This window comes from Schistocerca serialis, chromosome 4 (assembly GCF_023864345.2).
Source record: "Schistocerca serialis cubense isolate TAMUIC-IGC-003099 chromosome 4, iqSchSeri2.2, whole genome shotgun sequence".
NCBI lineage: Eukaryota > Metazoa > Arthropoda > Insecta > Orthoptera > Acrididae > Schistocerca > Schistocerca serialis.
Window position 1 is genome coordinate 513,053,420 of NC_064641.1, and position 105,856 is coordinate 513,159,275.

The 105,856-nt window shown below is 39.6% G+C and overlaps 1 protein-coding gene across 1 annotated transcript; it reads left to right on the top strand.

Moving 5' to 3' along the window:
- The first annotated feature begins 830 nt into the window (after nucleotides 1–830).
- LOC126473938 (cholinesterase-like) lies at nucleotides 831–56,538 on the top strand. Its single transcript, XM_050101297.1, has 10 exons — nucleotides 831–948; nucleotides 2,404–2,538; nucleotides 9,842–10,118; nucleotides 16,663–16,848; nucleotides 26,111–26,310; nucleotides 34,466–34,616; nucleotides 34,861–35,042; nucleotides 37,331–37,460; nucleotides 55,925–56,057; nucleotides 56,253–56,538. The coding sequence occupies exons 1-10, from the start codon at nucleotides 850–852 to the stop codon at nucleotides 56,419–56,421; spliced, it is 1,662 nt and encodes a 553-aa protein (XP_049957254.1). The 5' UTR covers nucleotides 831–849; the 3' UTR covers nucleotides 56,422–56,538.
- The last annotated feature ends 49,318 nt before the right edge of the window (nucleotides 56,539–105,856 follow it).

Here is a 105,856-nt window from a genome sequence, read left to right on the forward strand (position 1 = left end):
ACGCTGCACTCGTGAAATCATCTTAAGGGAAAATCTCCACTTCATCACTATCTCGGAGAATCTGTGTCCCGTGGCTCGTGCGCCGACAACACCACTTTCAAACTTGCTTAATTCTTGGTAACCTGCCATTGTAGCAGCAGTAATCCATCTAATAAATGTGCCAGACACTTTTTGTCTTATATAGGCGTTGCCGACCGCAGGGCCGTATTGTGCCTGTTTACCTATCTCTGTATCTGAATACGCATGTCTATACCAGTTTCTTTGGCGTCTCATTATAGATGCGACTCTTCACAGCGAATGTCATATTCAATATTTTTACGTTCTAGACCCTTTTTACACATTAGTGTCTCTTTAAAAACATGCTTTTATTAAAAATAAAAACAATAAATGAAATTTGTACTTATTTATTTATTTTGTTGGTGTAGTAAAGAAACCCTCTCCATCCCCTCCCCCTGCTATTGGTAGTATACGTTACTCCAGTGCATTATAACTGGTAAGAACTACCTATATACGAGGAATTTATGTTCTTAATAAAGTCAGAAACAACCTAATTATTATTTTTTATTGTGGTTATAAAGCACCCCGCGCCCTCCCAGTCGGTAGAACACTTATTGAAAATACGTTGGTATTGTTAAGGTCAAGACTTGCTTTAGGATTTTTACATGGAAAGATCGGACATGGTGAACGAATGGGAGGGCAAAGACAAAATGTAACAATGTTCTCTCATTCTCAAATAGGAACGCGTCTGGTGTATCAGCTGAGCTAACAACACCCGTCGGTAGCCTTCACTTAATTATAGCTGAATTCACCTGGTCCCAGTTACTGCGAAACTGTCTGCCGGGACATCAGATGTACGACTGGTACTTCGACAGAAACGTGTCCATCATAATGTTCTTCCACATGAGTCTAGTGTCCTTCCTGCTTCTTGACCTTGTGGGCAGTGCCAAGGTAAAGCTCCACGTAATGTAATTTGTGAAGAGAATAAGCGAGAGTCAAATCAAAAATGCTTATACTTGCAGTAAACATTTAATTACTAACATTAATTTTTTATTTCGTTTACAATTACGTAGCGGATCGGCGAATTTTTCTTCCGGCCTTCTGAAATCACTTTCTCAGGTATAGTGAATGGGTTAGGAAAACACAGCAAATATTCTGGAAAACCGCTTCTTACGATCCGTACTGAATTTTCCGAAGCATCGATAAATACATTTGGGCCATTGCTATGGCCGTTACCAGTCCCCTTTCTTAGTTATCAGGTAGTTACAATTACAGTGAAACTACTCACAAAGGTGCAATGTGGCCTGTAATCATCGTATGACAGCGGAACTTCATAGATATTCTAATGCGTTTATAAGCACCCGATTTGCGCTGGAAAAACATTAGTTCCAATTTTGGCCACTAGGTGCAAATCTGGCGCTGTGAATGCCAAAAAGACATACATAAATGTTTTCATATGTAATGAATTAGGAGCGGGACGTGGGTAGAAAAGATCAGACAAGTGCGAAACGCGTACCGTTGATTGTATTGATAATCACCGCTTACACAATTAGTTCACTATGAGCACTGAAGACGTCGACGAGATGCTGTACAGATTTGCACCTGGTGGAAAAAATTGAAACTTTTTTTCCTAGTTAAATTGGTTCGGCATTAATGATTAGCATATCTAACAAGTTTCGCTGACATACGATAAATTACAGCCCACACAAGACCTCCGTGTGTAGCTGCACTTTAATTGTAAACACCTGGTAGATGAGAGGAATCGTTCCCTGTTAATAAGGTATTATATATGTTAATTATAGGAAAATTATCGCTTTGGCAGGTAGCCAAGGGGGGAAAAACAGAAGGAGCTACGAGAATATTTCCAAAATCAAATGCTACGTTTGTCACGTAATACGAGATTTATTTGTACCTAAGGAATCTGCATCAAAAAGTAATCCTCGTAGACACGCTCAAAACATTTAAATCGGCTTTCATTTCTCTGTGACGTTAGTATGGCTACCCGCTATGTAATACAGATCGGTAATTCCATTTCTGTGTTTATCATTTAAATGCTCGTCAGTATAACCTGCCATTCCTCCACGTAACGAACAAGTCCTGATAACCAGAGGAACCAAGGCAGGAGTTCTAGATAAGGCGTACTGAATAATTCAGGTGTAGATCTTTCGCTTTGTCCCCAGAATCATAGCCGACAGATGCTTCGTGAAACCGAATATTTTTTCTTGCGTCTATTGTGTGTCTCCCCTTCTTCTATTTATTAGATGTTCGACGTTGATATAATCACGGACCTAAAGGGTGCTTCAACCACAAGACAAATATGTTAAAACGGTTACTCTGGCAGAACCAAATAAAGAAAAAATTTAACTGTGAGGAGTACCAGTTAATTTGGTGTGACATTTTCCGCAGATGGAGGATGTGCTTGTGTCTGTAGAGCAGGGCATTCTACGAGGCGCCACAGCCACGAGTGTCTACAACACGACCTACACGGCCTTCGTTGGGATCCCGTACGCAGAACCACCCGTTGGAGAGCTACGATTCCAGGTGAGTAGGTTGTTCATAGTTCCTACAGTGGATGATGCTAAAAGCAGTAATGCACATATATGGGTCGGCTGCTTCCGTTTAAGAGAGAATCGCAGCTCTGAAAGAAAGCAAGAAAGAGGAACTCTTCCAAGCAAGTGCCTTGTCTGGGAGATAGTGTTTCTGTCACCCCAAGAAGTGGTGACTATTTATTGCTGGATGGTAGCGCAATAGCCAGGATAAGCTGTCGTAATTCTGGACATGCGGATGACACGGTCTGTTTTAGCAGACGAAAATCATAACTACCCAAGTCAGTGGTGCCATAATAGCACGTATATCGCTTCTCCATCCAGAACCGTCTCCTCGCTACAGGCCGGAGGGTGTGACTTCTGATATGATTCACTCTTTTAAGTACACATTTCAGCAAAGGAGATTATCGTGGGATAAGGAATGTCAAACAAGGAAATAGCATCCTGGGCTTAACAGACGTGGTAAATGTTGGCACTTGTAGATGAGAGGGGGATGAACTGCTGTAAATGTATGGAATGTTTTTATGATTAACCTTTGAATAAGAAAGAATGAACCCCTAATACTTTTACCATCGTTTCTCCATGGCAGAGCGATACAGACTTATGCTGACAAATTCCTTACGGCACTTTATTCGGCGAAACCGTATTAGAGACTAAAACTTTTACCGATTTTATCAGAAGCAAAGGACAAGCACCTCTGGAAGTTACACACACCATTCAGCGCACATGGCGTATTCTCAATTGGAATGCGTAGATTTTAGATTATGCTTCAGCTAGTCTCTGTGAGCTGTGGTCAGCACCCATTGCAAGGATGGCTCCCAACAGTTCCCGTGTCTCGAGTAGTCCATGCCAGTACTCACTGTGCGCTGAAGAAAAGTTGCTACACACTACAACGAGATAGTTCCCAGATGGGATGAGCGTCCTTAAATCACTTAATATGAATGCTCGGCTGTTTTTGATACTTTCCTTGTACAAACTGCGCTAGTGCTCTGTTCCTAATTAAAACTTTGACAGGACATCTTTAGTGATATTAATTCCGTAAGAGCAGCAGAAGGAAGGTAAAATTGTAAAATGTAAGAGGCGATCAAAAAACGTAGTGCAACTCCGATGCGGGTATATAAGCACCGACATGTAAGAAACGCACACGTGTCTTTCCAACTGCAAATGCGGAAACGTGAACTACTGTGACATTACTACCAAATGCGTCCAAACAGGACCAACATGCTGTTAGTCTTTTCTTGACTGCTGAACAATAAACACCGGTAGACACCTACCAGAGAATGAAGAATTTTTATGGTGCAGCATGTCTGTCGAAAACCACAGCTGCGTAACGGTGCGACAGGTTCCGTGTTGGCCGCGATCTGACTGAAGACGCCAGTCGATCTGGCAGGCCAGCTTCACACTGTCTGAGGAAGTTGGCAACCGACTTTTGAGAAATATACATCTTTTTTGGAGTTCTTGGTAGGCACGCCATAATTCTAAAGTTCTCTGTTAAATAGTTCCGCAGAATTTCGCGAAGAAAACATCGTAATAAGAAAAATTTTAATCTTGACCAAAATTTTAAGTGCCGAATTTGCGAAAAAAATTATAATTCTGAATAGCTCCCCAACAGTTCTACAGAAAACCCTAATGATCTTTTTTTTCGGATAATAGTTTACGAGGGATCCATTTTCATAGTCGTGTGAAGCTGGCAACCGATTTTCGAAAAATATCCATTCTTTCAGAGTTCTTTGCAGATATGCTATAGTTCTAGAGTTCTCTGTACGAATTTTGAATAGTTCTGTAGAACATTGCGAAAAAAGTTATGATCACATTTCTGATTAGCTGATTAGCTGTGAAGTTGACACCCAACTTTCGAGAACTACGCATTTTTTTAGAGCTCTTGGTGGATATGCTATATTTCTAGAATTCTCTATACTACATTTGAATACTTCTGCAGAATTTCGCGAAGGAAACACTCGTAATCGGCAAAATTTTAATGTTGCGAAAAGATTATTTGCCGATTTGCGAAAATAAAATTGTGTTCACAATTCTGAATAGCTCCACAAGAGTTCTACAGAAAACCTTACCGACATTTGTTTGAGCAGGTGATAGTGTCCGAGATAATCGCAATAATGAGACACCCATTTCCAATACAGAAAATATACTAAATTGCACTGGAGTTCTCATGACAGATCCGATGACACTTCTGGATGGCACCCCAACAGTTTCATCGAAAAACTTGTAGTTTTTTGAGAATGTTGAATCCTGTGTAGTCGCCAAAGATGGGCTGTCTAGGAAACCTGCTTCCTCGGATTGCTAGACAACAATTCAAGCAAATCGTATTACTGAGTTTTATTATGAAAAGTGAATGACAATATTTAACTTTGAGAATTATATAGATGTGTCACAAGCAAAGGGCGACAGACAAAATAAGCAAGTTTCTTAAGTATAGACAATGCTACATAGTACAATCGAAATGACTAGTCTTGAAGCTGTTGTAGAACTGGGTCGCGACCAGTCGGGCACGACGCTTATGTCCTCTTCGTACAGAGGCCGCTGCTGTCGCGTTGTCGTCCTGGAGAGGGGTCGGTCAGCGTGCGATTGGCTGACGTCTTCTCACAGCTCTCTCTGCTCTCTCGTTCCCGACTGGCGTGCCGGCGCTTGACTTTACGGTGTAACAGTGAAGAAATTCGTATATAATTGCAACAACGTGGGACTGGCTTAAAGAAAATATAGCTTTTCGATCGGAAGCTGCCCTGAGATGCCCTAGTTGGGATCGGTCCGTGTAGGAACAAGTCGGCACACGTCGTGTCGACTGTCGTTAGGATCCGGCTGCTGACGACCTCAGCAATCTAGGTAGCTGCCATTTTTTTCAACCAGAACTTAAACTGATATTCTTTGCGACAGTTATATATTGGATTTGAAATTAGCACTCTCTATAATGTGCTTTGACTAATTCGTGTTACTTTAGTATTCGACACGTATTGTGATTTTCCAGCATTAACAAGACATACGTTAATTTTTTCGCAGAGGAGTTCAGATGCATCGTACAATTCAAGCACCTTTTGTGCCTTCATACGTTCAGTGTTGAGGTTGGAAAACAGGAATAAGGATAAGATCTCGTTCGCTTCGACTCACGCAATTAAGTCAATTAGTTTACGACAGTTCCAAACACACACCCTTATTGCACCACCATTCAACAACAGACGGAAATCATCTCTTCGATGAGAGGTTGATTGCTGTCGTGGACCCCGCTTACAATGCTACAGCTGCAAGAGATAATCGTCTGGTGAAGATAATTCTGGGTCAGATTTTTGGAAGCGAAGAGTGAGAAAAAGAAATAGAGGAGATAGAGATAGAAATAGATAGAGAGAGAGAGACCACACGAATAGCTCGGAGCGAATTGGAGCACTAGAGCCTGGAACTTGGAGTTGTCTGTTCTCTCTGTTCACTAGGGGTAACAGCATACGCTCAATAGCCTGAAATATAAGTATGTTTGTAGACTTAATTAATATTTTAAATGATTTCATTAATGTATTTAAACAACAGCTGTTAAGAACAGGAACCATAGATACCATTAACCTAACTCTTTTATCCGTTACGTTGTTTTGCCTTTAATAAATGTTATGGATGAAAAGCCTTGTATTCATCTACTTGTTGTCTTATAGAGATGCGGGTCTCTGTAACTATGTGCAAATGTTCTTATCTCTAGGAAATGTTCCCTGCGTATAATGAATGCCACACATTAATTATGGCAGAATTATTTTGATACCAAAAAACCTTATCAGATTCCATTTCTAACAATGAAATTATTTTTAAACTAATCATCTCTGTTTCTGTTTCACTAGGAAACTGCATTATATTTTGTCCTCTAACTAAAAATTACTTTAAAACTTATGAAAAAAGCTTTCATCTGACGCTTCTCAATACGTATGTTTGGTTACATTGCTGTTATCCGCAGCGCATTCACTCTGGTCTGTCAGATATGGAAATTGACTCACATTCTCACTTTATAACTGAGAGATGATCAGTTTAATGTAATTTTAAACAGACAGATGCTTATGCCTTCAAGTTTTAAATTTAGGCTTTGAGATGACAACTAACTTCAAGAAAAATGCCAAATCAAATTGCTAATTGTTATTGATTTGGTATTTTTAGTTGAAATTAGTTGCCATCTCAGAGTCTTAATTTAAAACTAGAAGGTAAAAGCTCCTGTCCATTATAAATTATATTAAAACTGACATTTGAGTCAATTTCCATATCTGAAATTGAGTTATATCCTCATTTTATAACTGAGAGATGACCAGTTTTATAAAGTCATGTCACAATAAAACTTCCTTAATTAATTTCTGGCATTCAAACCGCAGTGAACATTTCCTAGAGCTAAGAACGTTTGCATATAGTTACAGGGGCCTATGTCTCTTCTGAGACAACATACACATGAATAGAAGGCTTTTCATTTGTAACATTTATTAAAGGCAAAACAACATCACCGATAAAAGTATCCTGTTGTTTAAATACATTAATAATTTCATTTAAAAATGTAAATTATGACTACAAACTTACTTATATTTTAGGCTATTAAGAATACGCTAGTACTCTTAGTGAGCAGAGAGAACAGACAACTCCAAGTTCCAAGTTCTCAGTGCTCCATCTCGCCCCGAGCTCTCTCTCTCTCTCTCTCTCTCTCTCTCTCTCTCTCTCTACTTGTGTCTCTATCTCTTTCTCTAACTCTTCGCTTCCAGAAATCTGGCCCAGAGTTAGCTTCACCAAACGACAGTATTGTAATCGTTTTGTGAAACATAGAGTCACTAAAATAATGTATATTAACCACTCAGAGACGCTTTCTGTCCTCACTATTGATTTAGAATATGTCCCATCGAAATGATTTCCATTTCCTAAAATTCGTCAGTCAGTATTCAACTCTAAATGATATCTTAGAGATGTTCTCAACCCGAAGGTCGGATTGGACACCGCAGCGCTCCCCTAGGTACGGTCCTATTACAAGTGGTCCCCCCTTTCCTTCCTCCGGCATCTGATCTGGCTTACCGAGTTTGTGGATGGAGGGCCTACTGTTTAATGTGAGCTCCAAACCTCGGCATAACTTGGTATTTTTCACGTTACAGAACATTGCCAGAAGTGAATCAAATAACATGAAAAAATAAAAAATTGAAGGAAGGAAGATTGAACTCCACTGCTTTACCCTAGTGTTCCAATCTTATCTGCTTATCCATCGAGTCACACAACTTACTTCTTAGGAACTTAGCTAATTAATTAGATTACATTGGGTTTAGCATTGATAATCTGTTGTCTAAGAACGGGAGCAAATATTTTACATCCTTTTCAATCTTTTTGCTACAAGAATTTTATGTTGATAAAAAGCAGGAAACAAAGTGAAAAGGAAAAAGGAAAATATAAAGGAGACGTGGAACTATAGTGTACAACAAGAAGCTGCTGCGCGGAATCACAGATACTCTTAATATATTAGTTCCTTACGTTAAATCCGAGCGTTAATACCTTTTTATCATTCCAATAGAAGGAAACAAAATTTGAAGTAAAAGTACGTTTTTTTTCACTAAACTATGTATTTCTTGTTATTTCTCCATGAAACATTATAAACATGTGAAACGCGTACAAGATTATGTTACTAGAGGAAACATTAAAAACGTGTAAAACGTGTACAAGTTTATGTTATTAGAGGATACTTACGCACTGCACACGTGAGACCAAAGCCGTGACGGGAATTTCATCAGAGAACGGTATACAATCATTACACATACAGATATTGATTTTTAAGCGAATACACAGTAGATAACTATCCAAGAGTAAAACGCCAAGAAGTAATGTAACACACAATCATTATGCCTTGGGTACGATTTGTAGGCCAAACAAATAAGTGGTGTTCGAGAAAGGACCATACACGAGATATGAGGAAAACGCATGGTACCCAGCACAATTGATGCCCGTATGGAAGCGAATCAGTTAATATGTTTCCATTACGATGCCAATAAGCGCAGTTAAAATCACTGTGCATATGAATATCATCGTACTCAAAAACTATCTGCATTTATATAATTCATTAAGCCATTTTCAATCCCTTGGGTTCATCTTCAACTGCTTCTTTTCTTACAGCGTCCACAAATTTTAAATGGCCCCTTGCATAAAATATGATTAAATTGTCTGGTTATGGAATATCATCTCAGCCTTGTGCTGGATACATGATTCCCTGTCACAAAGGTCACATTTCGTGTTAACTGATGGGAAGTCATCTAATGAAATGTTATAGGGCCTCTGTTATTCTTAATCTATACAAACTGTTTAAGAGACAATATGAGCAGTCCTATAAGACTGTTTATGATGCTGTCATTTACTGTCTAGTAATCTCATCAGAAGATCAAAATGAATTAAAAAATGATTTAGACAAAATATCTGCACCGTGTGAAAAGTCGTAATTGAGATGAACAATAAAAAGTCTGAGGTCTTCCACATGTGTGCAAAAAAACCTGTTAAATTTCTGCTACACTATAAATCATATAAATTTGGAAGCTGTCGATTCAACTAAATGTTGGGAGATTACAATTTCTAGCAACTTACGTTGGAACTAACACACAGAAAATGTTGCGAGAATGGTGATCAAAGACTCCGTTTTATTGGCAGAACACTTAGAAGTTGCTACAAATCTGTCTATAGCACAGTTGTCCGTCCTTTTCTGCAGTATTGCTCAACTGTATATCCTTGCTAGACAGAACATACAGTGGACGTTGACAAAGTTCGAACAGCGGTAGCTCGTTTTGTATTACCACTGAATACGGGAGAGTGTGACGTATGTGATAAGAGTTGGGGTGGCAATCAAAAAACAAAGACTTTTTCGTTCTGGTGTGCTTTCTCACGAAATTCGAAATTATAATCAATAGCTTTGCCACCCTAACGACGGAGTATTTTATTGACACCCACTCACGTAGGAAGAAATGATCATCTTAATATCGTAAGAGAAATCAGAGCTCACATATGGAATGATCTGGGAGAAATTTTTCCCATGTGCTATTTGAGACTGGAGAAAGAGAGAAATAGTCTGTACGTGGTTCTGGCACCCTCTGCCAAACACGTAAGTACGTATTGCAGAGTAATGATGTAGAAGAGCATCAGCCTAAAACGATCACCAGAAATACAGAAAATAGTAGCATGCTAGATGGTAACATCGTAATACATAAGGATGCTGCACAATATGATCTTACATGTATGGCGTCCATAAGTTAATTGTTGTCATATTACTATGGACATAATAGCAATTATAGTAACCTATAACGTACCTACAGGATCCGAAGCCAGCTGGTAGCTGGGAGGGCGTGCGCAACGCCACCTCGTACGGCAGCGACTGCGTGCAGAACACGGGTGACGGCTCCGAGGACTGCCTCTACCTGAACGTGTTCGTGCCGGGCGTACCAGAGGAGGGTGCAGGGCTGCCCGTGCTCTTCTGGGTACACGGCGGAGGATTTGTCTACGGCAGCGGCTCAGATCAGGAGTATGGGCCCGACTTCCTCATGTCTTATGGTGTCATACTCGTCACCATCAACTACCGGCTTGGCCCGCTTGGTACGTATATCTGTCGTGATGATAGAAATAATATCTCTAGGTAAGGGTTGGTCGCTCTCTACAATTTTTAACTCCCACCCTTACCTCTATAACCAGACTGACGATTCCCTGAGGCCTAAAAACGTGTCCTATCAACGGATCCCTCCTTTTAATCAAGTTTTGCCATAAATTTACTTTTTCCCCAGTGCCATTCACCTTACCATTAATTATCCGATCTACCTACCTAGCCTTCATCATTCTACCACAGAATAACATTTTAAAATCCCCTTTTTTTTAAGTCTATATTTTCTCTTGGCTGTTACCTTTGCTACAGTTTTACATTTTCTACTACATGAATTAAATTCAATATATCCATTTATTTTCAAGGATTTCTACTGGACCTTGTCTTTTTACATATTTCATCCTCTGCCGTGTTCACTATTTCATCTTTCAAAGCTAGCCATTCCCCTTTATTTTTATTCTGTTCTCTTGTTTCAGTCAGTAGTTTTCTAATGATCACTGATTATTTTTTCAGTTCATCTATTTCCCACAGCCTTAACGTCCTACCTTTCTACGAATCCTCCATTTTCAGTCTGCGAGTCGTAAGCAGAAAAATTATTGTAAGAGCCCACATGTGCCGTGCCCATGGAAATGTTTCATAGATTAAAATCTCTTTTCGAAATCTCTGTCTTATCATGAAGATATCTACGTGAACCCTTTCAGTGTCTCCAGCCTCTGTCGCATCTTTCATTAATCTTAAAACACGTATTAGGAATGACTGAATTGTGCCCTATGCTAAATTCTACCAGGCGGCTTCTGCTTTCATTCTTTTTCCCCACTCGATATTCGCTTACTATTTTTTCTTCGCTTCCTTTTCCTGCTATCGAACTCCTTTCGTCCCATACAATTTGGTTTTCGCCCCCCTTAACTATCTGAATAATCTTCTTCATCTCACCTCTCATTTTTTCAATCTCTTCATCATCTGCGGAGCTAGTAGGAGTACAAACTTCTATTGTAGCAGAGGGTGTTGGCCTCGTTTCTATCTTAGCCACGTTAGGTATTCACCATACTGCTCATCGAACTTACCCGTATTCTTATTTTCTTATTGATCAGTAGACCCACTTCTTCATTACCCCTATTTTATCCTACATTCATAACCAAACTGCTCATGTATTCTTGATAAAACTGTACAGTCCTAGTTACACTGTGTACAATGTTTGAACGTGATTAAATGCCAAATCTCCTCCGCTGCACCTAGAATTAGGAAGGTTATTACTGTGATTGTCATCGTGTGCTGTTTTGTTCAGTTTTATTGCCGTCGTGCACAGTTTTAATATTGCGGAATGACTGCTGCTCATGTACCTTCTTTGTTTCTTACCGTTCTTCAAAAAAATGGTTCAAATGGCTCTGAGCACTATTGGACTTAAAATCTATGGTCATCAGTCCCCTAGAACTTAGAACTACTTAAACCTAACTAACCTAAGGACAGCACACAACACCCAGCCATCGCGAGGCAGAGAAAATCCCTGACTCCTCCGGGAATCGAACCCGGGAACACGGGCGTGGGAAGCGAGAACGCTACCGCACGACCACGAGATGCGGGCTACCGTTCTTCCATTTGAGCTTTTCATGTCTTATGACAGTATCTGCTTGTCACTATTCTTTTATCTTCTGGTAACTTCGTCCAGCTTCATTCCGTTCGTCTCTCTCTCTCTCTCTCTCTCATTCTATCTCTCTCTCTCTCTTCTCTCTCTCTCTTCCTCTCGGCCTTGCAGGCTTTCCTTGCAGGCAATGTTTGCGCAGTAAATGTCTTCTTGTATTTCCGCTAGTTTTCGTTATTCTCCTAATTTTAGAAGTACTTTTTCATTTCTTTTTCTGACAATCCATTCCAAGTCAACATTTTTCTCCATAACCGTATTTTAAAACTATCAAAGATGTGTTCATTTTTTGCTGTCCATGATCCTATGTCAGTTGTGCTACACTTGAGACAAAACACTTCTCAGTCTTTTGACTGGTTTGATGCGGCTTGCCACGAATTTTTCTCCTGGGCCAACCTCTTCATCTCAAAGTAGCACTTGCATCCCACAACCTCAATTATTTACTCTATGTATTCTACTCTCTGTATTCCTCTGCAGTTTTTATCCTTACCATCTTCCCTGTTGTCTTAACACGTATCCTATCACCCTGTCCCTTCTTCCTATCAGTATCTTTCATATATTCCTTTCCTCTCCGATTTTACGCAGAAGCACCTCATTCCTGACCTTATCAGCCCACCTAATTTCCAAAATTGTTTTGTAGTACCACATGTCCAAAGCTTAGGTTCTCTTCTGTTCCGGCTTTCCCACATTCAATGATTCGCTACCATACAATGCTGTGCCCCAAACGTTCATTCTCAGAAATTTTGTTGTCAAATTAAGGCCTATTTGTGATGATAGTAGACTTCACTTGACACGGAATGCCCTCTTTTTTTATTACTTGCGTCTTTCTTCGGTTTAGTCTCAGTCCATATTCTGTACTCATTAGACAGTTCATTCCACTGAACAAATCCTCTTAATCTTCACTGAGAATAGCAGAGTCACAAGCTATGATGATAGCCTTTCGCCATGAACTTTAACCCCACTCTTGAACCATTCTTCCACTTCAGGCATAGGTTCTTCGAAGTGCAGACTGAGCAATAGAGGCAAAGAACTACGTGCCTGCCTTAGACACTTTTTAATTGAAATACTTTGTTCTTTCTCTTCCAGTCTTATTGTTTCCTCTCGGTTCTTGCACATGTTGCATATTATGTGGCTTTCGCTACAAATTACTCCTAAAATACTCAGAATTTCAAAAATCTTGCGTCATTTTACATTTTCTCGATGCAGCTTCCAATTCCTCGCCAATTTTCGTAAGTGCGTAAAATATTTTGTTTGCCTGAAAGTCTTTCGTTCGTATCATATTTGGCCAGAACTTTCATTTGATCGTTCCTGTATTTATCCTCTTTTCATGCTCTTTTCCCAATAGCCAATATTGCTTCATCATCTGCTTACTGAAGTGTATATATCCTTGCACCTTCTACTACGTATTATGCCCATTGCTTTTCCTAATGATTTCTCTATTAGTTTGATTGTATAAATATTCAAAAATGTTTGTGATAATAATACTTTCGTCTAACCCCTCTATCAATACCCCTCTCAGCCGTTTCAAAGAGCAAAATGACTCAGTAATGATCACACCGAACTCTTACTCGGAATGACATCATCCATTATTTTTCCTTTCCTAAATATCTCCATACAAACGCCAGTCTGGTCCCTTTGAAAATCGAACGCCGATTTACCTTCCCATCCTTCACCACTGTGAGCTTGTGCTCCGTCTCTAACAAACTCGTTGTCGGCGAGGCGTTAAACCCTTCCTTCCTCCCTTCCTTACATCCTTCTTTTCTCATCTGTTTCTCCAATTGTTTCTACCTTATTTTTGGTGCGTCCTGTGTTTTAATACCATTCGTCGATACAGCTGGAATGGAAACTCAGATTGATGCCTTCTATCCTTGTTTCATCCCAGTCATTGTATGCTGTTTTAAATGTCTCCAGGTCGCAAAGAGACACAGAATTTTACATGCCTCGTTAGTTAGGGTAAGTCAGGGTTATATGTTGAATCGGGTGAAATGGTGAATTGCTTTAATTCTTTACTGGTTAAACAGATGTCTCTGTGTGTCTGCATGCCAACAGTCTCTGATCACCTGTGCAATGCGCACGTGTTGAAAACCACGTCCGTTTTAAAAACCGTAAGTACTGTGTACAAAACTGTTTTCGATGCTAAATAATTTTTATATGCTGCATGCATTTGTAGATGTTACTTCAGGTAGCGTAGTCCGCGGGGTATTTTTTGATGTATTCTGCCTTCTTATACTGCTTATGTACTACATAACCTAGAAATCGTTGCGTCTAGTGTTTTGAACTTCTTGCCGTGCTATTCGCCGTTTCACCCATAGCAAATGGGAGAAATGGAGAAATGGTGAACTCGGGCAGGGGTGATACGGTGAAGGACTTTTCTTATGTGTAAAGTGTAAAGCTTTTATTTAGGAACATCCCAGCCAGGGTTTTTGACAAGTCATGAAATCTTAGCGTTTCCTATCCCATGCGAGAGTTATATTCTGTTTTATCCGACGTCTCAACACAATCGTTAATTTCAAAATTAGTTTTTATATATTTTTTGCGAGGACAGTTTGGTTTGTCAGTGATTAAAAAAGTAAATGTTCTAACTACCACTATTGTTCCAGGCAAAGATGCCTACATTTTAAAAAGACAAAAAGGATCCAGCCGTGCTGATTGGACAGAGGAGAAAGTTAACGATGCCGTAAAAGCGGTGCAAAATGGAATGAGCCTGAATAAAGCCTCAAAGGAGTTTCACGTTCCATGGTCAACGCCGAATAGACGATTAGCAAACGGGTGCTTCACGAAAAAACCTTTCGGTGGCCCGCCTCTACTAACAAAAGAATGTGAGAAAAAGTTGGTAAAACATATAAAATTACAAAACTTCGGATTTGCACCGACAAGGACAGAAGTACGTACCATGGCATATAAACTAACTGAGAAATATAATCAACATCACAAATGTAACCGAGGAAAGGAAATTGCTGGAATGGACTGGCTACATTTATTCTTAAAAAGAAATCCAGAACTCTCAGTCCACAAATCGGAAGGAGTTTCACAAGCACGGTCAAGGGGTTTAAGTACGAAAAACGTTTCAGACTATTTTTCATTGCTGCAGAACCTCTTGGTAGAGCATAACCTCCTTGATAAGCCGGGAAATATATTCAACGTAGATGAGTCCGGACTTCAGCTGAATAATAGACCAGGTTACATGTTGGCGGCAAAGGGGTCTAAGAGCGTTCGAGCGATAACATCCGATGAAAAGGGTGAAACCATATCTGTAATCGCTTGCTGCAATGGAGAGGGCATGTTTTTACCCACCGATTGTGTTTTGAAGGGAAAAAATGAAAAGGCCGAGTACAACGACGGTATCCTGTCGGGTTCCACGATTTTCATGACACAAAAGTCGGCGTACGTAACAACTGACATTTTTCTTCTGTGGCTAAGGAACAATTTTGCACCGAGGAAGCCTGAGGGAACAGTCGTGCTTATTTTGGATGGACATAGCTCTCATTGCAGCAGTCGTGGGTATATTAAAGTTTGCAGAAGAAAAAAACATAGTTTTGCTCTGTCTACCCAGCTACACCACAAACTGTCTGCAGCCGCTAGACAGAGCATGTTTTAAAGCTCTGAAATCCTATTATTACAATGCTTGCAATTCGTACATTAAAATGAATCCAAATAGAAAAATTCCAGACTAGTGTTCGGAGGACTGCTTACAAAGGCATGGGTACAAGCAACTACGACAGAGAATGAAATATCGGGGTTCTTAAGCCCAGGAATCATCCCGTTTAATCCTGATGTCATCCCCGAATACGTGTTTTTAACATCAGCTTCAGATCAACATCAGGAAAACAACGAACGACATGAAAACAGACCTACTTCACCTTGACCAAGTTGTTCGCACTGGCAGGAGATACCTAATCCCTCGGAAGAAGCAACTGCAGACGTAGATAACGATCAGGGACTTGAACACATACAAGCTTCACCACAACTGGGCTGTTCGCAACGGTAGGAAATCCACAGTAAAACATGCAGTCTTCATCAGAAGCAACAGATATGACCTCGACAGTGGCAACAGAAGAATCTCAAATAACCCTTGGCAAACTCTTGGACCATATTTTGCTGATACCTATCCTAGATAGACTTGCATCTGCAAGAAAGAAGTCCAGAGCTTTAGCTGCGGTTTTGACTTCTCCAGAGAACATCGACAACCTGAGAAACAGAAAACGACAAAATGAGTCAGTGAAGAGTAGAGCAAATGCTGAAAAGAGGACCAAAGGAGAAACCGTAACCAAACGAAAAACCGTAACCAAAGGAAAAACCGTAACCAAAGATACTACCGAAGGAATTACCAAAAAGAAGCAGCCTAAGAAACGAAAAGCGGCTACCACTGACACCGAATCCGATTCGTCGCTGGGTATCCAATTGCAAGACTATGATGACGACGCGGATGATGAAGAGTGTTTTTGTGTAGGCTGCGGTGAACTGTACAGTTGCACTAAAAATGATGTGGATTGGATCAAATGTATTAGCTGCCAACGTTGGCTGCATGAAGACGTTCAAAATATGAATCTATGTGTGACGTATGTGGCAAAAAGCAGGGGAAATAAGTTCACCATTTCACCCAAAGGGCATTCGCCATATCACCCATATACATGGGTGAAATGGTGAAATTGATAAAAATAAGTATTGTTTTTTTTAACTTTTGTAGTGCCTTAAAGAGAATGCAGTACTGTTAATGTGTTACTTATGTATTTTGTGAAAGGAGAGTGTTTTTATTTTGTTTAAATAAACAATTTCTTGTCTTCTACGAGGCCCAAATTTTTTGTTCACCATATCACCCTGATTTACCCTACGTAATTCCAAAAATTAACCGCTATTTTAATGGCAACGGGATGTAACACGGATACCAAAGTTACCGTTGCCTGCAGGCTTTCTGAGCACGGGCGACGAGGTGGTCCCTGGAAACGCGGGCCTCAAGGACCAGCAGGTGGCGCTGTCCTGGGTCCAGCGCAACATCGCCAGCTTCGGCGGCGACCCGCAGCTTCTGGCGCTGCAGGGGCAGAGCGCAGGCGGCGTGTCCGTGTCGCTGCACCTCGTGTCGCCTCTGTCCGCAGGTGCGTGCCCAGAGTCCTTCATGCGTATCAAATACAAACTGTACACTTCGTCGAACTCATATGAAACTTTTTCGTTGAAAAGATGGTTATCTGCAAGTGTGAGCTAGAAGGCTCGAGAAAATGATGTCGGGTAACAGGATTTAGGAAATCTATACGTATTATAAAAATGAAGATGTGTATGTATGTTCCGTGTCTCCTTCTAAACCACTGCACCGATTTCAGCCAAACTTGGTACACATCACTTACTATAATAATAGCACTCAGTCACTTGCAAAAAATTTTACACAGTTTTAAACTCTTACGAAAGTTCTCGCTGAAAACCCTCACAAAATGAGGAAAGCAGAAGAGATTAACCCTTACTAGATTTTCACTGTTTGTGCAGTAACACTGCCGCATCAGGCATAACGTTTTGATTTATTCATCCTTACTACTATATGTATTCGTGACACATTTGCAGACAGTATTCGCTTATACCACTGAATATATCTGCACAATCATATCACTGTAAGACAAGTAGTTCAGGGGATATGATGTCATAAACACTGAGACGCGTGGAAAACTGTCGCATCCTACATCATGTTTTAATGTGTTACTTTTTCGCTACTACCTCTAATCGTGACACATGTCACAGACAGTACCCACACGTGCCGCTGAAAGTACCTACAAAATTATACCTATTCACAAGCTTAGTCCAGGAGATATTACATCGAAAACACTGAGATGCCTGAAAAAATGCTGCACCACGCACGACGTTTTAATTTTTGCTTCTTTGCTACTACCTCAATTCGCAACAAATTTCGCACACAGTATTCACGTATGTCACTGGGTATACGTGGAAAATTATATCATTGTACGACTCATAGTTCAGAAGATATGACGTCAGAAAGATTGAGCTGCGTCAAAACGAATCTGCAGAGGGAAATTCGCTACGGATACGGGTGAAATATTTGTACAAATATGAGCGGAATGTGATAAATACACGTGAAACATGTATGACAAAGCCGCGGGTAAAAAGCTCCTCCTTAGCCCCTGCATCGATTTTAACCGAACTTGGTACACATATATCTTACTATCTGGAAAGAAATTGTGCTCGTTAGAACCAGCGGCCTTCTATTGCGGTGGGAATGAAAATGTGGAGAGAGAAGGGGAAGAGGAGTTGGACATAAAGAGAGAGGTTAGCAGGAGATGGACGCAGATTTTGAGGGAGCAGGAAGAGATGGAACAGAGAGAGGGGGAGGGAGAAACGGATAGAAAAAGGGGAGGAGATGGACGCGAGAGGGGAAAGAAGGAGACGGAAAGAGAGAGAGGGAGGTGGACAGAAAGACGGGGGAGGAAAAGATGGACAGAGAGAAGGGGGAAGGAGCGGATGGACTAATAGAAGACTGGAATAAATACGCCGCTTACTCAGCTAGTTGTAGCAACAATGTCACCGGACAAAATATTAGTCACTGCCTTAAAAGTGCAAACTAGTCAACTTTGGAACACTGTAGATGGGGCATAAGTGGTGTAACATTCTTTTAAAAAACTTTAAATTATATTAAATGAATGTCTGAACTGTTGATTGGATACAAAACTCGAATTATCGTGTAGCATGTTGTAAGTGGAAGTGGTATGCATACTCTCTGTTATTTTCAGCAAAACTTTACACAAAATGATTGGGCAATGCAACTCCCAATACCAATAAAGAAATACAGTCACTGTAAAATACATTCAGCCCCTTAGGCACTGAGTCATCTGGCCCTGTGCAAAACTGATAAATTTGGTCCCTGTGCCCATAAAAAATAAATTAAATTGTCTTACCTCTAAAGTAGCGACGGTGGAACGCGATATACTCTGGTCTCTCACAAAAATTATAAATATGCTAGCCTTCAGGCTCAGCCGTGTGCAATGCTGGCTGTAATACTTTCAAATGCACATGAAATTGCTTTGAGTGATAAATGAAAAATCCAACTTATCTGAAAAATATATGACCTGGACAGGGAGGCGGTACTGATTATGGTGAATTACTAATACTGAATTTTCTTAGCAAAGCTATATTGCAGGTTAAGTTTGTCTTTTCAAAAAAACATCTGACAACTGAAGTTACATTACTCACAATTGATTCACAACCAATGACATTTAAACAGCAAGTATTACCTGACCTCATTAAACCAGTATAAATGCAAATCATCAAATTACATACAGCTCTGTTAACAAATCTTAGAAGCATTACAAAAACGAAATATCTAACTAGTCTTTTTACCAAAACGGTTTACGTGCATTATGGGGTTACTCAACAATTGCAATTTATCAGCCAACTCATCTACACTAACGCGCTGGAAAAAAACAGAAATCGTAATTATTTAACATCTTTACCTTGCTAGCATGAAGACTTTTGCTTCTAAGTTCAACAATATTGACATACCTAAATTAGCCTAACACTTGGTGACTTCACACAGCACACCACAAAAACTGCCGGCTCCACCTTCTTTCCCTCACAGAGAGCTACCTACAACTGTCCGCCCAGAGCTTTCTTACTCCAACACTACATTAATCTCAGACCAGAAGCAGCATCTCTGGGTCTGTATGAGCGATACAAAGCCTGTCAAAGATATACATCGATTATAAAATCGTATTCGGGTGCCACACTCAAATGTGTTCCAGTACACTCCTTTCACTGGAACCACGCGATCATGTCACCCTCCACCGCTGAGTTAAGTAATGGTAGAAAAGTCGTGTATATGTGCGTGCCACTTGGTTGTATGGAACCAGAGAAGTAAGATAGGCCGGCGTGGAGAAATGACACAACGGTAGAAAGGAGCTACCATGTATGGACGTACCCATGACCACACCGTGAATGGTTTGTCGGTGTATCAACGCAAACTGTCCAACGATTGTAAAACGAATGTCAGCCGCGTAAGACGACGCGCAAAAACAGTAGAAGTAAAAATATTCTAACCGACAGAGACAAAGGTCGAGTGTCATAACTCGTCGCTAACAATCGATTGCAAAGTCAACGGGAATTTCTGCTCTCAGTTCTAAACATTCTGCGTGGTGTCTGTTTGTTCTAGATCGTGTCTCCCTACCACTTTCGCGCAACGACGCTCTGAGCGTGTTTTTTAGGGAATTGACTAGTTTGAACCTGGGAACTGTTGCTGGTAAGGAGACGTCAGACCACACATGACATGTAAAATTAAGAAGAGTTCAGTGAGACTAGCGGTGATATAACCAAATACTTAATGATTTCAGCGTCAGCTCCACTGCACTCCCTGTAAAAGAATCTTAATACTAACTAAATTTAGTGGAAGGGGTTCAAGGTTTTCCTATTTTTAGTTAGCTGGTAAAATAACGTCGAAAAATCAGTTAAGTTTACCATTGGAAATTTTATTCTACTCACAAAACATTGTTTATAAATTGCACTATTGATAAAAGGAAATGTTTTAATACAGGATGATAAAAACCAACTGCCTTCAACAAAAATGTGAACGAATATTCGCTGAATGGGTTTCTAAGTTCTACAATGGATCGAAGGATGACCTATGCCATATCACATCTATAATCTAGGTTTAAATTAAGTTTCACAAGAGAGAAAACTGTCAAAATGGTCTACAGTGACCCTCAATTATCTTTAATTACTTATCTAACTTCTCGTAAATTACAGTGGCTGACGTGGCTTCTCAATAACTATATAACAGTAAAATTTAGATTTTTACTTCAAGTGGCAAATGTGAACACCATGAGCTTTAATTGACGATCGACACTAGTATTACGCAAAAAGGGGATGTAACAGATGAAACTTCTGCAGTTCTGAGTGAAGCCTTATGCGCTCAAAAATGCGGCCTCGCGTGCGTTCATTACCTTGTCGGTGTTCGTCAGGGGGCGGCGGCAGCAGAGCTCCACTCACCTCGCCGTCTCCAAAGCAACTCTCTTCTAACTTCTCCTTACTACAATTTACCAAAGTTGGTTTTAAAAAAACCTATTTGGCTGTGTTTTCATCTGACCAATCAGGGTCTCAATGTTAACCTTAAGCTCCGCCTACAAAAATTCTGTCTATCCAATGAGAAACGTTATACTTTTCGTGGTGGGGCAACGTAACAGAGACACGGAAAAGTCTCACGCTAAAACTTGCAGCTGGTGTGGTCCTTTTAGCGTTATCGTAAGATCTATATCGTTCTTCTAGAGGGCTCTATCTTTTAACATGGGCTAGGGGGTGGTCCTAACGTAACAGAGACGCGAAAAAGTCTCACGCAATAACTTGCGGGTGGTGTAGCCCTTTTTGTGTTATCGTAAGATCTATACTGTTCTTCTGGAGGGCTCTAGCTTTTAACATGGCCTGGGGGGGGGGGGGGGGGGGGGGGTGGTCCTAACGTAACAGAGACGCGAAAAAGTCTCACGCTAAAAACTTGCGGGTGGTGTGGTCGTAGCGGTTAGCTGGCACGTGGGTGTCCGTCCCTTATCGTAGGGCCTTCTCGCTTAACACGGTTCTGCTCTCGGCTTCTGTTCTCGTTTCTCCCCTCGGAACTGCGTCTGTCTCATAGTGGGAAGGTATGACATGCATTTAGGCATTCTTGTGTTAGTCTGTGGTATTCCATTCATTTGCTCACTCGTTACTCGTATTACTTTGGTTAATTTAATGTCACGATTTATTCGGAGCTATGTGACATACTACTGGATTTGCTTATCATGTCAGGGTTTACGTGGAAGGTGTTGGATTTGCCTGACACCTTACACAGTGAACGGAGGTCCCCTTTAACCGGTTTCCGACCGAACATTGCAGACATGTAATGAACATTTACCTCGCAAAAGTCCGCCTCTGGTAGATGAGTGGTCAGCGCGACTGAATGTCATACCTAACGGCCCGGGTTCGATTCCCTGTTGGGTCGGAGATTTTCACCGCTCAGGAACTGGGTGACACGCGAATCGCCGAAGTGGCGTCAACTCGAAAGACTTGCACCAGGCGAACGGTCTACCTGTCGGGAGGCCCTAGCCACACGACATTTCCATTACCTCACAAAAGACCGCTGATCACAACGGCACTGTATGTACATCTTCCATAGACCAAGCATATAGTGCGGTCCGACGAATCACGATTGTGCCTCTTTTCAATTGATGCAAGGCATCGAGTGCACCGCTTCTTTATCCCGCAGTGTGTGGACGGTGTACTTTAGGCTAGAGGTGTTTGTTAGTTTGGGAGTGCTTCTCGTAAGACTTGGTCCCATTCACCTTGATACAATGAACGTGATCCAGGATGTTATTTTAACACTCTCAGTCAGCACGTGTTGTCCTTATTTCTGTATCTCTACGATGAGTATGCCGTGGATACTACCGTCTTCCAAACCGACAACAGCCGTGCTGGCAGGTCTGCACACCTACTTCACTGATTTGGCGAACACTCTGGAATACTAACGCAGCTCAGCTGGACAGATTCGTCTCACTGTCATAATCCCATAGAAATATTAGGTCTTGTTTGGAACGGTGGATGAAATGTAGCTATCAACATTTCTACAAACTGGTAGCTATGGGGTCGCAGAATCGGAGTCATTTTTAAGGCTTGGGGCGGCGTTGTATGGTATTAGCGTGATATGTCCTATGGGTGAATAATGTATTCTCTGGTGCTTAATTAAAGATCTTTAAAGACAGACTTCAAGTAGAGAAGATCAGAAAGGAATGAAAGTTCCTAAGAAGTCTGTTTTTCTTCATTTTTGTCCTGTTTTCTGACTGTCTTCCTATCTTCATATTTATACACCGAACATCTCTAATAATACTTTTGCATGCTCTGGAGTTGTCTGTCGCCAAAATTTTCTACCCTAATGCTTCTTCTAGGGGCCAGTTTTCGGCTGACGTACCAAATGTCCCAATATTTTTTCACAATTTTCTCATATAATTATTTGCTTACAAATTCTTTCTATGACTTCTTCGTTACGTATTTCTGTACCAGGTTTATTAAGCATTTTAAGAAATACAGATCTTTTCATTCCTTTCTTCTCCATCATTTTTGCTATCCACGATTCATATCCTTAGACGCAGAGCTCGAAGCTTCCAAATACGTGACTTCTTTCACTATTCCATCTCAGTTTTCACTGTAGGCTAGTTGTTTTGTTGACGAAATTTTTCTGAATCTGCGCCTTTATACTGCTGATATGTGTCTTACTTCTATCCTGCGTAATGTTGCATCCTGCGGAATACACCTCTTTTACATTTTCCTCTATTTCGCGAACATGAAATTTATTGTTAATCTAGTCGCTGCTCTCCTTTTCTTAGTCTTCATCATTCGTGACTTAGGTTGATTTATTCTCAGTCTGTAGTTTGTGTTGGTGCAATTCAACAAACTTCTAACAACTGTCATATTTGTCGATGTTTCCCCTTGAAATGTTATTCCTCTACATACTTAAATGTTTCTTCATTACACAAATTACACAGTGGTCATGATAAAATGCAATGCACTTTGCTACCATTTCAGTACTAAATTGTCTTCTTTGCTGTCCCACTTTTTTTACTATAACTTGGTTTTTTACTGCACGCCCACGTGGAATAGTATTTAGAATGTCTTATTCTAATGGTTTCTGTCATACACGATAGTTCTACATAAACTTTAGAATCGGCGTATATTTCCTTTGGTTATCTCTGTAATTGTCACTATATCTCATTTAATGTACACGGTGGTCGTAATTAAACTTACACTACTTGAAAGGGCCCCTTGAAAAATGAGTGATCGTATGTCAATGAAACGTTGCGGAAACATTTGTAAGGACACGCGAAAGAGAAATAAACCATTGAAACAAACTCTTTTTAATTTCCACGTGAGAAGGTAACATCTGTTAATTGCGCACCATTTGTTCCTTCTAGGTTACAAACGTTGCTCAATGTGGCAACCATCTGCATCCAAGACAACCTGGAACCGCATTAGAGAGACCATTTCACAATTGTTCGCAGTATTTTTTGAACCGTCGACCATGCAACGTTCAGCTGTCGCGACACAGTTCGTGCACAGCATAAGTATCGCACAATGTGTCCAGTATTCTCAGCCATGGTAACAGTATTTTCTTTAAAAATTTGTGGTCCAATTGGCCGTCGGTCTCTGCCAGAAGCAGTTCCCAAATCGGCAGTTAATTCGAACCTCTGAATCATGTTCGCCAACCACGGTCCAGAAAGAGGACCTCTATGTATTCCTTTAATGCGTCGATACTCGCGGAGAGCAGGCAGCACTATTGCTGTTGTTTTGATAAAATAGCTTTAAGACTAAAGCCGTTCTCACCTTGTCGGGACGCATGTTCGCTGTCGGCAGCTGTAATGCACACTGATGCTTGTGTTTCAGCTCTAATTCACTGCACCAGTACGGACAACTAACGGCACGTCATGACACTAGCACTATTAGCAACGAAAATCCTGCAGCGCACAGACTGCACATCATTCCTATACCGTTGCATACGCATACGGTAAATAGTTTTCCGTCTATACTGGCTCAATTAGCGAAAGTTTAATTATAACCACCCTGCATTACGAGGAATTTTCCTCTACAGGATATTCTTCATATTACCAAACGTATCTACTATTCCACTTAAAGTTTTCAACTTTTAGTGATGTACTTCACTATTTTTAGAAAATAGTCATTCCACTTTTTTGTTTCCTATTATCAGTTTATCTTAGTCTGTCTGATCCAATAATAATTCAAGTTCAGCCACTCCAAGCAACAGCACTTCCGGTACAACGCTGAACTGTTGTGGTTTGGTTCTAATGCGTGATTCAGTTCCATTAAACAAAATTGCAGCTACTACTCCCCTGCAAAATTTAGTTGTCGTTTGTACTAGCGTTTTGATTTTTATGTGCCTACTTATTACTCTACATACACTCAAAATTCCAGACCACCTCATGTTTACATTACTGTTATTATTTTCATAATTGATGGACACGCTCTAAAAAGGTTAAATTAGTAACTGGAAAATTATTTTCATTACGATAATTTCAGTCCCACTTCAGGGCTCGGATTTTTATCTAGCACTTATGTCACTTCTGGCAATATTTGTTATGTGATAAACGCCGAGCAGCACTGCGGTTCGGAGTCCATTTTAAACTGTAGGACGCCCTATAACTGGTGGGTAAGTTAGTTCAGAGGTCGGAGAAAGGTAACAGAATACCACCCCCAACAGGACCGTAACTACTAAAGCACTGAGTTGTTCAAATCAGTCTTCTTATTGATTATTGCTGTATCCTTTAATTATTGTCCTTAGGGAGTTCTTCCTAATAAATTTCACAGTTTTCCCTCTTGTCAGATATTTGCAAATTGCATAACTTCCATATTTTGTCCAGTACACGTAGATCCCTGCTTCTTAATTCCATTTGTTCTCGGCTTAACAAGATTTACAGCACTTTTTTCAGACTTTTATAGGAAATTGTGCCACATTCTGCACGTAGCGAACTGTTGCATACCTAATTTGAAGAGATGTACTGATCATATTTTTAAATTAGCTTAATGCCATTAGCATTTGCACAATATTTAAATAACTCTGTTTTTCCATCATTTGGCTGTCATTTCAGAAAATAAGATTTTACCTGCTGCCAGAACACACACGATAAGCTGAACCAGGTTGTTATAATGAAAGTGCAGCTACTCGCAGATGTCCAATCTGAGCAGTAATTATAGTGTGGCAGCGAAACGTGTTAGATATTCTAATGTGTTAATGCGAATCGATTTACGCTGGAAAAAATTAGTTCCAATTTTGGGCACTAGGTGCAAATGTGGTGCTGTGAATGCAAGACATACGTATAGAAATGTTTCCATATGTAGTAGGCTAGGAACGGAACATAGGAAGGAAAGCTCAAATAACCGATTTTATTATTAATCGCCACGTACACAATTTGTTCAATATGAGCACCGGAGACGTTGACGAGATGCTGTAGAGCGCCAGATTTACATCTGGTGGTCAAAATTGCAACTAATTTTTTTTCCAGTATTAATCGGTTCCGCATTAAGGCATCAGCATATCTACCAATTTTCGCTGCCATGCGATAATTACAGCCCACGCTGGACCTCCGATATTATCTATACTGTAATTATAACCGCCCATTATATCCAGTGTAAGGATTATGAACAATGCACGAAAGCCGGTAATTATACACATTTAAATTTTAGTTTACTAGCGAAACTCAACACTCTCAAGATAGGTAACAAATTGTTAGACATGTCACACAAGACACCTTCCTGGGCAAATGAACGTGATGTAGCCCAAACTTTGGCAGATATCACTATGTGAGTATAACTTGGTTCATTCCACGTTTGGATCAGGTCTCTTTTCGAGGCTCATCATCCAGAGCGCCAACTTCATCGGACGCCCAATGCCTCTGCAAGCTGCCCGCAACAACGCTTTCAGACTGGGGGCTGCCCTCGGCCTCGAAACGGATGACTCCCAGGAGCTGGTGGATTTCCTGCGATCGGTCAGCCCATCAGACCTCCTGGTGGACAGCTCGCTTATTCTGACAGAGGAGGTGAGCAGTATACTAACTTCATCAAAGCTCTTTGAACCAAGAAGACACATTTATGTAGTTTGCTGACTCTCAAGGAACATTTGCCGCACTAAAATATCCGGATGCTAACGTAAGGAACTTGGCAATTCCCGGGTTAGATGAAAAGTTACAGACCTGGCAAAAAAGAGTGCTTTTTACGAAAAACATGCACACATTTTCCGACATTCTATCCTTTTAGGTTACTGAGCTTTCTCCGACGCTTTTCCACTAAGTAGACTGAATCCCTGAAGGGCTAAAATCTGCAAAATATCCATCTGTTCTTTATTGGACTCAAATGTTTTCCAGACACATATTTCCCTATGCGACAGAACATATGGGGATTCGCTGGACAGGAAAATATATTATGGCTTTATGTTCTGTCGATTACGAGGTCATTAGATTCGAATTACAAGCTCAGTTTGGGTAAAGGAAAGCTGCTGTACTCCTTCCCGGCATTTACACGAAGTGATTTTAGGAAATCACGAAAAACTAAATCGTCGTGGCCTGCCTGGGATTTAAACTGCTGTCCCCTCAAGAACGAGGCATACGTCTTACCAGTATCCATCTGCAGTTACTGGATATGATGAATGTTCCAAAATTTGTACTTCAAATCCCTGTTTCTCTATTAATTCAGCTCTTTTATGGGCAGGTGTGTTTTCCTGACAAAAGTTAATTCAATGGTCTTTCGCGATTTAAATGCCTTTTCGTGTCTTTTATCATTCAGATAGACCACTTATTTAAGTCACTATTCTGGATCTTTCTCTTCACATTGTGTGGGACTACCAACGATGGTCACTCTCACGTTACAAATAAAGAACTTAATTTTTGTCGTAGTAATAAGGCAGTTAAATATTCAACATTTGACGTTTAATGTTATACAATACTGAGACATACTGATGTGTTGGCAGTTCAGACGGCTAATAAAGGACATTCTGAAATTTACAAAAAGGTAACACATTAATAAATTTGTTTGCAGTACTGTACATTGACTTAATAAATGATATATATCTGAGTTTGTATATTTGTAGGTTCTTAAGTTGGGGGTGAGCTATATACGAGGGGAGTAATGTTCTTGAGAGAAACAAATAATCTTGAACGCTTATATACTTAGATAACTCTTCACCCTTAGTAATGTTTTGTATTGTTGTGCTACTTCGATATAATTTCCTCACTGCAACATTCCGTGCCGACGTTGAAAAGCCTGTATGTTCACGGAAGCTCTGGGGCAAAGTTCTGAGCGCCGCTGCTTAAAAAAGACGCCGCCCAATCAGAGTCGCTAGCACTGAGGACATGTCCCTTCGGTGTCCTTCTGCTGGTGGCGTCTATGTGTGCCCCCCCCCCTCCACTCTCCTCCCCCTGCCCACCAATCTACCCATCGGAGACAGTAACAGATGGGAGAGCGAACTCTGCCAGCGGCGCACTGGTGCCATCTCCCACGTAGTTATGAGAAAGAGCGGCGCGCCAATCTGGGGTCGACGAAGATGTCGTTGATACCGCATTCCACGCACACACCAAACTGTATACCGTCGTCGCACATTGTGGTTGCGGGCGATGACGAGAGAGAGTTCTGTTCCCTTAGTGCTGCCTATGGGGTTGGTTGTAAACTATGGCAGATGGCGCCAACCAATCCGCACCTCGATATTCGTCTTATGAAACGCCGGGAGCATCTGCCAAGAAACCGGAGGTAGGACGTCCATTCAACAGCACATGTGGGTGCAACATTGGCGCTGCTGAGAACGCAAAAGGGTCCACGGCTGATACAGGCTCGATGTCCGTGACTGACGTCGTAGCGTTTGGCGATGGTCGCGGCGGCTGTGGCAGGATCCCTATAACCATGGCAACAAAGTTGGTTTTGGTGTCACGAATGTGCACGACAGACGTCTTGAATGACAACGCTGGATTCCCTGTTATGAGACTTGCTGTAGACATGTAGAAAACTTTTGCCTTCTTGCAAAACTTTGTTGTGAAGTAAGCGTCGGAAACAGAGTGGCGGTGTAAGAGTGCTGGTAAACTGTCGTGAGCAGCCATAGTGCGGTAGGTGCTCAGAAACAAGAAAAGCCGTTTTCCTTCTAGTGCGAAGCACAAGGATTGGGCGCCTTAGCGTTGAAAATATGAACGAGACGTTCCGATTCACCGTTAAATTGAGGAGAGAATGGTGCATTCGGATACGTTGACTTCCATTTTGTTGTAAGAAGTATTGAAATTCCAGCGAAGAAAATTGTGAGCCATTATCCGGAACAATTGTTTGTGGCAAACCCTCTAAGCAGAAGATAGAAGCGAGTATTTTGATAATGCTAGCAGTAGTCGAACGAATTGGAATGAAAAAAGGATATTTTCTCTATGTATTAACGATAATGAGTTATCTTGTGTTCCAGAAAGGACCAGCAAAATCGATATGAAAACATTCCCAAGACCGTCAGTCGACGTCAGTGGAAAAATTCTTATCGTAGCGCCATATGATTGTCCATGCAAGCGCGGCATCAATAAGCGATCATATCTTCTATCTGTTTATCCAGTCCGAGCCGCGTAGAATGCTAGCACACTAGCTGTATAGTTCTTACGATTCCCCAGTGTCCTCTATGTAACAGTTTCAGCACATGTTGTCGCAAAGATTTCGGAAGCAGGACTCAATCATTCGTTCTTTGGGAGAATGCAATAAAATTACACCATTCTGAAGAGAAAGACAGTTGCATTGTGCATGGAGTTTGTGAACTACTGCTTCTGAGACTGATTTCGGATTATGAGGCCATTTGAACAATCGTAGTGATCCATCTTGAACAGTAACCTTCGTGACCCAACAAGAATCAATTCTGAACCATCGAAATCTGGATCGTTTCCCATAGGTAAAGGAGTCAGAGCATCTGATTTCGTATGTTATGCTACAGGACGATGAAGAAGTTCATGTTGATATTTATAAAGAAGTAATGACCAACGTTGCAGCTTCTGTGCTGCGCAATCGTGTACATTTTTCGCCGGACGAAAAAGAGCAGTCAACGACTTATGATCATAACAAGAAAAAAATCTGATAAAATTTCCTGACACCATAAATTATGGTTAAAGCTTTCTTGGCTTGGATCTTGTTAAACATCTTAGACACCAATGCTGCAGGGCCTTCTGTGTTGCCAACCTTGTAAGGTAAAACTGCCCATGTGGTGATGCGTCAGCTGCAAACACTACTGGTTTTAGCTGTTCGAAGTACATACGAATATGACATGGGTGACTAAGAAAAGAAGAAATTTCTGAAAACATTTTTCGCACTCTCCAGTCCATTTAGAAGGAACAGTTTTACGCCAGAGGCGAAGCACAGAAGTGGCTGTTTATGCTGCGTCCGGAATGAATTTGTTGTGGAATTCAGTTTGCCAATAACTGCTTGGAGTTCTCGTGCGTTGCTAGGAGAAGATAATCTCCGTATGACTTCTAGATGCTTAGTCACGGAACGAACGTCATGGGCTCAATGACCTACTCCCAATACTCGATTTTAGTTTTGAAAAATGAACATTTCTTTAAATTACACTTTAGTCCTACCTGAGTCAAAACTTGAAAAAGAGACTCCATATTTTTGAGATGCTGTCCCGGTGTTTGTCTAGTTGAAATGACGTTATCTACATAATTTGAACTGGAACATTCGACGTCACCTGTTCAAGAAAGTGTTGAAATAACGCAGGAGCAGAGGCGCTGCCAAGGAAAGGCGCTGATATTGATACGAAGTCGACGTGAGTGTTAACCACCATAACGTTTTTGTTTTGTTTCTCACCCAGGTGAAGCATCGACTAAAACAATTTTTGAAAAAAAAAATCGTCCGTATGCTAGGTGATCCATAAGCTCGAAAATACATGGAAGCAGGAAGGAATCAATCACTGTTTCAGCGTTAACTATAGCTTCAAAGTCGGCACAAAGTCTGACGTTCATGTTCGCCTTTCTTTTGATCCCAAGGGAGATTCTTATTGACTTACTGAAACGGGTTTCAAGACTCCTATTTGTTCTACTCTGTTGAGTTCACAAACAACTTCATCGCAAATGGCATTTGGTACCAGACGAGAGCGGTAAAACTTATTACGTTTGAATACATTATGGGAGTGACAGTGATCAATGTGTTGCAAATCTTTACTATCAAAAACAGTCTTGATCACGATTTTTTTATTACGGTGACCGGTTTCGACCACTAATGTGGTCATCTTCAGACCAATGAGTAAGAACCTCCTTCTGCTGGAGAATCACTACTCATTACTTCGCACATCCCAGAATAGTGATTTTCCAGCAGGTTCTTACTCATTGGTCTGAAGATGACCACAGTAGTGGTCGAAACCGGTCACCGTAATAAATAAATCGTGATCAAGACTGTTTTTGATAGTAAATATTGGTAAAACCTATGTTTTGCATTGTCCGTGATTGTAATGTGTGCGCGCATGTGTGTGTGTATGTGTGTGTGTGTGTGTGTGTGTGTGTGTGTGTGTGTGTGTGTGAAAATTCTTCGCATATCCCAGAGTGCCGTCGAACAAATGTACACACTTTTTACACAACTCACGAATATTGGCATGGGAAGTTGCGTGTCAGTAAACAGTACATTTTTCTGAGCATGTAAACCAAATATGTCAAAAACATCCATGCCAAAAATATTGGGAATAGAACATGACTGAAGTACTATGAATGACACTGATGTACTCATGCTTCTATATTTTGTTTGCAAAGCGCCTGTTCCAAGAACAAAAATAGTTTCGCCGTTGTAGGCCTTGAGACTGAAAGATGGCAGATCCATCTCTGTCCTTTCATAATTATGACCATTACAGGATAGCCTATCAGTATTGTGAGATGTATGTTTAACAGTGATTTGCATACTTAGAGTATCGGCATTTAGTTGCTCTGGTTGATCAGCGGTTGCGGATCCTTCTTACATTTGACCGTTATTTTCTTGGTCTGTTTCGCTGGTGTCATATGCAGACCGAAGCGCGTACCGTAATGTGTTTTCGGAGGGCGATGACCAGGCAAGCATTCACAGAAGGATGAATCGTCAACTGGGCGCCTCTTTCACTAAAAGTAGGCCTCATGCAAGGGCAGAGAGTCAATCTTGTGCCTTAGAATAAATCTCCATCACCTTCAAAAGATTTACCCGTTTTGCGTAGGACATTAATCTTTCGTTGAACTTTGGCCTAAACAAATCATTGTATTCTGTAATACTTGCATTTATACTTCAAATACAGTTTTTATCTTCAATGATTTTCATTCTCATTAAAAAAAATTTAATCACCTACTTCACAAATTACTTCATTTTCTGACCACTTCTTAGCTTGTGATAAGACAGTGGAGAAAGCCAGAAAATGACAGTAAACTAACAGAGAGATAGACCATTTCGTACGAGTGTAGCTTCACCTACATACAAAAGGGTAACACATCTAGTAATAAGCTAAGCAGAAGTGAAAATTAGTGCAGAGTCCGCAATAAGTTCGAATGAAACATGACGAAACTTGTACCTTACCATATTCAACGTCAACTTCATACTATACATGCCTTGTGCTTGCTAATTAACAATCAAATGTGTAATCAATTTGATCGTTCAATAAGAGAGTTTCATGAATGAAACATAACAGTGCTGAAGGGAATTAAAGCAAATATTCTGATTGTCCATAAAATGTAAAAACGTTTTCTCTCTGGCCTTAAGAATGTGCTAATTACAACTGAATTAACTACATCTACGTTGAATTATTGTATAGGCTAGGAAGATAACTCTCTTGGAATTCTATGAAAAACAACATTTCTGTAGTAAAGTTTTATTTTGTGCCAATGTCAATCACAACAATTTACCCACGTAACTAAACCAATTTCCATATATTTCTTAACCATTTGCTTCAGTTAACTTGTACTCAGCGCAAATAAGAATTGAAACAGCACTAACAATAGTCCTTAAATAGCTCATGAAATCATAGCACGTAATATTTAAGAAGGTGCAAACATTTCCATACTCTTCCACTTCGTTTCAACTCAAGTGTCAAATTGATGCTCCTTTATGTAGAGTGGCTCGAAAAAAAAATTCTGTGTAATTACAGTGCACAGTTGTCAGTTATTGGTGTGCAAGGTGGACCGAGGGAAGTTAGCCAATTTTGCACGGGTATTAATAAGACTGCGAGGATGTGATTCAGACAGTTCTTGTGTCCTTGCTTCATGAGGGGTAAGGGAACTGGCACTCTTTGGGCTGACTTGCAGGCATACTTATGAAATGTATGTCTTACTGCAGCAGTTACGTCTGTTTCTCGGTGGATAGGAATTGGGCAGCTTTTCAGTTTTCTGCACGTCAATCTGGCACGGGCGTTTTGCCATTTGATGCGAGGAGGCTGAATTTTGCTCACTGTGGGTAGCTACTGGACAGGAATGGAAACGAACATACCGAATATGAGTCTCATAATGTACCATAGTTGGCCAGAAATCTGCTCACTGTGGGAGTTATTCAGCCATACGACACAGCATTATTGAGATGGCGATGGCGAAAACACAAATTCTGAAGCGTGCTGCAACTGCTGCCCATGAAGTTCCATCCACTGTTACCAGGAAGCTGTTATGACGTTAATGTTTTTTGACCCTTTCCTGAAGATGATACCTCTACATTAAGTATCTGTCTAAGGCTATACTCAGATACTTGGAAGTGGGATTATGTGTTACTTCTAAATTTGACCATAGGCTGGTTCTTTCTCTTTCCATTACTGAGGTGGAACGTAGCTATCTATGTTTTAAAGGGGTAGGTTACAAGCACAATCTTATAATATAAGCATCCATCATTTTAAGGCCTTAGGACAGTGCGTCCTTCGTCTCACTGATATCTCCTCTTTGCATTTCTAGATTAATGTCTATAGCGTAGATGAATTTCCGATGTACTGTTTCTGGAGCGTCATGTGTGTACAAGATAAGGAGAACTGGACAAAGGACTTATTCTTATGGCAAGCCATTGTTGCGTATGGAATCTGTTACGACATATTCTCTATAAATTTGAAAAATAATTTGCCACTAAATATATTTATTTATTTATCGGGATATACATCTTTCTGTATGGTATGGTGCTGAATTTCAGGTAATGATCTCCCTTCCAAACCGAACCATAAGTAGACAAGAGATCGGCGAATAGAATGATTTTTTTCGTTTTCCTATCGAATCTATTTTCGAGGGTCGAACTCAAGCCGAGTACCTCATCTCTGCAGCCTAGACCACGTCAAAAGTCAGCAACGGAAGTAACATGAAACCATTGGGGGGTGCTATCGTTTTCATAATCGGTCTTTCTAGTAGCTCTTAAGTTTCACTTAATACGGCTGTGGGTTTGAAGATATACAAAATTTGTCTGTTTTTTTTTAATTATCTGTTTTAAAGGTAGCGATAATTTTAGATTTCATAAAAATGGGCAGCCGACTGAAGCAAGTCGATACTAGGTTGCTGAGTCACTGTGCTTCAAATGTTCAGGGTGAATGTCGCTCAGGAACGTAGCTTCTCTATTTCGAAATGTGTCCATTGCTTATTATACCATTTCTAGGGAAAATGGGTATATGTATTGGTTATTTGGCTAGGTGCCTCATTTTATCTGTTGTAGTTCCGATTTAAATTGCAAAGTTTCTTTTCATGGTGCCAAAGGAGAAACAACCATTGGGTTTCATACTGCCGTCCTGCGACACACAGGCACGATAATCGAAAAACAAACTTTTACTGTTGATATTGTGATTGAAAAACAATGTTACAGGAAGATCTAAAGTCATTTATTGTAAGAACAGAATGTTATAAAAAAGGAACCAACTAGTTGCATGGTGATCGACATCACTATATGCTGGGTGTCTGAAATCAGTCAATAAACTCGAACCACAGATGTCAATATTATTATACAAAACGTGCCATAACGATGGCACATTAATTCAATCCACTGTCCTATCTTCCTTGTTTACTTCGTTATAGCTAAACACTTATTCATTGTTTGATGCGTAGTCCCAATCTATTAGGAAAATGCAATACATACTTTCCCCTCCTGTTGCACCTCTCTCTCTCTCTTCCCCTTTTTTTCTTACAGAAAGTCAACATAAAAATGAAATCAAAACAACAACTGAGTTGGCTTCTGTTTACAGCAACAGACGAGCGTCTGCTAGGAACTAACAACTATCTTCGGTTTCAGGATAAACTTCTGTTCTCCTACGCTCTGTGGTCGCCACATATAGAGCCACAGCTGGAAGGTGCTTTCATCTCAGAATCTCCCATTCAAGCACTGATAGATGGCCGTTTCCTCCAAGTGCCTATAATGACAGGAGTAACGTCCGGCGAAGGAGGTACGTAAATGTCTGCTGCATAGTTCAGAACGTTCGTTACAAGGCAATAGAAGGAAGTATTTTCAGAAGTGACACTAAGAAATACAAAGTGAAAGCATTAAGCCATTTAGACGAAGTATGTTGAGTTGCTGGTCACTCACTTAGAGTCTGCATTCTAATTCTATCAAATGTAAACACATACCTCATCGTGTTCTCATGTACCTGTTACCCACAACAGGCGTTTAATTGGGGTTCCTCTGCACAGGTTCTGGAATACTGTACCAGACAGAGAAAATCAGTATTCTAAATAACATGTTTTCTGAATCCGTTGGACCATGTTTACACCTTTCAACTGTGGAAAAGCAACAGGAAGCAGCTCTCAAACTACGAGAATTCTATTTCGGCAACGATACTATCTCTGCAGACAATCCTGCCCCTCTCGTGCATGTGAGTAAATCTTTTGTTTCGATTAGTTCATAAACAATCCCATCATTTTAAAGAAAGTCATTATTGTTCATTTTTAAAAGTATATCTTTCCTTTGCTGTGGGGCATTAACGCTAGAAATATGACAGCTTGCTCCAGATACTTACACAACTATTCAGAAATAGGAATAAATATGTTACTGGCAAAATTATTACGTATTCCTACATACGACGAAAAGGAGTTACGTCATTATAACCTGAAAAAATCATTCCCATTGAAGAAAATTATTTGGCATAAATGAATGAGAATTTCGAATAATAGTGACAAAGCTACTGAAATAATTGAAAAGTGAACGTATTACTAAGTAATAAATATTTAACGAAATATACAGGGTGCGTTAAAAACTTAAACATACTTTGATCAGTCATAGAAAATTTGTTTTCAGTTGTACATGGTTTAATTTCTGGAAATAGAAAAATTAAAGTCCAATTTGAAAAGTAAGTGTACGTTCTTCCTATTTACTTTCAAAATGATGGCCTTCAGCGTCAATACACCTCTGAGTGCGAGTCACATTTGATTCCATACATTGTACCAACGAGTCCAATGGGATTTATGCGCACACACCACTTCAGTCTCATTCCAAAGTGTGTCCAGGTTACGTGGTTTACGTTTGTACACCTCGTCTTTTACTGTGGTCCATAAAAAGAAATCGAGCAGTATGAGGTCTATAGAACGAAGATAAACTGAGTTTTTCCCCTGCGTCCTATCCACTGGCCTGGCTCGTACATACCTATGATAGTGCGACAGGGCGCCATACTGTTGGTAATATAACTTGTCATTACTGTATAATGCATTAATGGCAGGGAATATGGAATCAAGATGTATTTTTCAAAGCGGAAAGGCCCAGGGAATCCCCTTGCAGACAAATCACACGATACATTTAGACCAAGCACATTCATAAACTTTTCAACTGTAATGTGAGCATTATCTTTAGCCAGTACAAGCAATTGTGCCTATTAATAGCTTTTCAATTAGGCTTCATCCGACCAAATCACATTACACATAAATCCCGGTTCACGTGTCACCGTCGCCTGAATCCATTATAACCTTCGATCTGGATCATCTTCACTTAGACATTGCACCAGCCTTGAGATGGAGACACTAGACATGCCTCTGTTCAGGATACGTAACATACTAACAACACTTACGTTACTCTCACGTGCCCCTTGTCTTGAAGATTTTTGAGTTGAAGACTGAAACAGTCCCAAGACCGCAGCCGAGGATTCACCACTTGTAGCTGTACGAAGTCCCGCTGATTGCCCTTTATGTGTATCATACATTGTTCCATGAACTTCGAATTTATGGCGTAGACGTGTAATTCTTAACCTCGAAAGTGGTTCTGTACCACACTGACTTCTCCACTGCCTTTGAAATGCAGCAACATTCTCGAACTTCCAATGCCACGTAATCACTTGCTTCTGCGCTTCAAAGCTGATTGCCACCACCTGTTGGTGAGATATAAAATTACTTTCTCCCAGAAACAGAACCTTGTAGAACGGCAAATAAAATTTCTACGACAGTTCAAAGTGTGTATACATTTTTTCACGCATCCTATAGATAAGCAGAAATGCAGATATTTTAGTTACAAGTGGATTCACAGTAGAAATAGTATTTTTAATGACAGTAATCTGGCTGACTGGTTGTTGTAACCTGAATTAGAATATCCTGTATTTTGTATTTTTCACTGCTGGGCGATTTCAGCTGTGTAGTCATTTTCAAGCGTGTTAAACACGTACCACATGTCACGTCGTTAAATACAGACATAAAACGATCATTAGTTGTTTAGTAAACAGAATAAAAATTAAAATATTAGAAAATAAAATGGAAGAGAACTTACATGCTATAGCTCATGAAGCGGACATATTAGGGTTGCATTTAAAACTTATGTTGGTCACATATTGTTAAAAACGCTGATAGATGAACTGACATGGTAAAAAACCCAAGTATAATTAAAAAGTAGTCGGCATACAAACATCAAATAATAAAATACTTTAATACATTTCCGGACTTAAAAACAACATGGCAACAAGTGTGTCTTGAATAACATACCACTTGCACATTTAGTATCATACTGGACCATGTCTGCACCTCGTGGTTAACTGATCAAAGATAAAACTGAGCGACAAGATATAATCAATGTTTCCGACAAATTTTTCAGTTGATCCTACGTGTCGTACAAATTTCGATTTTATTCACTTGAGTTCAATATCAGATTACCAGCCTCATAAAGACTATGTTTCAATTGGAACAGTTCAACATCGACTTGGGGATCTTCGAGCCGACTGACGCTCTTGTCAGGAAAGTGACGGAAATCACTGATCTACCAGTCTTCTACTACGTGTTTGACTACCATGGAGAACATGTGAATACAACGGAGTGGGGTAAGTGCTAATAAGTGCTTACTAACTACTAACTTATTCCCCATAGGCAGTTATAGTGGAGTGTGTGGAACTCAGTCCAGACTTTTCCGTAAGACAGAATCGTTCTGCATATATGCTGTGCTCCAGGGTATAGTTCTTGGTTGATATATACAGGGTGATTATAATTTAAAGTTAAACTTTCAAACCACTGTAGAAATAACACCATTACAACGGAATATTATAGAAAAAAGGGGTAAAGGTATGCCAGAAGAAAAATAGTTAGAAAATGTAGCAATAGATGGCGCTGTAAGAATCATAATTTAATAGTGGTCGACTACAAATGAGAAATGAATCATACAACAATATCTAAGGTGCACGTTTGACGTTAAACAAACTGTAGTATTCAGTGTGCTCAAGTGTACAGGTGTGATACCGTTTGTTACATAAACTCATCCACCTTGGCAAGGTTATATCACATCGGATAGGAAAAATCCGTTTTTAACTGTCCTTAGGCCAAAAACCGCATAAAAAGCATCAATCACATCGGTTTTTAATTGTTCTGAGGCCAAAACCTGCAAAAAAGCATGAATCACATCGCTTTTTAATTGTCCTGAGGCCAAAAACCCGCATAAAAAGCATCAATCAAATCGGATTATTTATCTTCGTGTGACTAGCGCAAAACATGTTCAGTATACTGTCCACCGTTTCCTGCAACAAGTTGAAATCGAGAAACAGCATGTTCCACAACTGATCGAAGTGTTTCCAGGGTCACATTCAGTGTGTTGCGCAATGCGTGCCTTCAATGCAGCTAAGTTTTCAATCTGAACACTGAACACAACATCTTTCAGATATCCCCACAGCCAGAAGTTACACGGATTAAGATCAGGTGATCGGGACGGCCAGGCTGTAGGGAAATGGCGGGTGATAATTCTAACATTTTCGAAATGGCGCTTCAGCAGCTGCTTAACTAGATTTGCAATTTACGGAGGTGCGCCATCTTGCATAAAAATGATCCCATCCACACATCCACGATGTTGGAGAGCTGGAATGACGTGGTTTCACAAAAGACACTCATAGCGCTTAGCAGTGACGGTACAGGTAACCGGACAGGAAGCACCTGTCTCTACAAAAAAATATGGCCCTGTGATAATTTGTGCCCTAAACCCGCGCTACACCGTGACCTTTTCAGGATTTGAGTGTGGATTTTCCGTTGCCCATATTTGACAATTCTGTATATTGAGATATCCTGTCACATGGAAGTGGGCTTCGTCTATCCACAAAATCTTCCGCGGCCAGTCATTGTCCACTTCCATGCGAGCAAGAAATTCTAAAGCAAAGGTCTCTCTTGCTAACAGGTCAACAAGAAGCAACTCATGCACATGGGTAGTTTTGAATGGATAGCACAGAAGGATGTTTCGTAGGATTTTACGCACCATGCTGACAGGTATGTCCAATGTTCGGGCAATTCTCCGTGCACTACATGTCTGCACACCACCACTCGTCTCCTCCTGCATTGCTGTGGCCATTGCTTCCACTGACGTCAAATCGATTCGTTTCCTCCCTCTACCAGGTTGCACACCAAAAGAATCCATCTTTTCCATTTTCCGAATCATTTCCTCCAGGCCCACAGCATTCATTGACCAACGCCTTTTTTCAAACCCTTCAGAGTCTGGAACTTATGCAGAGCGACGTGTGCGCAGTCATCATTCTTGTAACACAGCTTTACAAACAGAGCGCGATCCTGCATTGAGACAGTCATGGTGAACGTCGCACACGCGAAAGGAGGAAAAGCCGTGTACCCGGCGTGTTTATATCAACTTCAATGGGTCGTGCGCATAACAGGTGTTTTCATTTACATATTCTGACACAAACAGCGCCATCTATTGATCAATTTCACATTTTTTTTCTTCTGCCGTACGTTTTCCCCGTTCTCCCACAATATTCCGTTGCAAATTGACATCATTCTGACCAGTGGTGTTATTTCTACAGCGTTTTGAAATTTTAACTTTAATTACAATCACCCTGTATAATAGTTTGTGGAAACTGAAATACAAGAAAGGGAAGGACTAAGCTTTTAATGTTCCGATGACTTTTCGGAGAATGGGGACAGAAAAAACTTTGGACTGATTAAATATGGAGAACGAAACTGGCAGTGTAATTTTCAAGAGAACCATTTCGTTACATGCCATAAGTGGTTTTTGGAACCCATGGAAGACTTTAATCTGGATGGTCGGTCAGGGATCTGAGGCCAGCTCCTCTCATATGTGAATGCCTTAGCCACTGCTCCACCTCGTTCAGTTCCTGAAATTTCCAAAAAGGATACATGTGACTGAAATGAGCCACGAACTATAGATTATGTATATGTACGGGTCGTAGGAGGAACGTTGTCTGATATTCAGTGATAGTGACTGATTGCCAAAATCGCCAGTGGAGAACATGGTGCTGATGCTGCGTAGAAAGGCCTTGTCTCCCATGAATGCAGTGCTTGGTTGCCTTGCTGGATGACAGTTATACACACGGTTTCCATCTGCAGTTTATTTTCCTCCTGGATACCTCTAAAATCTTCCATGTTTTTGGGAATTCATAGAAAACAAGCGCTGTCTATGCAACAGCTAGCTCCATCCTCAAGACATCCTTTACAACCCCTCTAAATTTATTGCAACATTTCTGGAACAGCCTGTATAATTTTTACCTGGTACAGGCCATTGGCAACCGACAGACGCAGACAATTTCGCACATTTTCGCACTCAGGTTACTATATAATTAGTTTCGTAATCGCAAGAAAGCTCTTTCACACACATACGTTGATCGAAATATTGAAGGTCTTTCGCAATCTCGTTATGAAGACATGGAAACTCAAGACGAGGAAAACAATGTAGACGTGCTGAACAGTTTTGCACGTAAAAGGATTTGTCCTTAAAACAAGATTACATTGCAGATTATTCGGTTACATTTATGCATGCACTGGGTCGCTCTCAGCTGAAACGGCAAACGATTTCGAAAACAGTTCGAAAACAGATGTAAAATATTGGCATTGTCCTCGAGACGTTCGGAAAACTATCCTTGTATTTGCTTAAAGGTCACAATTAATTCTTCAAACTTCGTGTTTTCTTTAACACCAGTGAGCTTAGGGAACTGGACTCAGATCGACAAAATTTTTCCCTTCTGCAATGCGATTTTCTTTTTAAATGCAATCTGATCAAATAAGAAATAAGTTATTTCCTTCCTTGCAACTGTGGGCAGTCTGCAGTCCTTTACCGATGTTCTAATCTTCCTTTCCGTGGGCCTAACGGTACTTTTCTGTAATATAAAAGTCTCCACACTCTTTATTCAATCCCATCCAAAAGTGTTGCATCTGACAATGGAGTACCGCGTGTGACTTCAACAATATAACTATTCATTTCTTTATGTGTTCCATGCCTGAAAATGTAGCACTAAGTGCTACTTGATGTGCAGAACAACAAAACTCGCCTTTAATTTGTAATTGTCACCTAAATCTTCAGTTTCTTTCTGCGCATTACTGTGATGTCGTTTCATAAAAAAATTTGCAGCAGCTGTTGATCATGCGACTGCATAATAGACTTTTGAGAATTCTCATTCCTCTTTTCTGTCGTGGCTAAAAAAGGTTAAAAATTGTCTTCCAACTTAAGAATTCTGTACGATGTGAAGCCCCAGCCTGTTAAACTCAGAGTTGCAAATGTCGAGGCATAAGATTAAAATTAGCCTGAATTTGTTCCTGGGGAATCTTTCCCCAAGCGAAATGGGTTCGATTCGACAAAGCATCAACAACAGTGATGGAACACAGTGGCGAGCAATTTACTTAACCATAACAGAGACGTGTTTGATGTGCGACGTTCCAGGTGAAGGAGGAGGTAATTTTTCTAAGACGCCTAGCGTATTCCTCAAAATATGTCGTCACGAAATGTCTTTCTGAAATACGAAACGTAAATTTGCTCTAAAATTATCCTGATGTATTTGATCTGCTTGGATTATCCTCACCACGTATGAACAGAGATCGCCTATCGCGTCTGACGTCGCCCCAGGTTATAATCGAGCGATTTGTCTGAGTTGTCGTTAAACAATGGAGGGTGCCAGACTGCCATCACTTTGCTATCGTCTAACTCGTATACGGCCACGAATCCACGATAGTTTGTAGCGGTACTTAACCAGAAATAGTAGAATCTGAACACTTTATACGGTATAACACCCACGTATAGTTTGGAACCACTCTTTTCTGCCCGCCGATTACACACATTCGTTACTGCACTACATGAATCAGCATGCTATTTATTCATTATATATTTATTTACATATTCTGCCATTGGACCCTCTTTTACACCAAACCACGTGTTCTACATAGTTTACATTATGGTCATTGCGACAGACATATTATATATTTCATATTGGGTTCAATGCTGTAGCTATAGTAATATAAAGTGCAATTGATATTAAGTAGAATAAGAGGTAGGTTTGGACAGGGGACACATTCTGCAAACGATGTGAGAGAATGGGAGGGGGAGGCAGGACATGGGGCAACGGAAGAACTGATGACAGGGGTAAAGACTGACAGAACCGCAAAGGGAAAGAAGCATAACTGGAAGAAGATGGGAATATGTGCTTCATGTTTGGCACATTCGCCATATTTGATGTCTTTTGAGAAAAAGTTATGAGACTGATACAAGGGTCTGAAATGATCTGTGTGCGGCACTTGCTCCATAGAAGGGCAGCAGCGACATAGAAGGAATTTACGAATGTTTTTCCTTTATGGCTGGACACAGCTATAGTTTTAGATGAGTGAGATCTTGTTTTCCGATTTGGATCAGATGAGAAGTAGTTGATATCTGATGCGAGGCACTGGGATATACGTACACTATGGAACTGATGAAGTAGAGATAGTGTTTGACAGTCTCGTAACTTGTCTGGCTGCAGTCATCCAAAATGGGCGTATGAAGCACTGACATATTCAGGCAGGTGTTGTAAAAGTAAAGGAAACGAGCATACATGATTAGTTCTAACGGTCTAGAGCGGGCGTGGGCAACTTTTGGTGACCCGCGGGCCTGAATCACATTCATACGCGTGCGGGCCGCCACTCACTTGATGTGGCAGCAGCGCTCTTAGCGCATGAAGTCAGAACTACAGCGTCCGTACGATGATGTTATCGAGTAATGCGTCGATGTGATGGCACCATTTTCACGAAGCGCCAAGAAATTATGCCTCAAAAAACTCATTTTTGAAAGTGCATTCGTTTTTTGTGTCCACCTCATCTCCAGATGTTTACATTTATTTATGTGCTGTGAACGTTGCGTCCTTATGACGTTTTACAATTACTGTCTTAAAACTTCAATTGCAGAATTTTGTAAAAAGCAACCAGTAGCAGCTAATTCACTATAAATTACCTTCAGTTTCATTAGTAGCAGTGTTGTAATACGTCCACAACAGACAGAATTATTTACTGATTTAATACAAGACAGGATAGGAAAAAGAAGTACGACAGTGAGACACGTAATTCCCGGGGGCAAGAAATTAGGTGTAACTTCGCAATTTTTGGCTGCAAGGAAGTCAGTCAAATGTTTGAAATTCGGTGTGTAAAGATCCAGAAACACTATTAAAAAGGATTTTTTAAATATTTGTCCAAATATACTTTTGGTGACTAATCGCGTAGGCATAGGTTCTTTCTGCTCATACTGGAAACGTGTTTCTCTCTATTGCTCAAATCCAGCGACAGCGAAATGGCATACACGGAGTAAGCACAATTTTCACCGGTCTGTGACATGAGCTGCAAACCCGAAGCGAGCAGTGTGTCGTCGTAAATATATAAAGATACGTCCTGGACGGAGTACAATTCGAGTATCTGGCTCTCACTCGCACAAATTTCTACGCGGGCCGAACTGCAACAAATCGCGGGCTGGATCCAGCACGCTGGTTGCGGGATGCCCACTTGCAGTCTAGAGTTTCCAATAGTCGTGTTGTGCTGTCTTATAGCCAGAACAAATGATACACAAGTTTACGTTTCACATATTTTGTAGGGCACAGAGGCAGGTAGAAGTCTTCCTCCGGCTGGCGATAGGAATTTCTGCCCACATGAGGCGCTCACACGAAATTATATGCAAGTTCCTAATCGTTTTCCAATAAAGTTTTTGGATACCGTCGAGAACAGGCAGCCGCTGTTCTCGGAATTAATTAGGTCTTGTTCTGCCCTTGTATGCCTTGATACGTTTCGGTCATTCAGTCTGTAATTCACATGTCCTCAGTATCGTTACCTTATATGATCTCCTACTCATTGTGAGTTTCAGTTGCAAAGAAAGAATTTTGTGTGACACATAATTCAGTGAGTAGGAAATTCCAAACCTGTCAGGAGCAAGTAAATGATCGATGTATGCTTTCCTATCTTAGCTCCATTGTTATCCTTGCAATGTGAGCCTTTGTGTTGAAATCTCATTCTATCGTCGTCATCACATGTGATGTTCTCTCAATATCTGTAGTAATAGTAGTAGCTTTATTCATCTGTAGATATCTTGTTACAAGGATGTAGAACATGTCAAAGTATTTACAAGTTTAGACCATTTTAAAATAAGTTAATTCGTATACAGATACATTTACAGACTTCTAGTTAGAGACAATCATTAGATTTCCTTCTAGAATACAACATTTTTTTTTACAAATATCTTGTTAAACAATGTAATGCCACACTGTTCACTCATATCTCACTATCAGACACTGCACACACTGTACACACATTTTTTCTTAACAGTTGACTTGCTACACACACAAATACACACTGGGGAGCTCTGGGCCATTTTCTGTAACACAACTTCCCATTTGCTATCCTGAAAAACTTAGTCAGCATCCCTCTATAATGAGTGAGATGTTGAGCTGAGAAAGAGGTGTTAGTGTTGTGCTACGCATAACTTGGGGGAGGAGGGGGGGAGTATTCATAGAAAAGGAGAAAAAGGAAAAAGAACATAGTGTGAAGGTGTTATGTAGTATGTTGGGTGTTTTATAATAATTATTATTATTTATTTGTATAACTGTTTCTTACCAAACCCCTACATTGTTTTATCTAAGTAATCCTTCAATGTATATAATGTATTGTAACAGGAATCTTTTTAGCTACCTATTTAAATAAGTGTGTTTTTGCAATCTATTTAACCTCTTTTGGTAAGTTATTGTACAGTTTTATTCCTTGGTAGAAAATGCTGTTTTGAGTTTTATGTTTATTTTTTCTTGGTAAATGTTAGTTGAGTCTAGCTCTTGTTCCACAGTCATGGACAGAGCTGTTTGTACAGTAGTTACCAATGTTATTTTTGATGTGTATAGCTGACTGGTAAATGTATTCACATGTTGCAGTTAAAAACCCCAGTGTTTTGAACAGATCTTTACAATGAGCTCGACTACTATTTTTGGTTATTATTCTAATGGCTCCTTCCTGAAGCTTAAAAATTGTGTTCATATTTTGTGTATTTGTTCCCCAAAACAGAAAGCCATAGTTAAGAACTGAGTGTACATATAAGTAGTATATAACTAAAAGACACTGCATGTTACACACTGATGATAGGATTCTAAGGGTATAACATGCCAATGACATTCTGTTTGCAAGTACCTTTGTGTGTTCACACCACTTCAACTGAGAATCAATATTCATTCCTAGAAATTTTGCATTTGTGACACAGTCTATAGAGGTGCCATCTATATTTAATTTAACATTGTCATTTTTCCTCTTCAAACTGAAATTCATGCGATTAGTTTTTCTATGTTCAATGTCACTTTATTGCTTATTGACCAATCATAAACTTCATTGAGAGTTTCATTTGCTTTCTCTGTGAGGAATTCTCTTGTTTTCTCTGTGACTGTAATATTGCTGTCATCAGTGAAGAGAATTTTTTCACCATGAGTAACACTACTGGGAAAGTCATTGATGTACATGAGGAATAGTATTGGTCCTAATATGCTACCTTGCAAAACGCCTTTATTAATGTATTTTGGTTCTTACAAGTGTTTTACTGAATGTTTAGATCTATTTGAAGTATGTTTTATCTCTACTCTTTGTACCCTATCTGCTAGGTATGATCGAAACCAGTCATTAGCTACCCCTCTTAGTCCTAATGCTTCTAATTTATTTAATAGAATCTTGTGGTCAACTGTATCAAAGGCCACAGAAAGATCAAAAAATATGCCTGTGACACATTCATCTTTATCAAGAGCATCAAGTACAACTTTTGTAAATTCTATTATGGCTGTCTCTGTATTTTTGTCACTTCGGAAACCAAACTGTGATTCAGTTAAAAGACTGTATTTATTCAGGTACTTCATTAATCTGTCTTTCATAATTACTTGACAGCAGGGAAATGGGCTGGTAATTTGCTATTTCTTCTGCATTACCTTTCTTAAGCAAAGGTACAACCCTTGCCTGTTTTAACTGCTCTGGAAATGTCCTTAATTTGAAGGGTTCATTTATTATATTTGTTAAAGGGCCCTGTATAATCTCTATGCATTGTTTTAGTACACACCAATGTGTGGTACTTCATCTAAGCATACTGACTTTTTATTTTTTAGTTTTTGAGCAGTTTTGTTGACTTCATTCTCTGTGGTTGGAAGTAACATCATTGTATGTAGTGCAACATTATTTACAGGTAATTTTTGCTGTAACTTCTCTGCAATACTTGAAAAATGCTCATTTACATGGTTTGCCAAGTATTTTGGATCATTATTACATTATCCACCTCCCTTAGCAGTATGTTATTCTGCATTTCTTTGCCTCTCTCCATTTCCTTTTTTATAACATTCCAGACTGCTTTGCTTTTATTCTCAACATTATATATTATTTTGTCATGAAATGACTTTTTTTGCAGCAATCAGCACCTTCCTATATTGTATCTGTGATAGAAATTTAAGAATTATGAATCATTGTGACTCTTTTTTATGGACATCAAGCATTTCAGTGTTTGGGAGGACTTCTTAATACCCGCTGTTATCCATCTGTTTTGTGTGAAATTGATACAGACATGTATACTTTTGGAAATGCCTTTTCAAAGTTCAATTTATATTATATGGAGAATTTAGAGAATTTCTTATTCACATTGGGTTCCCTGTACATGTCATCACAGCTTTGTTTTGCTAGTTTTTTTGAAAAATCTTTTATTTTGATTTCTGATAGATGTCATTTGTAGGCTTTTAGTTTATGGAATGATTCAATGCCTGATTTTACTGTTGTTATTTGACATATATGGTCTGATAGTCCAAGGTCTTTTACAGCTACATCACATTTTTCCCTGTCCATATTTGTGGCCACACGGTCAGTTCCTGATGAAATCATTTTAGTAACCCTTGTTGCACTATTGACCAATAGGGACATGCCAAAACTTTGAAGGATATTTATGAGGGTACTGCTGGATTCATTTATGATGTTAGTGTTGATGTTCATATCCCCACACAGAATTATGCTGACCTTTGCACTTGAGATTTTATCTAGAACTTCTGATAATTTATTGAAAAAAGGGTCCACACTACCACTGGTAGATCACACAAAATGATTAATTTCTTGGTGATATCAAGCCCTGTTAATTCAATAGCTGATATTTCAAAGTGTTTGTCTTCACTTATTTTGCTGAGGTCATGTCTTAATTTGAACTATGTTCCTTTTCTGATATAAATGCGTGATCCTCCGCCCCTTGAAGCAGTTCTGCAGTAAGAGTTTGCCATTTCATTCAATGATAATACTGCATGTTGGATTTCTGTGTCTCTACACCAGTCCTCAGTAATACAAAATACTGTGCAGTTCAAAGATTGAAGCTCAACTTCTAATAGTTGTATCTTATCAATGGTTTGTTTTTCTTTGTGACATGTGGTAAATGTGATATTTGAAGTGTTAAAATCTGTCTTTTGAGTAGTTGTTTCAGTATTTTTTAAACTGCTGGAGATACTCTTTAGACAGGAGAAGCTGTTGTCAGGATTTATCCTAAAAAATACCAATTTCTCCTGCCCATAACAACAGGTCCACCCTCTATACATTCATGAATCAGCTGTGCCAGTTTTCCCTTCCCAGTCCTGTTTAGGTGTAGGCCATGCCTAGTGAACCCTATCTGTTGATAGTCCCAACAGCCACCAGAGAAAAATGAGCAAAGTTGGCTGCCTTCCGAGTCATCCCTAACTCCACATTGATTCCTCTCACAGTCCCATGAAGGTGTGATCGATCATGACACCGGAACAGTTCAACAAAGCGTACATTGATGCCATCAGTCAGGGAAGCTATCTTCTCGAGGTCACCACCTATGTCATATGTCCTATCCCTACCCAAACTGTATCCCCCCCCACCCACTATCTCTACATGGTCCTCTTTTGTGAAGTCCTTACATAAGGACCCTAAGTCCTCTATCACATGACTTAGCGCTGCATTTGGCTTGAATATACTGATGGCCTGGTACATCGACCCTAAACTTTCCTGTAACTGAGGGCCTACACCGCGCCCATGGTTACTACCTCGCAGCAGCACCTTCTTCTTCCTATCGTTTTGTATATTCCTAGGCTTCTTGGCCTCGGTTGAAGTGTGCCACACATTTCTTGCTCCTCATTCTAACTGAGGCTCTTCTCCACTTAACTCTGGCAGTGGTAGATTCCTGTTTTTGGCATTGATGATAAATATATAGGCTCACATTCTCTTTCTTCCTATCCTCCTACCACCTGCTAGTTCCCAACCACCCTCCTCCCCCCTGTCCCTTGATACTTATCAGTTCCTTCCTTGTTTCCTCCAACTGTGCCTAAAGGGCACAGATTTTCCTTTCCTGTTCCCAGCTCAACAAAGTGTACATTGATTCCAACAGTCAGGAAAGCTATCTTCTTGAGGTCACCACCTATGTCATATGTGCTATCCCTATCCAAATTGTTTCCCATCCCACCCACTATCTCTACATGATCCTCTTTTGTGAAGTCCTCACATAAATTCCCTAAGTCCTCTATCACATGAGTTAGCCCTGTTCCTACTGCATGCTCTGCAGTTCCAGGGGAGAGCCTCTTCTGTTTCTCAACATTCTCCTCACTGCTTCCCCCCCCTCGCCCCAGTGAAAATATTTCCTACAAGATTGGCAGCAAATCCCTCTACTCACTACCCTATAAGAGCTCCCACATTTCTCACTCATGGTCAGTTTCAAAAGAAAAATTAAGTTTAAAGAATGTTTTAAATTTGTCAAGGGCACGAGATTGGCTGTATGTATACAAAAAACGACACACAGGACTTATGTGCGGTTGTTGCTGTTTTTGTACTGATATAGAGTTACAATGACAGAAGAATGAATTAGTAATTACTTTGCTTTTAGAGAATTTACCTTATCAAGCGTGTTTGGTTAGGTTTTCGAACGTTTGTAACTCGGAAAATTTAGGCCTAGATCGTGTCTGTCTAACTAGTAAACAATACGAAATGTGTTAGTTAAATACGTTTAGTTACACTTTTATTGCGACAATAGACACTGATGAAACTAGTAGCTGTCTTTCTTAAACGAATTTCGTAATATCAAGAAAACTTGAATAAAATTTTTTGTGTCTATGTCACACAAAATTTCGGGTTGTGGCGCAATTGTTGGGATTTCATATAACACGAAGTTTTCTCAAGAATAAGCACTGCTGGGACGCTAATATTCAGTTGTGTGACAAGAATGGACACCACAACAAATATATGAAACAAAGAAAATTTAAATCTGACACTACTTCTTCTTAAAGAAGTTCTTTTAGCGGACGAAGAAAATACCTGTGATCTCACTCGGCGGCCATCTTGTATATGAACATGACGCAAGCCATTGCAGTTCAGTCTCTTTCCTTGTCTGTAATGCCACTCTCGTTTAGAGATATTGTTTTATACTTAACTACATGATTACTGACTTACGATCCCCTATGTAACAGATTGTAAGTCTAGCTTTCGTATAAAACCGTTCAGAGTATAAGCTGTTGTAATAAAACGTCAGGAGATTCTTGCAATCTGTTCGTTCTTGCTGTTTGTTGTGCTGCCCTCGAAATTCAAACACTGTATGGAGATGTCTGGCAGCGTTAACATCTTTATAGAGATGTTCAACAGTGTCACTCACGTCAGGTCTGTAAGAGGGTTACGAATACAGAAACAAATACAGCTACCAGTCTACAATGACGACATGGTTGGTTGATTGATTTGGGGGAAAGGACCAAACAATGAGATCATCGGTCCCATCGGACAAGGGAAGAATGGGGAAGGAAGTCGGTCGTGCGCTTTCAAAAGAACCATCCTGACATTTATCTGAAGCGATTTAGGAAAATCGCGAAAAACCTAAATCAAGATGGCCGGACGCGGGATTGAGCCATCATCCTCCTGAATGCGAGTCCAGTGTGCTAACTACTGCGCCACAAAAATCCCGACATGGTTATCATACAAGAGCAAACTCGACGATCCCCAAAGTGCAATAAATACACTGAGTAGTCATGCATATTTGTGCTCACTGACTGTCTAGTATGAACGCTCACGGAAACAGTGAGTCATTCTTGTTCAAAAGCTTGCACGAGTTGTAGTTCATTAAGACTGTAAATGCGTATATAGGATGCATGACTTGAGAGATTTTATAATTGTGAGTGGTCTGCTCACGATGGTGCTTCTGTTTGAACTGAAAAGCCATCGAATTGTAACTCACCTATGCTGTGAAACCTTCGTTATTTCAGAAATTCTGATATCAGTTTCCTCTTAAACATCGAGTGAGCCTGTCACCAGTTTTACTTCTAGGTGTATGTTCATTAAATTGACAGAAAATATCAATTCTCAATCTTTTTTCATTTATTGGGACTCATGGACAATACATTCCCAAATTTTCAATGATGAAATCGCACCCAAAGTGCCTGATAAATAATTAAATGTGTGACATGACCTCCCTGTAACGCCCACTTTTTAAAGCAACACTTCACTACTACCTTGGTGACTAACGGTTCCATAGATTACTTTCAAGGAAACATGAATGGGATACATCTGCAAGGCTGTGACATATACTCTTTGATTTTACAGATAATCTGTGACTCTGTTCCATATCTTAGAAACAATAAGAAATCAGCTGCTTTGTTTATGAAGAAGCAATTCTTTTTCTTCTGTGTGCTACTAAAGGAGAATTCAGTTTTTTTCATGGTCACAAAGAGTATATAGAAAACTAGCTAATCTGAAGTATGAGCTACATATCTCCACATGATGTCAACAGATGAACATTTCATTTCATCATATGTATCACATTAGTTGGTGTAAATACCTATGCTTTCAGAGGGATACCAATCCCTACTTTCACAAGAAGAGGCTTCCAAATTGAATCATAGATGTTGTCAAGCCAACTTACAGATTTCTGGTCGATTCTGAACTTAAAAAAAATTGTCATAGCTAAACCCAGAATCCAAATGAATCTCTAAATTAAAAAAAATGGCTCTGAGCACTATGGGACTTAACATCTGAGGTCATCAGTCCCTAGAACTTAGAACTACTTAAACCTAACTAACCTAAAGACATCACACACACCCAAGCCTGAGGCAGGAAACGAACCTGCGACCATAGCAGTCACGCGGTTCTGGACTGAAGCACCTAGAAACGCACAGCCACTGTGGCCGACCTCTAAATTCACTTAAATCGAAACGATTTCCTGAAATCATACCTTTTCATCTGCTACAAGTGTCAGAATTGCAACTTATGATGCAGTTCTTGTATTTAGTGGTGGGAACGTAGGGAAGATGTAGGTACTAGAGAGAATGGGCTTTATGCTCATAAATTTCATCCAAGACATCTTGAAAAAAATAAATTATAATGCCTCTCTGCAGCAGAAAAGCCAGTTGAATATCTGCAAAGGAAACAGGATAGAAACAAGAAACCAGAAGAGAAACTTTGACATGGAAAAGGACACAGGGCACAACTCTGGGGCATTCTGAAGATGTGACATAAGAAAATATATTAGTGAACTTTAAATTGCATTTCTTAAAAATTATGTTTTATTAAGTTATGTCACTTTTTCTCAGAATCTATGAAGGGTAGAATTACAAAATTTTATACATTGGTTTCTGAAAACCCAATAAATGTCAGACTTTGCAAATATGAGTGTAGGCTAAGGTATGGGGCAAAGTGTCTGGAATTTTGCATGAATTTTATATTGTACTTACAGAATTATAATTAGGAAATTATTAAAATTCTTCTATTCGATATATTCAAGAAACCATATGACAGAAGCTTACTATATGCAAAGAGATTAAACAGAGAAAATTTTGTAGAAATCTCTTGAATAGTTTCTCAGAGAAAGGTACATGTATTGTTTCTTTGAAAATTTTTTTTTAATTCGATAAAAATATATATAAAGCTTGGTACAAAATTTCTTTGATGGAATTTCAAAGTTGTGGATTTGGTGCATCTTTTAAATAGTGTGGGTTTTTCATTAATCTCATCCCTCAAATAAACAGCTTATTTAATGCCTGAACATGTATGACTTATCTTTACAGATTCATCACAGACATTAGACCTAGCCTCACATGCTTATCTTGGATGACAATCTTATCTGGCTTTGATCTATGTTAGCCCTCTAGAAAGTTGTTTTTTCCCTGAAATTACCTAGGTTGGGGTTGTATTCTTCTTGCAACCGGACTATTGCGCAGCTGTTCAAACTAAGAGACATAAACAGAAAATTAGTTTTTGACGTTCCATAGAGGTCGAGGTTGAAGTCCAAGTCGAGATCAACGTCGATGCCGATGTCCAGGTCGAGATCAATGTCGAGGTCGAAGTCCAGATCGATATTGGGACAAAGTCATGAGATACAGATCACAAACGCGAATTAGACAAGTTGGTATTTTCCCTTCATATCGTCTAGGCCACCTCAGAAAACTTAATTCAGGGCGCCATTAACGGGGTTTAGCCCTGCTCCTTCCACACGAATACATACTCTAAAACAATGTCACTGTCAACTCACCATTTCAATAAGCATAGGTTCACCTACATTTTTCATCGCAAATAACATACACAAAATTCGACAAAGAGCACCAGAAACTCCATTATTTTCATCTCACTCATTTTTTTTAAAAGAAGTCTTAACTTTTGGTCGATGTAGATTGTGTTTTGTAGTTGTAAAATCACGTCTAAAAATGTGAGAATTTTTTATCGACGACCAAATTACTCAGTACCCCAACAAAGAGGTATAATATCAATAGTAATCGTCACTACCATTAAAGATTATGGGCATTACTAAAAAAAACCTCATGTTTGACGCCGAATGCAAAACTGTACAAAATCTACATTGGCTGAGAAATTTAGTATCAAATTTAAAATTTTCATTTTAAATTCATTTTGTAATTTGAACTTATAATGTTGTTTCAAAATCTCTGTAGCATCACAATTCAGTTTGTTGTAATGCTCTATGAACAGCAAATCTTGTTTAACATACAAAAATCTTCACGCATAAAAGTATCCTTGTGTGTACCCCACGATGTGCCATAGGACCATTACTGTACACAATGTACATAATATTGCACTAGCTTTTACATGACTGTATTTTGGATGATGCTTTAATTAAACTGAAGTTCGGGGTTAAGGAATGTCGATAAGGCAGTCTGGCATGGTTGGCATGTGCTATTGATGGAACTGATGTATGTGGTTCTGGTGGAAATAGAATTCTCTGAGATCTAATGCAGAAGATCTGGAAAGGGGGAAGAATGCCGCGTGGCCGGAGAAGCAGTATACAGGTTCCCATATTTAAGGAGAAAGGGAATATCCAAAACTGTGGCAGTTATAGAGGGATAAAACCCATGCCCCACACAATGAAGATCTGGAAAAAGATAATTGAGAAGATGTTGCGTCTAGAAAGTGAAGTATGTGAAAAACAGTTTGGATTTATGACGGGATGAGGAACAACCAACACTCTATTTGCACTAAGGCAACTGATAGAGAGGCACAGAGAGGTACAAGCCAAACTGCATATGGCCTTCATTGATCTTGAGAAAGCATATGACAGAGTGCTGAAGCAAGAGATATGGAGATGTCTGAGAAGTAAATGCCTGACAGAAAAATATATCACGGTGGTAGACGACATGTGTGAAGGTGCAATGACATAAGTCAGAAGCAGTGCAGATGCAACAAAGGCATTTCCAGTGAAAGTAGGACTACATCAAGGATCTGCTCTCAGCCCATATCCCTTTGACCTTGTCATGGATGTATTAGTCAAAGATGTGAACAAAGAGGCACCTTGGAGCATGATGTTTGCCAGTGATGTAATCTGTGAACCTAGCCAGGAGACACTTCAAGACAAACTTGAACAGTGGAGAAAAGCTCTAGAGGAAAGGAGAATGAGAATTAGCATGGTGAAAACAGAGTAAATGTGTACAAAGGATGCCAAAGATCTATATATTAACCTGCAAGGAAAACAACTGACGCTGGTCAAAAAATTTAAATACCTAGGCTCTTACATGCAAAGTGAAGGAGGACTGGAGGCCGAAATAGAGGGCAGGATAAATAGTGGATGAATGAACTGGAAGAAACTGAACAGAGTACTGTGTGATAAGAAGGTTAGCTGCAGAATGAAAGGAAAGCTTTACAAGTCTGTGGTGAGGCCAGTGATGCTGTATAGTGCAGAAACTTGGCCAATTACAAAAGATCAAGAGAAAAAGATGGCAGTGGTAGAAATGGGAATGTTGAGGTGGATGAATGGGGTGACATGAAAGGATAGACTAAGGAATGAGTACATCAGAGGAACAGTGAAAATTCGGCCCATGGGGGATAAGATCCAAGAAAGTTGGCTAAGATTGTATGGACGTGTGCAGAGAAGAGGGGAGTACTACATGGGGAGGAATCGAAGGATCAAGGAGCAGAGGAAAAATGAAACTGAGATGTAAAGACAAGGTAGCAGGGGACCTATGGGAGAAAGGATGGCTCAGAGAAGAACCACTGGATAGGCATTTATGGAAGAGAAGGATGCAGCAAAGCAACGCCAACCCCACATGATGTGGGGAAAGGCTGAGATAATGATAGTGATGATGATGACGATGATGATGATGTGATGATGATGAGATAGTTGTCCCCCATGCACCCCAGGACCACTGAGTGTACTCTTCCAATGTATTATTTTCGACCACTCAGAAAACCTTTAATCCATTGTTTTGTATAGAGATACCTTTTGTAAAACATTGTTATAGTATCTTCCATGAATTGTCTAGTGGTGAAATTGTTTTATGTGATGTAACGATGGAAATGCAGTTGTTAGCAAACAAATGCAGCATACACCACATATCCAGCGCCACTTAATTATTTAGTCCACTTAACTTTCAGTTTGTCCCTTGGTAGCAGTAAGCACTTTTCTCTTGATTGAGAATGTTGTCGAGATACAATGTATCTAATGAACAATTTTACATGATTCACATAACACTGGTAAGCTATAAAACCATACGCTATTCCTTACACTATGTCTCTAATCAATGGTGAAATGTGACGTATTTTCATACCTTCTGAAACCGGTTTTATGTTGTATTTTATAGCCTTTGAAAATAAGACATGTAAGGTGATTTTGAAAATAATAAAAAGTGTGGTCAAGACATCAAAAAGGTATTAAAATAAATGACATAGTGGATAATAGCAGAGCTCTGTAAGGCTGTTAGCAAATGATGCTATTGTATACAGAGAAGTTGTAATGCCTGAAAATTGTAACGAATTGTAGAGACGCCTTCAGAGGATCGACACTTGGTGCTTGGATTTAGGGTTGACTCTCAACGTCAATAAATAAATGTTATACAATGTGGATGAGTAGGCAGAAGGAGTCAGTACTCTGCAATTCCACGATTGCAGAGTAACCACATCTGTAAAATATCTAGGAGTATGCATATGGTATGATTTAAAGTGGAATAACCACATAAAGTTAATAGTAGATAAGGCAGAAGCTAGACTAAGATTCATTGGAAGAATCCTCAGGAAGTGCACGCCATTTACAAGGAAAGTAGCTTACGAAAACCTCATTCATGCGATGCTTCTATATTGCTCGTCAGTCTGGTATCCTCGCCAGGCAATATTGATTGAGAATATAGAAACAAGCCAAAGAAAAACAGCACGTTTCGTTACAGGTTCGTTTAGTAAAAGTGAAGGCGTCACTGATGTGTTCATCTAACTCCAGTTGCAGATGCTACAACAGAGGCATTGTGTATCACATTATTGTGTACTGTTAAAATTCCAACAGCATACAGTCTGAGAAGTATCGATCAATATATTGATTCGTCTCACATATATCTCACGATAAGACCGGACGATAAAATTGAGAGATACGAGCCCCCATGGACGTAAGTGTATACCAGCAATCTGTCTTCGTTCACATACACCATTCGCCACTACAACACGAAAGGGAGGAAGTGACAGTAATACACAAAGTACCCTCTGCCTCACACTGTAAGGTGGCTTATGGAGTATAGATTTAATTGTTCATGTAGATGAATAACCCCTCCAGAATACCTTAAAACTGAAAAAAGTAAATAATCCCTTGTTCCAGGTGTATCCCATTCAGGTGAGTTACCATTCCTGTTCCTGAGGAAAGATACCGAATATAACTTGGATCCAGAATCTGAAGAAGATCGTATACGCAGGAATATGCTTCGGTACTGGACTAATTTCACCAAGTATGGGTATGTACACAGTATGTTCAGTATCCCTATCGCTATTTGCTAAATTTTAGATAATCCTGTAGACAGGTACAACAGACATTGGTTACTGGCTTATGAAGTCCAAGAAAAAAGCCAAACATCTGATCTGTGCTCAGAAAAAAATCCACTATATAACAGTTATGATCCTTATAAATACATGTATACGTTTTCTCACAGGAATCCCACTCCCGAGGCGGACCCTGTAATATGGGAATCCTATAACAATGAAACCCGCAGCTACATGCTGATGCAGGACAACTTTACTGTCGCCCATAACAAGGATGGAGAGCGGATGGATTTCTGGAATGAGAATGTGCCATTGCAGCCTTACGCTGACGACCTCTGAGAGGGAAATGCAACATGTATTCATGTCTAATCACAGTAAAACGCCAGATAAATAATATTCACAGGATACGACACAAATAAATTACCATTTCTTTCAATTAAAAATGTGAAACAGTGATTTTATGATTTTACTAGACGTTTCTATAATAATGTCTGAAAACTGCGCTTATATATTTCTGAGAATAGGCAGTAAATCGTCTTTGTGACTATAGTGTTTCGAGAGGGAGAAAAGGAACAAAAATCTCTTCACTACTATATGTTGATCTATGGATGTCGATGGCATTGGGTTGTGGGTGGGGACTGAGGGAAGTCGATAATTTGGAATCCCTTACCGTTTTCTTAGTGTGGCCTTACCGTTTCCTTTAATGTATGAATATGTATGGAATGTGAAATGGTATCCAGACGTTTACAAGCAATGCTGTCTCCAGATCTACACTCCCACGTTTGGCCAGATGCGATCTAGTCATCTGCATAGTTGGGCACAGCCAGCTTCCTTCCCCACCCTATGGGACCGAAGACCTTGCTGTTTGGTCCCCTCCCCCAAATCAATCAACCCACCGATCACCTACCAACTAACTGTTAGGTTGAAGTCTCTGTTCTTTAGTTGCTCTTAGAATCCAGAACAGAACTTCCTTGGTTCATCTACCATCCATCACCTAGCTACATGTCCCATGCACCTCATTATCCTTTTAATTATAGGCGTTTACACGTCTTACACAACATTATTTGCCTGAATTTTTTTTCTCCTAGAAATTCCCAAAATGCTTCTCTCGATTACTCATTGAGCACCCTCATTTTTAATGTATTTACACTTAAACTAAGAAAAATCTCAGAACACCATCTAAAATTATTTCTGTGGATTTCGGGTTCATCCTGTAGACAGAAAAGACCTAATTACCTTAGAAATTTTGTCCTTTTAGGTAATTAATCATAGCCTTTAGACTCTATACATCGCTTTGTATTTGGAAATCTATTTTGTATGTTCATATCATGAAACAAGAACACTCCTCAATGAATCACACTGTACGATTTTTTGAAAAATGGAAAGGCAAGTAATAGGGCAGTGGACATATGAGCCAGGAACTCGCTGACATCAGCATCAGAGCTTACTTATCTGCAGTGTCATTCCACAGATGGGACAACTGTGCATGTTATATGTCGCTAACAGCAGTATCAACACTTCCTTATCTCCAAGGCCATACTGGCACTCATGACATCATGCCACATACTGGGATCGGGATGGGGAAGGTAGAGGGGAGGCACTCCTACCTCTCAACCCTACTCTCCTGTAAATTTTGCATGAAGCACCTCCTGCCCAAAACACCCACTCTCTGCTGCCAGATATTATAAAATACCTGAAATGCTGAAAAACTTGTCAATTAAATTTGCGTCACTGACTTCCAAATATTTGTTTAAGGATTGGCTCACCAGTAAAATTGGTAACTTTGATTTGAAGCTACAATATATATAATTCATCATGGAAAATTGGAACAAGAAGGCTGCATATTTCTCTATACATAATTAAAAACTTTTGTTTATAAAATAGAAAAAATGAAACAAGAATCTGTATTTGTTAAAATTCGATTTTATCTTAAATACTATCCCACAAGCCCTGAAAACTTAATAAAATCAAGTCCGTTCTGAGATCCTGCTTTCTCCTGTCACCACCAAATGGCTGCATTGTAGGAAACGAGTGCTTAGCACCTCAAGAAGATTGAGGAAGTTCGATCTTTATAACACAATTTCGTATTGCCACCAATAGATTGCTGCATGGTTAAAAAACGTAACAACGTCGCAAATGTTTCACATTCCACATCTAATACGTTGAAAAAGTTGGAAAATGTCTGAAAACTATGTCGGCATTGCTAAAAGTGCAATATCTATACAGCTACATGAGGTTGACACATGGGAAACGCTGGGACTAATATCAATTTATGAGATGTTACAGTACTGCAAAAATATGTCTGCAGTGTAAAAGAAAGTGTGATTTAATCTCCACACATATACACATTCACCAAATTAGTGCCCAAAATTCTAAAGTATAAGCCTATACCCCCAAACTAGATTTAAACACCAAATAATAGCTGACATTTTAGAAGTTAAGCCTAACAACCTGACTAGGCTTACAACTGCAGTTAGCTAAGCATGCAAAACTGACTGTAACTAATTAGGCCTACTCACAAAACACCCCCAAATAAAATATTTCCATAATAAAATTGCTCTCTGGCACCATTTTAGGAGGGACATAGATAATGTACTGTGTTAGTCACTTGAAAAATTATAAACACTGCTACTAATTGCCAGTTACTTATGTTATTACAAATGACATAAGTCTACTAAACGTTATGTGCAATAACAGCATCTTTCAGCTAGATCTACGGAGGTAAAACACAAGAGAGTCGCAAATTAATTATTTACCACATCTAAGATGTTGAAAAAATTCTAAAATATCAGATAAATACGCAGGCAGGGAAAGAAGTACGATACTTAAATTGATAGTTGAGGTTAATGCATAAGAAACACTGGAAGACTTAAATCAATTAATGTGATGTCACATGTGTCTGAAAACAAACAAAAAAAGGCACAAGTTAATTTCCATATATACACATATTCATCAAATTAGAGCCCAAAAATTAAATTATTTACCCAAATACTAATAACACCTCCTTTTGAGAATATACATCTAATAACTCCATGTCATAAAACTGACATGGCCAGGCTTATAATTGAAGCAAAATACATGTTATTTAAGCAGGTAAACAGACATACTGTATAACTAATCAGGTACACTTTTGATGTAAGTCATAACACAACCTCACAGAATATATTCCTGCATGTAAAATGTTCTCAAGCACCAATGTAGGAGCAGTAAAGCTAATGCATTGCTCAGGAAAATAAAAATGAGTAAGCAACTACACCACCACAAACAGATGTACAACATAGTTGTCTTATTAGGGAAGGAATAAGGTGTTTTATTACCAAACATTACTTAGACAACAGAAGAACATGTATTGCTTGTAGACACCTCATAAACACATTAACAGTGAGAGATATGAGATTATCAAAGGTAATGTCAGAGTTAATATCTCAGGAAAGTGACTTACCACGTACTGTGCGATTTCTCACACTTTGCAAGCACAAATTAAATATTGCCACATATGAATTTTCAGTGTAACTCATAAAATTATGTATTCAACGTAATATAAGCGAAATTTCTACCAAAATTCGATTTTGTATTCCTTGAAGGCACAAAGACCCATCATTTAAGGTAAAACTCATTTCCAACAATTACTAATTTCTGTTTCATTATTTATATTTTACAAGCAAATGTTCATTTTTAAATATTTATAGAGAAACATGGATCTATTCCAATATTCCATGACAAATGATCTACAGCTTCAGATCAGTGTTACCAATTTGCTAATGAACCAGTTGTTGAAAAAATTTTTGGAAGTCAATAATGCAAATACAGTTGATAAATTTTTCAGCAGTTCAGATATGTTATCTTCCTTGGCTGCAGAGTGCGGGTGCTTATGGTGGATGGTGCTTCATGCAAAATTTGAAGGAGTGGAAGGAGCAGGATGCCCCTCCCCTTCCCTACCCTCTTTGACCTTGGCACATGACTAGTTACCATGATGCCTGGTATGCCCATGGACATAAGGAAGTGCTGATACTGCTGCCAGCGAAATACAACATGCACAATAGTCTCAGTTCTAACATGATGCTGCAGATAAGAAAGCACTGAAGGAAATGTTAGTGAATTTGTGGCTTGTAAGCCAAACACCATCCATCAGACAGAGGTAGGCCAAGTAAGTATCACTGTTAATGAAAGGGAGTCATAACATAAACTTTCTGAAAGTTAATTAACTACATAATGCACATAGTGCCACATATTGACACAGTAACACATTCATTGTTAATTTCCTCATGGCATAAGCCTTAATTAGCAATAACCTGACATTATAAAAACATATATTAGATGATAAGCATAAGACTATAAGAATAATTTTGTGAAAAATGGAAGACAAAGACTAGGTAGGCAGCAACATAAATTTACAGATGATTAAACATGGCCTGGAAGAGTTTTCATAAACTGGATTTTGAATGAAAGTTTCAAGTATCTCTCTTAACGAAAATTTTTCAAAGAAAGTTCATGATGGTATTGAACCACAGAGAGCCACCTCACTTTGCTTTGTTAGCAGATCTCCACCACCTCTCCTTTCTGCCCAACCCCTCCCTCCCCCTCTCTCCAAGAGCCAACGTAGTCTGCAGTGCTGCCAGTTCTACACCAAAGTAAAAGCCACAAGATGACAGATCCAAGACAGTAGCAGAAAAAAATATTGATGCCTATGTCGTCAAGACACTTCCCAACCGCCCCTCCCCCCTTGTTCTGGTATTTGTGCTTCACATGCATTCTAGAAGAAGGAAAAAAAGAGTTTGTGCATTACCCTGTTGGAAGCACATTAGCTTGACAACCATTCACATGGTCATCGAAAATTGATTTGAATTCGTGTAATAGGAAGCTACATATGAAAAAAGATCAATATGCAGAAATTATCACATTGTGCAGTATCCTGCTGTAAATGTTGAATAGCCTTATAAATAAACAACTATGAGCGTCACGTTATACTAAGTCACTGACAAAACAATGTGATCATTAAACAATTTTTTTTTAAAACGATACCAGTAATCGAAAATATAAAGACAGTTTCACTACAGTTCACAAAATCGATCAATCTCATACTACAGAAAAATGATTGAAAGCTACATATTACACAACAACGTTAAAATTTCGCTATATTAGAAAAAAGTGATGCAGCTCACATGATCATCCAAAATCAATCCAAACAGAAAGCCACACATGCCTACGTATCTTACAAAGAAGTATATCTTCACTATATTAAAAAAATAATTATGACAAGTGACACAGAAAAGTTAAGCATGTAGTGCCAAACACAGAACAATGGCATACTGTAAGAGGAGTTGTAAGGAAGAAACCTTTATTGTAAGGAATGAGTTGCATCATGTGCATGTGCACAACACACCACATTGCAGCCAAGTGACAAATGGTCCTCTTCTCTCACTGTCAGGTGGCAGACTGATTCTGCGGTAGCATGTGTTGCTGCCTGGCAGTCTTCCCTCCCCCCTTACAGCAGCCCACCAGTCTCACTGCTGTGCACCCACACCATCCCTTCCCCACTCTCACATCCGTCGGTAAAAACAGGCAGTGGTGGCCGATATTTATCAGCTGACATTGCCTCAGCTGCAGGCATATTCAGGTCATGGCATGTTCCGAGTTGGATGAAAATGTGCATTCCTGCAGCAGTCTGCTCCATTCCAACAACAGAACTAGAGGGGCAGTGTGAGAACAAGCCCAAATTGCTGTCTCAGTATCTGTCAGCAGTTTTTGACCAGTGTAATAGAACAGGTTTACATGTCACATTGTAGTTCACAGTCGGCACATGGTGAGGTCACCCAATGGTTGGGAGCGGAGGGGAGGGGAGGTAGAGAGGAAGGAAGGGTGGTTGTCCAATATGAATCAAGCTGCCTCCCAACCCCACCTCCCATTTTGCCCTCATCCAATACAAATCATTCAAGTTCACTGATCTGTCAGAGGATCTGTAGATCAGTTTTCACACATACACACGCACACACACACACACAAACACACACACACACATTTCACATACAGTTAGTTCTGTGGCATGAATGTTTTCACTTTGTAAAGACAGATGTATTTACATTTCCTAAATAAATATTCTTAACGTTGTAGCAGTCTACAGTTGTAAACTAAAAAATAGCAGTGCATTCAGAAAAGTAGTGATCGGCTGTGAACTAAAAGGAAAATTGTTATTCGACAAGTGTGCTTTATGAAATTGAACGTGGTTGACAGTAAGATGCCATGTTTTGATGGAGAAGACTGTGGGAACTCGAAACAGAAAATGAAAATGAATCTGAAAATGAAGAAATGCTGTACTGTGGCTTCAAGAGTGGAAACAAACGTAGATAAGATGGATACTGAGCTGAATAAATCTGACTGCAGTGAACTACATTTATGAAGTAATCTTGAACAAGCCACTAAATTCATGCATGATAAGGAAACTGAATTTGAGATACTGAAAAAGTGTGACAAATTATTTTCCAAAGAATCAACAACACTACAAAATGTGTGCAGAAAAAAGTTGTAAAACTACAGTTAAAAGACTGTTGTGACACAGCAACATTCTTCAGTAATTTTGGGAAAAAACATGAATGAATTAAAATTAGCCAGTGAAAAGTGATGGAAAAGGAGAAGCTACACCACATGTTGAGAGAGAACCTTACCAGAACCCTTGAGCTATATCAGGGACTTGGTCAATGTTTTAAATGATGAATGTCAGACAGTTGAATACATTAAAAGTAAACTTCAAATGTTGGATTTAAAAGGCAAGGATGGAAGTGGAATATCCAATGCATTTCACACTGAAAGGAAAACTGGTATGAGCTACCAGGAGCAGATGTGTTATGGATGTAGCAAATTACGACATTTCAAGTGGGACGCTCACGAGTCAGAAACAAGCAGAGATTCATGATACATGGCAGACATCATCACAAAGGTGGTCACAGCAGGTGGCAACATGGGCAGACTGGTCAGTGCAGCAGGGACAACAACATCTGGTCATGTGATTAGAGCATATGTTATGGTTCAAGAGGAAGTCATAGCCAGGATACAAAGGATACCAACAGAATGGAACTGGCATGAGCAGTTTTGTAATGGAAGTACAACCTACAGTAAAAACATACGTATTGATTGGTTATTGCATAGTGGTTGCGCAGGTGAATTTGTTAATCATGAAAACTATTTTTCTGGATGTGTGACCTTAAAAGAGCCTTCAAATGTAAAAAAATGCAACAGATATAGTTTGTAAGTTATTTAAGGCATTATATGGCTTCAGGGTAAGTTCTATAGCATGTTATGACTGTTTGAATGAGTTTCTAAAAGGTCCGTACCAGGTCGGGTTGACGGAAGAGATAGAGAAGATCCAAAGAAGAGCGGCGCGTTTTGTCACCGGGTTATTTGGTAACCGTGATAGCGTTACGGAGATGTTTAATAAACTCAAGTGGCAGACTCTGCAAGAGAGGCGCTCTGCATCGCGGTGTAGCTTGCTCGCCAGGTTTCGAGAGGGTGCGTTTCTGGATGAGGTATCGAATATATTGCTTCCCCCTACTTATACCTCCCGAGGAGATCACGAATGTAAAATTAGAGAGATTAGAGCGCGCACGGAGGCTTTCAGACAGTCGTTCTTCCCGCGAACCATACGCGACTGGAACAGGAAAGGGAGGTAATGACAGTGGCACGTAAAGTGCCCTCCGCCACACACCGTTGGGTGGCTTGCGGAGTATCAATGTAGATGTAGATGTAGATGTAAAAGAAGTAAAGATGATTACAGTAGAGCCCAAGTGATTTGAGCTAATTGAGGCTAAGTCTACTTGAATTACAAAAATCTCTGATAATATGTAAATATTACTAAATCAATGGGTAAATCATGAACAAATGTTCAATGAGCACAATGATGATTGAAAAATATATAAAAAAGGTATAATACATACAAGTGTTACATGTACATACATGGGCACACATTTCCAAGTTTCAAAAATACAAGTGACATTTTAAAGAAATTGTCCACAGTCCTTTGTTTTAAAACGGAACCCTGTTTTTCAGCAGCAATGTCATGATATCATCTAAGAATTATAGTGGCTGTTGGAGTAGCTTCCACTTGCTGCTCGATATAATGCAATGCCACATCTAGTACTGCAAACCCTCAGTGTGGGTGATCACTGCTACAGTTTCTTCAGGTAATTTCTTGTTGTTGCTGTCTTCAATTAGTTCACTAACAATTTCAACAATTGCAAGATCAATTACTTCAAACTGTTCATCATCATTCATCCATTCTGAAACATCACTTGCATTCGCATTTTCCCATCCTGCAAGCTTTTTCATCAGTTCTGCCAATGGTACATCACCTTCGTCTCTACTCTAGGTATCCATTTCATTCTGTAAAATCTAGTCCAAGACTTTTTTATTGTCTCCAACTTTTTTCATACCAAGAATTGGCTATAAAGTCAACTACGTCTTTTATCATACTTCTTTTTTTAGAAATTCTTTGACAGTTCCTTCACATTCTGTTGTTTTTAGAAGTGTCTTAAGTGAACGACAATGATACCTTTCTCTTTTTCACCATTGTAAAACACCTTGGTCCACAGGCTGCATTAAACTCGTCATGTTAGGGGGTAAGAACAATACACGAATATTGTCACATTGCAATTCTTCCTCATCAGAGTGTTAATCAGCTTTGTGAAGCATTAAGGCTGCTTTGGAAGGCAAGCACTTTAGGTATCTTTTGGTCTCTGGAACAAAATCTTCAAGAAACTAATTCTTAAAAACATTTTTTTTCCATCCAGGTAGATGCAGTGCGGAAAAAGTGATATTTTTTAAAGCTCTAGGCTTAGCAGGCTTTCGTATCACCAGCAGCTTCAGTTTATTGTCTCCACTTGCATTCAATGCAGTAAGAACTGTTAAACCTCTGTTTGTATTTTTTATGCCCTGGATAGACTTTTCTTCTTTTGAAGCTAGAGTTTTAGATAGAAGCGTTTTATAATTTAGCCCTGTTTCATCACAGTTATACAAGTGATCAGGATTAAGAGTTTCTTCTCGTGTAATTTTTCCTAATTTCCACAAAATTGTGTAAGAATTTGAGAATCTGCAGGAAGTTTTTCACCACAAATTTAAAGGTGCCTTATGCCGTATTGCTTCTTCCACCTATCCAACCATTCTGAACTTGAATTAAAATCGTCCACACCTTCCTTTAATTCAGTATTTTTCAACCTTTTTGAATACATGACCCCCTTCCAAGTAAAAATATTCTGGAGACCACCAGAACCAAGTATGGCAGCAAGTATGGATGTGATTATTGTCTTCGCACTTTGCTCCAAGTGAGCATAAAATGAACAAGTTTCTTAAGAGATCTGTGCAGCCTATCCTCAAACATATGTTACCAGCCATGCTGCAACTGCTTTCTCCTGTGACCACTACCACCTGATCAAGGCTTTGTGATGCCTCAGGGGGTCGCGACCCATAGGTTGAAAAATATTGTTTTAATTAATTTCTAAAAAATACAGTTTTTTCTTGCAGAATAGGCCATGAAATTGGATTTCCTTTTTGTCTTTCTTGAGTAAACCAAATAAACAAAGCTTCATTCATTTTTTCTTACTCAGATTTCTTCATTGACTTCCATTCAAATGAGAAAACGGAACACTTGTTTGATGGAAACTTCTCAATTTTGTACATGTTTCTATCCCAATCTCCAATTGTCACTTCACTCACTCTGTATTCAGCAGCAAAATCTTTTTAAATTTTTTTCCTTTGTCTAGTCTTTTAAAGCTGCACATTCAATGGCCCAAATTTTCTTTTACTCCTACCATTCATTGTTACATATGAATTAAAACGTTAAGAAACACACAGTTACACATGTACAGTTGCTAAGTAGGCACAACAATAGGGGTAACAATAAATATGGCACACACTGTACAACTAATTGTCAGGTAGTCCCAATTGGTGAAGCGTTGGCAAAGAAGAGCAAGCTCATTCCTCAAAATCCAATGGTACCTGAAATAAATGATCAAGGTTCAGCTGCCAAGCGCAAGTCTTATTTCATTCGGCGCCACATTGAGTGACTTGTGGCCGATGATGAGGATGAAATGATGATGAGGACAACACAACATCCAGTCTCAAGTGGAGAAAATTTCCTACATGGCCAGGAACTGAACCCAGGCCCAGTTCATGAGAGGCAAGCACGTTACCAACCAGCTAAGCAGGCAGAGTAATGGTACCTGGTCATCTCTTATAGAAATGCATTAGCAGTCTCAGATCAATGTTATTTCTGTGCCTTAGGAAGGAAAACCCTAAGTGGGACAGTTATACCTGCATCGCACATGGAAAATTGAAAGAAAGTTCCAAATGTAACATATCTGTAAGAGCATAAAACATACAAGTGCACAACATTTGAAAATGGGTTTTAACTCTAGTTTTGTGTAAAACTCCAATTTTCTTAAGTCCAGCTCAAACAAAATGAAATTTTCTAATACTGGGGCTCTAATGTATTGCCTATTTGTATACAGAACTACAAATTATGTGTTCATTATAACTGTGTTTGTTGATGATTTGCTAATTTGTTGTAAAAGTAAAGGCAAAATACAAGAAACTGAAATAAAGACTTATCTTAGGATAAATATTTAATATAATCATGCAGAGAATGTAATGACTGAATAGGGAAGCTATATTTTTTATCTAGCTAAGAAATATCAGATTGAATGTTTAAAATTTTATAGTACAGCAGTGGAAGTAAATTTGACAATGGAAGCAGCACAAGATTAAAGTCATGATATTAAGTACAGGAAATTGATAAGTGTTGTTGTGCACACTAGGTCAGGAACAGTCAGATACAAGTTACAGTGTGAACTATTTGAGTAGATTTCAAAAGTTTTATAGTGATACTTCAAGTATACTTTGTGAGTACTGAAATATTTCTATCAAATGAAAAGTTTGAAGTTAACACACAAGAAGGCTGAAACTATTGATTTCTTCCAATGTTTTGTAGATGTGGTCTAGGCAGGCAATTCGGTAAATTGCAAGTCCACATCAGCCTATGTAATTAGATTATTTGCTAATGTGATGTTTTGGAATCCTACAAAACAAGGAAGTGTTATAAAATCTTCTACTTTTGCTCAATATGTGGTATTACCAAATGCTCTCACTGAAATTATGTTAATTGAAGATATTTATAATATTTTTAATGCAAAGTCTGACAAACCTGTTAAAGCATTTCAAGACAGCTCTGAGGCAATTAATATTGCCAGATGTGGTAACGTTACTAACAACTGAAATTATATTGATGTACATTGCCATTTTGTAAATGAATGCTATGTGAATGTAATTATAGACATTTGTAAGGAAAATTTAGAAAGCAATGTAACAGACATTTTTACAAAATCTTTGAGCAAAAATGAATTTGTAAAATTTCAAGAACTGTTGAACATAATTTTATTGTGATGAAAATGTAAGGATGCATGCTGGAATGTGGTATATTTCTATCAATAATATTGACTGTGTTGGTAGGATCCTCAACAATAAGTATTATATTTTTGCTGCACAACAGTTAGGCAGTCAGTTCCAGGCCATGGTTGTGTTCACTGTAAAAAGATGGATGTATTTGAATTTACATTTTCTAAATAAGTATTCTCAACAGTAGGAAGGCGCAGTTCACACATATACAATGGTACTGCTTGTGCAATTTTAGACTGAGAGTCAATTAATTGACGAATTCAGACCAGACAACTCTGACATCAACACCAATGTGTTCACCAGCAGTGAATGTCTTACTGCTCAGTAGTGTTTTCAGTGGCACAGCACTGAAACTATTGGATTGTGTGTTGACATATACTGTTTTATTAAAATGGCTAAGCTTTACCAATACCTGAGTGCTACATCATGCAATATGTCTCACTGCTGACCAGACACATCCATTAAGTGATGAAGTGAAGAACATGTTTGGTGACATCACGCAAACTATTCTACAACTTGTCTCCATATCAGCAAAGAGTTGAGTGATTTTACAGCAACCTGTGGTTGAGGTTATGTACATGATGAATTTAGAATACATAAGAAGTTATTTGGTAAATACCGCCTTATGGAATGTGTTTTTCACATATAGAAAACCAGTATGTATTGGATACATATATACATGACATGTAGCTATAATAAACCAATAATTTCTCCATGGTCTGTAATATGTGTGATTCCATTATAAACATTATCATGATTCCCTGGGAACTGATGTATCTCATGTTTTCTGCAGTATTTATAATAAACTAAAAATAAGTCTTACAAAAAAAATTTTCCTGTACCTGAAAACAAATCTCTGCTAGACAGCACATGTTGAACTCCACTACATTATTACACACTCTAAAGACCCAGGATGATGACACAACTAGTCATGTGATCAAGATGCCACATATTTATATATCCTAGTAGATGTAATTCAATAGCATTGCACTGTTGCACCAGGTGGTTATTAGTGCTACTTATCTACCAACAGGTAGGTGTGTGCGATCTATCAAAGCAAGTGATAAAGGTTGGCTGGATTGTACTATGTAGTCTTCTTACCAAGTCCAACCTTGAGGATAATGCACCTTAATTCGTTTTTAGTAATACAATGACATCACACATTACCAGTCAACTTGAGAACAATTCAATTCATGAAAGATCTTTCCTATGACTTTGGTGCTGTTTTTGTTGGAATGTATGCTCAGAAGGATTATATCAAAAAATTACTTTAATTCATCGATCCTCTTGGGTGTTTCTTTACTCAGAACATTGTATTTATTCATGGAATATGTGAATGTATCTGTAAAAAGAAAAAAAGATTAAGAAAATTAGACAGTGTATTCCACATAGTGTGGGCATTGTTTGAGAGTGCTCATCTATGTAATATGTATCACACACAAACAAACAAACAAAATGCAAATCAAATCTAACAGGTTAGATTCTGAGACACCTCCATATATAGTTACAGCATCTTTCTCTTATGAACATTCATACTCAGCCTTCATAGCACTTGATGCTGCATTTCTCCCTGTCTCGGTGAGGGAGTTGGTGCTTTTCAAAATGTGTCAACAGAAGTCTTACCAACACTGTGATGGCGAATACACCTCAGATGACTTCTGACAATGACAATGATAAGTTGCAGTCGTGTCATACAGTGATAACATCAAGTTACGGATTAGATTGCATCATCATATTGGATGAAGAGTATCCGACAGTCACTGCTGGAGAATAGTTAGGGGGTAACTTCAGTTATCTCATCATTCAATACTATGCTCCGAACATGCATTCGTAGAAGTTCCTTCTATCCTTCTGATCTAATTTCATTCTATATTCATCAGCAAATCTTCCCATTTAAGATATCCTTTGCATATTTCGACAGTTCCAACATGGAAATTGTTTATTGGTTAGTATGCGTGTGATATTCCAATTCAGTCATCTTTCCTGTGGAACTGCTCCTAACAACAGCTTAACTTTATACATCTTTTCCAGGTAGGTATCAGCATATATATATTTTAATACATGCATGAAACTAATGCTGCCTTGTGTTTTATTCACCAACCGATTTCAATCCAAGACCGTGTTCGTGGTACTGTATGAAACATGTATCAAAAATGAAATAAATGCAGCCATAAACAAGATCTGCAAGGTCAAAAATAGCATTGTAACATTTGTAAGTAGATGCTAAGTTCAAACTGTTGTTCTAAATACAACACGAAATGCTATACATCTTATGAAAACACAGGACACATTATTAAATTCAAACATTATATATCAAACACAATGACTATGTCAGAAGCAGGCACTGAACAGTTTGACTAAATACAATAAACTGACTCAGAAAAATCAACAAGAGAATCACACACATTCACTAAAATCATCGTAAAACACCATAGAATACAAATATATCAGAAACATGAATAATACATGAATAAATTAAAGATTATAAAGTCATATGGTAAAAAATATGCATGTTACATACTTTATAAAGTAATGTAATGTATCATGTATACAATATGTGAAAGATTTAAACTGAGGACAAGTTTCTTTTCTAATAATGCTTTTAAAATAATATAAGCGACCTTCATGTACAAAGTACATCAAGCAAAAATAACTGCCTAAGTTTTAAATGTTGGAGAGACAGCCTATGCACCGAACATATTGTGTTACTGAGATTTTTTGTAGCCAGTGGCCAGCTACACAGGTCACAGGAAACAATACTAGATTGTTATGGGTCTTGAGAAAATATTTTACAGAGATGAAAGCAGACATGTGTCAATGACATCACCACACAAAATAATGAAACAAAGGTATATGTTGTCAAACACGCAATTCATAAGTGCAATGGACAAATAACTGCAAGCTCATATGTATTAATAGAACCTAGGCAATCAGCAGAGAACAGTTTATCATAATCTTAAGAAACTGAAGCAAGTAAATAGTAATGCTGGTCAAGAAGTTACATAAAATTATATAACACCTTAACAACATTCTTCAGTTGAAACTTCCGGGCTGAGAGGCCGTGGTCAATGTATAAAATTTCCACCTGACGTTTCGTCTCCATCTGCGGAAGACATCTTCTAAGGTCGTCCGACTACTGCCACTGGGGCTCCAGGTACTCTCGCATTTATAGAGCGCATAGACGGCACCACCATTCGTCACGTGATGCTGACAGTATGCCTATCTTTGGAAGGCGCGCATGTATTGGGAAGCAATAGAAATTCACAAACACCATAACAATTTTAATAGAAAAGAGGAAGTTTTAAAGTTGGACAAAATATGGATGTCGACGTTGCGCCAGCAGAATGACAATCGATTACTTTTAAACGAGAATGATGATGCCTTCCAAAGATAGGCATACCGTCGGTATCACATGACGAATGGTGGTGCCCTCTATGCGCTCTATAAATGCGAGAGTACCTGGAGCCTCAGTGGCAGTAGTCGGACGACCTCAGAAGATGTCTCCCGCAGGAGACGAACCGTCAGGTGGAAATTTTATACATCGACCACAGCCTCTCAGCCTGGAAGTTTCAACTGAAGACAACGTCGGCCGTGAAAGCATACATTGTTTGATTAAACGCCTCTACGGGGATGAAGTGTCAGTTTTGGTTCGGGGACTGTACGCTTACTTTCCTGCTACGCTGCCGGGACTCCGCGACAGTATCGAAGTTTCTGAAGGCGAGGAGAATGTTTCACTCGGCGCAAGCGCACCGTATTTTCAACCGCATGGAACTAGCGATGCTGCGGGAACGAATTCACCACACGCGGCGAGAACTAGCGGAAACTAGCAGTAAGCTGTTATATATCCATTTATATATCAGTAAAATAATGCAGTGTTATGACTGGAATAAGGTGGACTGTCTAATATTCAGGACCATGGAGCTGAGAGCAGAAATGGCAACTAATAGGCAGAAGAGGAAATTCGATGGCCTACAGAAAGGCAGAGGTGAAACATCAGTCGCTGGCAACTCTCGAACTGTGATTAACATGTCTGGGAGAGAATTAACAAAAGAGGAACATTCAGTTCTATCGAAAGGAGGCGACTTTGCAGTCACACCACTAAAGGTTCCTAAGGAGGACATTATAGCGAATGTGGAGGCAGGAATCCGTTTGTTATCATCGCATTCCGCGGATGAAATCAGGTCTGAAACAGCCAGAATATTACGCCAAGTGAAACCACCTACCAGCAATTTGTCTCAAGCGGAAAGGAGGGCACTGAGGGAGGTCAATGCAGATAAGAGCATTATTGTACTTGCAGCTGATAAAGGAAATGCTACGGTTTTGCTGAACACCGAAGATTATCACAAGAAGATTAGTGACCTTTTGGATCCGACTACGTACAAAAAGGTTCAGAAGGATCCTAGAACCAAAATTTTGAGAAATACCAATCAACTGGTGAAACAATCCTCTCTTTCTTCGGATGATAAAAACAACTCTGCAAAACGGAAGCTTATCCACCCAGCCTTTATGGACTCCCAAAGGTACATAAACCACAGGTCCCGTTGAGACCGTATGTGAGTGCCATAGGCTCTCCAACACAAGAGGTGGTCAGATATCTCGCCTGCTTGCTGCAACCACGCATAGGCAGAACCGGCAGTTGCATTAAAAACTCTGCGCATTTGATTGAAAAACTGAGGGAGATTAACGTCAGCCCAAGTGATATTCTTGTGAGCTTCGATGTAGTGTCATTGTATTCCATTGCGCCTGTAAACGAAGCTATTTCATATATAGCAGATATTTTTACGACTGACATAGTGGCTTTATTTAAACACTGCCTGACGACAACTTATTTCCAGTATAACAACGAGTTTTACGAACAGATCGACGGGGTTGCGGTGGGAAGCCCTCTCAGCCCAGCTGTTGCCGATTTATTTATGGAGATCTTCGAACAGCGAGCACTGCAGACTGCCAGTAAAAAGCCTGCTAAATGGTACCGCTATGTTGATGACAAATTTGTAGTGTTCAATCACGGTGAAGAAGAGTTGGATGTCTTCTTGGTGCACCTGAACGGCATTAACCCGAAGATACAGTTTACGATGGAGTAAGAGAGCAACGGTCGACTCAGTTTCCTGTATGTGTCGGTAATTAAACGGGTGGATGGGACGCTGGGCGACAAAGTATATAGAAAGAACACTCACACGGAACGATACCTTCACAAGGACTCTAACCATGATCCTAGTCAAAAAAGAGGTCTCATGAAAACCTTGGTGGACAGAGCCTACAAAATCTGCGAGCCGGATTACATACAGGATGAACTGAATCACCTACGGTCAGCCTTCATGAAAAACGGGTACACCAGTAAGGAAATTGATCGAGCCCTCCATCAAAGAAGAAAAGAAGCCAGAAGTCCAGAGCAACAACGGTCACCTACTGGAAAAGTTTTCCTACCGTTCATTAATAAGGTCACGGACCGTATCGGGAAAGTGCTGGCCATGTATGGGATCGAAACAATCTTCAGACCCACCAAGAAGATTAAGGAACATTTAAGAACTGCAAAAGACGCCCGACATCCCCTAGCAACACCTGGGATATACAAAATTCCATGCACTTGTGGTCAAGTATATATTGGAACAGCGAAAAGAAGTGTAAACACCCGTTTAGCCGAACATAAAAGAAACTGTCGCTTAGGACACATCGAAAAATCGGCCGTAGCTGAGCATGTTTTTCGAGATGGGAACCACGAAATTAAATTTAATGAGACAAGCGTTCTAGCACGAACATCCCATTATCATTCGCGCATGTATGGAGAAGCAATAGAAATTCACAAACACCATAACAATTTTAATAGAAAAGAGGAAGTTTTAAAGTTGGACAAAATATGGATGTCGACGTTGCGCCAGCAGAATGACAATCGATTACTCGTCGGCATCACATGACGAATGGTGGTGCCCTCTATGCGCTCTATAAATGCGAGAGTACCTGGAGCCTCAGTGGCAGTAGTCGGACGACTTCAGAAGATGTCTCCCGCAGAAGGAGACGAACCGTCAGGTGGAAATTTTATACATCGACCACAGCCTCTCAGCCTGGAAGTTTCAACTGAAGACAACGCCAGCCATGAAAGCCTACATTGTATGAACCTTAACAACATTATTATACCACTAGAGAAATCTATATAAATGCATTCAGGGACCATAAAGAGATTGGAAAATCTTTTTCACATATGGAAATTTCATATAATAACAAGAGGTAACAGTGAAGGCAACATAAACACCCTAACATTTAGATATGAGACAGTCTGAAAAACCAACCATATTCACTAGTCATACTGGGATTTTGCATAATGTATGTGGTTGTGAAAAAGTAATGTACATTTATAACTATATCAGATATTGCAAAACTATATAAATACTTGACCATACGTATGTGACATCAGTCAACTGCTAGGATCAAAGCACTTGCCATGGGGACAATGCCACAAGTTGTACCACAGAAATAAATAAGCCATTGACAGCCTTCCTCATTGAAAGCTCCATTAGTATTAATTAGGCCTTCAGCCTAAGATGCAGAGAAAATGATTCTTCTGGTTTAGGGTATAATAAAGTAAAGAAACACATTCATTTATTAATTTTTTTAAGTTAAACGGAAGGGAACAGAGGTAAAAATTAAAAATTTTAAATAATGAATGATAGGGGGAGGATTAATTTAGTAATTTGTGTACTATAAAAGCGGGAAGAGGAGCAGGAAAGAGAGGAAGGAATGAAAAGAAAGGGAAAGATGAGTAGGGGCGAAGAGAAGGGTGAGAAGAGAAGGGAGGATGATGAAGGGGATGGGAGTGAGATTAGTACAATGCAAGTAGTACTTCAGAAAAAAATCTTAGAAATATATGAAACATATGATTATACATAAATCAAAGGTCAGCTAAGTCATTAAACATTTTATCAATGTTAATTATAGTCTAAAACTCTAAGAGAACAGAGAAAGTAACCCATCACCCACTGGATGTCATAAGACCAAAAAACCGCAATGTAGTATTTAAGATAAAAGAAAAAGAGCAGAAACGAAAAGTTGAAAAAGGAGAACAAAGGATGGAGAATGAAATAAACTAATATGGGTGGGGATGAGGCAGCGTGTGGTGTGCAGGGGGTGCTGGTGAAGGTGTGATTAGGAGAATACAAGCGATAACAGACATTTCTGCCATTGTGGGCATATATTCATATCTTGTTACACATTCCCCAGGTGCTCTGGACCTGTTTACACACACAGCTTGGGTTTTCCTAAAGAGCTATGGGTGTCTTAATGTGTCCTGAGCTGCTGACCTGTGTCACTGCTGCAGACGAGTTACTTCTCTATCTCGGTGAACAAGAAAGTCGTTTGCAAAGAACCTCACTTCGATGTCCTGAATCGTTTATGAGATATGATGAGTGTTATGACCACTTGATTGGGATATCAAACCTAATAACTCAAGAATGAGATGAGATATCCTTCTGCTCTCAATTTTAAATGAAATTTTGATATCATATCTACATTCACTCACTGTAATATATGAGCTAAAAGCAACACACGAAGTTTTTGAAATGTGTTTTCAGCTATGTGAAATTTTTCAAATTTCACGTGATGTTTTACTTAATTTGAAGCAGCACTGTATGAAGGATTGGTAATGAAAACGAAGTCAGTTCTTTAATAAATGAAGATATCAGACTGTAAGATGAACAAAAATGAAGTAAAATTTTGATAGAACATTTTTGCCAGATCACTACCCTACTAAAGGCCAGTTGTACGGTCCCCAGTTAGCAGCTGCGAATGATAAGCATGTTACAATTAGTAGCAAAACACATAGATTCAGACTACCAAAGTGGAAATAAACAACTATTTTCGGAATAATGCGCAAATTGTGTTGTACGAACAGGTATTTAATAACGCCTAACTGAAGAATAAACACAGGGTAACTGAACCAGTGATTCTGGTGGGATTAGTAAAGTTAACTGAAGACTGATTTTTGACAATGGCAGGAATGATTACAGTATTAACGATGACAAGATTGATTGTTGCAACAAGGAAGGAGAAGAAACAGGGACATCAAACAAATTATATGGAAGAATATCACAATTACAAATTTATATAAAAATTTCGTACTACAACTACTAATACTTTTCGATCTCATGATATTTGTACTTTGTGAGTTATATTCTGTCGTTTTATTTTTATAAATGAGGTAGACAAAAATGACAATTTGTGCCAAAACAGTCTCGCTTATTTGGCATATGTTATAACTGCTGCAATATTAGAGAGACCTGTTTGGTTTTATCTAGCAGACAGTGTTAAAACAGACGTAATGAAATTGAGAAACCACACCAGTTGTGGGTACTATTTGCATTAACAGCTTTTTTAGTGTCAGACAATGACATTTTGATTTTCCATGTAGCAAAACGTTTCACAAACTTTGATGAGGTGATAGATTCCTTTGCAGAAAGGAAAGGATGCCATGAAAAACTTTAGGAGGATTAGAGAGAAAAAAATGCTGAGACCTAAAGATTGAAGAAAAGTGTGCTCAGTGGCAGCTGTTGTGTAAAAGCACAAGAGCACGTGAACAACCTAACTTTTGACATCTTGTGGATTTATTGATTATTTTTGTTTGAATGCTGTTAAATGTAATGTATATGAGGTAATCTGAAATACGCTACTGTCCTATCAGACACGTCCATCTTCATATAGATAAAGGCTTACTGGCCAATGATCTTCTTCAGTTGCAGATGCACTCACAGTGCTCGAACTCTTACGGGAATCAGTAGATGGACTGCTTTGAGTAATGAGTATAATGGGCAGGGACACTACAAATGTACTGTGTGGACAGTAAGTTGGAAGTGTGGGTCTCACAGGGAGTGTGCCAGAGATAAGTCCCTGCAGTTGCACTATCATCTGTGTCCTTAATGGCTGCGAGCATGGTATCTCAGCGTGTTTGGTCAAAGGGTTAGCTGCCTTCTGTAATTAAAAAAAATTAGTTAAGGGATCAATGAGGAACTTAGATGGGTGTCACGGACGTCTGCCCAGAACACATGCAAAAGAAAGTGTTTTCTCTGTAAGCAACAGATCCTGGGTTCGAGTCCTGGTCAGAGCACACATTTTCAATTGTTCCCATTGATATTTATCAGCTCCTGTAAGCAGCTAATGGTCTGGATTTCATTGTAATTTCATTTATATTCTAGTCAAGTGACCTTGTTAGTACATAGTACTACTTGAATTTAATTACTTAATTACTTCTGCAAACAGCAGTTTGTGTTTGGAGTTGGTTGTCTACTGATCAGGAATTGGCTTTCCTGTGGACTGTCAACATGAACTCTGTTGAACTGTATTAACTACTAACAGAAAAGGACATTGCCAGGAAAAGTTAGCCACAAAGAAACTAAGACATTCCAGACCAGATACATTGTCTGAGAAAGTGACGAAATCAAGTAAGCATGACTACCAGTGAACATTTAACAAAGAGGTATATAATAAGTGTTAAGTCGTTATGTGGGTGCAATGTAATGTAAGAATGCTTTATTTTCAGCCCAGAAGTTAATTCGTTAACTAATACATGAATCAGGGGTCTTGTACGCTTGTCTGAAAAAATAAACAAGCACTAAGACTTCCACTTACCCAAAAATGCAAAACAGGGAGTAGTGAAACATTATATCGTTCTTGCCATAAACTGTGCTTAATAATGTACAAATACCAAAATTCCACAAAAACAATTCTTCCTTTTTTATTATTATTGTCATTATCATTGTTATTATTATTATTATTATTGACAGTGGCTGAAGTTGTATAAATATATTGATAAGCGTAAGTGTTCCACAGCAGATGTTATTAATTTTGCACTAAGAAACATAAATCTGTATGAGAACAAGACTGTGTATTTCGAGTGGTTAAATAACAAATATTGAAGGGGAGAAGCAAAAGAGGGGGGGGCAGTTCATGGACACAGTTTGGATACAGAAATGTGTGTAAAATGAAACAATAAGCTCAAGAGGGTATCCATATCGATCTTGTTATTCTCATATATGGTGAGTTGATCTAAATGGAACACAGCAAACATCAGCAATCAAGCCAGCAAGTAACACATACAATAGAGAATACCCACATATATATTAAAGATCTGAGCCTACATGTTGTCAAAGGACAGAAAAAAGGATGACTAAAGTTATGGCTGTTTACATTATGTTGAAGTGGCGAAAAAATTACATTTAAATCTGGCACCCTATATTTTTAGGGTGTCAATAAAGTTATTTCAAAAAATTTTATTTATTTATTTTTACTTAATCCAGTTCATTTGTCAATATACTGTCTGGGTATACAAACATACCTACATGAATATTTCAGCTTCCACCACATAGAAAAAAAAGGTAACACAAAGGATACAACTTTTCAGTCATATTAGCTTCATATTCGATCATCCATAAAAATACATGTAAAGGTATAGGGTATTCAAGTGTAAAATCTAAAGTAAGACAAAATATGAGCAGTGAAGCTAACCACAAATATCTTAACAATATTATTAGATTAGATTAGATTCAGTTTTCGTTCCATAGTCCCAAAAAATGAGACGATTCTTGCAGGTGTGTAACATGTCAGAAAATATAACATAAAACATTTAAATATAATACTTACTACCCTCATCATTTGACAGGAGATTGTTGAAACAGGTGATTACAATGTGGTAAATTGGAACAGTTAATATTTTCAGAATTAACACTCTGTTAAAATGAAACATTCTTACACACAATTAATAAATTTATCATAAACAAAATAACTAATCTTGACTGTTGTGACCAAGTGCTGCCAAAAATGAAATCTGATAGACATTTTTACATAAGCTGGCTTAACAGTCTCTGTTAAGATACTCATCTATAGAGCAGAAGGAGTTGCCTATGAAAAAGTCTTTCAAACTCTATTTAAATCATGCTTTATCTGAAACCAAGTTTTTATGGTTGCTGGCAAGTTATTGAAAATGTGTGTTCCTGAATATGGAACTCCTTTCTGAACCAAGGTAAGTGATTTTAGGTCTTTATGTAGATTGTTCTTATTCCTAGTGTTGATACTACGTATTGAGCTATTGGTTGGAAATAGAGATATATTACTTGCAACAAATTTCATTAAGGAATAAATATACTGAGAAGCAGTGGTTAGAATACAAAGTTCCTTGAGCAGGTTTCTACATGATGTTCTTGAATTTACACCACAAATGATTCTTATCACACCCTTTTGCACCCTAAAAACTTTTGCTCGGTTTGATAAGTTGCCCTAGAACATGATCCCACACGATGTAATAGAATGAAAGTAAGCAAAGTAAGCAAGTTTTTTTATATTTATATCTCCTACACCTGACATCCTTCTCAATGCAAATACAGACTTGTTTAGGCACTTAAGCAGTTCTGCAGTATGCCCTTACCAACTGAATTTATTAATGAGTTATAAACCCAGAATTTTAACACTGTCAACCTCCTCAATCTGCATGTCTTCATATGTTACACATGCTGGAAGTAAATCTCTTACAGGTTCTGAACTGCAAATAGTGGGTCTTCTCAAAGTTTAATAACTGTGAATTAGCTTTAAACCATTTATTAATGTCAATGAAAATTTGATTAGCAGCTATTTCTAAATCTGCACTTGACTTGCTAGTTATTGCAATGTTTGTATCACCTGTAAACAAAACAAACTTAGCATCTGGTAATGTAACAGACGAGAGGTCATTTATGTATACAAGGAAAAGTAATGGACCCAAGATGGAACCTTGAGGAACACCACATGTAATTAATTCACAATCAGATGATGACTGACTGCTTACTGCACAGGTACTTTGCAACAACACACTTTGTTTCCTGTTAGACAGATAAGACTCAAACCATTTTGCAGCATTGCCGGTGACACCACAATATTCTAATTTACTTAAGAGAATACTGTGGTTCACACAGATGAAGGCTTTTGAAAGGTGACCGGAAATGCCAGTAGCCTCTAATTTATTATCTAATGAATTAAGTACATTCTCTCTATAAGCTTAAATAGCTTTCTCTATACCAGAAACCTTAAGAAATCCAAACTGTGACTTGAACAATATATTATTTTCAGTCAGATGCTTGAACACAATCATTTCAAATATTTTTTAAGAAAGCCAACAAAAGTGAAATTGGTCAATAGTTTGATGGTACCTCTTTATCCCCCTTCCTGTAAAGATGCTTAAATTCAGCATATTTTAACCAGTCTGGAAATTTTCCACTGATAAGAGATTGATTACACAGATAACTTTTGACAGAACTCAACTCCCATGAGCACTCTTTGATTAACTTCATTGATATGTTATCATATCCACTGGAGTACTTAGATTTTAAGGATTTTATGATGGATGGTACTTCTTTGGGAGATGTTATTGTTATTTCCATTTTACTGAAGTTATTTTTAAAGTCTGGTCTCAGATACTCGATTGTACTGGTCACCAAACCTGATAACTCCAAGCTGTCAGTAACAGAAGTGAAGTACTTGTTTAAGAGGTTTGCAACAGTACATGCATTTGTTACCAAAGTCTCATTAATTTTTAGAGCTATCTGTTCCTCTTCCTTTTTGACCCCACCTGTCTCTGTCTTCACTGTATCCCATAGAGTTTTTATTTTGTTGCCCAATGTAATTATTTTTTCTCATAACAAAGCTACTTCAATTCCTAGATTACTTGCTTCAATATTTTGCTGTATTCTTTGTAATGATTAACAATTCTAACATCAGAGCTGTTTGTAGATAGTAGATACAGTCTCCTTTTTGTCCCACATGATATCTTTAGTCCTTGTGTAATCCACAGTTTATTTTTTGATCTCTGTGTGATTTGAGTTACCTTTAGGAGAAAACAATTTTCAAAAGAGGAGGTAACTTTATTATGAATGCTTGGTATTTTCCATTTGAGTCAGAAGTATCTATCCATTTCATGTCTTTGAGCAATTCCCTGAATTTCTCAGTTTTTGTCTTATTTATTACCCTCCTGTACTCGGATATAATAGATTTTTTTATCCTGACAAGTTTCAACGTTTAACCCAAGATGCTGCATGCCATGATCAGATAGCCCATTTACTACTCGTTTTGTGATACGAGCTTTTTCCCTAGATTTGTCTACAAAGATATTGTCAATGGTGGTCTCAGAGCGTTCACGTATCCTAGTTGCAAAGTTCACAGTAGGAACTAAATTGAATAATAATGTTACTGACTGCAATAATTTTTCACAGACAGAGCTTTTCAACAAATCCACATTAAAATAACCAGCAACCACTATTTGCTTGTTTTTTAAAATGAGTTGGGACAACAGAGCTTCCAGATATTTTTATGAAGAGGTTAAAATTTCCTGAAGCTGATCTGCATTATAAAATTGTGTTACACGATAGCAACTATTCCACAACCAATGGAAAAATTTGTCATCAAAAGTGTGAAGTAAGTGAAAAACCCAAGTCCTTATCTTCAAATTATGAACTAAAAAATATGCTAACACAGCTAACATCAACCACCACATCCAGGAAGCAACAAAAACTTAGATATAACAACATTTTATCATAAGTTTTAGCATTATGTATCATTACAAGACAGAATTAAGAAAAGCTATAAGGATGGCAGGTTACAACATGTTGTAGTAGGTAGCAAAACACTTTAGATTTAAGTCGGACATCCTATGCTTTTAACAACTAACAATTTGTTCATTAAGTATCCTTTCTTGACATACAGTCATCGTTACAAACATTGCAGTTTCTTCCAACAAGTTTATGACCTACATAATAACTGTATTTGATCGGTTTCCCCACTGCTTGGGTACATGTACTCGATAAATCTTGTAAGTAATTTTCTGCCTGTTTGGCGAATATATGTCTTATCACACTATACACACTTAGCACAGTAAACACCAGATTGGCTATAAATGGATTATTGTGCAATATGGTGTAGTAGTTGCATCCTCAATCCCCTCTCAGTCTGAAAGTACACAGTAATATTGCTTCTCTTAAAGATTTGTTTTATCTTGTCTCAGACTTTGCCAAAACAAGATAAAGCTTCATTCTTCAGTGTCAGCTTCTCATTAAATTTTTCTAATATTTTTTTCAGTTTTGTCCTTCGTTTTAATCTTTGTGTCATATAATTTACCTACTAATTGTGGATCATACCCACTTTTCAATGCTATACTTTGAAGTATTATGTCTTTCACTACATTTTGGTCTGACAGATGAACTGTGAGAACTCTATCGTACTGCGGAAAAAGGTATGCCTGTAAGTTATCAGATGACATGAGTTACTATTAATAATATCACCTGCAGTTGCTGCTTTCCTGAAGACGTTGAATTTGTATGTACTATCACATTTTTCAATTTTCAAGTTTAAGAAATTGATCCTATAATTGGTGTTCAATAAGAAATGAGCCAGAACCATAATTACAGAAACCAGTACCCGAATGTTAGAAGCATCAACCCTGGCTGTTGAAACACTTGTCCCATTGTGACACAAGGCGGTGAATGGCTGTCTCATAAAATTCCCAGGGACTATGATGTTAACCATTACTGCATGTACAGCTGGACGTCGTCGTCCTAGGTGAATTGTTTGCCCCTCAGAGCCTTTTTAAGGGGACCAAAAATGACGTAATCACAGGAAGAAAGGTCCAGACTGTATGGAGGGTGGCCAAGAACCTCCTTATTGAATTCTTGCAAGAGTGTTGCGACTTTGTTGGCCATTTGAGACGTTGCATTGTTGTGGAGCAGAATGACCCCACAGGTGAGATTACCTGGTCGTTTTGATTTGATCCATTGGCAAACGGTAGTCAAGATTTGCGAGTAATGCTGGGCATTCACTGCTGTCTCGTGCTGCAGGATGTGAATCACAAGGGGGCCATCTTGGTCAAAGAAGAATGTCAGGATAACCTTTCATCCACTTGTGTGGATGGCGGAGTCCAGCTGTATGTGCTTAACTGGTTAACATTGCAGCCCTAGGAATTTTATGAGACAGCCATTCACTGCCTTGTGTCACAGTGGGGCAAGTGTCTCAACAGCCAGGGTCAATACTTCTAACATACAGGTACTGGTTTCTGTAATTATGCATCCGGGTCATTTCTTTTTGAATGCTCCTTATATTATCCATCTCAATTTCTGAGCTGAACTTCAAAGACGGTTGCATGTTGTTAAGGATCTGGCATAAATTATGTACGTGACTGGTGTCACCTTGTAAAAGAATTCTGGTATCATCTACATATTTTTGTAGTATATTACTCTCTTAACAAAATCAGAATTATTTTCAGTATTTTATGTCCATAATATCCAAAAATATGTTAGAAACACTGCCCCTCACGACAGCAACCTCTTTTGAGTCCCTTGAGTTGTTTGAAAAATTCACTATTGAATGATAAATAATTATGAGATAACACTAGAGTCAGCAATTCAGCTAAATCCATGATTTGTGGGATATGGAGTTTACCATGTTGTAAACAGTTCTTCCTGATTAATTCTATGGATGCTTTGACAGGTACATTTGTGTAAGGGTTAACAACATCAAATGGACACAACACATAGTTCTTGGGATTTGGAGTCTTTTAAACAATTTGCTGGTTGACAAGTATTTGTAATGGTTGTCAAGTATTTGTAATAACATAATTCCCTTGACACACTTAATTGTCCTAGATAATGCAATTGAGCTTTTAGCACAATATGTAGTCTGGGCTATTGATATAATTAACTACTGGCATAATATATGTGCCTATTTTATGCATCTTGGGTTGTGCTCTAAGCTGTGGTGCTCTGGGGTTCGTTACAATTGTATTCTTCTTTTAGAATTGGGAAAACAAGAACTGGACATGTCCTACATTGTCCCTTATGTTTTTTTTCTGAAATGTCTTAGTAGGCTAACACTCTAATAGTAATAATAATACAAGTTTTCTTTATATATTCATGTGTGTTCAAGATGGCCAAAGAATTGCCCATGTTCATTTTCAAAACTAAAACCTGTTATTTAGTGAGTTTTCCATTTAAACTTTTCACATTCTGATATTCAAGATTTTCCCCCTTGTACCTCTTGTTTTTCTGCACATGTTGGAGCACAATTTTGGCTACTTTCCTCGAAGCATGATTTTCTACACAATTGTCATTTGAGAGTAGTCAGTTAATACCTTTGTTGTAGCAGTCAGTTTCTACTTCCAAACCTACATGATTATTCTGCAATTCACAATTAAGTGCATGGCAGAGGGTTCATCACACCTCCTTCAAACTATTTATCTACCATTCCACTCTTGAACAGTGTGAAGGAAAAACAAAAACTGAAGTCTTCCCATGTGAGCTCTGATTTCTCTTATTTTATTTTGGTGAACATTTCTCCCTTCATAGGTAGCCAAAAAAATATTTTCACACTCTGAGGAGAAAGTTGGTGACTGTGATTTCATGAGAAGATTCTGCTGCAGTGAGAAACACCTTTGGTTTAAAGATTGCCATCCCTGTTTGCATATCATATCTGTGTCCCTCCCTCTCTCTCATTTCACAATAATAAAAAATCAGCTGTACTTCTTTGGACTTCTTTGATATCCTCTATCAATCCTAACCAATCTGGATCCCACACCAAACAGCTGTACTCCAGAAGAGGATGTAGAAACACAGTGTGAGAAGTAGTCTCTTCATGCAATGAATCACTTTAAAAACATACACAACGCTGAATTGCGATCATAAGAAATGTACAAAAGCCTATGACCAGTACACTGGCTTTTCAGATCTGTAGTGTTATGCTTTCTGGTAGATATACTGTCTGCAATAATTTAGAATCAAGTCTTTCCATTCAACGACATACCTGCGTTGGATCCTATGGAGATGACGTTTAATGATTACAGCCACTAGTGAATCATATTCGTGGCACACTCACATCTCAAAACGAGTGACCTTTTTCGAGCCTACCTGCTACAGTAAAATTCCAATGTGGCTTTTTAGGCAGCCTCTATGCATCTTGTAACTGTTCCCCACTCCCTGCAAGTGGTCGTTCCAATTTAGGTCAGACTTGAGCAGGAGTAAGAGAGCACTATATCTACCACCTTCTGCAACCTGTGTAGAAACAGTGTGAGCCGAGTTAATGTGACAGGACCTTGTTTTGACCATTCAGTGGAAATGGGAACATGGATCATGTTGTCGTAGCTGCGCCGACAGTGTATGATGTGCAATGCCAACGCCAAACGAAACTTTCTCCTGCAACATGAGATATTAGTAAAAAAAGACAGTACAGGCCGACCTGGGAGAAGGATGAAGATTTTGCTACCACATTGCTATGTGTCTCCAAACTCCATACCGGTACTGCAGTCTGAAGGAGATCTGTGTCCCTCAGGGTCCAATCACATCTGTCACCCAAACATTCTCTCTATCATCATTATTTTGTACCATCCAACATGGAATAAAAAAACTACAAACTATAAAAACTCTACTAACTTCATCCGGTAGAGAACTGAAACTCAATATACCGTCTCCATACTGGCATCGAGAATATGCGCTGACTCCGTTAAATACACTCCTGGAAATTGAAATAAGAACACCGTGAATTCATTGTCCCAGGAAGGGGAAACTTTATTGACACATTCCTGGGGTCAGATACATCACATGATCACACTGACAGAACCACAGGCACATAGACACAGGCAACACAGCATGCACAATGTCGGCACTAGTACAGTGTATATCCACCTTTCGCAGCAATGCAGGCTGCTATTCTCCCATGGAGACGATCGTAGAGATGCTGGATGTAGTCCTGTGGAACGGCTTGCCATGCCATTTCCACCTGGCGCCTCAGTTGGACCAGCGTTCGTGCTGGACGTGCAGACCGCATGAGACGACGCTTCATCCAGTCCCAAACATGCTCAATGGGGGACAGATCCGGAGATCTTGCTGGCCAGGGTAGTTGACTTACACCTTCTAGAGCACGTTGGGTGGCACGGGATACATGCGGACGTGCATTGTCCTGTTGGAACAGCAAGTTCCCTTGCCGGTCTAGGAATGGTAGAACGATGGGTTCGATGACGGTTTGGATGTACCGTGCACTATTCAGTGTCCCCTCGACGATCACCAGTGGTGTACGGCCAGTGTAGGAGATCGCTCCCCACACCATGATGCCAGGTGTTGGCCCTGTGTGCCTCGGTCGTATGCAGTCCCGATTGTGGCGCTCACCTGCACGGCGCCAAACACGCATACGACCATCATTGGCACCAAGGCAGAAGCGACTCTCATCGCTGAAGACGACACGTCTCCATTCGTCCCTCCATTCACGCCTGTCGCGACACCACTGGAGGCGGGCTGCACGATGTTGGGGCGTGAGCGGAAGACGGCCTAACGGTGTGCGGGACCGTAGCCCAGCTTCATGGAGACGGTTGCGAATGATCCTCGCCGATACCCCAGGAGCAACAGTGTCCCTAATTTGCTGGGAAGTGGCGGTGCGGTCCCCTACGGCACTGCGTAGGATCCTACGGTCTTGGCGTGCATCCGTGCGTCGCTGCGGTCCGGTCCCAGGTCGACGGGCACGTGCACCTTCCGCCGACCACTGGCGACAACATCGATGTACTGTGGAGACCTCACGCCCCACGTGTTGAGCAATTCGGCGGTACGTCCACCCGGCCTCCCGCATGCCCACTATACGCCCTCGCTCAAAGTCCGTCAACTGCACATACGGTTCACGTCCACGCTGTCGCGGCATGCTACCAGTGTTAAAGACTGCGATGGAGCTCCGTATGCCACGGCAAACTGGCTGACACTGACGGCGGCGGTGCACAAATGCTGCGCAGCTAGCGCCATTCGACGGCCAACACCGCGGTTCCTGGTGTGTCCGCTGTGCCGTGCGTGTGATCATTGCTTGTACAGCCCTCTCGCAGTGTCCGGAGCAAGTATGGGGGGTCTGACACACCGGTGTCAATGTGTTCTTTTTTCCATTTCCAGGAGTGTATATTGGTCCACTCAGTGATCGAAGTTGCCTGCACAGATGAGTGTATAGTGTCATTGCCTGTACTGTAAGAGGACCATATCCCACAGACTATCAGTTGCAAACGAGGGTCCCTGTGTTGTTTGATTATTTCCTTCTGTTGTAACATGTCCAAGCAGCGTATGACACAGCTTTGTACACCGCCATACATTTTGTTTTCTCCAACACGACTTTGACGTCTGTGTCAGGTTCTAAACTGACATTAACATGTTTCGATCCATTGGATCTGACTGAAGCAGGACATTGCATGGTGTAAATTGTGCTGCTGCTCTCACAGTTCACATACAGGATGATTTTAAGTAAAAGACAGTCACAACATATGCTAACTGCAAGAGTTTTGCAGCGTTGTAGAGCATTTCCAAACAGCCATCCGCAATCATTACTGACAGCCTTACATTTAAACTCATGTTTCAGAGTGACAGGACAACAGATGGCTCAGAGTTCTATTTCGATTGATTCCACATATTTCAGTCATGTTTGCGATCACTCTTTCTGTGTTAGCCATCCATGGAATATGTTCCCCTCCACCAAGACCCTTTTTCCATCTCAAGCAAATGATGTCAGTCAATCATTATGTGGTAATCAACAGTGTACCATTGGATGGATGGGATGGAAAAGACACTGTCGATGTACTGTAATAACCATCATAGTTGATAGTGTGATCAATATTAGCAGTTTTACCAGTTTCTCCATAATTTCAACACAGATGCGGCAGCATGCTTCCAAATTTCTGTACCATCGCTAAACCACCCCTCCACTGCTTTGCGAGTACCATATAGTAGATTGTGAATGTAAATAGCTGACTGTGCAGTATGTCCATTCATAGTTAATTGTCGACCATGAGCACCAAAGTATGAGAGACAGCGATCTATATATTTCTAGCACTTTGATGATAGTGTGTAATTTACGATTTCGATTGCCCATCTTTCACTATACAGATGGGAGTCACAGAGCATTCTCGCATTCTTAGGATAAAGTTTTGGATTGAAAGATCTCCTAGCATTGTCTTTGACCAATGTTTTCTGCAACACTGTCACTGATTACATTCACAGGTGGCCAGAAGCAGACCGCTACATTCCACGTCTTGTGAAGGAGCAGAGTGAGCCAAGTCTGTAACTGTTGTTCCACACCAATCATACTCACGTTAAGGGACCAATGACCATAGCAGTCTGGTTCCTTTAATCCCACAAACCAACCAACCTTACTCACGTACTCATGCAACTGCACAATATTTCTCCAGATGCACACATGTCGAGGAGGTTATCAATCCTTTCGGTGTACAGTAGATATGAAAGTGTTGTGATGATATAACAGATGGTTAAGGAGAAGAAACGTGCGGTTTTTTATGCAACTCCAGACAGATGGAGTTGGAAGTAGTTTACATAAATCAATTGCGCTAGGTGTGCGCTAACAATTCCAAAGTATTGTTCTAGTGTTTGGTGTCCGTACCAAGAAGGTATAGGAAAGAGAGAATATAAATACAAGCACTCCTAAGGTTACACGATTCTGCACTTAAAATACGCTATAATGTTAGAGCGGTGCAATTTTTGACCTGTTAGTTGCGTGGAATGCAACGCAGTTAATATTCAAATGTAAGAAATATATTTCCAACATATGGCAAACATTCTCCTTGCAGGTTCCTCTATGATAAACTATGGTGACAAACATGAAAACGCAAAAAAACTACTACCTTGAACCACAAAGAAAACATCGAATCCTGTGATACACATGCAACACAGCTTCATAGGGGCGTATAGCATCTACTGTTCACGTCCGATCACAGTTAAGAAATTACACTATGCTTACACCAGTCCAATAAAAAAATTATCTATAGTAATGGAGAATGCCTCTTACAAGGAAACAAATGCATACCAGCAGCCATGCTACTACTAACTCTTAAACAGGACACCTGAGTAGTGGGACAACCTTCACGTCACCCCACTCTCCATTAATGCCAAATTTATTCAAGATGGCGGCGATGACATCATTCAAGATGGCGGCATGTAGACTTGGCAACAGCGCATGACATCATCCAAGATGGCGACTTTTGACGGGAAAATAGGCCAATTGTGCTACATCCACTAACCTAACCTCGAGAAAAACTGGCGGGAACTTTAAATTTTGGTGGGAAAATGGACCAATTGGCTACGTCCACTAACCTATGCCTCCAGAAGGCATGCAAAAACCGTACTTTATTATTATTGATTATCATTTATTAAAATTCATTATCATTTATTATTATTTATTATCATTTATTATTATTTATTATCATTTATTATTATTTATAATTATTGACCTACCTCAAAATTCAAATTCCAACATGATAATGGCTGCAAAACCTTACTTTTGCTTATTATTATTCATTATCAATTATTAACTTTCATTATCATTCATTGTCATTTATTATTATTATTATTATTTATTATGGGCCTACCTACACTAGAAAATTGTGACAAATTCAAATTCCAACACGATAATGTCTCGAAAACTGTACTTCTATTTATTATTATAATTTATTATTTATTCAAGATGGCCGATTTTCTCGGATAGAAAGCCATTTTCCTTACATCCATAACAAAAATCTATGACAAGTTCAAATCCCAACACCACAATTGTTCACACCTACCAACTTTCTCCGTCACTTATCTGTTTTCACTGGTAGCCTATCATAATCGCGTCAAATAATAAACTGCACTTATAGTAACGTTAAGTCACGTCCTTTGATTTTGCAGGGGGGAAGGGACTGAAGACTTTATTTCAAGCAGTACGGTCATCACTTGTTCTCCAACACAGTCAGCACACACATTTTTGATATCGCAGTGCAGTTGCCACGACATCTGCGCTCCAACTGAATTAATTCAAATCACATAACGGTCGGCCGTTCCCTGCCACATTTTTGGCGCCAAAGTTGTTTTCCTGGGCGCGTTCAAACCTGTCGATGCCGATCGCTCACCGTCCACCACGTGCCCTTGTGCGAGTGAGAATGCAGTGCTACACTTTTTGTGGTAACGTTTGCTCGACAGTGGAATCCGCTATGACTACATAACAGGACGTTTGGTCCGCACTAGAACGCTCGCTAATTGACTCTCTCTCGCGCGCTCGTAATAACTGTACAATCGTTGCGCCGCCGCCCCGCTTACGTCACACACCCTCCATACACGCGACGGACATAGTCTTCCGTAAATAGCTAAGTACTCAATTCCATTTAGTTTTTAATCATATTAAATAATTCAATTTACAATTTCATATATGTATGCAAAGGTGTTCAGCTACCTAATTTCAACTACTTTTCGAGAACCAGACAGCTACTTCTAGCTAGAAACCAGCGCCAGGTTTGAAATCTGCCAATAAACAAAGCTCACTTGCGCTCCCCCCACCAACCTAAGAAAATTGTTGCAAACGAAGCTCATCACCACTACACTAAGTCACCAGCACTCAACCTCTTCCTACACATTTCGGGTAAAAGGACTCACCCTGCACTAGTCCCATGGATGGAGGAACCAATTTACTTTATTTAGGATTGGAGTGTATGTATCACACCGACATGTTCCACACCATACAGACCTACAAAACACTCCTACATAACTCATTTATAATGCTCTAGAGACACGCTTGCTAATTGTAAACAGTTAAAAATAACGGATAGCACAGCCTACTGGCATGCGAACCGCTCGGAAATAATGCAAAACATTTACATCCAAATAGCCAAACAACTCCTAATTTTCGGAAATAATTTCAGTCCACAGGCTGATCGAAGTTGGAAAGAGTGTACTTTATTTATTTGGGACATCTCTTTTTGTACTTTTGCATCTCATAGGTTTCGATATGTAAGGCTGACGTAAGGCAGTTTCTGAACTCCAGTAGTGCACTACATGTGCCAACACAACCACACCCATCAAGATATTCATTCCAATCCAGACCTCTAACTCCTCTACAGATAAATCTGTCCAGTTATTTGTCGACTCACTCACAGTCTGACCAGATTGCAGTTTTTTGCGCAAAAACCACTCAGACTGCGCTGTGCTGCTCGGGGAAGTAAGGAAGGACTGCACTCTACTTATATGGATCCCTTTTATTTAGTCGTGGAGTATATTTGTCACAAAACACCCGCACTGATCCGACTGTGGTTATCTGACACAGGCCACAAACACGTAAACAACTCCTAATTTCATCACACAATAGCAAACAGCTCTTAAATAATGCAGTACACAATATCAGTAGACGAGCTCTGTACTCTCCAAATAAAGCACCGCACAGTGCACACACACGCTCGCAAAATAGTGCAACAGACGCGCCCAAACACCCCCAGCTGCCAAACCGACCAAAAGTCTCTGCTCGGCCTCCCCCAAACATGACCTCAACACAGTCGCATTGACACCTAACACCGGAGAAATTGATATCGCCTATGCGCCTTAGATTACGCTCCAAGGCAGGCCGCGCGCGTGCGGTCGGCGGGGAAGGGGGTTCCAGAGTCTCCAGCCAAGTTCAGCTTCCGAGCGCTCGTGACAGCCGACACATGTGACCGCTGTATTGTTCTTCTCATGTATACCGTCGGCGTCTCAGGTCTGGACCTGCCTTCACGTCTATTGTCAGAATAGCTCATAGCTCGTTGACACACACGATTAACGTGGCCGGGAAAACATTTACTACTCACATGCAACCGAGATGGTGACGGAAAAGCAATCATTCTGATCTGCGCTGCAGGCACGTGTAATCATTGAGAATACTCTATTTATTTTTTCGAACAACTTATTTAACCATACAGTGTATCTGTCACACTATCACAAAACACCAATCCCAGATGTGCCCTGGGCCATGTTGCACAGCCCACAGACACACACCCAATCATAATTTCAGTAGACACTATAGCAAACTGCTACTAAATAATACCCCACACAGATGTGTAGATACGCTCAGTACTCGTAAACTATCCTAATAACGCATAGCAGAGCCTGCAGATCCGCTCGTAAAATAACTCAGCAGACTTGAGTATGTACCCCCCACTCCGCACCCTTCCCACAGGATCGTGAAGTCACCCATCTGTCTGATTGCAGACCTCGCACAGCCCCTGCTTCGCTTCCGCATGCATGAGTTGGCGCAGTCAACGCGCTCGTCAGCGGTCAAAGCACACACATACGTCCGTCCAGAACCGCGATCCGTCACAATCCCAAGCCATGACCACCGAATTCGGGTGAAAGTCAACTTCATATCAACGTAGTATAATTCCAAAGCGCAGCCTCCGTACGCTAGACACATCATAGCAGCACATGTCTTTACCTCCTATGACACTGTAGCACACTGCGCATTGCTCCTCATACGACATTACACGGCCCTTTAACTAAACCTAACTACACATCCCTGCTCTCGCCTCGTCGCGTGACCAGCAATCTAAAACCTTCTCAATATTATTCTTACTTTACAACATTTTTTTTTAATAAGATCTAATTTACAGCTCCCACCGCACCTAACCTCACACACATCCCACGATCAACATACGCAAACGTCCTCAACCCTATGTTGTCACTCATGTATCACCCCACAAACCATGCCCATCAATCAATTTACCATTCTCAATCCCTCTTTTCGAATTACAAACGTAGCCTCTATCTAAACACCAATCAACTCATCTTTCTCACACTTTCCACAGTAAAATTAATTTTACACACACCCAGAAATTCCAAACGCAATTAAAGGGTCAAACTTTTATACAGAGCATCAAGCACATACGACACTCACACCAATTTTCAAAGCCTGGTCCATATTTACTACCTCCACCTTGAATTAATATTATTACCATTGCTGTAACATTCTGCCTGCGCTCGATTTATACCTATTTTTCCACTCTTAACTATTGTCACTAGCGGTCGAATATCACTATCTATAGATTGCATAAATTTCCACATAAACAAAAATCTCGCCCCGCCGTTTGGAGACTCCTATATCCGAACACATAGCATCATTCAACTATCACTTGCTCTCATCTAATAACTCATCCATCAGGTCTGGGGGCAAGGTCACCCCTTTCTTTCTTTCTTTCAGCAGCAGACAGCTATTTTTTTACAGTGGTAGCTAAACTGCGCCATCAACTTAACATCACCATTCGCGAAACATATCTTGAAATACGTAAACACTCTTACTCAATTACACAGCGGTGCCGCTGAGGACATGACTTTCAATATTACAGTTCTTAATCCAATAACCACCGAAACAAGTACTAAATGCTCAAACTAATCCCATAGCGCCTTACAAAGCGAGTGTCCGAGCGCCGCCGGCGGCACGTCAAAGCCACATAGCTGTCCATCTAAACAGCTATCCACTCAGCCCCAGGACCAGAATGGTGAAGTGGGCTCTCCCTATACCTGCTCTCCAGCTATTGTCTAACGACATACAGTGCACAAATGAATTCCTGAATAGTGCAGATCTCTATCTCCCCCTTGCATCTCCAACAGGACATGTAAACAGTGTCCCCCCCAGCCAGCAAACCCGACGTCATTCATCCTTCGCTGACAATTTCCACTCGCATATATAAAACCATATTCACTCCTGTCAAAACTCACTTAATAATAAAAAAGCATTCTCCCTTTCTATGCATAGATGAGTATGCATTTATCTTCACCCATCTGATCTCTGCCATTTAAGTCAGAGAAAGACATATCTATTACCTTCTGCAACCTGTCTATAAACAGAACGATCTCAGTTACTACAACAGGACCTTGTTCTGACCATTCGCCGGAAACGCGCATAATGTTGTACACCTCAAACAAGGTACAAGTACAATAGATCCTCAACACCCTATCATCTTTATCCTCTACCATCAAACAGTGAAAAAGTCACGAAGGCACCAATGCAATCCAGCTCTAGCGTGGACAAACGGAATTCATAATACTCCCCCCGAATAACTCAGAGTGCGACCATCCAAGAATTCCTAACAGCTCGCCAAGTCCGACACCTCAAACTACAGATGCCTATATGAACAAGATCATATTAAACAGACACACGCTGCAGAGACCCCTTTAAAGTTTGATCACCCATACTCTAAGCGAATGAGAAGCTGCCTCTCGCCCTTGTTCAACACGCTTTTGCACACTGCCGAGCATTTCGTCTTTCTGCCGCGACTTCGAAGTCATTGTCTGATTCTAAACAGACATTAACACGAACTGATGCACGGCCTCTCACAGGAAACTATACCTTCCACCTTGGAAATCATATTCTTACAGTCGATAGCATAACATTGAATGATTTTAAATAAAGGACAGCCGCAACACAAGGAAGCTAGAAGAGCCTGCTGGTGTTGTATCGACTTCCCTCGAAAGTGATTGACCACCTCTAAATTTAAACTCATATGTCGCAGTGACCGAATAGTTTATAACTCTGCATTCCATTTCTAGTGATTGGTCATTTTTGCACACAAGTACGGGATCACCGTTTTCGGTGCTAGCAACCCCGAAAGTTCCGGTCCGTCAACCAAAATTTGTCCCCCAACTCAAGCAAGCATTGTCAGTCAATGATTATGTCGTACCCAGTGCACAGATGCGATGGATAAGACACCACCGATCTACTGTAATATTATCCATCACAGCTGATATCGCGAAAAAATTGACAGTAAGTCCAACACTGGACAAACATGTGACAGCTTGTTGTCTTAATTTCAGTATCATAGCTAAGCCATACATCCTCTACTTTGCAAGTATCATTGCGAACATTCATAGATGACTGCTCAGAACGTCCATTCACACTTAATTCTCGAACACATAAAGACGATCAAATTATACCAGACAACGCAATACATATTTCTAAGACCTTGCGCATAGTACTCGATCAATCCCTCTGCGTATGGCGGTCACAGAACTATCTAGTCCTCTTACGTTAAAACACCATCCTCACCTCGGCATTGACCAACCTACTCCGCAACATCGCTACCCAGTTATTCCTCAACCGAGCAGACGAATATAGCTACACTCCACCTCTCTTGACTGAATAGAGCTTTCCTAGTCCTAACCCCTCCAAGTGCATCACATTTCTCGAAATGTAACCAAGTCTTGGAGCTTAGCACACCATATCGATCTATAGTAACCGATTTCAAAGTGCCGTAATTTAATAGCATACAGTTAAGAAGAACAAGAATGGAGCGATATTTATACACAACGTAGTTCGATAGATTTTTAAGTAAATCATCCAATCTATCATGTGTAAAGTATTGTTCTAGAGTCCATGATCGTTGCATCGAAGGTTCCGGTAGGGGAGAGAGAGAGAGAGAGAGAGAGAGAGAGAACATAAACACACACACACTCCTAAGACTAGAACGTTCAGCACTTAAAAACGGGCAATAACCTTAGATCGCTTACTTTTCCGTCCTGTGAGACATACATCCTTCTCCATGGTCACCCTACGCTGAGCCCTATCTACCCCAATCGTAAAACTTTTCCTTTCTATGATAAGAGTCCAATATAGCCCTGCGGACACGTCTTGTGTCCAATGATCAAACCAGATCACGAGTCAGAAATAATACTATTACTCCATCAGGTCTATATAAAAATGATAGTTATTAGCAGCCGGTATATCCTACAAGCAAACAGATATGCATAACAGCAGCGTCCAACATGTGGAAATTACAAGTCATCCCGTCATCAACTCTGTAAACACCCGTCTGTCGGGTAAGTGGGGTAAGTGTGTACACAATGATTACAGACCCTCACAAATACCCACAGCTAACTTAGTTACTACCCTGAAGTCTCGATTTTACACCAAGCATGCGACAGGGTGGGCATCGCGTAAATCAAAGTGCGTTTAGAGGAATGTGTCAACTTTCATCACACATGAGATGGAAGTCCTCTGATGACCGACGGGTTCACCGTTAACGATCGCAAGTAGACAGTGCTTTAAATCACATACCGAATACGTAGGCGCATACGACTTGAACGCTGGCTATATCACGTGACTAAAGCATCCACATAGAATACTGGGGGAAAAAATCTACCTTCAGTAACTTGTCCTTCTCTAGAATAAATGAGTCAACGTTTGAATCGTACCTAGTTGCAGCTCCGTCTCAATCGATCATCCCGTACACCCTCTGTTATCATTTAACACAGATGTGAGTAAGTTTAGACGTGAATGATTCTCTGTCCTCCTGAAAAGCATCAAATACGGTATTCAACTCGAGTGTATCACTGCTACCTCAGTAGACATACACTATAATACCAACTCAACAAGAAAAAATTGGCTGCCTTCCTTATTTCGCTCGCTTCGATGTCATCGTATTCCTGCATTTCTCTTGTTGCCGCGTACTTAACTCCATGTACAAATGCCCCCCTGCGAACCGGAAGATAAGCAAGTACGTTCTCATTTTCACAGCATTTCGGTGTATATTAGGTTAGTTTATATCTATGCGCTAATCAGTTTTCGCATTTCTTTCGATTTTATGTCAGATCTATCCATGCGACCGCGACATAAGTTACCGTTCTGTGTTCTAAAATTGCCTCTAAATGTAACCAAGGCGTATCCAGTCACCTCCACATTCGGAGAGCGCTTGCTCTGTTTTCTGTATCTCTATGTACATGCACGCCTCGCAGAAGTCTCCCAGGACCCGGTCCCATCGGCTGGTGGACCAAACTTTGAGCATAGAATACTTGTTTGTGGCCTGTGTCAGATGACCACAGTCGGATCAGTGCGGGTGTTTTGTGACAAATATACTCCACGACTAAATAAAAGGGATCCAAATAAGTAGAGTGCAGTCCTTCCTTAATTACCCGAGCAGCACAGCGCAGTCTGAGTGGTTTTTGCGCAAAAAACTGCAATCTGGTCAGACTGTGAGTGAGTCGACAAATAACTGGACAAATTTATCTGTAGAGGAGTTAGAGGTCTGGATTGGAATGAATATCTTGATGGGTGTGGTTGTGTTGGCACATGTAGTGCACTACTGGAGTCAGCCTTACATACCGAAACCTGTGAGAAGCAAAAGTTTCAAAAATATATGTTCCAAATAAATAAGGTACACTCGTTACTCCTTCCATCAGCCTATGCACTGAAATTATTTGCGAAAATTAGCAGCTGTTTGGCTATTTGGATGTAAATGTTTTGCATTATTTACGAGCGGTTCGCACGTCTGTAGGCTGTGCTATCCGTTATTTTTAACTGTTTACAATTAGCAAGCGTGTGTCTAGAGCATTATAAATGAGTTATGTAGGAGTATTTTGCAGGTCTGTATGGTGTGGAACATGTCGGTGTGACACATATACTCCATTCCTAAATAAAGTAAATTGGTTCCTCCATCCATGGGACTAGTGTAGGGCGAGTCCTTTTACCCGAACCGTGTAGAAAGAGGTTGAGTGGTGGTGGCTTAGTTTAGCCGTGATGAGCTTCGTTTGCAACAATTTTCTTAGGTTGGTGGCAGAAGCAGAAGTGATCTTTGTTTACTGACAAATTTCAAACTTGGCGCTGGTTCCTAGGGAGAGGTGGCTGTCTGGTCCTCGAAAAGTAGTTGAAATTAGGTAGTTGAACACCTTTGCATACGTATATGAAATTGTAAATTGAATTATTTAATATGATTAAAAACTAAATGGAACTGAGTACTTAGCTATTTACGGAAGACTATGTCCGTCGTGTGTATGGAGGGTGTGTGACGTAAGTGGGGCGGCGGCGCAACGATTGTACAGTTATTACGAGCGCGCGAGAGAGAGTCAATTAGCGAGCGTTCTAGTGCGGACCAAACACGCTGTTATATAGTCATGGCGGATTCCCCGGTCGAGCAAACGTTGCCGCAAAAAGTGTAGCACTGCGTTCTCGCTTGCACAAGGGCACGTGGTGGACGATGAGCGGTCGGCTTCGACAGGTTTGAACGCGCCCAGGAAAACAACTTTGGCGCCAAAAGTGTGGCAGGGAACGGCAGACCGTTGTGTGATTTGAACTAATTCAGTTGGAGCGCGGATGTCGTGGCGACTGCACTGCGATATCAAAGATGTGTGTGCTGACTGTGTTGGAGAACAAGTGATGACCGTACTGCTTGAAATAAAGTCTTCAGTCCCTTCCCCCCTGCAAAATCAAAGGACGTGACTTAACGTTACTATAAGTGCAGTTTATTATTTGACGCGATTATGATAGGCTACCAGTGAAAAAAGATAAGTGACGGAGAAAGTTCGTAGGTGTGATCAATTATGGTGTTGGGATTTGAATTTGTGACAGATTTTTGTTATAGATGTAAGGAAAATGGCTTTCTCGGCGAGAAAATCGGCTATCTTAAATAAATAATTAATGACAATAATAAATAGTGCAGTTTTCGAGACATTATCGTGTAGGAATGTGAATTTGGAGCAATTTTCTAGTGGACGTAGGCCTATAATAATAAATAATAATAATAATAATAATAAATGACAATGAATGATAATAAATGACAATGAATGATAATGAATGTTAATAAATGATAACGAATAATAATAAGCAAAAGTAAGGTTTTGTAGCCATTATTGTGTTGTAATTTGAATTTGGAGGGAATGTTCTAGTGGAGGTAGGTCAATAATAATGTATAATAATAAATGATAGTAAATGATAATAAATAATAATAAATGATAATGAATGTTAATAAATGATAATCAATAGTAATAAAGACAAGTACGGTTTTTGCATGCATTGTCTTGTTGGAATTCAAACTTCCCTCAATTTTTTTCTTCTAGAGGCATAGGTTAGTGGATGTAGCCCAAACAGTCTATTTTCCCGCCAAAATTCAAAATTCCCGCCATTTTTTCGTGAGGTTGGGTTAGTTGATGTAGCACAATTGACCTATTTTCCCACCAAAAGCCGCCATCTTGGATGACCGCCATCTTGGATGACGTCATGCGCTGTTGCCAAGTCTACATGCCGCCATATTGGATGACGTCATCGCCGCCATCTTGAATAAATTTGGGAACAATGGAGAGTGGGGCGATGCAAAGGTTGTCCCACTACTCACCTTTCAAGCAGATAAACACATGGGGTTGCAGTACTTCACAAACACCTAACTTAGCATCACCACAGTTATGAAACTGAAGACTCAATTTTACGCCCCAGACCCGACCGGGGAATGAAGTGTCTCGCATAAATCTTCGTTCGTCTACAGGAGGATGTCGAAACAGGATACCCTGTTGGAAGTCCACTGATGACTGAGATGCTTGCTGTTAATGATCACAGGTAGATAGTGCTGTAAGTCACACACATTTGCATACGCATCGAACACAGTTTATGCCACACAATTGATTCACCCTGACAGAGCAATGGAGAGAAATGTTTAAATGACTTGCAGCAATGTCTCCCTCTCTCTCTAGAATACATCATTGGTCTACCATTAAATCATACCTCGTACAAGCACATGTCAACCGATCATTCCATTCACTTTCTGTCATTTCTGTCATCCTTTAACCCACATACAAATCAGTTTAGAGGTAAATGCTTCTCTTTTTTTCAGGAAAGCGTCAAAGGCAGCAGTCAACGTGCATATGTAACTATTACCTCAGTGGACATACAGTAGAATGTTGGCATACAGCAACAGTTCGTTAGCTGACACTGGCAGGCTGTGATTGGCGGAGAGTACGAAGAAGCATATTGTAAATACTGTTTGTTAGGGTTTATAACACCTAATCAATCCTGCTCAGGGTCAAACTCACGATCCATTCTATAGCTGAATAGTGCAGTCCCTCAGCTGGTAATACAACGTTCTTTAAAGCACTCCGTCTTCAGGACACAAGTGGCCCACCGGGACTATCCGACCGCCGTGTCATCCTCAGTTAAGGATGCAGATAGGAGGGGCATGTGGTCAGCACACCACTCTCCCGGTCGTTATGATGGTTTTCTATGACCGGAGCCACTACTATTCGGTCGAGTATCTCCTCAATTGGCATCACGAGGCTGACTGCACCCCGAAAAACGGCAACAGCGCATAGCGGCTGTATGGTCATCCATCCAAGTGCCAGTCACGCCCGACAGCGCTTAACTTCGGTGATCTCACGGGAACCAGTGTATCCACTGCGGCAAGGCCGTTGCCCACAACGTTCTTTAGCTAAGGGCAAATTGCATCTAGCTGCCCGCATGGATGCGCCAGATATCTTTTGTCAGGCCACAACACACTGGTCAGGGCCCGCAATCGTGCACGCGCTAATCCTAAGAACACTTCCGGTCTTTCAGAAAGTATCGATCACGCCACCACATGAAGCCAGCAGCAGAGCTGAAGCCTCTCTGTCTGCCTTCCTTCCTGATTCACCCACGACACATAGATATACAGAAAACAGAGCAAATGCACTGCAACTGTAGTAAGTGTGATTGGATGCGTTCGAGTTCAGTACTATACTGTACTGCCCAAGCAGAAAAAATAGTGCAATTTCCGCTATATGTAGACAACTGTACTAGAACATTAACAAGGAATTTTAGAATATGTGGTGAGAAATGATTTTATGATGGTGTGGACAGAAGTGACACGAAATCGATAAAAATTTCGTAAAAAATATGTATAAATGTCTCATAACTGCACTCAAAAACGTTATATATCCAGACTCTTAGCATAATATTCTAACTGAATACCAGTAAGCGCTCTTATTGGAAAACTGTTTAAAGAGAACTTTTCTCTTCTTTTCATGGAATTAATACCAAACCTGCTTTTCTTGCATGAACTCTGTTCCTTTTACAAAGTGCTATTGCATTCATTGTGTGATTGTCTTTGCACCTTATCTAGCTGTTTGAGAGTAGCTTTTGCATCAGTTACAGCCCAAGGGACCCCCACCACAGTTCCCACTAATCCTCCAAGGATAATGCAGCAAATACTGGCATGAGAGATAATACTCCACCTGGTTTGGGAATAGAATAGATGTTATTCACTCTCTGTCGAGCAGTTTGGTTTTTGGAGCAATTTGTGAGGAAAATTTTAGAACCGATTTTCACAGCTGCTATGAGATCGCTGCACAGCCTCATACAGTTTAGTTTGAACTATTTTAATTATTTGGTTCATTACATTCTCATTCTCCTCCTCCTCCTCCTCCATCCTTTTCGTACCTACAGCCACTTTAACTTTAAGTTTTATTGCATCAGTCACTGCTAAGGCAGCTAATTTTTCACTGAGTTTAGTGTCTTTTGCCTTAACTCTAAACCATCCTTTCTGGCCCAGAATCTAGTCAGCTTGATGCCTGTCCTACAAACTGTCTGGGTGGTTTGCATAAGCCACGTCACATTCCTTGCACGCTATATCTAATGGGTTGACTCCAAAATTACCTCCATTTAGTCATTCCATAATTGTTGTATCTGGCTTGCAGTAAGAGGAGCCAGGGACTTGAAGTACTCTGGGTGAGTTGTTAGTAATACGTTAACGAGTGATCCATCTTGCTTCTTCTTATTCTTCTTCTTGTCCATTGCTTGATATTCACCATATTACTGATGTGCTAGAATACAGAGTGTGCTCTTATATATCAGTTGCTGTAATGCTGAAGAATCCTTACTATGTTTGAAGATGCAATTCAAGAGTATGCACTTCAACTTCCAGTCACTCCTATTACTGTTGAAACATCTAAAAAATCACAAACATGGCACACTATTTCCAAATACAACTAGGTGCATCATATTTGATCCTTATAACTGTGAAAAAACGAATGTGATTATTAACCATCTTCTTCATTAAAATGTTCTGAATTTAAGAATGTTTGCGTGGATTCCAAATAGTTTCAGCAATATCGCTGTAAATTTCTGGAACAAGTGTTTGAAAAGCTGAATGATGGATATTTCGCGTTTTCGAGTAAGGTGACTGTAGTATCACTGATTTTCATTTTCAATGATATTGCTTGTGATAAGTAAGGTCATATCTAGGCAAACTTTAATATGGGGCCTCATCATAGTGTAGACAGTATTTATCTGTATCAGTCATGTAGCAAAATTAGAAAACAATTAATTAGAGATAATTCTAATGGAATTATGCTTTACAGACAAGACAAACATTTTCTAAGGTATGGTTTCAGTCATCTTGCTAACTCAGATAGGACTTGTAAAGTGTTCCTCCAAATGTGTAAACGAGCACAGAGTAAGAAATGCATAAAATTTTCTGGCTGTAAGCAAAGATTACGATATAAATAACGGGCATTATTGTATTAACGTATATATTTGTATTTAATATCGTCTGCTACACTGTAGAACTTTTTGAGCGTCTGATCTCTTCTATTCCATTTTTTAATGAAATTCTGGTATATTCTTATCCATCCTGTTCTCTTCTGTTATGATCCAGTCTATTTCGTTCCAGTCCATTCTGCTCCAACCCGTTCCCATTCGTTCTGTAGCGTCACGATCCGATCCGTTCTGTTCTGTTTTGTTCTATTCCTTTTTTTAACTGTTTCTGTGCATGTATCCTTTTGAATTACTATTGTTATATTTGTATTTGACAGCATCCTATTGTGAGCTACATGTAAGCAGTTCTGCATTGTGATACAAATTGAGGTGTTTGCTTACATTAAGTTCAGGCGTTGAATAAACATTGCAGTTTTCCACACACATATCCTTTTCATTGGTCGAAAGATTAGTCTGAAAGGCCAAGTATTCAAAGCTCCACAAAATATCAGCAGATGACTATTACTAATTCAAAAAAAGGCGAGCTGAATCTGTGTGTACTAAAAAGAGCATAAAGATCTGTTTCTCAACTGCTATGAAGACTGATTCAAGAAAGATAACTATTTTAAAAGCAGAAGACAGTCAGGATGAAGGAGATGAATCCAAAGAATACAATGCATTTGTGGAATAGAAAGTCGTGACAAATAAGAAATAGAAAATGATGAATATGAGATGGTGGTGATGTCAAAGGAATTGATGAGCAAATAGAATATATTAATTACAGGAATCGATAGAAGTGGCCACTGGCGGAGGTTTTTGCCATTGGAGAAGGGCAGCAGCACCCAAACTTGAGAAGATGCGCCAATACCTAATGTGGAGTGCCAATTCTAGTTTATCTGAAGTACTACAAAGCACATCCACCATCAAGACTCTCGGCTGTTGTTGATGGTGAACTTGACATTCTCAGCAGCAGCACCTTATGCATGGTGTATCTTCGAAGAGTGAACAACATGGACACAGTGGATCCCAAGAATAGTGATATGAACTAACGTATTTTTATTATATGTGCAAAGCAAAAAACTGTATATATATAAAATGTCAGTTCCCATTCAAAAGGTATCAAGCAGTGGAACTGTAAAAGACATTAGTTTTCGCTCTCTAAAGGATGGCTGTTGTTGCTCTGTGTTTAATTCTCAAGAGTATTTAGTTCTCAGGCGAAGTCAGTAGTTTTGTGTAGCCAAAGTCCCTCATGTGCCTTACAAATTCTGAATACTTTGTTGTTTTCGACGCATATGATAAGCATGAATTCATTTATTCAACGGAAGTATTCCTGTTTCAGTACAACAAACTGGTTGACATTATAAAATGTGTTGAAGATGAATTAGAATATGTATCATATTCCTATGTTTCCATCGAGTAACAGACTAAAGTGCCAAACGATTTGTGCCACAAGACAAAGTTAACTGTGACCTTTGGTATTATTGTAGATTGCCATTACCTCTTTCAACATCTGTAAAACATAGTCAGACACATTTGAACATGGCTGTTTGCCCTGTTTCATTTTGGGTAAGAATTCTACGCAGTGATTGGCTGTTAGGTTTGAATGAAAGCTATTTTTTCCTTTTTTTTTTTACTTTCCACCCAGCACCATCTTGCATATTTCACATTTCGTTTCACTGCCACATTACATTTTAAATTTCCCACCATCACCATTTTGTACTTTCAAATTTCCCACCTATGCCATCATCGATATTTAAATGTCCCAACCACCACTCTCCGCTCTCTTATATATTTTATTATAACGGCCGTTCTGGACTTTTAATTTTTCGCTCACCGCCATCTTGTACGTTTCTAAAATTTCCTACCATAATGAGCTAGTATTTTTAAATTTCCCACTCACTGTGATCTTGATGACATCATGCAATCAAGGTCATTGATGACATCATTTATGCACATGATGGACACTCGATGACCTTCAGCAGAAGCTTGAAGATCAGAGTGAGTCAAAGAGTTGACAATGTTGTTACCTTTGATTTTAAATTCGCCAAATGATACTCTGACATCCCTGTATACTGAAACTGTCTTTCTGACCACTCTTTCTTTTGCGATTTCCAGTTTTATGAAAGCTGTAACTTTAACTTTCTTACACTTCCTATTGAATTCAGTTCTGAATGACGAACGTCTCTGAATTTCTTCCTTTCCCCGTGCAATTTCGTATTCTCTTCTCTCATTGATCAAATGAAACAATTATTTCGCTTTTGTTTCTTCAAAGTTAACTTTCTTATATCTACTTTTTAGTTATGTCTATCCTTCGTCAAAGGAACATTCAGATAATGAGTGTGTTTGAGTGGCCATCCTCTGCAGCAAGCACAGAAACATTTGTTTTGCAAATAAAAACCGCAGCAAGAAACTGCGGTGTTTATTTACAAAATCAACATTCTGATATATTCATTACAATATAATCTACAGTTTCAGTACTTCAGTATCCCAATTCCTTGCACATTCATTCTTTCTGATAAACTACAGCCTTATCTTTGCATTACTAAGTTACGATCTGCGCCCACATTTCCTTCTGGGCACAACCGAGAAAACAATGAATGGTTCTAGATGTTCTGTTTTATCATGATTTTATACAGAAGGCATTTTTCTGTGATTTCTTGCCTTTTCCATGTATCTCACTTACTCTTTTGATGTATTGTGTTATGACTAGCTAAAACTGATTAAAAAAACCCTTCCCTCATTCCACCACAACTGCATTCTAGTTTCCCATGATTCCAGGAATTTCGTCCTTTTTTTTACACAGTAAATTACCATTTTAATTCCCAGATATACTCTCTACATCTCATATCAGCATGGATACGTACGCTATAGTCTTGGTGTTTGGTTACAATTCTAATGAGAATAATCCTATCACTTGAAATGTTAGCAGTAACCTACTCTTTGCTCTTTAAGAACTTTGTAAGACCTCTTGATTCCATGTTATCACTTTCAAACAGTGTTTATATTACCCAGTCTTCGATGGTTCACTAGAGGATGACAAACACATTCCCTGTTGAAACGTCGTGGTGTGTAATAAACGATGACTGGTTGCAAGCCTGAAGTTTATTTGAACGTTCAGTTCGTCAGGGAAATCTTAAAATAATCGTTGTTCATTCGAGTGGCCAGCCATCCTTGTTCTACCAGTTTTTACTTCAACTCCTTCTACCACATACAGATTCAGACTTTTCATCTCCTTTTCCTGTGCTTCTGCCTTCCTTGCTGCATTCATACTTTTGACATTCCATGCTTTCACTTGCTTTCATTGGATTTTTAGTCATTTCTTCACGGTCATCTCCTCTTTGGCAGTACTCCTCTCAGAGATCAGAATGGAAGACTAATTCGGAATCCTTTACAACTGGAGTTGTTAACTAAACTCACGGATGTTGCTGTCCAGAGGATAGTCATTTCATTTTTCAGCTGAGAGTGAGGTGGGGGAACTTGAATCACCTCCTTTAGGTCAAAATCAATGGTACTGTGCCATAATTGCTACTGGCTGTGGAGAAGTCGTTAAGGTTCCAATCGACGGACAGATGTCGGTCAAGACTGATGGTAATCTTCAGTGGTTGAGTCTAACGTACATTTTGGAATTTTCAATAGTTATCGATGTTGATTATCTACATGGAGTGTGTCAAAGAGACTACCTGTACTCAGACATAGGGTCTGTATGTTGGTCGGCCGCCTTTTGTGAGCTGTATGCCGTACTTGTACACGAGTGTATTAAACCCTTCCTGAGAGCTATATGGCACAATCGTAGCAGCGTGACAGCGTTTTTACGTTTGTAAATCGAGAGCGACCAGTGCGCAATAAAAACATCCAGTGAAAGTCATACTCGATACAGCTCAGCACTAGTCTATAAATTCCACTGATCATTAAAGTAACTGACACTTTTTGTTTTCATTTCAGGTCTGCCTACTGAAGTGTCGAAAACAGTACAGGCAATTTTCTTAAGTGTTCTTTCTTAGAAATTCCTGTAAAAATGAAATCATACAAGCAATCACTGCATGATGCAGTATTACGAACCAGCTGTACGACGTACAATTGAAATACTAATGGCACACTCGAGAAGCCTTTTCTGATTACCAATTTCAATTATAATCTGCCGTAATTGAGTTCTGTGCATTCTATAGGTAAGGTGCACACACGCATACACACACACACGCACACACACACACACACACACACACACACACACACACACACACACACGTACACCTCAGTAATTTGTATGACCCATGCCCAAACACACTCAAACCTGTAGGATTTACACCACGTTGGTCACAAAATGGACGCT

Bases quoted from the DNA above. Each gene is read 5' to 3' on its own strand.
- LOC126473938 (XM_050101297.1), top strand. From the start codon at position 850: ATGTACGACTGGTACTTCGACAGAAACGTGTCCATCATAATGTTCTTC. The intron at 16,849-26,110 runs GTGCGTGCCCAG...CGTTTGGATCAG, and splicing joins CGTGTCGCCTCTGTCCGCAG to GTCTCTTTTCGAGGCTCATC. The intron at 56,058-56,252 runs GTATGTACACAG...GTTTTCTCACAG, and splicing joins ACTAATTTCACCAAGTATGG to GAATCCCACTCCCGAGGCGG.